Source organism: Carcharodon carcharias, chromosome 19 (assembly GCF_017639515.1).
Source record: "Carcharodon carcharias isolate sCarCar2 chromosome 19, sCarCar2.pri, whole genome shotgun sequence".
Lineage (NCBI taxonomy): Eukaryota > Metazoa > Chordata > Chondrichthyes > Lamniformes > Lamnidae > Carcharodon > Carcharodon carcharias.
The window spans coordinates 39,413,122-39,557,300 of NC_054485.1; the positions used below are offsets into that span (position 1 = coordinate 39,413,122).

Here is a 144,179-nt window from a genome sequence, read left to right on the forward strand (position 1 = left end):
CCCGACTCCAATATCAGTTGGAGGCCTGCACAGGGGAGTAGTGACAGCTTCCCCATCAGATCAGACCTGCCAGGAGGGGAACTTTGAGCCAAAAGAGGCCTGAGTTTCTAATCAGCTCCAGCGTGCTTCACAACCAATCACACCTAAAACCCACACCTTTCATGTACACACACACACCCAATTTCCCAGTCGCTACTAGAGACCCCTTGACCATAAGTAGATCTTCCCTTGCCCAGCCCCCCCAGCCCCCACCATCATGTCCAGAGCCATCCCCCAGCCATTTATTGGACTTCAGGGGACCAAGCCTGATGGCCTCCTGTCATCCAAATTCCTTGCTCACACCCACCAGCCGGGTAGTCAATGTGACTGGTTCAGTTGGGGGATCCAGTGAAGACTTATAGCAAGCAGGTCCACCCATTCAGATTGATCGGGTAAAGCCCCTCCTCAAACTCCTTGGGTTCATTATCCACTTCAGACCTCACCTGCACCCTACCCGCTTCCCATACCCCTTTAAACCTGGCAACTATGAGTCAAAACGATATTAGAATTTCCGGTACTCAAAAGGTAAACACAGATGAGATAAATGAAAGAACTGATCAAGACATACAGCACTGTGACATTAACAATACACCAATGTGGTTTAACAGATACAGGCACAATAATGTGAGCTGAGGTTCTGTGTAACACCTGAATTTTGGTTACAGTTTGTGTTTAATTTTGTTTCACTGTCTTACAATCACAGAATGATACAACACAGAAGCAGACTATTCAGCCCATGGTGCCTGTGCAGTCTCTTTGGTAGAGTTATTCAATAGTCACTCCACTGCACTTTTCCCATAACCCTATAAAATTTTTCCCTATAAGTATTTATTGAAATCCCTTTTGAAAGTTAACAAAGAAGCTGCTTTACCATCCTTTCAAGCAGTGCATTCCAGATCACAACTACTCACTGCGTAAATAAATATTACTTCATGTTTGCCAGTTACTTAAATCTGTATCCTCTGGTCACTGACCTTTTTGTCAATGGAAACATTTTCTCCTTATTTATTCGATCAAAACTTTTCATGACTTTGAACACCTCAATCACATCTCTTTACCTTCTCTGCTCTAAAGGGGATAAACCATAGCTTTTCCAATCTCTTCACATAACTGAAGTCCCTCAACCTCTGGTACCTTCCAAATCCATAACCACTAACATCCAGAAGGACAAGGGCAGTGGGCACATGGGAACACCAACACCTGGAAGTTCCCTCAAACCATTCGCCATCCTGATTTGGAAATATACCACCGTTCCTTCAATGTAGCTGGGTCAAAATGCTGGAACTCTCTCCCTAACAGCACTGTGGGTGTACTTGCACCACATGGACGGCAGCGATGCAAGATGGGAGCTCACCATCACTCTCTCAAGGGCAATTAGGGAGGGGCAATAAATGCTGGCCTCACCAGCAATGCCCACAACCCACGAATGAACTTTTAAAAAGTTGTTTTCTGCACTAAGGCCTTGACATCCTTCCTAAAGTGGGGTAACCAGAATTTTAATTTTTTAAATCTATTTAATCATGCTTAGTGGGCATCGCTGATAAAGCCAGCCTTTATTGCCTATCCCTTTGAGAAGGTGGTGGTGAGTCGCCTTCTTGAAACACAGCAGTCTATGTGGTGTAGGTACATCCACAATGCTGTTAGGGAGCGAGTTTCAAGATTTTAACCCAGTGACACTGAAGGAACGGTGACATATTTCCAAGTCAAGGTGATGAGTGACTCGGAGGGGAACATGAAGCTGTTGGTGCTCCCATGCACCTGCTGCTCTCTAAGTGGCACATTTTTTATTGATCAGCCAATGAAAAGTTAATATCAAAAGATGCAACTCATCAAGCAATGATATTAAAAAGCAAGTCTAGCTATCATTAGTAAACCACTTAGTGCTCAACTTTGCTCCACACCCTTGGGCTGCATTTGAATCTTTTTGGCTCCAGTTGTTTGCAGTTTCCTTTCAGCCAAACCCAGCTGTTGCCCTGCGATGACCTTAGCCATCGAGACAGGTCATTCTCAAGAGACTATGCCTAGCTCCACTGACAGCTGCTGCAACACAGGCTCCACACACACTGTGGCAGGGACCTTCACCACTAGCATGCAGAAGTCATTTTGTATGAGGAAGGAAAGAAACTGGAACAGGTGAAAGTGAAATAAAGTCCATATGATTGATACAATAAAGAAAAGGAAATAAATGAGGACAAATTAATAAAGAAAAGACGAAAATAAAAGCAATTAAAATTATTAAAGATTAGCATCTCACACAAAACAGAAAGACCCCAGATTTTGATGCTTTGGGAAGGTACAAAAATTATTTAAGAGAAAATAAAGATTATTTCTATCTTTCTTTAAATTTTTGCTATTCTTTGCTCTTACACATACTGGGAACAATTATGCTCTTAAAATGACACGGCTTAAGTGTGCTTCCTAAAAAAAATGCTGCATCATTTCTTGCAGTGTTTAGGCATCCCTGGAGGCTGCCTGAAAACAGAGTTGACTTTAAACAACAACAACTTGTATTTATATGGTGCCTTTAACATAGTGAGGCTTCCCAAAGCATGTCACAGAAACATTATAAAGCAAAATTTGACACTGCCAGTTAATAATCATATAAAGGGATATTAAGGCATTTAACTAAAAGCCTGGTCAAAAAGAAGCTTAAAGGAGGAAAGAAAGATAGAGAGGCAGAGATATTTAGGGAAAGAATTCCAAAGCTTATTAACTGAAGGCATGACCATCAATGATGGAACGATGAAAATCAGGAATGCTCATGAGGCCAGAATTAGAGCAGTGCAAATATCTTGGAGAGTTTTAGGGTTTGAGGAAATTACAGGGATAGGGATGGGTGAGACAATGGAGGGATTTGGAAACAAAGATGAGAATTTTAAAATTTAAGCATTGCTTAACTAGAAGCAAATGTTGGTCAGCACACAACAGGGTGCAAGGTAGGACATGGGCAGCAGGAATTTGGATGACCTGTTTATGGTTGAGTTAAGTTTTGTTCACGTCTTTGAAGGTTAGGACGTGAGCTGCTGGCCAGCAGTGCATTGGAACAGTCAAATCTGAAGCTAACAAAGGCATTGGTGAGTATTTCAGCAGGTGATGAGATGAGGCAGGAGCAGTGGGAGGGAAGTTGGGTGATGTTACAGTGATGGAAATAAGTGGACTTATTAATGGCACAGATATATAGTTGGAAGCTCGTCTCAAGGTTAAATAAGACATCAAGGTTGCGAACAGTCTGGTTCAGCCTCAACAGATGGCAGGGAGAGGGATGGAGTCAGTGGCCGGGCACAGAGTTTATAACAGGGACCAAAGACAATGGCTTTGGTCTTCCCAATATTTAATTGGAGAAAATTGTCAAGCAATCTGACAATTTAGAGAGAGTGGAGGTATCAAGGGAGGGGGTTGATGAGATAGGTGTGGTCAGCATTCAAGTGGAACAGACACTCTGTTTTTGGATGGTATCATTGAGGGGCAGCATAGAGATGAGAAATATGAGAAAGCCAAGGACAGATACTAAAGGACACCAGAGGTAAAGGTGCAGAAGCAGGAAGAGAAGCCATTGCAGGTGATTTTCTGACTGCAATTGAATAGATAAGAATGGAACCAGGTGAGATCAGTCCCACCCAGCTGAACAACAGTGGAGAGATGTTGGAGGAGGATCAACCAAGTCAAAGGTTGCAGACAGGTCAAGAAGGATGAAGAAAAATAATTAACATTTTTCACAGTTGCTTAGGCCATCAGTTGTGACTTTGGAGAGAGATCCTTAGTGTTGGATACAGCAGTGGAGGTACTAGTGGTTCAAGTGGGCAGGACAAGAGATGTCATGGGTCCATGGGGAGGCAGTAGAGTCCCAAAGACCAGCCACAATAGGTAGTGGAAGCAGGTGACCAGGAGAGTAATGTCTCTTCAATCAAATCCCCATTGCTAAAAAATGGATAATACATTGTGCGTAAGCTTTTTATAACCAGCACCAAAAATAGACTAGGACATAGTGCTCTAGCCCTTTTGCAAATACTTTTTTGTGACTTTTAAAATATATTTTTTTCTTTTGGAAATACTCAGGACAATGGAAGTGAGCACAGATATAGAGTCTTTCATGACATCAGATGTCCCAAAGCACTTTAGGCAATTAAATATCTCTTTGAAAGTCTAGCCACAGTAGCATCACATAATATGGCTGGTAACAGCTGTTATGACTGGTCCCCAGATGAAGTTCCCACCCAGTTTGTTATGATCCCGAATGAGGTACCTCAAATTGTTATGCTCCCAGGTGAGGGGGGTGAACTGGCTCTCCTTTATTCAACCCCTTCGGTTGCTCGCTACAAGGTTGATTTAAAAAGGATCCCTTCACTCATGGATACCTATTCCCAGCTCAACTGTGTTTATGTTTTAAAAGGAGCCAATTTAACCAGGCTTTCTTGAGTCAAAGAAAGTTTAAAAGTGAGTTTATTAGGTACTAAAACACATGAAAAATAATAAAAACGGACATACACACAGCTTAGAAATGTGAAGTGAATCCAGAAATAAAAGTTTAGAAAAGATATACAAATAAGTCTTTGGCTTGCCCATGAGGAGTAGATGGTGAAATGTTACAGCTGTTAAGGTTGATGATTCTGGTCGAGTGATTTGAGCAGTCAAACAGTTGGTTTTCAGATTCGTGGTTCTGCAACTTAGCTGAAAAGAGTTGTTCTGTTTCCTTTTCAATTGTAGCTGTGTTGACTTGTGACTTGCCTCCAGCAATCAGAGAGAGCTTTTTTCACCTGCAAGCATAGGAATGCCTAGTTAATGTTCTTCAGCTGTGACCTTCACAGCACACCCTTGCACATGAGGCCTGGAATACCAAAACTAGCGCACAGAACTAGGGTTGCAGTTGGCTTTTTGACCCCTTTTCTTGTGTATTCCTGGAAGGGGAAAAACAAACATGTCGTTCAACCAGATCTGCTTTATTTTCAACTCACATCATGTCCACAGTTTAGGATATACCTCACAGGAGATGGTTTCTGCTGAGATGGTAATCGGCCTTCATTATCTCTGCAACAACAGGAGATTACAGTTCAGTTTTTACATTGCATCGTTTCCTTTGAAGTGCCTCTGTCTGAAGTAGGCCTCGACACCTTTTTAGGTGCAGCATTCTGTTCCCTGGACTGGTTTATCAAGTGTAATCCACATAGGAATTTTCCAGCAAGTAGTTACTTTACAGCTTTTGTTCAAAGGTCCTTTTTCACAAAACACATGTGTTACTTAAAAGTTCAATATGTCCATAAATAATTCGGGGATGGGATCCATGGTCATGACACAGCCTTTTCTATTTCTAGTGCAGGCTTTAAATTTCTAAAGAAGAAGAAATGGCCATAACCAGCCTCTATCAGGGCTAGGTAATTTTTCCTGTGTTACCATTGACTTGTTTGACTACCTTGACAGACATAGGAGTCTGAACTGTTGTTCCTGTTTTCATTTAAAAAAACATCTTGAATGTGTATATTTAGGCAAGTCTAATCCTTCCCTGGCTCTAAGAGAGATTTGTGTTCCTGGTAGGCACAGACACACAAAACTGTCCAATATTCACCAATAACTGACAATCTCATGCAGAGATGAGTGACATGTATGGGAAATACAAATGCTGTAACAGAGAATGCTGTTCTGAGGCTGGCGCTGGGACACATTGTTGGAACAGAGCAGAAGAAGATAACTCTGCATTTAGCAATGCTGTACCTGCAGTGCAAAGGGTAAATGTAAATAGACAGTCTACATTATCAGTGATGTACGATCACATGACAACAGAGTACGCTGAGAGATAATTCTATGTGAAGCCTCGTGGTAAGCCTCATGCTATATATAGTCAGTAGAACTTCAATAAGAGTTAAAGATTACCAACATCTTTGCCTCCAGCAGCCTCTATTAATCCTAACAAACGACAACCTCAACTAAGACCCACAATGATGACAACAGATGTTGACAGCACCAAATAAATGGCCCAGCAACTAAAAAACAACAAGCAAAATAACTGCAAGGAAAGGACAGTGCAAGAACAGATGGCAGAATTTGAAGAAGAGCTCTGAAGCTCTGAAGAAGAGTCATCTGGACTCAAAACGTTAATTCTGTTTCTCTTGCCACAATGCTGCCAGAACTGCTCAGTTTTTCCAACATTTTCTATTTCTATTTCAGAACCTGAAGAAAGGCTAGAGTGAAGAAAAGCTATGGAGAAAATTCTACCCTTACCAGAGTACTTTGAACATGTGGAAGCCCCAGATCAAGCCAAGAAATGGCAGAACTGGCGTCATAGATTTACCAAGTACAGAACCATTTCTGGACCGGTAGGGAAACCTAGCAAGGAACAGGTCAGTAACTTTCTCCACACCATAGGTAGTAGTGCAGTCGTGTAATGGTCAGACAGGACATAAATAAAGAACTGGCAACATACAAAGGTGATATAAAAGCTTTTGATACATATTTCAGCCTTAGAGGGAACACAATCATAAGAAGATCGAAGTTCAATTGATGTACCCAAAGATTGGGAGAGGACGTTGATTCCTTCATTAACGGTTTATATTGACTAGCTGAGAATTGAGATTATGGAGCCCTGAAAGATGAATTAATTCAGGAGTGCATTGTCTCAGAGGAAACTTTATCAGGTTTTCTATAGTTGGGGGAAGAATTAACACTATTAAAGGCCGTGGAGTTAACAAGGCAGGGAGAAGTGAGAAAGCAGAATTGCGTATTTATTCGAGGCAATGGGAGATTTCGTGGAGCAAAACAACTGACACAGTACAGTTTGTAAGACACAGAGGTAGGAGTACACCTACTAAAAAACAGGGAAAGGGCGAAGAGGGCACAGTAGCAGCCATTAATCAGTGTTCTCATTGTGGCTGGAAAAGACTGCATCGCTGCAACGAGTGTCCCAGCATAAATGCGGAATGCCATTCCGTAAGAGGAGAGGACATTTATGCCACAGCAAAAAACTCCTAACTCAGTAATTTAAGTGGAAACTAATTAAAACTTGTAGCATTCAAGAAATTGAAGATGCAAAAGACAATGAAGTGCCACTTTTGGGATAAATTACAGGATCAAATGGGAACTATTGGAGCACAGATATTATGGTCAATGGACATAAAACTAACTTCAAATTGGACATTGGAGCAGGAGTTTCAGTTCTTTCAGACACAGAACAGTGGCTAAAGCAAGACTCCCTCCAGTCATCGACCATACGACTCCACAGTCCAGGAAGCATTTAACTGAATGTCAAGGGACAGTTGACTGCTAAACTTCTGTACAAAGGAAGAGCAATCACAGAAACTTTGTAAGTGATCCATAACCAAGAGTGTCTACTGTTAAGCCAAAAGATCTACAACTCATCGATAAAATAGGCGCTCTGGGAAGTCAAGACAAGCCAAAAGAATTCAGGATGGAATTTCCAAATTTATCCAGCGGTCTGAAGAAGACTGAAACAAGTGCCCTGAAGTGGGAGCACCAGAACCTAGCAGAATTCAAGTGAAAACCTTGAGAAAACCGGGCAGAAGATTTCTCATGAACTGTGGGTGAAGGAATCATAAGTTATTTACCAGGAAGGGTAGCTTGCATCAAGCAAGAAGTGGATGCACAAGCTTGAGCACAAGAACAAGAGAGACAAACGTGAACAAGAAGACATAAATTTTGTCAAAGGCTTTTCTGGCCCTATAGTCGTGGGACCCGCTGCAGGAAATTTGGCGGCCCAGCTAAAGGTGCACTGACTTTCGGTGGGTCCGGATGATCCCGACGGTGGCCGGGGCTGGAAAATCTCGCCCGTAGTGTCCTATGCTTCATTGACCACACAATTTCTACCAGCAACAGCACAGAGGCTAAATGAAATTTAAAAAGGCTCAAAAAGCAAGTGAGGAATGTGCTCAAATTCGGGAATACTGCATCAAAGAATGGTCAGAATACGTTCCAAACAATCTCCTCCTGAAGCAATACTTCGAGCAACGAAGACATCTCAGTGTTGTGGATGATCTGCTGGTTTATGATAAAAGACTGGTAAGACCTCAAGTCCTCAGACTCGAGATCCTTCAGAGGACCAATGAGATGCATCTGGGCATTACAAAATGTCATTCTAGTGTGTAAAATTCCATTTAGTGGCCAGGGGCCTCAAAATCATTAGAAGAAATTATTTCAAACCGCATCACCTGTTCAATCCATTGCCAGGAACAAAGAGAACCATTGATGTTATCCTCATTTCTATCCAGGCCATGGAAATGTCACAGAATGGACCTTTTTGAGCTCAAGGGGAAGGCATTCCCCATTGTTGTTGACCATTACTCCAGATGGATTGAGGTTAAGCATCTACATGGTGTCACCTTGGAAGCTATCATCAGAACACTAAAAGACATTTTTACCATGCATTGCATTCCAGACCTAGTCACTTCAGACAATGGCCCACAATTTGCAAACAAATATTTTAAGCAGTTCACAGAATTATATGGATTTACCCACATGACTAGCTCACCCAGATACCCACAAGCCAATGGGTAGGCCGAAAGAGGAGTAAGGACAGTGAAGGCTTTGTTGAAGAAAAGTAACTATATCAACTTGGCTCTGTTGAGATACCATTCCACACTGCTCCAGAATTGTCTGGCTCCATCCAAACTCCTAATGGGAAGACTCAACTTCCTGCTGTTCTGCACACGCTTTGCCATGACTCAAAGCAATAGATACAGAGAGGATAAGGGAGAAGGAAGATGAATATAGTGAAAATCAAACCAGAAACTATAATCAACTTACCAGAACTCGAAGCAATGGAGTCAGTATGGATTCAAGGCCAAAATTACCGAGACCAGGTTTTGGCAAAATCTCTGCATCTGTAATCTTTTCTTGTGGAGACTGAAAATGGAATAGTGAGAAGAAACAGAAGTGCACGCACATCTGCAAAAAGAAGACCATCAATGGATTGGACTGACTGCCCAGTTGACACAATCCTTTTCATTAGCTGTAGGCATAATTCTATGAAGCTCATTTTCTGAACTCAAATATGGTAAATTCTCATTTTGAGTCAATAAGGTCAAAATGGCATCTTTGTACATTAGCAATTCATTTTTCCTCTAATCAAGATCTCTTTCAGCCATTTTTATATCCATAGAAAAGATTTTCATACTCTTGCTTGGTTTGACCTTTGAACATTTAAAATCTTGTAGTTTCTCCTGATCCCAATTCAAACAGTCTTATTTGATTCTCTTCGGACGACATCAACCATTTCCTCCCTCTGGAGTTTTATGGTTTGTTCCAAAACTTCAACTCTTTTACATAATTCATGAACTATATCATTCCACTCCTCTGCAGGTTTTAAATGGTCTTTTGCAAACCGTCCACCTGCATGGATTCCGGCTGCTGTACCCTGTGTGTCAACACTGGCAAGCACTTGTAAATCGGTATCTCTGGTCATTGATCTTTCCAGACCAAACATCTCATCTTACATTTTCTCCAGATTGCATTAAAGTTCAAGAATCTCATTGCTCTTTTCACAACTAAGTCCTAACAGTGTTGTTTTTTTATTCTGCATTCAACTAACTGTTCTGATTCACAGCAATTCCTTTTCCTGTTCAAGGAAATTTTCACAATGCTTCATAGGGACTTCTGTTGCTTCATCAAATTTTAATTGAAGGTTTATCTTTGTTGAATTTGATTCTACAAGTTTATCATTAAGACATGCCTAGTCCTCAATTCAAGTGTTCGACTGCCTGTGACTGATGCTCAATTGTTCTCATCAATTCTCATTTTTCATTAGCAAACTCATTTTTTATGCATGAAAGTTGGTTCTCCACACTGATCAGGTTTTCCTTTAATTGCTCATTATCAGCAATAACTTTCTTGTTTTTGACCACAATCATTTTTTTAGAGTGTGTTAAGATCAACATGATCAAATGCCCGCTGCAATACAGTTATTGCTATGTTCATATCTCCACTAGCTAAATCATTACCCAGAATAAAATCTACCCCTTCATTCGGCGATCTAGAAATAATTCCCACCGTAATAATTTAATTTACTAAGTCACTTCGTAAATTGACTTAACACAAAGGAACAGATTTATAAATTCCATGAACATCCCCCTAATACCATTTCCTTGATCAAATTATTTGGAATACAAATTGCATCTTCAGCCACCAGCAATGACTAATCTTTCCCAATGCCTCTCAGAATTTTAATTTGTTTTATTGGAGGAGTAAGGGAAATCTTCTCATTTCAAGATAAACCACCTGAACCTCCAGGAGCCTGACTCTCTTAAGCAGTATTCAAACAAGAATTCTCTTTACTATCCTGAGCCATATCTCCTTCCTAGTAGGTTCTGAGGGAACACATTTCACCTGTACCACTGCTACCGCTTTAAAACCCACTAACATTTCTGTTACAGCCTTTTCTGAGGATTACTTAAGCATTCCTACTACTGCCACAGTTTCCAACAGTGGGCTTTGAAATGCCCTGTCTTATGGCAATAAAAGCATACCAGTTTATTTTCACCTCTTTAATTCTCTACATTATCATTTTTCTTGATTGGAACATCTTCTGCCTTCTCTATAATGCCAGGCTCTTTCCTGTTCCTCCAATCTCCCTGTTGATACCCTTTTGACCATTTCCCCGCACGAAACTGTCTATATGAGATATCATACTTCTCAGCCAAAACTGCTGCTTCTTGGATCTTTCATACTTTACACTCATCTAAATAAATCTTAATGGTTACTGGAATGCTATTTCGGATTTTTTCCATAATCATAATTTCCCTCACGTTCTAATTTTTTTTCCTAATTTCAGTGATCGAAACCACTGGTCCCACAGCATTTATTTTTCCCTATCAAATTCTACAAGTGTCTGATTAGGCATTTTCCTTATGGTCTAAACTTTAACTGATAAGCTTCAGGGACAAGCTCATAAGCATTGAGTATTGCCCTTTTAACTGTGTCATGGTCTGCATATTGCTCTTCTGACAAACTAGTGTACACATCCATAGCTGTACCTGTCGGGACGCTTTGTAATATTAAGGTCCAGTCATAATTTGGCCAATTCAACTGCACAGTCTTTTCAAATAATGTGAAATTTCATTCAACTCCATCCTCTGTCAACTTAGTCACTTCATGAATGTTTTTAGTTGAATCAAAATCCTCAGTGGAATCAGGATCATCCTCTGAATCACTATGTCTCCATTCTTCCTTCATTCTAAGCTTTTCTCTAACTAGTTCATGCTTATGGATTTCTTTCTCTTTTTGAAACTGAAGCTCAAGCTTTTGCATTTCCATTTCTTTTGTTCTACCTTTTTCTAATTCAAGTTTTTCTCATTTCTCGCTCTCTCTTTCCATCAATTCAAGTTTTCTTTTTTCATTTCTCTTATTCTTCCTTTTTCCTCCAGTTCAAGTTTTATTCATTTCTTTTTCTATCTCAAGCTGCTTCATTTACAACTGAATTTTTGCTCACTCTAGCTATGAGACACTAATTTCAGGTTTCTCCTCTTTTAATTCTAAATGCTGGGTAATTTCTTTAATCATATCATCCTTACAAAATCCTGCTTTTATTTCTACATTGCATTTATCTGCTAACTCTCTCAGTTTAGCTTTAGCCAAGGATTTCAAATGAACGACTGTTACATTTTCTATTCCCAGATAAGTCTTAGCAACAGTCAAAGCCATTTTTGAGTTCTAACCAGTATAATATACTTCACAGCAAATCCTGTTCCAGTGCCTAGCACCTCCATGTACTTGGTTCTTTAAGGATTCACACATCCCACTTAAATTCAAGGATTTTTGATCCTGCTAGAGTCCCCAATTACTATGATCCCAGCTGATGTTACAGGACAAGTCAGATCCCAGAGTGAAAACTGGCTTGATAGATCCTAACTTTTATTTTTCTTAGAAACTGTGGAGGTAAGTTACTGAACAAATTCACAGGAGTCTGCTGTTGGACTGTAAAAATACATTTATTAAACAAGAAAAATGAACTATATTACACCAGACAAAAAGGTTGGAAAGACCTCCATAAAAACACAAGAAAATGATTCAAATATTCACAATTCCTTCATCTCAGCTATATCTTTACAGATACATACAAATTTGGAAAGATAAAATAACTTACCATATCTATCTTATACTCTAATATTCAGGGTAAATATGCAGTACATGTGACCCAACTGGCAAACTGTTGTCAGACACACCACACTCCAAAGTAAATAACAGGTGCGACCAAAGCAGATTCTATGCATTTCTCAATAATCCACTGAGACGCTCCTCATACCGTCAGCCAACCCATCTCACTGATCCTCTGTCTTTCTCACGAGGGTTTCCACTCCCCAGATTTGAAGAACTCACCTTGGAATTTTCTCCAAACGTTGCTCCCACTTAGGTGGCATCAACAAGAATCCACCTCCGCATACACTCATGCTTCATCTTCCAAGCACACTTTCAGATCTTCGGCCATGCCAACCAGAACATCATTGCTCCAAAAGGGTACCTACACCTGCAGCACGGAGTCACCAACCTGGATCGTCAGGCCTTCTCTTAAGCCCACTTTGCTTCAAGTCTGCCCCCTGCAGCTCTTTCTTTAAGTTGGAGCATTTTACTCTGCTCCTGCCATTTATCTTGATTAAATGGGATCTATCTCAAATACCTGTCTTTGAGGCAGTTCCCGAGTTCCAAACTCCTGGGGCAGAATTATGTTGATTCCCAAGGGGGGGCGGGTGCATGCCCGATTGGACATAAAATTGCACGGGATGATGTTGGGTGAGCGTCCCATATTTTGGCTGGCAGACGTACGCAGAAGTCAGAAGTGCACCCGCCGACAATTAAGAGGCCAATTAAGGTCATTAACGGCACAATTGTCTTTAATTTTACATTGCCCATCCAACCTTATGGTTGGCAGACAGGCGAATCGGCCAGGCAGCCTTTACATTTACATTTTTCATGAAACCTCATCCAAGGGCAGGATGAGGTTTCCGTGATGAAATAAAATTAAAATAAAAATCAGTGGACAGCATTTTCATCATGTATCTTTTCAGGTGCCTGATTGAGATGCTTGGACACTTTTCAATGCTTTTCAAAACTTTATTTTTGATTTTTTAGGTCTTTGGCTCCCTCAGGCAGCTCTCTGCCTCCAGGGAGCTTTCTGTCAGCACTAATCCCATGCTGCATTGACATTAGCACCCCCGTCTTCCCTCCCCTATCCCGGCAATTTGATAGAGTCAGAGACTTGGGGGGAGAAGTAGTGTAAAGGATCAATGTAAATAGACAGTCCACATCACCAGTGATTGTAAGGTCACATGTCAACAGAGTATGCTGAGAGATAGTTCTATGTGAAGCCTTGTACTAAGACTGTACATAGTTAGAAGAATGTTCAATAAAAGTTAAAGTTTAAAGCCTTGCCTCCAGCAGTCTCTAACAATCCTAACCAAGGACAACCTCAGCTAAGACCCATAATAATGATAACAGAATTCTGGACCTGGGTGCACTTGTTACAGGCACTGGATGGTTGAAATGGAAATTGTTCCATTCCCAGCACTAACATTCTTTTACATCAATGATTGACAAAGGGCAAATAAATGGGCCAGGGTAGTGGGACTTCTCCTTTATCCTGATTCTATTGGGAGAAAGATTCATTAGCTTTTTAATACAACACGATTCTGTGGCAATCGTGACATGGAAGTGTAATTTCAGCAGTGCCACAAGAGGATAAATATGAGTAATGTATATGAACATAATGATATGATGTTAATGTAATTAATTTAAAATTAATTTAAAATTTAATATTAAATATATGAGCAAATGAAGGAAGTGTGATAACTTCAACATCAATTATCTTTTCTGTGTATTACTAATCCAATTCCTTGTAAAAATTGCAGTATGTTTGTCTGAAAGGCATGTACAGAGTGAAATAAAGATTTGACTGCATAAAACCATAAAACCAGCTGGGGCATTTGGATGACATCATGAACTGTGGGAGCGATGCTTGAGTGGTTTATGAAAGTCATTTGAATTTGTGCCACATGCTCATCATTCTCTAAACTATCTCTGCTGGTATATCACTCAGGTACTTCGCTGGGAATCAACTGCAACTCAAGAGTCAAGAAACTTGCTGTAACATTGCAGTGGTTGTAAATGTTTCAGCACAAGCATTAGCAAGCATCAATGATGCTGACAGCCACTCCTGGCAAAAAAAATCGATTCAGAAATACGTGAAGCAAATCTTTAGTAAGAATTAATAAAGTGCACAATATGTTCCTGTTTATAATGGTCTCCTTATCATGAGGCAGTGTTTGCTCATTCTCCAACTAGTAACACTTAAAACAGGTGGTCAGAAAAATTAAGTGATTATGTACAGGAGCAGAAGTGATGGCAGAGGGATTGTACTTTATATTTGAATTGCAGTGAGCATCCTTCCATGCACTAACCTAACTATGTCTTTGAGTTTCTAGGGTGTCAGCTGTGGTCCAGAGAGTAGTATTTCTACCTTGGCATCAGGAAAGTTGTCGGTTCAAATCATACTCCAGGACTTCAGCACAAAAATCAAAAGGTTGATGCACCAGTACAGGACTGAGGGAGAGCTGCACTATCAGTGGTACTGTCTTTTGGATGAGACATTAAACTGAAAATCTATTTGCCCTCTCCGGTAGATGTAAAAGATCCCATAGGACTACTCCAATGAAGAGCAGTGGCATTAGCCCAGATGTCCTGGCCAGTATTAATCCGTCAATCAACATCACAAAAACTGATTATCTGCTAATTATCATCTTGCTGTCTGTGGGAGCTAGCTGAATGCAAATTGGCTGCTGCATTTCCTATATGACAACAGTGCCCACACTTCAAAAGTGTCTTGTTGGCTGTAAAGCAATTTGGGACACCCTGTGGTTGAGAAAGGTGACCTTTCAGGGTGAGGTGCCGCCATTTTACATGCATATGATTGACAAAATTGAGAAGCAGGACAAGGCCAGTTAGTCATCAAGCCTGATTCATCTTCCTCACGTTGGTCACCTATATTTGAAACAGGCAGTTAATGCTTATGAATCATTGTTTGCTTCTTGTTTGCAGGTGAAAATGAGTAACGCTTCTTGGTGTACTCCTTACTGCTACTCCCATGTCTCATGCCACTGTTAAGCCGGGAATGGAAATCTGTTGAAATTTCCAGGTGGGATTTGTCACAATATTTTTGTGAAGTTGTAAGTTCTGATCCAAGGGATAAAGCTGAGTCTCATTTCCCTAAAGCAATGCCAGTGTCAGGTAGAAACTGGGGCTGGTGGTGAGGGATGAGAGGAGATTTGTGCCAATGTGAACCAGGGTGAGGAATGAGAATACTAGTGATCTGAGCGGAGTGCCAGTTTGAGCTGAGGGGGCAAGGGAGCACGCCACCACCAACTGGGGGCATCGGCAAGAGAGTGGCAAGTAGATTGGTGGGACGGGGAGGGGGAGGGCGATGCCTGCAAAAACCAGAGGAGAAGGGGAGAGTGCCAGACTGAATTGAGGAGACTGAGAGAAAATGCCATGAACTGTAGGAGGGAGAATAGAGAAGAGACTGCCAGTTTGAATTAAAATTTTCAGATTCTGTATCATATTTTAAACATATGAGTATACCTGGCATTAAGAAAAATAATTAAGAAATTGTAAAATTGCCAAGCATCTTTTATCTTGCATTCCTATAGGCATTGTACAACTACATCACAGATGGTGGAGTTAATGAACAAAATATGAAGTGGTGAATAAAATGCTCACCGGCACGACTTTTAGAATCAAATTCAATAGCCAGGAGTTTCCCATCGGCGATTTGGGGGCAGGGCCCGCTCACCAACCGGAAAATGACGCGGGATGACGTTGGGAGGAACCCCCGATGTCATCCCGGTCCCTTTAAATTTTCAGGAAGGCGGGTGGACAGCAAAATCAGCTGTCTGCCCGCCAACCTATCAATGGCCAATTAAGGCCATTGACAGGCTAATTAAGATAGTTAAAGACCTGCCCATCCAACCTTAAGGCTGGCGGGCAGGCCAGGAGCCCCAGCGGCCTTCTGATAATACATGAAACTTCATCCACTGGCGGGATGAGGTTTCATGTCCGTTTTTTAAAAGTTTCATAAAGTTAATGTGTTTCTTATTAACATATCCCATCACGTGTGACATTGTCACTTGAGGGGGACATGTTAATACTTTTAATATTTTTCTGTTTTTTTACATGTCAGTGATCTCCCTGAGATAGCACTTGGTCTCAGGGAGATGTGCGCTCCTTTGTGCGCATGCATGAAAGGGTGCACTTTGACAGATGGGCAATCCCTCCTCCCCCCACCTGCGTCGGGCAGGCCACTGGGCAGGCCCACTTAAAATGGCGGTGGGCTCCATTTCGGTGGCGAGGGTTGACTGTCCACCCGCCGCCAAGCCAGTGGAGACCACCCACCCATCAAGGGCAAAATTCTGCCCAATCTTACGAAGCTGAAAGAGGCAATTCAGCCAATCTTGTCTGTGCCATTCATGCTAATATCTGTTATGAGAATCAAGGTGTTAGTTAAAACATGTGCCTGAGCTTCAGCACACGGTCTGACAAAATGTTTCCAGGTCTTAAAATTAGCGCTGTCACGCTTTGCCAGAAAGAAAGGTAAAATTCAAAAATGAAGCACTGCACTATTAAAACCTTCTGCTGTTTACGACAGCAACGGTGTTCAGAGTTAGTTATCCTAATTCCTAGCAGCTCTCCAGACAGCTTTCCCATAGAAAGTTACAGGGTGTCTTCAATATTTGGTGTCCACCAAGTCCTGCTTCTCCTCATTTCTTCCCCTATGAGCTAAATTGCATGGTGCTGGTTGCTAAGGTTCACTTCACATTATATTAAAAATAGCGAACTAGCAAACAATAATCTTTGCAGGGTAATTCCTTGCAAAAAGCCCTTTTTTATATGTGGTACCACACTGCATTATTCTGTGCCCTCAGTTGGACACAGTAAGACAGCAAAGGTAAAAGTAAAAAGGTTTCTGGTTTCTTTGGTTACCACACTCACAATTTCATTGCTCATGGTATGGGGCATAATTTGTACCAATTGTGCATCAAATTTACCTGGGCCTCTCATACAGTATCATTTAGGTTTGAAATACTTGTCAAAGCAATACTAGCTTCAATATTATTGACACATGTTAGCTAAGTCTCAAACATCCCCTGCTGTGCTACAGTATTGGGACTAATACAGAGTTGACAGCAAGCACGATGAGGAGAGAACAAACAGGAGCCATAGAGTAACAGCTTGAGTGGACAGTGTGAGCTGTGGCCAGGCTCCAATGATTTAAGAGCACAGCTGCCTTTGCACGTGCTGCTCGGCCTGATGTGCGTGTTCCCACAAGAGATCTGCTGGTATTAGCCCCATGGAGCTAGGTATACAACCACAATGGGGGAAACGTTGAAAGACAAAGAAGTGACTGTTGGGAGCAGGTGTTTGTGTCATCTTGCAATCACATTAACTGCATTGAACTGGTGGTGTTAAGCTCCTAAAGACAGGTGGTTTCTTAATTCAGGATTAGTTAGGGATAGATATGAAGGAGACCACATTCAGACAGCAAGAAAGCCTGAACAGCCCACTTACTTGCTTGACATACAAACCCCCAAGGAACTGCAATGACTGGGCACTTTCTACAGAGAAAACAAGTTTATATTTTCTACCACTACACAAACACAGGCAATCCAAGCTTTAAAGAGGCATGGTACATTGATTCCAGAATCAAGCCAGGTCCCAGTGGAACAGCCTGTGCCATGACATAGCATAAATGTTCCAGGAATCCCTTTCAAACTCAACCACTACCAGGACAGCGGATCGGAGGGGGAATTTAGAGGCAGGAGTCAGTGACGGGGGAGGGGTGGGGATGTGGTCCACAGGTGATCGGGGTGGTGGGGGTGGGATTATAGCTGCGATTGGAGATCAGAGGTGAACAAGGGGCCAGGAGCGCTCCTACTCCTCCGGGGGATTTTTACAAAAGGCATTTTACAACATTTATCTTGACATCTTTTGCTCAGCCGGCGCCTCCTGTTGTGGCGCTTCTGTTGGATTCCACATCATATGTGCTAGCCCTGAATTGAAGTCAAGATCATGTTGCACTGCTGATGACATCATCAGCCTGGGTTTTATGGATCTAAAGTAAGCTCTCTGCACCTCTGCACACCCCCCCCCCACCCCCCCCACAATAGGAGCCTCAGGCGACTTGAAAGGCGAAGATGGCGTCCGGTGAGAATGGTGCTTCCTCCAGATGGCAAGTGGACCCAGCCTAACTGTAACCATCACCAAACACCATCATCACTGGGCGAGGGGGATTAAAATCAAAGCAAGAGTCTCATCATGAAGTCTGAAGTATTTGTGCTTTCATCTGTTGTATATCTATTTTATAAAAATTATAAATTACGTTATATTGTTATATTATTCATAAAGTGTTAGGAACTAATTGTTTTGCAAATGTACATCAGGGGTGCTACATTTACTGCTGCACAGCAGTCAGGGGGCCAAGCAACTATGTATCAGTTCACCAGCCACATGGAGAGCTGTAAGAAACACATTTAATGAAACTCTAGCATCTTGATTGTCAAGAACTTCTGAGAACTAGAAAACATAAATTATAAATTGCGACTCATAGAGGAACCATAACACTTTGTGGGTTTGGTGACCAAATTCACGAACCTCCTCCCTTATGCATTCAATCTATTAAAAGGGAATCATATTTATGTAAGGTATAAACTTTCATATATTTTAGAAATAATCTTGAACAGAACTATCAACGGAGTCTCAATTTATGCTGATTTATGGGCAGTTTCATTACTGCAGACATCGGAACAGGACCCGGTTCCAACAAAGTATTTGGAACTTTTATAACTGCCAGAGGGCTTTTGTCCCATCACATGACGATAGCAAGCCTCCCGCTGAGGCGATGGTGGAATACTATTTTCCCGAAAGTGGGGATTGGCATATGTGTCATCAGCAATTGATGTGATGCCCACAGTCGATAAAGAAGAGACTATCGCTGATCAGGTAGAATGAAAGGACTGAAAGAGGAAAAGGAAGCAGTTATCAAGTGTGACCAGACCACCCCCTTATTTCTGTTTTATCAGACAAATGAATCAGCAAAGTCAGATTGAAAAGTGCGAGCAATAGCTCTAGGAAAATAAGATCGAGACAAATGTGCAACCAATTTATTACACATATACAACTTTTCAAGGAAGAGTTAAATTAGGTAAATTGCCTCAAACTTGAAAAGAACAGCTGTGAGTGCAATGCCAACTTGTGTTAGACCTGAAAGCTTTAGGGAGAAGGGGGAAGAAAATATCAAGTTTTGCATTCAACGCTTAGGCAAGTCCCCAGACTTGACTTTGGGTGAGAAATTGCCTTGTGTGTGCCAGCTATTTCTTGTGTAGCCCATGCAGTGATCTGCAAGAATAAGGACATGTGTAGGTGCATTCTCAGCATTTGCCAGAAAGCTTTGATTCGGTGATCTGCTGAAGTCTGATAGCCCAACTGGACTGGTGAGGCGCCAGGATCCCAAATCATCAGGATCATGGAATCAAAGAATGGTTGCAGGACAGAAAGAGGCCATTTGAGCCATCGTGCCTGTGCTGGATCTCTGCAAGGGCAATTCACCTATTCCCACTCTTCTGCATTTTACTCAAAACCCTCCAACTGTGTTCTCTTCAGATAATGATCCAATTACCTTTTGAAAGACATGATTGAACCTGCCTCTACCACACTCCCAGACAATGCATTCCAATGCCTAACACTGGCTGCATAAAAAAGTTTTCCTCATGTCGCTTTTGCTTCTCTTGCCAATCACCTTAAATTGGTGTCCTCTAATTCTCGATACTTCCACCAGTTTGGACTGAAACCACATTCCATTACAGCACTAAAGAGGTTTACAAATGTATTTCTAAAATAAATACACAGAATTTCCGCTTGGCAATTTAAGTAAAGGGATGGCAGTGCATCTGGGAACTAAAACCCAGCAAGGTTCTTTATCAGGAGAGATGGAGGGAGATAAAAGGGATTGGGAGAAAGTTTTGGCTGTGGCTAAATGTAGTAATGTAATTAGGATGGCTTGATCTTTTATCTATTATTTTCACAAACTTTTGCACTGTCGGAGCATTTGATGCATGCAGATTTAGCCCAGATGGTAAAGCTACATCAGTTCCGAACACTTGAAGTTAGTATATTGGCATGGATGGAACTTCATGATCTTCAGCACAGCCCACAGTCTTGAAGCAACAATTAAGAACCAGTAGACTCCTAGAAAACTATAAATGATCTGTTGGCAGTTTTCATTGTTATAAAACCCATGTTTTATAACAAAAATGACTTTATTCATTTAGCTGAAACCACCAGATAAGTACAAAGACTAAGCAGCAGCACTTTGTAAAAAATGACTTAAACAGCAGCTTCTAAGATGGCCAAACATTTGCATTATTATATCCTATAAATTCCAAAGCCATTAAAACAAAGTCAGGCTGTATAGAAGAACTCATCAGAGGCAACCACCTCTGAGGAATGTGAACCCATTTCCTGACCCTTTCACAAAACACCCAGGCAGCACCTCTGCATTCAACCTGGTGTGGAACAAGCCATCATATGCAATCATTTTGGACAATGGACCCTGGCTGAGAGGGAACTCTTCCAGCCATAACCTAATCATTTCTAAACCATGGACCTGGAATTATGCTATGACCATGTTTGGGGAACAGGTCTGTTGGTGAGAGGAGATCATGTGATGAGCCAACTAACAGTCTTTGTGTTTAAGAAATTGTTTATCTCCAGGCCTGTAAGAGAACAATAAAAGCAGAGATGTAGAAGAAGAAGGACCTTGTGTAGGCATTCTCTCTCTCTCTCCATCCATCCTGCAAGTTTGAGCAGCTATGCACCGTGGGCTGTGTTTAAAACTAACCCAGCAGCTGCTGACTATAGGAGACTAAATAGAAATTATCCATCAACATCATTAAATTGACCCATCACAGAATTTGGAAAGACTATTGAGCCAGTGTAAAACCATCTTGGGGATCAATCTACTGAATTTGAATACAACTGACTGCTTTTTGGTCTTTTAAAGAACTGTCAAGAATGTGTAGATGTGATATTATTGGTTTTATAAAAAAGTAATCTTCCTTTTAAATGGACACAAGGAGCCTTTAAGTGGCTGCCAAAAATCACCTGACGTTTTACAACTGCAACGTTTGTTAAGCCTCTAGAAGGCTCCAAGTGGATTGCAGATACACATATCCAGACATGTGAAGACATTTGAAATTTAATGTACGTTTCCCCAAGGGTAAAAAGAAATTAATTGACAATGGCTTCCCTGGAGATGTGAATAGTTATTTTGTACCTCACCAAATCTGGAAGAATGGGAGACTTTCACATTAATGGCTGAGACGTTTAAAAGGTTAAATAGCTTGGCTGAAAGACAATGGATGGAACTATGTCCAGACCTGGGCTAACCCAATACCTAATATGGGAGCATGATTCAACAATTGGGATAGCAGCCATTTTCAGTTTGAAACTGTATAAAGTCTGGCTGAGAACTGCCGTTTTGTGTAGAGAACCAAGGAGACCTCAGGAAGACATCTCAAGCCCTTAGCTCTCAATTGAACTAACTGTGAACAGCATGTGAGAGCTGGATTTCTCACTGCCACTGGGAGTCTCAGAGGAAGTTGTCAATAAATCATCACTGTTCTGCTGAAAAAAGAAATCCAGGCAGTCTTCAAGTGTCATGCCAGCTGAGCCAGTAAAGAAAAGGAACCTTCACTTGCTCCCCAAAGCTGCGCTACCTGCTGAGCCCACCCACAAAGACATCCTCTGACTATTCAACTACAGAAGGCATTGCAACTGCTGAACACAACTCTTCAACTTCACCCATTCACTCCAGACAACCAACTGTTCAACTGCAAACTATGGAGCTACATCGATACCTTAAAGGACTGTAATGAATTTCATCTTTAAAAGTATATTTTATCCTTAACTGTACTGAATTTCATCTTTAAAAGTATATTTTATCCTTAACTGTACTGAATTTCATCTTTAAAAGTATCTTTTATCCTTAACTGCAATTAACCTTTGTATGTATTTAGCTAGCAACTGTATTATTTATAACTAAGTAACTTATGGCAGTGTTATATAATAAACACTTTTTCTGATTTAAGACTAAAGTTTTGCTGCTGTGTTATTTTGTTAATTGAGCCAGTCACAACTAAACGGGGGCTACATACAAACACACACAAATTTTTAGCTCATGGACCACTTTGAGGAAACTCCTTTTATGTGGTGGTGACAGTATTTAACCTATCCTCCCACGTTATAACTTACTTGCGTGTGCGTGTGTGAACTCTTGAATGCGTGTGTGTGTGAGAGTCAGAGCGTTTTTATTATTTTGATTTAGATCAGGTGTTAAGTACAATAAATACTATTCTCTTTTCTTTTAAAAAAAACCTTACAAGAAAACCCACCTGTGTGTGTCTTTTACAGTCACAGCACTTAAACACTCACTGAATTGGTAAGAGTATTCTTTGAAAAAAAAACTACAGTCAAATGAGGGGCGGAAAGAGAGAGAGACCCATTCTATCACTTCTCACCAGATTGCAATGTCAAAAACATAGCAAGAGAGGTGAGCTGTATATTTGGGTCCACTTATCCACATGGGAGTTCTTTCTCTGCAATGAATGTCCTCAGGAACAAACCCTGAAGCTATTTGAATTATCATATCCACAACCAAATTACACACAGCTGACACAGGATTTTAACCCTGGCCAGAGCCAGGAACAGAGGTGGGCATGAGCGAAAAATAGCACCACCACTTGGCATACCACTTCACCAGCTCCATCCCGCCCCAGGCCATTTTTTCAGGAGTTGGATGGGGGTGGGGGGGCTGAAGTTACCCCTATGCGTGCAGCAACTAGCCAACTCAGCTCATTAACAGCCTCAAGGAGGCAATTAAAGAGGCAGACTGGGATATTCCAGTCAGCTTCCAGGCTCCCGCAGGTGGGGTGGGGGAGGGGTGGGGAGCAGTTTAGGGGCCTGGAGGCCACCTCCCAGCAGCAGACTAGGGGACAAACACATCAGGTAGATCTAAAGGCTCTCCCTGCCTGCCTGGGTGCTGTATCAGCCACTGGCCGCTCTGTGGATGGGCTTCCATCACCATCCTGCCTCACAACCCCACTGTCTGGCCTGGCTGCAAAAGCTATTTTTTAAAATTTAAATTTCAAAACGTTGGCAAGAGGGCCTCGATCTTGAAGCACCCTCTCCCTTTCTTACTTTCCATTGCTCCCTGCTGCTCCTTTCAACCTGCAAGGCCTCTGATTGGCCTTCCAGCTTTGAGAGCCTGCTGCCGTCTCTAATTGGACATTGAGCTCACCCTCTGGGATGAGGTTAATTTGCCATCTGGGGAAAATCACAATTGTTGTGTTTTATGCCTTGGAGATATGCAGAGATGCTACATTCCAGGTTTAATATGTGAACATAAGTTTTGTTCAATGGTTTTAAAATGTCTGCTCTCCAATGCTGCCAGCAACTTGCCATGTGGGACTTCCACCCCTCACTGGGGCAGAACCCCGCCCCCTGGAACTGCCAACCAATCTGATTGGCCAGCGGCTTCATCAATCCCAGCAACGCCAGGAGGGTGTGAGTGGCTACTGCTGGGACTGCAGAAGTAGAAGACCAAAGCCCCTGGATCCCCAGAGCAGGTAATTGCAGGAGCTTGGGCCAGGAGGGTTTGGGGAGGTTAATGAGAAAGCCGGGATAAAGAGTGTGAGTTAAAGGGAGGGAGCGAATAGGAAGGAAGAGGAGGTTTGACCACAGTGGGGGGGGGGTCCACCCCACCACCAGCAAGGGGCAGCCCCCGGAAAGTGACACCCCCTTCCTTCCCGCCCTTTAAACAGGTAATCAAAAAAACAGGCTGCCCGCTCCCACCTGGCTCCCACGCCAAATGTTTTATGGCATGGGAAGTGTGTTATCAGGGTCAGTTGGCTCGATAACAAGCCTAATTGACCCTTGATTATTTATTTAAATATGGTGGGTGGGTTGCTGGTTTCAGCGCTCACCCACAACCCCTGTATTATGGGGGTGAGCTTGGGGGTGGGCGGGAAGGCCCCACCCGCAGGAAACACTCCAACTGGGGGCATGTAAAACTCAGCCCAATGGGTGATTGCTTCCACACACACTGAGGGTTCCTGGTCCATATTTCAGCCTAACAGCAGGATTCAGGAGCTCACCAGTAAAGTCCTACCTCTGGTGTTTCAAAGTAAGCTATTACTAACTAATTTGGACAATATACTCAATGAATCATATCTAATTCCAAAATTTAACTTGATTGTATGCATATTTTTATGGCCTTGTATTTCTGCTAGTTCTTTTTTTCACTTGTTACATCTGATTGTGAAAGGGTTTGGGGTGCTTAATGAGTTATTCCGATATTCATCCAAATTGCCGATCCAGAAACCAAAAATCTTTCAGATGCCACACAGAAACTCTGTGTTCCCTAATTCTGGCCTCTTTCACGTCCAACTTCCTTCATCATTGGTGGCCAGACTTTCAACTCCTTAGGCCCTTAGCTCTTGGAATTCCTGCCCTAAATCTCTCAATCTCTTTCTCTTCCATTAAGATATTCATTAAAGCCTATCACTTTGATCAAGCTTTTGGTCACCTGTCCTAAATATCCCTTTAGTGGCTTGGTGTCATTTTTATTGACAGGTTAAGTTCCTGCAAGGAATCTTTGGAAGTAATACTATGTTAAAGGTGCTATATAGATGTAAGTTTTTGTCACTGTTGTTTGTTTAGAACTTCCATAGATCCTAGTCCACCAGTCACTAACATACTTACTTCACTGTTGGTTGCTCTGAAAGCTGGAAATGCCACTGCACTGCACTTGCATTACTTTTAGGTTCCAATTTGCATGACTAAGTGTATTCATGGTAATCTTAACAAATGAATGCATGTGTAGAACAGCACAATTCTACACAAAGAATATTTTCTAACTCACAAATCTTTGATGACTCAGTGTATGTTTTCAGAATAAATGGCAATGCTTTGCACCACACTCACTCCAGCATCAACATCGCAACCACTTCCCACTCACCTTACATATCATGTTCCTTTTTTTTCATTTCTCTGTCTGGTAGGTCAGAACCTGATATTTATATATCTTCTTTCTCTTCAATTTTCCTACAGATCATACTAAATTCAGTATAGACATAAAATTGCTGATTTTTTTCAACAATGGCTGTTCATGTTAATGCAGTGTACCCTTTGGATAAAACATTATGACCTGCTTGATCTGCTAGATTGAAGAATAATAGGACTGGATTTTACCCTCCCAAGAATTGCCCTCCCCCACCCCACCCCACCCCCCCCCCCCCCCCCCCCCCCGCCCCCACCGGCAGGCATGTTTTCAGCAGGGAGGCATGCAAAATATGACAGTGGCTAGCCCACTACCTTCCCGCCCACCCCCACCTCGGTCCCCATAATATGGCAGGCAGGTGGGAGCTGGAGTCGGCAGCCTGTCCACCATTTTGAAAAAACTCATTATTGAGCTTGTTAACAAGGCAATTGACCACAATATTGTGCTCCCCACACCATGATGCAGTTGGCATGGACAGGCGGGCAAGAATACGGATTCTGCTTTTTCAGCATCTGGGGATGGTGGGTGCATCCTATAAGGGGTGCCCTGTGCGCATCAGGGAACCTCCCCCCACCCCCCACTAAGATGAAGCACCACTTTGGGCCTCCCCGCCTAACCTCCAAAACTCACCCCACCCGCCCCCTCTCACCCACCCCTTCCCTGGAGTGCCTGATCCCATCCTGCCCAAAAAGCCCGGGACCTTCCTTAGCCCGGGATCCATTGCTCTTCTTCCTCAGGCCGGCTTGCAGTTCAGCAGCACCCGCTACTGAATTCTGGCACTGCTGGGATTACCAAAGCTGCCGGCTAATCAGCTCTCAGGGACGGGACTTCCTCCCACTAACAGAAAGTCCCACTCTCTGCTCATTAAGGCTGCTGGCAATGTGTTATCACTGCAGGGCAGCATTTTTTAAAGTCAGTCGGTTTGAAACTGTCTTTTGTAATGGGTGGGGTGAGCAATACATTACCCCTTCCCACCCACCACCCCCCCTGACCCCCCCCCCACCCCCACAACCCCCACAACCCCCCACCCCCAGTAAAATTCAGCCCATGAAATAAAGATAAACTGCATAGAACATCATAGACCACAGTTAGAGTACTGTGTGCAGTTTTGGGCACCTGATTATAGAAAGGTCATTAAAACCACAAGAGACCTTATAGTGTAGCTTCACCCGGATGATGGGAAACTATAATTATGGGAAGACATTTGTGATACTGAGATTATTTCCATTGGAACAGTAAAGCTAAAAAGAAAGTTGAACTGAGGGTTTTAAAAATTATGATGGTTTTGATAAAGTGAATAGGGAAAGGTTATTTCCTCTTGTTGGGGAGTCAGTAACATGAAGTTCATCAATTTAAAATTATCACTAGGAGAATGAGAGATGCTGGGGGTAAATTCTTTACACGATGAGTTCACTCTGGAATCCTTTATCACAGGAAATGGTTGAGACAGAGATCATTCTGGGAATGATTTCAGGGAAAATTTGATAAATATTTGAAGTGGAAGGAGATACAGGTTGTGGAGAAGAAGCATGAAGGGCCAAACATCCTTCTATTGTGTGTTGTAAATGATATACCTCAGAAATAACTTCTTAGGTTCCTAATCCCCAATGCCTCAAGTTTAAACTTCTTGCCATAAAGATAAAGGTAAAGGTTCGCATCCTGAGGAATGGGGGCTTGATTATGAAGGAATCCTTCTGCGCTGAGAACAAATAAAATTTAATTGGGAAAATGTTGTAACGCATTTTGAGACCAAGTGCTTTTTACTGTACAATAAACTGTCATCTTCTCATGTGCCAAAAATAAGATTTTGTTTAATATAACATGATGGTATGGCGTTTCTGCTCTTTTACCTCAGTAATATCTAGCAATGTCAATTTGGGGTGTATTATGAGTGCAAATGATCAGGAAATTTTAACCAATAAGCTATCTCTAAAACCACTTACACTTGTGATTTTCTTCGTGCTGGTTTCAAGATTCAGTTCTCCCAGATTGAGTCCCATCCATAACAGTCCACACTCCCAGATCAAAAAATTGTGAGATTATGCCAGTTTGGGGGGTCTTTTCAAATTGAACTCATTTTCTTTGGCACAGGCACTAGTTGGCACATTTCCAAAGTGTTTTCATATCAAAAAATACTTAACTTACTGAGAAACTGACTAGCGTACACCAATGAAACTATAAGTAATTATCAGTAATTTTAAATCAATTTATTCACAGTTGGAGGTCTGTACAGACTTATTAAGATTGTTTTTTTTATTGATATATCCACTTTCAGCTGAATTAATAAAACTGCATCAGGATATCTCTTAGTTACATCAGGGAATACTTTCTAATGGAAAGCAAATGATCATGTTCTATTAGTTGCACAATTCCGTTAGTTCATTGAAGATGTGGGTAGATGCTGTGAGGATGTTTCCTCTTGTGGAGGAATCTGGAACTAGGGGGCACAGTTTAAAAATAGAGGGTCTCCCATTTAAGGTAGAGATGAGGAGGAACTTGTTCTCTAAGAGAGTCATTAGTCTTAGTCTTTGGAATTCACTTCCACATAGAGAAGTGAAGGCTCGGTCATTGAATATATTCAAGGCTGATTTAGATAGATTTTTGATTGACAAGGGAATCAAGGGTTATGGGGGACAGACAGGAGTTAAGGTCACAATTAGATCAGCCATGATCTTATCTAATGGCAGAGTAGGCTGAATGGGCTGAATGGGTTACTCCTGCTCCAATTTCTGATGATCTTATGTAAGGAGGGTGAAGGGGGAATGATAGGGGTGAGGTGGTGAGGGGGAGTGAAGGGGTAAGGGTGGATGAAGAGGGGGTGAGAGGAGTGAAGGGGTGAGGGAGGGTGAAGAGGCGGTGAATGGTGTGAGGATTGAGGGGGTGAAATAATAATCTCTGGATTACTCCCAGAGCCATGCACAAGTGAGTACAGAAATAGGAAGATAAGATAGGCGAAAGATAGTACAGGAGGAAGGGCTTTGGATTCCTGGGACATTGGGACTGGCTCTGGTGGAGATGGGACTGTTCAGGCTGTATGGGTTGCACCTGGACAAAGGCTGGGCAGAGTTTGTTGCTGGGTGATTTGCTAGTGCTGTTTGGGGAGGGTTTAAACTAACTCGGCAGGGGTATGGGAACCAGGAGATAATATTAGAGAGGAATACCAAGGGGCATATAATATTGGGAGAGATGGATAGCACTAGAGTAGGGAACAGTAAGTTAATAGGTGGAGTTATGGTAAAGGAGAAAATAATAGTGTAAATCAGGGTTACTGTGCATGTATGTGAATGTACAGCGTGTAGTAAATAAGATTGGTGAGTTACAGGCACAGATTGCCATGTGGAAATATGATGTTGTGTCAATAACAAAGACCTGGCGCAAAGAAGAGCAGGACTGGGTGTTAAATATCTCTGGACACAAGGTGTTCAGGAAAGATAGGAAAGGAAGTAAAGACGAAAGGATGGCGGTATTGACAAAGGAGAGCACTGCAGTTCTGGAGAGAGAGGATGTCCCAGAGGGGTCAAGGACAGAGTCTATTTGGCTCAAGCTAAGGAACAAAGAAGGTGCAATTAAATTGCTCGGTGTGGTCTGTAGGCCACCAACTGGTGGAAAGGGTGTAAAAGAACAAATTTGCAAAGACATTACAGAGATGCAAAAATTATAGAGTACTTATAATAGAGGACATTAATTATCCAAATATAGACTGGGACCATAGTAATGTAAAGGGCAGAGAGGCGAAAGAGTTCCTAGGATGTGCTCAGGAAATTTTTCTTCAGTAGTTTGTTCCCAGTCCAACAAGGAAGGGGGTACTGCTAGACCTGGTTCCTGGAAATGAGATGGGTCAAGTGGATCAAGTGTCAAGGAGAACATTTAGGAGACAGTGATTACTTTAACATATGTTTTAGGCTGACTATGGAAAAGGGCAAAGAACAGTCCAGAATAAGAAAAATTAACTGGGGGAAAGCTAACTTCAATGGGGTAAGAGCAGATCTGGGCTGAATAAATTGGAGTCAAAGACTGGCAGGAAAAACAGTAGCTGATCAATGGGCTACCTTCAAAGAAGAGATGATTCGGGTGCAATCACGGTATATTCCCTTGAAAGAAAAATGTAGAGCTAACAAAGCCAGAGCTCCCTAGATGACAAAAGGGAAAGAAATTAAGATAAAGAAGAAAAGATGTGCTTAATGTTGTCAGGTAGAAAATACAATTGAAAACCAAGCTGAATTTAGAAGGTTCAGAGAAGAGGTGAAGAAGCAAAAAAAGAGTATGAGAAGAGATTGGCAGCTAACATAAAAGGGAATCCCAAAGTTTTCTATAGGCATATAAATAGTCAAAGGACGGTGAAAGGAGTAGGGCTGATTCAAGACCAAAAACGGGATTTACATATGGAGGCAGAGGGCATGGCTGAGATACTAAATTAATACTATGCATCTGTCTTTACGAAGGGAGAAGATGCTGCCCAGGCCATGGTAAAAGATGAGGTACTTCACACAGTTTAAAATTGAAAAGGAGGAGGCATTGAATAGGTTATCTGTACTAGATGAAATGCCTCCATAGATACTGAGGGAAATGAAAGTGGAAATTGCAGAGGCACCGGCCATAACTTTTCAGTCTTCCTTAGACTCAGGGGTTGTCCCAGACAACTGGAGAATTGCAAATGTTACACCGTTATTCAAAAAAGGGTGTAAAGATGAGACCAGCAACTACAGGCCAGTCAGTTTAACATCGGTGGTGGGGGAAATTCTAGAAACAATAATTCGAGGCAAAATTAATAGTCACATGGACAAACACAAGTTAATTAAGGAAAATCAGCATGGATTTCTTAAGGGAAAATCATGTTTAACAAACTTGCTGGAGTGTTTTGAAGAGGTATCAGAGGAGTTTGATGAGGGCAATGCTGTTGGTGTAGTGTACATGGACTTCCAAAAAGTTCTTCATACAGTGTCGCACAACAGACTTGTAAGAAAAGTTATAGTTCATGGAATAAAAGTGACAGTAGCAACATGATACAGAATTGGTTGAGCAGCAGGAAACAGAGAGTAGTAGTAAATGGATGTTTTTCATACGGGGGGAAAGGCTTGTAGTGGAGTTCCCCAGGGGTCAGTGGTGGGGCCCTTGGTTTTCCTGGTTTATATTAATGACTTAGACATTGGTGTACAAGGGAACAATTTCAAAGTTTGTGGATAATACATAAGTTAGAAGCATTATGAACCATGAAAATGATAATGCAGACCTTCAAAAGGACATAGACAAGTTGGTGGAATGGGTGGACATGTGGGAGATGAATTTCTATGCAGAGAAATGTGAAGTGATTCATTTTGGCAGGAAGAACATGGAGAGACAGTATAAAATAAGCAGTACAACTCTAAGGCCAGGATATTTCCCCCATTGGGGGGAGAAGTTGAAGAGCGGGTGCAAGAGGCGTGCCTCCGATCACCGCCATTTTATGTGGGCAAGCCAATTAAGGCCTGCCCAGTGTGACGTCTGCACGGAAGTGCTATGCGCTCCCTGTGCGGGCGGGGGCATTCCCTAAACCCGAGAGTGTGCTGCCTCAGGGAGATCGGCCCCACGTACAAAATATTAAAAAAAGAAAAAAAAAAATCCCCTGACATGTCTCCTCATGTGACAATGTCACATGATTGGGACATGTCCATAACTTTTAAAAACACTTTAATTAAATTTTTAAAACCTACATGAAACCTCATCCCACCCGTGGATGAGGTTTCATGCTTTTTCTAATGCCCACCAAGGCTGCTTGCCTGCCTTAAGGTTGGACGGGCAGGTCCATTAATTACTTAAATGACTCTGCCAATGGCCTCGATTGCCCATTGACAAGTCGGCGGGTGCACAGCTGATTTTGCTGAGTCCCTGCCTACCTGAAAATTTAAATGGGGCGCAGTGACATCGGGGCACAATTTTCTGCCTACCAGGCAGGCGGGCCCGACTCAATCTCCGGCAGGCGGGGAGCCGATCCCCGCTGGAGAAGTGGGCCCCGCCGTCATTTTAAGTGGGTGGGCCGATTAAGGCTCACCCAGCGTGATGCCCGGCGGGAAGCGCTATGCGCTCCTGTGCAGGCGGTGGTGGGGGAGGATTCCCCAAATGTGAGAGTGCGCTCTTTCGCTCATGCAGACGAAAGAGCGCAAATCTCCCTGAGGCTAATTGCTGCCTCAGGGAAATCACTGAAAGTTGTACAAACATTAAAAATAGAAAAAAAAATGCTTAACATGGCCCCCTCATCTGATATTGTCACACGAGATGGGAATGTTAATAAATTTCACTAAAACTTTATTAAACTTTTTTTAAACACTACATGAAACCTCATCCCGCCGTTTCATGTTTTATCTATTGCCTGCCGGGGCTCCTGGCCTGCCCGCCAACCTTAAGATTGGACGGGCAGGTCCTTTAATTGTTTTAATGATTTTGTCAATGGCCTCAATATGGCCATTGACAGGTCAGCGGGCCCGCAGCTGATTTTGCTGCGGGCCCACTTTCCTGGAGATTTAAATGGGGCGGGATGACATCGGGGATTCCCCCTGACCTCATTCCCGCGTCATTTTGCGCGTCGGCGAGTGGGCCCTGCTCCCCACTCGCCGACGGGAAAATCCTGGCCTAAAGGAAATGCAAGAACAGAGGCACCTGGGTGTATATATGCATAAATCATTGAAGGTGGTGGGCAGAGTGAGAGACCAATTAATCAAGCATACAGTATCCTGGGCTTCATTAATAGGGGCATACAGTACAAGAGCAAGGAGGTTATGTTGAATTTATACAAGTTAATGCTTCAGCCTTGGCTAGAGTATTGCATCCAGTTCTGTGCTCCACAATTTAGGAAGGAAGTGAACACAGTGGAGAAGAGGGTACAGAAAAGATTCATGAGAATGGTTCCAGAGATGAGAAACCTCAGTTATGAAGATGGATTGGAGAAGTTAGGACTGCTTTCCTTAGAGAAGAAAAGAAGGTTGAGAGGAAATTTGATAAAAGTATTCAAAATCATGAAGGGTCTGGACAGATTAGACAGGGAGAAACCGTTCCCACTCGTGGAAGGATCGAGAATAAGAGGACACAGATTAAAAGTAATTCGTAAAAGAAACAAAAGTAATATGAGGGAAAACTTACTTATGCAGAAGATGTTTAGAGTTTGGAATGCAGGTGGAGGCAGGTTCAGTTGAAGCATTCTAAAAGGAATTAGACTTCTATCCGAAAAGGAAGAATGTTCAGGGTTACTGGGAGAAGGCGGGGAATGATACTAAGCGAGTTGCTCATTTGGAGAGCTGGTGTAGATGCTATGGGCCAAATGGCCTCCTGATGCGCTACAAAAGTTCTGTGAAATGAGTTAAGGGGGGGGTGAAAGATTAGGGGATGAGTGTGAGACAGCTTTACAATAATCTGCAGAGCTGACCCTATGTCTCAGCAAACAGTGAATCAGTCTCTTTTTCCACAGATGATGCCTGACCTGCTGAGTATTTCCATAATTTTCTGTTTCAACTTCAAATTTCCTGCATTCGCGGTATTTTGCTTTTGTAGAAGACTTTATGTTTCAGATTATGCAAATACATTATAGTAGGAACATGAACTGCAAAAAAAAAATCATGGGAGGAATCTCTCGATTGCACCCAAAGCAGAAATACTGTCTTTTATTGAGTTGCCATCATTTTAAAAAAAACCTTATTCTGAAATGGTTTTGTTCAACTTTTTCATAGGCACTAGATTAAAATGTTACTACAAGCAAATTCATTTATGTATGCAGTTAGTAAGGAGCTCTGTTAGATTAGTGTTACTTGCCTACTTGTTACAGATTCATTTTACTATGTTATAATAGCACTCATATCTAGTTAGATCTTCATTCTTCCATGTTTAGTTTATCTCCAAAATGATCTCATTTACCCCCAAGGCTCAGCAGTGTTAAGCCTATGTTCTTCAAGGTCAATTGTGACTAGCAAGGAATATAGGTGTGAATTTAGGAGATTTATCCGAGGGTTCTGAAAGGATAAGATTAATGAGTCAAAGCAGACTACCTCATTCAAGTCATTCTCATAACATGATGAATGAAAGATCATTATAGGAGCAGAAGTTGACAATTCAGCCCGTTAAGCCTGCTCCGCTATTCGAAAAGATCATGGCTGATCTGACTGGCATTAACTGCACTTCCTTGTCTGCCCCCATATCTCTTGACTCCCTTGTCAATCAAAAAATTTGTCTAACTCGGTCTTGAATATATTCAATGGTCCAGCCTCCACTGGTCTCTGTGAAAGAGGATTCCAAAGACTAACAATCCTTTCAGAGAAGAAATTCCTCCTCATCTCTGTCTTAAATGAGAGACCCCTTATCTTCAAACTGTGTCCCTAATTCTAGATTCCCTCACAATGTCCTTTTATTACAGGGTTCTGATGAAGGGTCAAAACAGGAATGTTAATCTTTCTTTCTTTTTGATCTGCTGACTGCCCTCCTGCATACTTCCAGAAGTTTCCACTATTTAATGTTTTCTTCATGATTGTCCTAAAATAAACTGCTAATTCCTCAAATACTTCCATCACTGATTGCTGCTGTATGATCCAATCAAGTGACAATACTAATATGCAGCAAGTAAAACAGCATTTGGTGATGAATTACTTTTGCCAACATCTGATCCAAATTTACATTTTGTAGGTCATGAGATATGCTTATGAATGAGTTGAGGAAATCCCCTTTGACATTTACTTCCTGTTCTCTGGGTCTAAGCTAATTATGATGGTAATTTTCCAGTAACAAGATGTCTGAAAGACCCAATCATTGCAACCCAAAGAAGTGAATTCACGTCGAGTGCAGGATGAGCATCGTCAGTACCAGCTAAGGCTACATATTAGGTTAGCTTTCTGCTTTCAGACAGCCAATAGTTTCCGGAAGCATAGAAAAAAACAACTAAGTTGGTGGGGAGGGCGGAAATTCACTATTCTTAAAATTGACATTTGCAGTAAGAAATTTTATGCCTCTGAAGATCACATCACCAGGAAAAAATTTAATCTTAAAAAGTTTACATCCTTTGATTTCAAATTATGGAACTTCATTCGAAATAGTCCTTGGTCCTGAAACACAGCATCTCAAAACTTCTGAAGACTTGTCCCAAAAAACTGTTGAGGCTGGGGCTGGGGGAGGGGGGTGGGGTGTGTGTGTGTGTGTGTGTGTGTGTGTGTGGGTGTGTGTGTAGGGGTGAGGGGTTGGCAGGTGTTTGGGTAAGGTGTTGTTAAATGAAAATTTCAAATACTGATGTTGGTGGTTTTTGTAAGGGAAGAGTATTAACAGTTACGGAACCAAGGCAGGTAAGTGAAAAATTAAGGTACAGATCAGCTATGATCTAACTGAATGGTGGAACATGCTTAAGGGACTGAATGGCCTACCCTAGCTCCTATAAGTCAATGGATGTCATGTTGAAATGACTAAATTCTCTTGTCGGACTACATCTTGACTGCCATGTTCAATGAGTTCCACTCACCCAGGTGGACCATCCTGAACCTGGATGATTACCTGGAGTCAGGGCCATTTAGATAATGTCAGCAAGTTCCTGGTAGGGTTCCTGTTTTTGTCAGAAAGCCCACCTCAGGAAGCCAGGAAAATTTCCATAGCTAGTCACCCACAGTGTATCGTGGCCAGCTGTCACCAATGAGGCCGAGTGTAAATTACTGAGCTTTTAAAACTTGAATGCCACTTTCACACACCGTAGCAACACTGGACACACAGTTGCTTGGGCACAAATTGTTGTATATTTTATATATCTCAGATCTATGCAGAGATGACACTAGTTTCTATGTATGTGACAAATTTTATTCACAGTGTTTTAAAATGTTTACCCTATATTTCAACCCTGGCATGCAGCTCTTTCGACAGCTTCGTTTATTTTTCTCTGAGTCCATATCCAGGCTTAACTTATCAAACACAATGAGCATCAATTGGAAACAGACTCACAGAATCAAATGCAGAACAATTAAACACTACACAAATCACTAGATGAGACATGTATTCCTTTTTCATATATCCATTGTTTTTGGGAAGATGTTTTCTTGTTCCTCATTGTGGCCAGGTAACATTAGAACTTATCCATTCTTGTTCTATTTCATGAAAATGACAAACTGGGTAGAAATTCCATACCCACAATTTTCTGTCCATTCAGTTGAACAGTGAATTGGATAAGTTCTAAGGCTACCTGCCCACAGCACAAGAGAGAGACATCCACTCAATCTTGAGCGTAGGGGCAGGCAGTCAATAGAGCACACCAACGTTACCTGCAGGGGTATTGGTTTCCATTCCAGTACAGGAAACATCTCTGAAACATGGCCATTACTACAATGAAAATTGTTGATAGATTTCACACTAAGACACAAAACCATGCAAAAAATATTTTCAAGAATGAATCCCTCTCTAGAGCATTCTCATCTTGTCAGCCTCCCAAAGTTTATCTTGATTTAAGTAACAGTACTACCCAGAGGTTTTTATAAAATTTTAGTTCACAATTAACATAATCAAATAGAATTGACAGGACAGAAATGGCCATTCAGTTTAACCGATCCATGCCGTGTTTATGTCCAGACTCAACAGACCATCTGGCCTCCTTCTGTGCTGTAACCATTGATTGATTCCATGTCCCCCAAGGGCCTCCTCCCAACCTTCTTTATCTAACCCCCTTCAACATGTCCTTCTATTCCTCTCTCTCCTTCATGTATTTCTCTAGCTTCCCCTTAAATGCATCAATGCTAGTTACCTTAACTACTCCCTATGGTAACAAGTTCTGCATTCTAATCACTCTCTGGGTAAAGTAAATTCTCCTCTTTTCCATATTGGATTTATTTGTGACTATCTTATATTTATCTTAGCTTTGGCAGCCCAACAGCTAAATATAAGAAACAAGGATTCATGAAAGCGAGATATAATTTCATGCCAGATTGGCTTCAACAACTGGGAACAGTCTGCACTTGACCATTTGGCATTTGGCACCCAAGTCTCCACACTGAGCATGAAAATTTGAAAAGCAACATCTTCAGATTTCCACAAAAAAGTGCCATTGTAGGAAGGAGCATGCACAATAGTCTCTGTATTAGTAAATGAAGATCTAGGGTGTCCCTACTGTAGTCTATAATATCTTGCCTGAATTAGACTGTACTCCTACTTGAAAACTCACACAGAGGGAAAGTAGATTTGAATCATCAGAAACGATGCAAAGTCAAAAGGAGAGGAGATCTCATATTTATGGCCTCTAGTTCTGGTCGTTCTGCAAGTAGAAAAATCCCCTCAGTTGAGAGTGGCTAAGATGATCATGTAGAACAGAATCATTTTAAGCTTGTTGGGAATTAATTCCATTCAGAGGTTTATAATACATTACCGTTTTAAAGCAATCTTTTTATTCGATTCTCAAAATGCAAAATAATACAGTAAGCACAGCTTCAGCAGGTAGAGGGTTACGCAGAACTGAAGAACATATCAGAGATACATACTCAGACGATAAGTGATTAAACACTAAAGTGGATCAGTAGAATACACTAAGATAGAAAGGGAGGTGCTATTCCCTTATTGAATATTTCAACTTTAACAACACATTCTATCTCTCAGCGAAAAAAAAAGTGCTAGAAGCATGAATCAAAGTGTCAGGAGCATCAGCAAGGCAATGAAAATTCAAACACAATATAGTCTTGAGTGCTATGGTTTAAACAAATTAACTATCACCATTATTATTATAACTGCATTAGAATTAGCACAGTTTACAATCCCAACACTGCACAAAGTGGGAGGTTTGCAGTGAAGTGCATGTTCAATCCTCCTCCACACCTCCCAAGAATTTTTCATCACAGGTTAACAGAACTATGTTAATACAATGAACTATGGGCAGAATTTAATGTCCCTCCCCAGTGATGGTATCAGAGAGGGGGGGGCATTTAATCAGGCAGGAGAGTGTCGGGGGTGGGGGGGAGAACCTTGGCACCTCCCCATCTCCACTCAATTAAGTCTGGGGCAGGAGGAGTAGCTTTGGTTGTGGGGGCCCTGGGGTGGGGGGCCCTCATTCAAAGGCACTCAGTGGCAGATCAAAGGACGTGGCATCAGGAAGGGAAGGGGGCTTCCTCCTTCCCTCCTACCCACTCTCTACCCCTCCCAAGATCCTGACCACATGACTTCCATTCCACCTTCACTCACCTTTGAACCTGGGGACCCTCATTGATTCTAGTCCTCTGATGGGTGCATTATTGGCAGCTGCCACTGCTCCTGGTGGCACTGATGGCAATGGAGAGCCTCCAGCCACTGATTGGCCAGCAAGCGTCAGGAGGCGGGATTTTCACCTCTGGGGTCTTTAATCCCGACGCTAACCACTGAAGTTCCTGATGAATACTTAATACGACAGGCCTTCCCAACGGATGTAACAATGGACTCCCGCCAGTGGGCTAGACTCCCAACACAAACATTAAATTCCACCCTATATGTTTCCTCTATTAACACTTAAAAATGTGAAATGTTGTACCATTTCCCGACTGTCAGAGTGGTCATATAATTAATTGTTTGACAAATGTAATGGCATTTGAACACAATTAAATCAAGTCAAAAACAGACCATTATTCAAGATTATTGCACCATTTAGAAATACTTTTGATTGCCTCTAGTTTCCAAATTTTTACCATGATCATTCCATATTAGAATATTCCCAGAAAATTATTTTGCAAATATTTCATATAAAGAAAATAAACAAATGAATTTACCAACTGAAATCTGGTAACATAAAGCACAGGCCAGCGATGCCTACATCTAGTATCACCAATCCTGCCAAATGGTAAACTTAGACATTCAGCAGCTGAATGTCCCTTTCTCTTTCAGACCTCAACCCCTCAGCCATACGCATTGCAAGAAAGCTATTTAGCGCTTCATGATTCCATTAAATATTCGATAGACAATATTCCCTGCTTATTCCCAGCTGACCTACTGAATTTTGATCAAAGCACTGTATTAATCCCCTTCAGCCGCCGTGGTGTACAGACTTTCCTTTTGCTTTTAAAATATTCTGATGCTGTGCAAGACCCAAACTGGTCCACAGCACCCGAAACTGAGCAGGATGTTGGTTACTCTTCCTTCTGTTTTTCTTTGTCTCTTCCCCACACAAAGAGAAGGAGCAGCAGTAAGCCAAGACAGACACTAGCTGGTATGCACATGTAAAGGGGTTTCTTCAGCACCAGCTGGGAATAGATGGCACCTGCAGAGTCATAAACAAAGACAGTTAAGTGCTTTAGTATCTGCCTTTTACAAAGTTCACAGCTTTCTCCTGAACAGCAACTCCAGGCTTTAAAGACAGAAACCATTTCAATAGGCTATTTCATGGGGTATTTACTTGCTCAAGGAAAATTCCAACATCTAAAACAATGTGCATTATTTTGCTTTTACGGTTTTCTCACCTTCTCTTTTGAAGATGTCGACTCATGCTGGAATATGGTCTACTTTCTTGTTACCTCTCAGTGATCCTTCATGTCTAAGACCAAACCATAAATCTTGGCAGACTACACAATTGTGAAAGACAACACAACACATATACTTTACAGTGAGATTCACTGGATAACAATTAGGGGTGGGAACCCTGGTTGATAGTTTCCTCTATAGCCCAGAGATACTGAAGTCACATAGCACCCTGGATGAGATAAGCTAACAATAGCAAAACAACTTATACTTAGGTAACACCAATGTAGCTTCACAGTTGGGTAACAGTCCCACTGTGCTGGGGGAGAATTAGGGCAAACAGTCCAAACCACCTCTAAACAGGTTCACCTAAACATGGGGAAGCTTCCTGTTGTATTCTTTAAAATTTTCTTTCATGCAATTAAGATGACCTTGATCTTAAAAAATACATTTTGAAAAATTACATTCCTTGAATTGGATTTTTGGGACTTCATTCTAAGTATTCTTGATCCTAAAACACAATATCCAGGGATTTCCAAATAGAAAACATGAACCATAGAGTATAAATTGGAAGATGTCCTGTTTAAATGATTAAGTGGTCTGGTCAGACTGCACCTTGAGTGCTGTCTTCAGTTTGATCAATGATATATAAGGGGAAGGTTCACCCTGCGGAGGTGGAGCAGAGCTTGACTGGGACTTTCAACTCTGGCTGAATCCTGATGAATGCTAAGATGGGTCAGAGTTCCACTCACCCTAGCAGATCAACCCAGCCCTGACCAATTTACCTGGGGTCAGGGTTATTTCAATAATGTTGGCAGGTTCCTGCTTTGGCCCAGAAGCCCAGCTGAGGGAGAGAGGAAAATCACTGCAGCGGCTCAGCCACAATGTAACAGGGCCAGCTGCCCTCTGAAGATGAAGGTATTTGCTTTTAAATTGTGGGTTGGTGGCTACATTTGATTCAATTCCCTACTAGGCCTTTCAAATTTAAATTCCACTTTCGCAAACCATACCAACACTGAGCACCAAGAATATATTCCAAACACATATGGCTGCTTGGGCACAAATGACAGGCTGCACATCATCTAAAATGATATATTCCCAACTTATATTTCCTTTGATAATGCTCATCATATTTGGATAGATCCATTCTGTCACTTCTAGCCCAAAATGATTGGAAGTGACAAGGAGAATGGGTTGATGGTGAGCCTCCAAAGAATTTTTCACCTCTGTCCCCTGGCGTTACACTGAGAACTGGTAAAAGTTCTGGCCCTAGTATTGGAAAACTGAATTATGAAGAAAGGCTCAAGAAACTTGGGCTATTTAACCTTGAGAGAAAGCAATAGGGTTTAATAGTATTAACTAGTTTAGGAAAAGTCAATCTGGAAGACAACTTTGGTAAACCTTGACAGCAGGACAAGCTCAAAGTGGCAAAAGACTGAGTTCAGGAAGTCTTCATAAAGAGTCACCAAACACATGCAATGAACTTCAGCTAAGACAGTAGAAGCCAAAACAGAAGTAATTTCAGGTAAAGTTGGATGTGTAAAGGTTTAAGATGTGAAGAAGTGCCTTCCTCATATTTCTTGGCATCTATTTTGGGCGAGTCTATTACTTATTTACACCCCTTAAATGCCAGTTGAGAATTTTGCCCCTTACTTCGTCTAAGTTACGAAACACCGATTTTTTTTTTGTGCAATATGCGGTTGAAGACAAATTGTTGCCCTGTTTCTATATCTTTCACAACAGATCAGTATTTTGTGAGTTGGAATATGTAGACAAGTGGTGTAGTTCTCATAAGCAGTGGCCAATGACATCATTTTAAATTGTAAGTTGTTTATACACCTTCCTCATGGAGAAAAAAAGGTAGGCTGGCAGACATGGTTCCCTAATGGTATAGCTGTCCATCCAGTGTGATACTTCAACAGTAAGTGCCCAACTTCCAATCTCTGCTTTGTGATGGGTTGGATTATCTCAGATCAGGTAGAGCCTGACTGGGTTTGCAAGGAGCAGAACTTGGAAACCAGTCAAGGCTCCAGCAACTTAACACTCTCCACCAGCTTCTCCTCGAAGGTTTGCAGGACTTGGCAGAATTCTGGTGGCATTATTTTTAGTCCCTCCATCTTGGCTGTCTGGGGAGGTCTAGTGGTGCAGTGGGTAACTGGCTTCTCTGAGCCAGAAGCTTTTGGGTTTGAGTCCCACCCCAAGACTTGATAGCATGTTGAAAAGATTTGCAGATTGACAATCAACCTGTTTGGCTGGGGAGACTGATAAAAAGGGAAAAGAGAGATGATCAAATTCCAAACAAGGTACAAAAATCCACAAGATAAAACCTGTGCTCTCATCAAAAACTCTGTCTACGATAGAGTTGTGAAATAGGATTGTGCTGATTGTTTATTTGTGCTAACTTTAGCCTTAGGTAAACCATAAAGTATATGTCGCAGTTTATCCTTTCCTGTTAACAAAAAAAGCTTCAAAACCAAACTGAATTGAGGTTCGCTTCTGTCACCATTTTATCTTCTAGAGCTCTCCTGAAATGAAATAAAGATTGTGGATGTCACAGGCTTAAAATGCCTAATAGCATTTTATTCAATTGGTAATTTTTCAGGCCATCATCCATTGCAAAAATTAGCACACCTAACTCCGAGAAGAACATAACAAAGACAGCTGGAACTGCAACCTGAAACAGTGTTTTCTGGACAGAATTCACAATTATCAGAATTAAACAAACCTGAATTCATCCCTCAGTTTCAAAGAAATTAGTATAAATTCTGCTTCAACACTGGTCAGCCCTGCGATATGTAAGTAAAAAGGCAGGAAATTGCTTGCTGGCAAGCACAGGAGATGCAAATTCTATCTCATATGTCCTGAAATGGGATGAGGATAAATGGCTACTTCTCCCATAGTACAATGGGGAAGACACCCAATTCCCATTCACCTGGAGTGTGCAGGTACAGCACTCAGTCACTAGAACACTCCGAATTTACCTTGTCACGACAGTGGATTACAGTCCCAAATTGCTTATGGGTATATTGACCTTTTAAGGAAGAAATGTGCTTTTTTACAAAAGACATACAAGCAAAGACACTAAACAAAAGATGGCCAAGAATGTAAAGTAACCACTTTCTGGAAAATTTCTACGTGGATTATACTTGACCGACCATCCCAGAGAGACCATGTAATATCGCACCTAAAAAGCTGCCAAGGCCTACTTCAGACAGAGATGCTTGAAAGGAAGAGATGAAATGCAAAACACTGAACTTTAATCTCCTGTGTTTGCGGAGACAATGGAGATGATCACCACATCTCAGCAGAAACCATCTCCTGTTGAGTCAAATCTCAGTATGTGGAAATGATCTAAGTTGAAAGACACTCTGGGCAAAAGACATGAATACACTAGGAAATGGGTTAAAAAGCTAGCTGCAGACCTGATCTGTGTGTTCTAGTTCTGGTATGCTAGTGTGTGTTAGTGAGAGTCACAACAGAAGAAGATGGACTAGGCACCCCTTTGCAGCTTATAGGCAAAGCTCTTTCCTCTCTGTTGCTGGGGGCAAGTCAGCAAAGCCACAATCAAGAATAGGACTACTCCTTCAACTAACCTGCAGAACCAATTGTCTCCAAATCAACTGCTAAACTGCCAAAGTCAGCTCTACTGGAATCACCCATCTTAACAGCCACAACATTTCGCCATCTACTCCTCATGGACAAGCCAAAGGCTGATTCGGATATCCTTTAAATTTTTATTTGGACCCAACTTCTCATTTCTTTGCATATGTGTTAAGTTTTTATGATTTTTTTCCTCGGGTTTTAATAACTAATAAACTTACTCTTTCTTTGACTCAAGGAAGCCTGGTTAAATTGGCTCCTTCTGAAACATAAATGCATTTGGGCTGGGTAAAGGATCCCTTTTAAATTAGCCTTGTTGCGACCAACTGAGGGGGTTGAATAAAGAAAGGAAGCCAGCTCGTTCCTCCTCACCCGGGAGCATAACAAAATTGGGGCCATTTGGGAAGTTAACAATTTGGGGTATCTCATCCAGGATCTTAACAAATTGGGGGGCCTTGCCCAAGGACGGGTCATAACAACCTGCATCATCATTAATTTCCCTTCCAATACAGGAACTACTTCTAAAATATGACCATCGTTGCATCACACACTGCTGATTCCTCACGAACACAGAAACCATGTAAAAAGCTTTTCTAGAATGCACCCTGCTCTAGGATACTCCTCTAATGCATGACAGCCAAAAAAATCTTAGTCCATGTAATAGTTTTATGAAATTCAAAGTCATGATTAGCAGTGGTCAAAAGGACCATTTACAACAAATAATTTTCTTGGGAATTAATTCCATTCAGAGGTTTACAATATATTACTTTTTTAATGCAATCTTTTTATTTGGTTTTCAAAACGCAGGATGATACAATAAGCACAGCAAAGCAGCAGGTAGAGACTTTTACAGAATGAAAGAATAAAACAGAGGTGATTCAACTTAAGTCAGTCCACAAATCAGTAAAACACATTATGGTAGAAAGGGAGGTGCTACTTCCTTTTATGAGAGTGTTTGAACTTTATAAGGTATTCCATCTCATAGTGGAAAGAAAACAACTGCTGGAAACATAGCTCAAAGTGTCAGGAAAATCAGTAAAACAATTAAGACTCAATAGTGAACTTTAAACACAAAAAGCAGACTGTGGTTTTAACATATGAACCATCAGCATTATTACAACAACTGTATTGAAATTAACATCATTTACAATCCCACCACTGCACAAAGTGGGATGTTTGCAGGGAAGTACATGTACATTCCTCCTCGACATCTCCCAAGGATTTTTCATCACAGGTTAAAACATTTCAAATAGCACAGTACAGCGAACTGTATGTTTACCTCCATTAACTCTTCAAATGTTATCTATTCCCAGTGTCAGACTAGTCATACAATTTCAACGCACAAAAATACTTGTATTTATATAACCCCTTTCCTGATCTCAGGATATCCCAAAGCGTTTTGCAGCTAATGAGATACTTTTTGAGGGGTAATCACTGTTGAAATGTAGGAAATGCAGCAGCCAATTTATGCACAGAAAGCTCCCACAATCTGCATTATGACAGTGACCGGAAAATTTGTTATAGCGATGCTGGTTGAGTGATTAATATTGAGGAGGACAATAGAGAGAACTCCCCTTTCCTTCTTCAAAACAGTGCCATGGGATCTATTATGTCCACCTTTGAGGACAGACGGAGTCTCAGTTAAGCTTCTTATCTGACAGTGCAGCATGCCCTCGGTACTGCACTGAAATGTCAGCCTTGTGCTCAGGTGTCTGATGTGGGACAATGAACCCATAGCCATCTGACTCAGAAGCACAAGTGCTGCCCACTGAGCCATGGCTGACACCACTCATAGAAAAATGACAAAAAAGCAAAAAATAGATCATACCCAAGAACACTATAACACCTAGAAATGCTTTTGTCTATCCCCAGTTTTCAAATTCTTACCAAGTTCATCCCATATTAAATAATTCGCAGAAAATTATTTGCAAATGTTTCACACAGAAACAATAGTGTACCTACTGAAAGCTGGATATATTGTAGGCCAAAGGTGCCTACATCTGGCCATTTCAATCCTGTCAGCCAAACTTAAGCTATGACATTCAGAATCTGAATGTCCCTGCCTCTTCCAAATCCCCACCCCATCTATTCCTTCATTTCTAGCTGCTTATTCCCAGCTGACCTTCTGAAGTCAATGTATTAATCCCCTTCAATTGGCATGTTGTACATATTCTCCTTTTACTTTTGTCTCTATGATAGCCAGGCTCTATGCATGATCCAAATTGGTCCCTCACATCTGGAACTAGTAGTTTTGGTTACTCTTTCTTCTGTTTCTTTCTGTCTCTTTCCCAGATATATAGAAGGAGCAGCAGTAAGCCAAGGCAGGTGGCAGATGGTACGCACAAATAAAGTTCTTCCTTTAGGATCAGGATGGAATACAGCTCACCTGCAGAGTCATAAACAAAGGCAATTAAATACACTACTGCCTGTCTTTTACAAAGTTCACAGCTTTCCCCTGAACAGTCAACGGATGGCCACTCATTCAAAGAAAACTCCAACGTTTAAAGCAATGCTTAACATTTTGTTTATAGATTTTCTTTCCTTCTCTGGAAGATGCTGACTCACGTTGGGGTCTGACCCACAGGCCTAAGAACTTGTTATCTTACTCATTCTTTATGGCAAGATTAGACCATAAGAGTTGGCAGACTTCAGGAGCTCGAAGGACACAGCAAAGCCCAAATGTATCACCAGATGTTCAACACACATTTTCCGTAACATTCGCTGGATAGCGATCAGGGGTAAGAACCCTGGCTTACGTATACACTCCTGGCTGAGATAAGCTGATAACAGCAAAACAACATAGGCCTATGCAGCGCCTTCAACATAGCTTGACAGTTGTGCATCAAACTCACAGATAGGTAAGAAGTTAGATGGGGCTAACATAAAGCATTATTGAAAAGGTAGCTTTTATAGCACACTGAACATAGGATATTCCTGGTGTACATGGTTCAGTACTAAACCAGATAAATATTAATGTCAAAGTGCAAGGGCTAATTAATTCATCACAATCACTTTAGCAACACAGCAGAAGGTTATTTGATAGGCAATACTTTCTCTGAATTAAGAACAACCATTTTGAAGATTGCGAGCAGCCTTTTCAATTTGTGTTTTTATAAATATTAGTGTTAGGAGAAAAAAAATTCATAAAATATTTTAATAAAAATTTAATCAGAAAAGTCTTCTGTCTCATAATGGCAATCCTGCACCCTACAGGACCCTTGAAAAGAACACAGGCATGGTGTATCTTAAACAGCAGCAAGCAGATTAAATTTACAGCCTGGTGAGAAACAAGGCACCCAGGCTTCTCTCCAGAGTCATCGGTAGCTGAGTCATTCCAACACATGCATTTCCCTTGTAGATGAAATTATAGAGAAATAATGAATCAATTGCTTCGAAGACATTGGACCACTGCTTGATGTACTGAATCAAATCTGCATAGAGTCTGGAGTTCCCCTTCAAGAATCAGGTTACATCCTGCACACAAAATATTTCACAATTCTTGCATTCTTTCACTGTGAATCCATATAAGCAGTTAGATTTATGAGAATGGTGAAAGATGGATTTTTATTGAGCAAACAAGCAAAGAGAAATATGAAGAATATGGAAAGGTGATAATTAGTTAAAATCAGAGGGTGAATCAACAATGAAACAGTAACAAGGAACCTGGTAAACATCTCAACACAGTGGGACACCCTTTTGGATGAAGTGGTATCTATGAATGTTGCGTTAGTGGGACCTCATGAGATTTGATTCTGCAGCTTTAGGATTTGAAGTAAATTTTGAGCTAACGTGGTATTTATTTTGGATTCAGAAATCTTGTCAAAAGCCACTGTTCAAAAGTTTGAAGAGTTAATCCCAACTCCCTAAATTATATCAAGAACATCCCGTCTCTCTTTTGATCTATTCTGCTAGGTGTTAACAGGCAATTTTATGAGTAGGCCATGTTGAGCTGGATCTTCAGCTTTGTTCAATAAAGTAGCAAACAACCTACTTATTAAATATTTATTTATAGCCTGCTAACAAAATAACTGGTGCATGGATTTATAAAAAGAAGCAATTCTGTTGTTCAGAAAGGCAAGAATAAAAAAAAGCCACTCTTGTCATGACTGTAATAACCACCCAGCAAAATTTTACAAGCAGTTAACAAGTTACTCAACCTCAACCAACACCACCAAACAGATTAAATTGCTCCTTCATCTCATTGCTGTTTGCAAGGCATTTCTTGGCTCACATTTGCCTCTGCCCACAAAAATGTGAATACACTTTAAATGCACCTTATAGGTCGTGAAGGACTTAGGTCCTTCCTATGAGTCTAAATGAAAAAAAAATGGTGCAAGAGAAATGCAGGTTCTTGCTTTTTCACTTTCTATAAATGATAAAAATGTTTCTAACTCTAGCTGTGGGGCCCAGGGTATTTAACTGGCCAGGATTTTTCAGGAGAAGTAACATTGAGCACGTCAGCGCTCACCATTATTAAGGAGTAAATTGCTCAGCAACTTCCACCATCTGTACATATGCAGTTGAAGAAGAAAATCAGGAAGTTGCTGTCTGAGTTGAACTGATCCTCCAGACACTTCGCTATACCGGTACTTCACCAAGGGGCTCATCAATCACATAACTGGGAGGGTGAGAATTTGCAGTATTTATGTCATAGATGCCCACAACACACCAGAGAAAATTAGAGCTTGTCCATTCAAGTGCTTTTATCAGCATAGTAATTCAAATAACTTCTCGAGCTGAAAATTAATGTTTAAAAGTGTGAATTCCTTCAAAAGTTTTACTTTTTCTTTCTGCCTCTTTTATCCCTCTCTCTCAATCCCAGCTTGCTTTCTTTCTCTTTATTTTGCATTTTTTCATGATTTGGTATTGAATTAACTATTCTAACTTACACTACTTGGTTTAGGCAATGGGCAGAATCGTCCATGCCCGCTGGCATCGAACGTGCTTGGCGGTGTGAGCGGACAATATGGCAGGAAAGCCAAAAATCGGTTTCACAATGTCGTGAAGCCAGTTTGCAATCGTCTGCTCAGCCCGTCGATGGCGGGCCACGTTTCCCACTATTGGACGCTGGGAACCTCACTGTAATACATCTGCATATCATTATAAGACTCATTCCCCACTGCACACTGGATCGTCCACCCACATCAGTGTGATTCCACACTGACATGCTTCACAACTGTACATAAGCGACATGCACCTGGCGAGCTGCACTTTGCTCAGGGCTTCGAGGTTTGTTTGCCCACCTTACTTGGGGCAACACTCGCAATCATCAGCGCCAGACTTCACAGGCAGCACATCACTTTTAGGGGGATTCATGGGCAGGTCTCTACCTACCAGACCAGCCATAAGGCGGGGGTGGCTTTGTACAGCCGCAGGGCGAGGGCTTGCTTGGGGAAGGAGGAAAAGTGGCCTCAGGCAAGGGAAGACGCTGCAGGGTGAGGGCTGTACTGAATGAGGGGTATCCCAGGGTGTGTGTGAGGGCACAAGTTGATCTGTGCAAGTGGCCTCAAGATGGTGAGGGCTGAGGAGGCAGGCTCCAGATCTGATGAGACCAGATGGAGGGGTGAGGGTGTGTGTGTGAGAGAGTGAGCGGTGATGTCCCTTGAGCGGGCAGTAAGCAAGATGCCAGTGAATGTATGATGGGCTTGAGTGTGTGAGTTTAGAATGATGAGATGGTTGCCTTACCCTGGCTGCACAGAAAAGATCATGCACCCTCTTTCTGCTCTGGATGGTTTCTGTACAGCATTTGCACTGATCACCACTGCCATCACCTACCAAGCCGGAGTGGTAATGTTACTGCCGCTCCTGCAGCCAGAGCGGGGGTGTTAGGGGACATTACAAAAGGCCTCCAGAGCATCCAGAGGGCGCTCAAGGGATGTGTCACTAAACCTGGGGGCTGCAATCTTCTTGCCTTTCAGGGCCATGTCTTATTTGCAGCAGTCCTGGGCTGGAAGCACTGAGAGATGTGCATGCGGCTGTACTTTCAATGTGGTGCCCGGTGTGGCAAAGCAGCGAGTTGATGGTGTGGCAGGAGAAACAGAGCCCACCTGCCATGGAAACAGTGTGTTTTCCGGGAATGCACAATTAATGTAGCAAGTTTGGGGCGATATGGCATGAGAAGTAAGTGGCAGGTAAAACGCTGTTTTACCTGCCCACTAACGCTCTTAGTCCAAACTTGGGACAATTCCATGCACTGTGTCTCACTAAGGATCCTTTAACCTGATTGGTTAAGGAGACACACCATTGCTTCCCCTTTTCAGGCCCCAGATTCCCTGCAGAGGATGCTGTGCTGTTTTACCTAATAACCTCAAGTTCCAGTGCAAAAGCCCACAGTAAGTCTGTGGCAAGTGCAAGTGTAACCAATAGCTCACAGCGGTCATTCATCACAGACTATGAAATTCGAGTTAATATCATTAGTAATGAGAAACTGAGAAATATGTAATTTACTCTCAAGTTCTTGCATGTAGCTGGAATTGTTCAATAAAATGTATCACATTTTAAAGTGTATGGATCTTGTTTTGTGCTTCAATGCAGCTTTTAAAAATGGTCAAAAGTAAAAGGATAATTGTTCCCCATTTGGGAACCAGCTTTGTGGTGACTAAAAGCTTGGTCAACTGGTTTTAAGGAGAGTCAGAAAGAATAAGAGGGTGTTTGAGAGGAGGAGAGTTATAGGTGGAGAATTCCAGAGCTTAAAGCCTAGACATTGAGGACACAGCTGCAAATGGTAGGGTGAAGGGGTATCCAGAGCCCCAAGAGGTAAGAGTTGGAGAAATGAAGTGTCTTCAGAAGGTTGCAGGGCTGGAGAAAATTTTACAGATAGTGAAACGCAAGGCCATGAAGGGATTCGAATGAGAATTTTAAACTTGAGATATTGGAGAACCAGGAATCAAAATAGTCAGGGGCCAGGAAGGAAAGCTGGGTGATCAACAGTTGGGGTCATGAGGTTTCATGGACAGGAGGAGCTCAGTGAGGGCCTGAGGGGAGATGGGAGAGAAATGAGAAAACAATGCAGCTTCAAGGCAGGGCAGCGGGAACCTTGGGAGAGGGTAACTTGGTGGGCTAAAGGGAAGGGAGGATTGCAGCAAAGACAGTTGAATGGATGGTCAGATGAATGTTTGTGGTGAGAAAGTCCATGAGCTTCTTGTGCTTGTTCATGAAAGTAAGGTTGGAAACTGCAGGGCAGTTAAGGAGAGTTAAGGCTGGTACAGAAATGAGGCTGGGCATTACAGTATCTTTGCTTTCCAGAATGATTTTGCAATACTAAGCAGGTTTGGCAGAAAGGTCTAGTAGTGCTTGATGTGTTCCAGTCAGACCTTGCTATGGATGGTTAAACCTGTTATGCACCAGATATTAAGCCTCTTGAATTGAGAGAGTGAAGATAGGGGTCATATCAAGGTAAACAACGAGGCTGAAAGCGAGTAAGGGTTTTACTGGGAAGAAGGTATAGGTGGGGTTTGATTGAGCACATCAACAATTGTGGCACTATAATGGTAAATGGAGAGGCAACAGTTAGAACGTTATGAGCTTGCAAAGGCAGTGGTAATTTGGCGGAGAGTTTATTTCCCAATGCAGACATAGAAGGAAGTGGCATTGGAAGGAGATGGATGATGAGGAATAAAAGGCAGTGTTGCAAGTGGCCTTACTTGAGGGTGGTGTAGATGCGTTTCTCTTTAATTGTCTCAGAATCAAGGCAAGGGGTAAAACAGAGTTGTTCTGAAACTCCTCTGCATCACACCAGCCATTTTCTTCCAGTTTGCAGGGTCATGTGAGAGGGCACCTCGTGTGTATGGGTCAGGCAGGCACAAGTAGCTCTTCAGGCACACCTTCAACATCTGCCTGCTTGAGAATTTGGGGACCGTGAGGGGATGATGACTTTCCGGGTCCTTCACCCACGATCCCATCAAAGCCCCTACTCAATTACTCAATCTGGGGACTTTTGTTTTAATTCTTCAGGGTTCAGACAGTTTGCATGGCCTTGATCTCCCTGGTGGGCCCCTGGATGCCTTGTGAAGGGTGGCATGCTTCAGTTGCTCAAAGTGCCAACTAGAAGTACTATAAGGTTATGGTGAGACAAATGGGGAATTTTAGCCCCAGCGTCTCCACAAAAGAACTTCACATTAAGGTTCTTTATATTAAGGTTAATACATGCTGTTTAAGATGTACAAAATTGAATTACCCAATAGTTGTTTGAGGTCTGCAAGGTTGCTGGTAAGGACACTCTAACTGATAATCAGTATATCTAAACTGGGTAGATGGGGAAACAAATCAGCTATTATTCCCACTCTTGATCGGGAAGTATACAAGTTGTTGCTGGGGAAAACAGGATCTGCAGTACCAAAGCAAAATACTGCAGATGGGAAATAAAACAGAAAATGCTGGAAATGCTCAGTGGATTTGGCAGCATGTGTGGAGAGAGAAACAGACTTAAGGTTTCAGGTCAATGACCTTTCAGCAAAGCTGAAACATTAACTCTGCTTCTCTCTCCACAGATGCTGCATTTTCTGTTTTTATTTCGGATCAGGATTAGGCTCTGTTTAACCAAACATTCACCACACAGGCTCAAGAAACTGGGGCAAGGAACTAAAGGGCAGTCAGTCTTGATGGATCAGCTCCCCATGCCTTTAGGTGCAGATTTCCCAGTGCGTAAATTATGTTCATTTTTCAGTGTGTGCAGACAGGGCTTTTCAAGATTTACCTGATCACCTCTGCGATTTTGGTTAGGTAAATTACTACGTGCTAAAAGTTACATTTGTCATGTACTTTCCGTTTAAGCTGGGTTTTTATTTTAGTGGTGGGAACTGGTTAAAAACTTGCAGATCTTTTCATTAATGAAAACCACATTTAAAAAAGACTTTCATTTACCAAGCCTTGAAGACAATCTGGTTACGAGAATGCTCACAATCAGTGAAGTAAACAGCAATTTCCTATACACAGTAAATAAAACCAGAAGCTTAAATTTAATTTTAAAAAAATCAGTGATAAGCATCATGTTGAAATCATCCAACAGTTCATCAGCTTTCCTGTGAATTTACAAAGGTTAAATCATTTCCCACCTAAAATGTTTGATGGATGAAAGATTGTTCAATTTATGTCATTTGACTGCATATCTAGTCTCATGAATCTCGGCCGGTTTTGTTTACTGGGTTTATCTAATCTATTGAAACTGATATCCTGTAAGAAAATCATACTTGAGGCAACAAGCTTCAATATTGCATTGATAAGCTTTTTAATTTACTGCCTCCAATTCCTCCCACTACCACTCCCAGTAAGGGATCCGTAACAACACAATTCTGTCTTCAGCTACAACATATCTTTAGAAGGACAAGACTTGAAAAGGAAATCATGTTTAACCAACTTATTGAAGCTCTCTGAGGAAGTAACATGCTGTGGATGTCCTGTACTTAGATTTCCAGAAGGCATTTGATAAACTGCCACATCAAAGGTTATTGCAGGAAATAAAAGCTCATGGTATAGGGTAACATACTGACATGGATAGAAGATTGGCTGGCGAACAGGAAGCAAAGAGTAGGTATAAATGGGTCTTTTTCTGGTTGGCAAAATGTAACGAGTAGAGTGCCACAGGGATCAGTGCTGGAACCTCAACTGTTTACAATTTATAGAAATGACTTGGATGAAGGGATGGATGGGATGGTTGCCAAATTTGCTGACGACACAAAGATAGGTAGGAAAGTAAGTTGTGAAGAGGACATATGGAGGCTACAAAAAGGTAATAGATAGGTTAAGTGAGTGGTCAAAAATCTGGCAAATGAGTATAATGTGGGAAAATATAAAATTGTCCATTTTGGCAGGAAAAATAAAAAAGCATATTATCTAAATGGTGAGAGATTGCAGAGCTCTGGGATGCAGAGAGATCTGGGTGTCCTAGTGCATGAATCACAAAAGGCTAGTATACAGGTGCAGCAAGTAATTAGGAAAGCTAATAGAATGTTATTATTTATTGCGAGGGGAATTGAATACAAAAGTAGGGAGGTTATGCTTCAGTTGTACAGGGCACTAGTGAAACCACATTTGGAATATTGTGTACAGTATTGGTCACCTTATTTAAGGAAGGATGTAAATACACTGGAAGCAATTCGGAGAAGGTTTACCAGACTAATACCTGGAATGGGTGGATTGCCTTATGAGGAAAGGTGGACAGGCTAGGTTTGTATCCGCTTGAGTTTAGAGGAATAAGAGGTGACTTGATTGAAACATATAAGATTCTGAGGGGTCTTGACAGGGGTGGCTGTGGAGAAGATGTTTCCTCTTGTGGAAGAATCTAGAACCAAAGGTCATTGTTTAAAAATAAGGGGCTCGCATGTTTAAAATGGAGATGAGGCAAATTTATTTCTCTCAGAGGGTCGTGAATCTTTGTAGCTCCCTTCCTGAAAAGATGGTGGAAGCAGAGTTTTTGAATATTTTTAAGGTAGAGATGGATAGATTCTTGGTGAGCAAGGGGGTGATAGGTTATCTACAGTAGGTGGGATGCAGATTTCAGCTTACTATCAAATAAGCCATGAGCTTATTAATTGGCGGACCAGGCTCGAGGGGCTGAATAACCTACTGCTCCTTGTTCGTATGTTCACCCATTTGCTGTTATTCTGAACTTCCACAGAAAAACCTCTGAATCAGTCAGTTGAGTTTGGTCCATTACAATTCTGTAACATATGAGGCAGTGGGAACGGCTTTGGTCCATTGGATTAATACAAGAGTAGATGGAGCAATGCCAGGGCAGCAGGTTCCATCAGCCACTCAATTTCCCTGCGACAACACAAAATATTGTAAATGCTAGAAACCTGAAATAAAAGCAGGAAATGCTGGAAACACTCAACAGGCCTCGCAGCATCTGTGGAGAGCGAGAGAGGCAGTTAACATTTCAGGTCACGACCTTTCGGTTCTGATGAAATGTCATTAATCTGAAACATTCAGTTTCTCTCTATAGATACTGCTTGATCTATTCAATTTCTCTAGCCTGGTTGGCAGCATTTACCTACCAGACAGAGACAAAGTGCTTCCGCAAACCCACTTGGGAGACACAAGGCTGCTCAATGTGCAATGACCCCAGATGTAAAGAATGTATCATCATTCCTACAATTCCTGTTAGTGAGTATGAACCTTTGCTAGGCCACAACTTGACTGATCCAAACACGCCTCCATACACCTGGTGTGAAGCATGCAGTAGCTCAAGGTAGGCCAGTCTAAATTCTGGGTTCTTTCAGTATCACCTGACATACATTTGGTTGAGGGGTGATTCAAATATCACTTGTGATTAGGATGAATGTAGAGGCGGCTACAGTCATATTGTTCAAGGTTTACTAGGAAACAATCTCAAAGATGAGCACAATATGGCAAATATGGTTGAGAAAGAGGAAACCTAAGCTGCTATGTCAGTTAAAGGCTGTAGAACCAAGCCTGAGGAAGCATTGGAGGCAACAGTGAGATCAGCCCACAAGGCACCATAGGCAGTGGCCAGTTCCCAGGGAGAGAAGGATTTGGGACCCTGTCACTGGGTAGCTGGAGTTGAGCCCTCTCCACATTATATCACACGGTAAGCTGTCAAATAGGGGAACTTAAGTGTTCGAAGTAACATGGGTTGCACGAGAACTCCACACATGAATCCAAAATGATACACCAACAACCAGAGGCCTCCATCATGTCATCATGCGCCACGACCCCCAATAAACACAGCCATGACCCCGCATTAACATGGCCGTGATCCCAGATGAATACACCTGTGGCCCCGGCCATGAACCCCCAATTAGCACGGACTCTGGATAAACATGGTCATCACCCTCAATAAACATGGTCGTGACCCTCAGTAAATCCTTTCATAATAACAAAATAGATCATTTAGGATTGAAATAAAATCACATTGAGGCTTCATCAGTCTTCTACTGAATTTGATCCTCAGCACATCAGAAATGTTTCTGTTTCAAATCGAAAATGTAAGAGGTAACCTGGTGTTTGTTTTTTTTTATTTTACTTTTATTAACACTCAATGAAAATTTACAGATGTTTTGAAAGAAAGAGTTTTTTATTCCGGCAGTTGAAAGTTTAAATAGGTCATCTGCAGCTACAAGGCAGAGATGGAAAATACTGCTATGTAAAAGAGACAGAGGGTGGATTTGACTGTGTCAAATTGGCAGTAACTCCAGAAATGGATTTTTCCGTCATTCAGGAGCCAAAGAAGCTGGTCTGCTAGCTTTTTTTTCCTTTGAGCACCATCTGTTAACATAAAATTAATGCTCTGCTATTAAGCTCCCTTGATGGCTCAGCTGGTTAATGTAATGCCTTAGTAGAAATGTTCCTGGTTTAATTCCTGACTGGGTTTAGTTTTCTGATCTCAGGCAGAGCTCTACAAATGGCCTCATTGTTGCCAGGGTTCCTGTTCCTGATTGATATCCCCCAGCCCTACAAATGAAGAATGTCCCTTGGGAAAAGTCTCAGAGGGCTGCATGGAATTGTACATCAGCGCAAGTCAGCATCCTAATGAGGCTGAGGTTGGGATTAGATTAAATATTTAACACCAAAGAGATCATTATGGTACTGTGACCTGTCACTAAAGTCTTTGCTGATGGTAGAAAGAAGAAAAAAATGTTTTTTTCTTTAAAATGATGTTGGTTGACAGACACATATTGGCAACGACAGTGCAGAGAACTGCCCTTCTCTTCTTCAAAAAGCTGTGGTATCTCTTATGCCCTCTCAAGGGAGCAGCTTGGTTTAACATCTCATCTGGAAGAAAGCGTCTCCAACAGTGCAGCCCTCCCACAGTACTACAGTGAAGTGTCAGCCCAGATTTCAAGCTCAAGCCTCTGGAGCGGGGCGTGAACCAGGGTTCCTGGCTCAGAGGTGAGAGGTGAGAGCACTGAGGCATGACTGACACTGTAGAGACAGAGAAGAGTGTGTGAGGTAGAGATATGGCAACTGTGCAGTACTGATGTCTACCTCCTCTCCAGCAGACAGGCTATTTTCATACCAGACAGCACCCAGCAAGACTGACCAAGTAGGTGGGTTCTCAAACTTTAAGTTATACACAGGATTTTTAAGAACTATTGTCGCTACAGGTCAACTATGGGGCACTGCAGGCTTAATGCAATACATTGAGTCTGGTGGGTGTCTATCTGCACTTTCAGGATTTAAGTGTGTGGTCTACAATTGCAGCGTCAGAAGCTGCTCAGACTATAATTTCTCACAGGAAGCACAGCACAAAGTGAACTGGGCTAACTGCTATCCTGTGGTCCAACCGAAAACTGCCACACACGTTGTCGTCATATATTTGCACGAACAGCCCGTAGTTCCTGCTAGACAGTCAACACTGTTTACTCTGAGTGCCAGGGGATAGTTTTCTGCACTCCCTTACAAGTCCCGGAGAGGGACTCGAATCCAGAGCTGCTGGCTCAGATGCAGGGGCGCTACCCACTGCATCACATGATCTCCTCCACTACAAGGAGGAATCCATTATTGGAAAAGGACCACTCTCCCACTTTTTTCAGGCAATATTCCATTTTTGGAGATCTTTTTGCAGCGACTATTTTGTTTCAATGGACAGAATCGTCCGTGCCCACTGGCGTCGGGAGTGCTCGGCCGCGTGAGTGGACAATATGGCGAGAAGGCCAAAAGTCGGTTTCACAACGTTGCAAAACCAGTTTGTGATTGTCCGCTCAGCCCGTCAATGGCGGGCCGCGTTTGCCACCATCAGACATTGGGAACCTCATTAAATACGTCTGCATATCATTATAATGTCAGTCCGCAGGAATTTTCCCCCCATGCGGGATCATCTGCCCACATCAGCGAGATTGCACACCGATGTGTTTCACAACAGCATACATAAGGCAGGCTGCACTTTGAGGGAAGCTCGGAGGTAAACACACAGTAACGTTGTGCAGCGCTTGCCCGGGTTGCCTGTTGGACTTCAAGGTGGAGGCGCATTGGAGTTTAGGCCACTTGGGGGTGGGGGTAAGGGCTGCCCTGCGCTTGAAAGTAGTGCACAAGCACGTGCAGGGTGGGACTTAAGGGGGGGGGCGGTTGTGGGAGAGAGAAGCGGCCACACAGTAGGCAAACCTTATATAAAGTGACCATTCCTCTGCAGCTTAGACAGTTCAGACACAGCCACATTGACATGCGTGGAATCAGGCCTCTAGCTCATCTGTCCACTCAAGCATCGCAGAGGCATGAAAGTGCCACCAAGTGCTCCAGAGCTTTTCACCCCTCGGGCACAGACTGCAAACTAATGAGCATTTTAGTGGACTGCAGAACAGTGGACAACTGGGCACTTTGTACAAACTCCTTGCTAAAGCAGTCACTGGTGGAGACGCTCACTGCCCCTTGCAACGTCACCATACCGGTTTGGACCAGTCTTCCCCCATGGTTCAAGCTAACAATGCAGCCTTGCAGTGAGGGTTAGGAGAATGCCTGTGCCTGAGCTGACAGCATGGCATGCAGTCCAATGGGCAAAGCTGCTGCCAATCGGTCGGGTGGAGTGGAGTGGAGGTGGATGGGATCTCAGGCAGCCATGCAGCGCACTAAACTCTGGTCATCCAAATGGTGGCCAGCAGACTCCAGGATGCGTTAAGGAACCAAGAGAGGTTCTTAATATACCCAAGCTAACCCACACGTCTCTCTCTTTCATCCTACAGCAGGAGTACAGCAGGAGAATGAAGTCTGGTGAATTAGCTGTATGATTCGTGGCTTACGGGAAGCAGAGAGACTGAGAAGAGAGTGACAGAGCCAATTGGCTGTGCAGAGGGAGGAGCATGATGCTCAGGAAGAAGGGGTGGCTGGGGCTCCCATACATGCCACCGAAGAGCCACAGTGAGCTGTCGTTGGTTGGCGCCTAGATAGACCCAGGGTCTATAGATGCTGCCTTTCATTCCTGCAGATGACCAACAACCAGTGTCGCTGAAGAATCCTATGTCAAGGGAACTGGTCGGTCACATCTGCCAGCTGCTGCAGGATTTGGTGCAAAGGGGACATGGAGGGCATCAACTGCCAGTGGCCATGAAAGTGACCACGGTGCTCAATTTTTAGGTCATTGGCTCCTTTCAGGGCTGCACAGGTGACTTCTGTGGGATATCACAAGCCTCCATCCACAAATGCATCCATGAGGTCACAGATGCCATCTTCACAAGGGCACAGAACCTTGTGCATTTCGCCTAAGGCAGCCAGATGCAAGAGTGATTGGATTTGCCCAATTCTCAGGTTTCCCTCAGGTGCAGGGTGCGATCGACTGCACTCACGTGGCGCTCAGATCTCCATCAGAACAAGGGGTCAATTCTGTCAGCCGCAAGGGCTTCCATTCGCTGCATGTGCAGCTGGTGTGTGACCACCACAAACACATCCTGCAGGTCTATGCATCTTTTCTAGGGAGTGTGAACAACTCCTACATTCTCACTTGGTCACAGATCCCTGATGTCTTCCAGGCTCCACAGAAGCTGCAGGGTTGGCTCCTTGAGGACAAGGGCTACCCGCAGAGGACACCCGTGCAGCAGCCTCAGCCTGAAGCAGAGTGGAGGTATACCGAGGCTCATGCTGCAACTTGTAACTTGGTGGAGAAAACCATCAGGATGCTGAAGATGAGGTTCCGAAACCTGGAGGGGTCTGGTGGAGCTCTGCAATGTAGCCCACAGAGGGTGTCACACATCATCATCGCCTGCTGCGCCCTTTACAACTGGTGCTGGAAAGGCGAGAGGAGCTGGCTGAGGAGGAGATGGAGGAGATGGAGGTCTCCTCTGATGAGGAGGACATTAGCGGTGATGAGGGTGAGGAGGTCCTTGAAGGCGACAATGACAGCAATGAGGCCCTGGTACTAGCCAGACAAGGCAGGCATGCTTGGGAGGCCCTCATAGCTGCTAGATTTGTGGAGGATGATGACAGCATGCAGTGCGGAGACCCCATAGATCCTCACATTGCATTTATGAACTCCAGTCTGGCTTATGGTAGCGCACATACCCTCTGTGAGAATGCTCCTGTCATGGAGACACAGTGAAGGCCCTAATAGTCCCTTGATTGCAGGAAGATGATGATGATATGCAGTGAGGACACTCCATAGATCTTCACCTAGCCTCTGAGAATATCTGACTCCTGTCTGGCTGAGGGCAGCTCACTTGTGTTCTGTGATCAGGTTCATGTCATGAAGATGCAGCCATGAAACTATAAAAGCATCTGATCCTTTGTTCGCCTTCAGCACCTGAGCCCTTCAGGAGCACAGCATCACCGGTCACAGGTACTGAAGAGATGGGGCTAACCCCATCTTAAAGGTGCTGAGAGCACACAGAAAGAAAGACAGAATTCTGTGACTCCTGCCCACAACATTCTGTCAGCAATGACTAGCACCGTCAATGTGTCCAGTGAATGTGAAGCCAGACCATCACATCAGTCTGAAGGCTGCACAGAGCACAGGGAAGAGGCCCTGGACTGAGACACCTGTCCTTATCTTGTGCAGAAAGGTTTCACATCTGAGTGACATGAACACTGCTCATCAGAACAATGAGCCATAGGCAGGGAGACATTCTTGGGAGTTTATTTACAATAGTGAACATTATGTACAAGTGATTAACACCCATGCCCAGGTTGTGCTCCTACATCTTCTTAACCCATTTTGTCTTTTGTTTTTGCAGTTTCCCTTTAGGGGGCTGCTTTTTACTTTGTCCCTTGATTTGTTAATTTAGTTTATTTGTTTGGTAACAAAAGAGTTATATTTTCTTAACCTTCCAAACTTTGCCACTAATATTGGTGTTCCCCAGACATCCACAGTGGAACAGTGGAGGTGCAGCCTGCAACGCCCTGTCTGTGATTACCTTGGCGGGCCTCCTCTGGAGCGCCAAAGTCTGGAGGGACCCTGCCTGCTTTTGGGGTCCTGCTGTGTGGCAGTGGCGCCCTCCTTGACCTGTGGAGCTGGAGCTGCTGAGGTCACAGGAAGAGGGATTCAGCTGGGCCAGACCCTCCCAGAGTCACCTGGATGGATGGCTCCTGGGGTACACCTGCAGATCCTCCTCCTTAAGGGTGCCTGAAGGCCCCTGGCTGACTTCTTGGGAAGGGGTAGCTGGAGTGAGATCGGGCTGATCTGCACTCCTCTCGTATACACACTGTTGGAGGCCAACTATGGCATCAGCAAAGTAGTTCAGCCCGCACAGCAATGATGTCCTGGAGCAAGGTCTCCATGGCGGTCGCCATCTAACCAGTGTTGACCTCGGTGTGTTGGCATGCTGGCGCTATCACCTCAGCCTGAAGGCGGACGGACTCCTCCATCATGCCTTGCAATCTGAGGAGTGCAGTGGACATCCCTTCCTGATGTTCCCAAGATTGTCTCTGAGGCTCCAGCAACTGTGACATGATCAAGCCCAAAGGCTCATCATCTGACTTAGACTCAGCAAATTACTGGCCTCCAGCGGTCCTCCAAGAGCCGTACGTCTGGGAAGTACCTGCTGTGGATCAGAAAGTGTTCACCAGATTGTGATCATGAGGCTACTCTAAAGCTGGGTCCCACCGAGGTGTGGGTGAGCGCTGTGACGGGACTTCAGGGAGGGTTTCAGCGGGTTTCTCTTCTGAGCTTCCCTCAGGGCTTGAATGGAGGCCCTAGGTCATAGACTCTCTTGGTTGTTTCTCAAATGGGCCTGCAGAAGCAAGGGGAGATAATTAGTGCATGGCAGTGGCTTGTGAAACAGGGCACATCACTCATAGCATGGTTATCTGATGGATGTTGCACTGCTAGATCCTCACTTGATGGAGCAGCGCCTCACCATCAGTACAGGAACGGTCCCGGTCATCACCGGCCAGCTGGATGGCTCTGTTTTTAAAGTCCATGAGGACCTTGATTTCAGGCATTCCTCCACCAGTCTGCGACCTCTCCCTCTTGTTGTGTACCAACTTGTCCTGCATAAAGATAGATGGAAAGAGTGTAAGCAGGATGCCTGCCAGGTCAGATGATAAGAATGCCTGGCATGTGTGGGTGGTAAATGGTCCCATGGACAAGATGAAGACAATGAAGATGTACATCAGAGTGTGAATGGTGATATCCCTTGAACTGGCAGTGAGTGAGGGCCCTGTGATCATTCATCCTCTTGCGGCACTGGGTGGCTGTCCCCTTTTGCAGGGCGCTGGCACCGACCACCGCTTCCCAAGCCAGATTGGTGATGTTGCTGCCCATCCTGCGGCCAAAGCGGTGGTAGAGGACATCACTGTATCCAAAAGGCGCTCAAGGGAGGCGTCATTGAACCTGGGGGCTGCAGTCTTCTTGCTTTTCAGGGCCATGTCTTCTTTGCAGCAGTCCTGGTCTGGAAGCACTGAGAGGTGTGTGCGTGGCTGCACCTTAGATATGGTGCCCAGCGTGATGAAGTGGCGAAGTGATGGCATGGAGGGCGAACAACAGCCCGCCCGTCGTGGTAACGGTGTGTTTCCCGGGAATGCATAATTAATGTGGCGGGTTTGGAATGGAACTTCGAGAGAAGCCGCCTTTGCGGCTAGCGGATAAAGCATTGTTTTACCCACTTGCTACCGCGCTTAGTGCAAATCTGGGATGATTGCACCCAACGTTGTGGTGCCCTCATACAGGGCGCCCACCCCCTCCCCCCCATTTTCTATAACCCAAGTTGCACCTTTATTCTGCTGAATATCTAAATAATATGTAGTGTATCTGGAGATCAAACAGAAAATCCTTTACTATATGTCAGCTTCCTAGTTACATCACTTACCCTCACATGATCCCAAGAATACTTGAAAATCAAGAGGTAAAAGTGAAGAAAGAATTTAAAACAATCACACTCACCAGGGAAAAGATACTGGGACAACTATCAGAACTAAAGGCTGACAAGTCCCCTGGACCTGATGGCCTGTATCTTAAGGTCTTAAAGGGAGTGTCTGCAGAGATAGTGGATGCACTGGTTGTGATCTTTCAAAGTTCTCTAGATTCTGGAAAGATCCCATTGGATTGGAAAAGTGCAAATATAACACATCTATTCACAAAAAAAAGGCGACAGAGAACTGGAAACTATAGGCCAGTTAACATCCATCACAGGGAAAATGCTAAAATGCATTATTATGGAGGCAATAGCAGGACATTTAGAAAATCATAATACAATCAGGTAGAGACAACATGACTTTGTGAAAGGGAAATTGTGTTTGACTAATTTATTAGAGTTCTTTGAGGAAGTGACAAGCAAGGTGGGGGCGTCTAGAACTAGGGAACACAGTTTAAAATTAGGGGTCTCTCATTTAAGACTGAGATGAGGAGACATTTTTTTCTTTCAGAGGTTACTTTGTGGAATTCTCTCTCCCCAAAGAGCATTGGAGGCTGGGTCATTGAATATATTCGAGGTTGAGTTAAATTTTTGATCAACAAGGGAGTCAAGGGTTATGGGGGCGTGGGAAGGGGGCAGACAGGAAAGTGAAGTTGAGGTTACAACCAGATCAGTCATGATCTTATCGAGTGATGGAGCAGGGTCAAAGGGCTAAATGGCTTACACTTGCTCCTAATTCCTATGTTTCTATGATTCTGCTCAGCATCAGAAGGCAGCAGAATACGCATTGCACGAGACCATGGATTAGGCTACAAGCTGCCAAATAGATTCATTAAAAAAGTAAACGAATAAGTGAACTGAAGCCACAGCACATTACATTTACAGTATTGCAAATCTGCCTTTTAACATGGATGAATTGTAAAATGCACCAGTTACAACGGTCTTGATTTTAACCCCCTTGCTCAATGGACGAGAGAATGTCATGGGAAGGGAGGTTAAAAAGTCAGGATTGAACACGCGATCCCATTCCTGGATTCAGGCCTACTTCATATGCAAAAGTGGCAGCTCAAAGTGTCCTTGGCGCCATAACCTATTTACAGCCTCAGCACAGAGGGTAGTCGCTGTCTCTGGGCAGCCGCAACATGGTAGGGAAAGCCAACTGGGCCAGAGTGGCCCAGGTAGGTTTTAAAACACTCTCTGTTTTTAAGCTCTTTGTGAGCCAGGAGGAGCAGGAGTGCTCCTGACCCTAAATGGCCCATCCTGTTCCCGACTGTGGTCCCAACCTCTCGTGTCACCGAGTCCCATCCCATTCCTATCATAGCCCCAAGCCCCCCAAAACACTGACTGCGAGGCATGTTTCCAAAGTCGCTGGCTGTGGCCTCACGCCATTAATTTCGGTCCCTGGTCACTGGCCAGGCTCTCAATTTGGCCAGCTGTCAGGCGGGAATCTGCATGCTTCTTTAAATCAGGCTGTACCGATAAGATCAGTTTTGACTACACGTCATCAGCTTTGGTAGTTTCGTTGCCTGTAATAGTTTTTGAGGTCCATGTCAGAACATTTTGCATGCTTCTCCTCGTACTGTCCGTTTCTGGGGTTCTTGTGCCCTCCACCCTGCACACTTCCCCATTAATACTGGAGTCAATGTTCCTGAATATTATCCTTCTGGTGGTTTATTACTGACCCTCCAAAGATTTTCCCTCAGGTCTATCTATTTCGCTGATGGTCTCAGACAAGTTGAGCAAGGCAGGCTAAGAAATACATTTTCAACAAAATGGAACTGGACAAAGGAAATTCAACTTAATACCTCAACCTCAGAGTGCTGTCAAAGATATAGTCAAACAAAAACCACACATTGCTTGTATCTGAATTGAATTACTTGTTCCCTCTCTCTGACATGTCAGCTAATGTGTCAAAACAATCCAGGCCAGCCAGCAAAAGTGACTCCTGTCTGACTCCACAGCAGCCACAGGTTGAAAAGTATTCTTAGATTAAGGAGTACACCACATTTAGAAGCTCACACTATGCAGCTTTATGTACCCTGCACCAAGGGAAAAATAACTCCTTGATAAGCAGTTCATCAAAAACCCAAGTTCTTCTTGAAGAGAAATTTTCCCTGAAATTCAATATCACATGTGCTTCAAATGGAGGGTTAATGATAGTGAATCTGCCTGGTACTCTGAAGCTGAATCAATGCTTTTCATGATTTGTCTGTCGATCCCAAGCACGTATTCCATCTCCTTCCTTAACAGTGGACATATGGATACTGTAATTAGCAGAACCTCCTGAATGCACCCAATCTACTGGGTGGTAACCTGGCAGGGAAGATCATCTGCCAATTATCTCTCGCGCATGTTCAAATAGTAAATGTATAACCGTCAGGAAATTAATTACTATTATTGACCATACCAGGTTAAGTACACATGCACAGAGTGATGGATAGCAGGGCACCAGTTCACACCTATGATTTCTAATATGCCAAGGGCAGCAACAGGAGATTATGTTTATCCTCTGAGTGGAGAAAGATTAAAGAGACAGGAAATTTTTTTGCAAAAGTACAAGCTTTCCTGAACACATCGATGTTATGGCATTACATTGTCTGCACGAGGAAGATCAGAGGTTTGAAATTTGTTCTCAGCTCAGTTAGCTGATCTAAGCACCTTCAAAGGAGGTGGCCTTAAGGAGAGTTATTAATAAGCACTGTTATAACAAAGCAGCCAGATCAGATTTAACAGTGAAATCTAATCCTTTTTTTATAGTTCATTGTCAGGAATGCTGGAAGTGGTGTGCCATTATTCCATGAGCTTTTATGTCATTTAGCCCGTCAACAATTAACTCGCCCAATGAGTAATATTAAAGGAAGAGCTTCATCTTAGCAGAATACTGGGTTCTATGCTATATTATTCCCCTTATAAAACATCAACCAACTTGTACTGCATACAATGTTATAGAAATTCTACTAAAATAGATATCTTTGTAATATATTCACACACTGTGTTGCATCCTGGGCTGGAATTTTACAGCCCTGTGACAGCAAGGCAGGGGGCCGTAAAATGCAACGAGCCATTTAAAACGCCACTGACTTCGGCAGGAGCATAAAATCTCGCTGGCATAAAATTCAGCCTCTGGTACTTGATAGGACTTATTCCTCGCTGTGAACATTCGGGGATGTCTGCTGGCCAGATTACAAGGCCCACAGACTCAGGGAATGGGACCTTGTAAAGTTGGCACTGAGCTCTCAATTCTGTGGAAGCATTTTTCACTTTTGGAGGCAGCACTACTTGCATGCACTGACCTCACTGTAACATTGTGCCAATGTATTTTGATAGGTGGTACAACAAATTTCCCATGCTATGTTGCAGTGCAGCTCGCTATTTGCTGGGCGTGCATTGTCTTCACCAGTGCCCGGTTTTCACCATTGTAAGCAAGCTATTAGTATGTGGCTCAACAGATGCATTCTTGCTATCAGTGGCCACCCTGGGCTGCAGACACATTTCTGCAACCTGCTCATTTTATTGAACATGCCATTGCCTGACGTGGATGTGGAGGCAAAGAGGCACTGTAGAAGAGAGACAAAAGGCAGATGCACCTCAAATGACTGGAGCCCATGTGCAAGCAGCCCAGCACGTGATATGACCCAGACACAATTACCTGGGCAAGTCAAAAGAGCCCTGCCCTCACCATCAATAGGGAGGCAATCGCTGAGCTATGCCATCTGCCAGAGTCTGACTTGCAGATTATGTCCAATAGAAGGACAGTCGTGCCCAATGCGGGCTAACTCAACCACACTTGATGCAACTGGTACAGTTCAACCCATCACTGAGGACTTTGCTCAATCTGGCATCTCTGTAATGCTGCGTTAATCGGTTCACTGAAGCTACATTTGCTAAGGTCAATCCGTGTAGTGCCAAGGGAGTGGAGCAGTGTCGCAGCTGCTGAACGTCAGATGAGACATTAAACAGAGGACCCATCTACCCTCTCAGGTGTGCATAACAGATTCCATGGCATTATTTCAGAAAAGGGCAGGGGAGTTCTTGATAGTGTCCTAGCTGCTATTTATCCCTCACTCAACATCACTGAAACAGGACAGAGCATGGCAGCAAAGTAAGCTATGAGGAGGACACAAAGAGGCTTCAAAGGGATCCGGACCAGTTAGGTACAGTAACTCCTCACTTAACGTTTAGTTGTGTTCCTGAAAAGTGCAAATTTAAATGAAACAACATCAAACAAATCAGATTTTCCAATTACAACCAATGTAAAAGCCTTAAGTAGCTTCCGTAGGATCCTTCCCATCAGAAACAAGGTGAAAACATCATAAAAACAAAAAAACTGCGGATGCTGGAAATCCAAAACAAAAACAGAATTACCTGGAAAAACTCAGGTCTGGCAGCATCAGCGGAGAAGAAAAGAGTTGACGTTTCGAGTCCTCATGACCCTTCGACATTATTTTTAAATATTTTAAAATCTTTTATGCTCTCCCCACCCCCACTAGAGCTATACCTTGAGTGCCCTACCATCCATTCCTAATTAGCACATTCGTTCAGATAATATCACCAACTTTAACACCTATGTGTTCTTTTGTTCTATTGTTGTTGACATCTTTTGATGATCTGCTTCTATCACTGCTTGTTTGTCCCTACAACCACACCCCCCCCCTCCACTTCTCTCTCTCTCTCTCCACCCCCCCACCCCCCCACACACCTTAAACTAGCTTATATTTCAACTCTTTCTTGGACTCGAACTCAAGTTCTGTCGAAGGGTCATGAGGACTCGAAACGTCAACTCTTTTCTTCTCCGCCGATGCTGCCAGACCTGCTGAGTTTTTCCAGGTAATTCTGTTTTTGTTTTGAAAACATCATACCCTGTCAGAATAAATACCATACATTGATCAAATACTATGAGCGTAAACAAAATAACTTTTAAAATAAAATAAATTTTAAAGTACGAAAGAAATACGCTAACTCTTTCTAATTAACTCTGGCTCACTATCTCTTCTGCGTCCCCCTCCCCCACTCCCTGACCTTTGTAGTCACTGCCACTTCTCCTGCTCGCCGACCCTCCCACTGGCTGCTTCCCTCTCCCGAACCCTTGCTGTGAACGAGAACTCAGGAGATGAGTGGCAAGAGGCAGGAAGCAACCCATGCTTTGTGTTGCAGGGTGGCAGAGGTAAGCTACAAGCTGGAGAGGCAGCAAGCAGGAGGGTCAACATCAACCGGCAGGGTTAGAGAGCAGAAGAGGCAACTCCAAAATGGTGCTGATTGGGTCACATGACCCTATGTCACACCCGGCACAAAACAACGTAAATGCAAATCCAAGTGATGCTAAAAGATAATACCAGCCCCATTAAAAACACAACATTAATCAAAACAGCTCAAAAAGGGGAACTTAAAGAGAGGGCTTACTGTAATTAAGCAAGAAACATGACAGATGGAGTGTAATGTGAGGAAGTATGTGCAATGATCCACTCTGGTAGGTCGAATGAAAAAACATAATTTTTTTTAAAACATAATAGGCTGGAAAATGCTGGTGCTCAGAGCAACCTGGATGTCTGTATGCATAAATGATAGAAAGTTAACATGCAGGTATAACAAGCAATTAGGAAGATAAATGACGTTATCTTTCGTTGCAAGGGGGTTGGAATATCAGAGTAAGGACATTTTTCTGTAATCATATAAGGCTTTGGTAAAACCACATCTGGAATACTGTATGCAGTCTTGGTCTCTTCACCTCAGGAAGGATACACTTATCCTAGTGGAGATGCAAACAAGGTTCACTAGACTGATTCCTGGAATGAGATGAATGTCGAGGCGAGATTGAGTAGAATGGACCTGTATTCTCTGAAGTTTAGAAGATTGAGAGGTGACCTCATTTAAAGACATTAAATTCTTAGAGGGCTTGACAGGATAGATACTGAGTGGCTGTTTCCCTTGACTGGAGGTATCTAAAACTAACAGTCATAGTCTCAGGATAAGGAGTCAGCACTTAGGACTGAGATGTGGGGAAAGTTATTCACTCCCAGGAGTGAGAATCTTTGAAGTGCTCTGACCCATGATGCTTACTTGGGTATATTCAAGACTGAGATTGATAGATTGATGGAACTGAGGAAACGAAGGAGTATGGACATAGAGTTAGAGAGTGCCATTGATGGAGAAGCTCAGCGACGATCTTACTGACTGATGGATCAGGCTCAGGGAATTGTATAGCCTACTTCTGTTGCCATTTATTATGTTTTATTAAAAGAGACCAGGTTATCCAGTCATTACCTCATTGTTCTTTGTGGGCCCTTGCTGTGGGTAAATTGGCGGCTGAATTTCCTACATGACAACAGTGACCACCCACGTGCTTCATTGGCTGTAAATCACCTTAGGGACAGTCTGATATGATAAAAGGTGTTGTATAAACCCCAGTCTTTCTTTCTGTAACAGCTCTGTCACTTTCATTATGGGAAGGAGAGGAAAAACCAGAAAGGGTCCAGCGCTTCTACCAGGTGTTTGGGTTCCCCAAAGTGCAGGGTCCCCTGGACAGCATTCACTTAACAATAAGGGCACCAAGCAATAACACATAGGGATTTTACCTCATTGAGTTTCAGTTGGTCTCTGACCATTATAACAGAACCGGTCAGGTGACTTCAATGGACTCATGCAACAGTCACGAAGCTTTGGATATAATGAATGCCCATGGTGCCACAATTGTGTGAGAGGAGGCAGAAGGAAAGATGGCGACTGGGGAATCAGGGCAACACTTTCCTCTTCATCCAAAATCCAAGGCAAAGCAAAAACACAATGAAACTTTTACCGTCACCCAAATTCTGGTGGAGCATAACATTGGGATCTTAAAGCATCACTTCCCGTGTCTGGACATGTAGAAGGAGCCTTACACCACCACCCTAGTGTATTGTCAAAGGTTATCTGCATCTGCTCGGGGGGCTACACTACTTTACCACCTGGACAGCCAGTTGTAGCAGTCAGGACGAGAGACAAGCCTACAGGTTTTGCCAACCGAGAAGGGAGAGGGAAAAGAGATAGAAAAGTAGCTAAAGTTGAGGAGCAGTCAGTGGGGCTTAAATATTGAGGAGCCGCAACTAAGGCTTGCTCTTAAGGGCAGTCGCACAGTCCTGCTTGGACCTGGAACACACAGGTTCTTTCTGTGCATAAAATTATGGTCAGAAATTCCAGTTTGTCCCTGTCCTCCACACATGTGTCTTCGCCTCAAGGATTACTTCGCAATACTTACCCATGGTGACAGGGCAGGGTGTTCATCTCTTGTTTCTTCCAAAGTCAGTTTCAGTGGAAGGAGCAAGTGTGCTGCTCCTAAATAGGATGTCCCACTTCTGCTGGGTCCGGAGATGGCCCTGACCATTGCTGCCAACACCTCAGTGTTTAGCCCTGGTCAGCTGCTGTTCTTCCCCACCAGTCGCCAGTCATACACATTGATAATTTTCTAGGCAGCTGAGAGGCCTTCAGAATCTGCTGTACTGTGCGGCCTCATATATGTCCGCACTTCAAACCTCAAAGATATTTCATAGACTCTAAAGCCATTCAATAACTAAAGAGAAGGAAAGAGCTCTACTTTGTTTTCCCCCTTTGATTAGGATTGATGTATAATTATTTTTTACTCTTCAAGCTGGAATTTCTTTCCAGTGTGGAGTAGCTGATGTGTTTCATTGCAGTCATGATTTTCTTTTGCTTTTGGAGTCATCTAGTGGTCCATCCAGGAATGGCAGCACGTCCCAGCTTGAGGATTGTTTCTCAGTGAAAGCCCATTAATCATGCTGTCATGGGTCTACACAACCCGAGAGGACAAGCCACAGTTAAGAGAGAAGCAGAAACAGAGCTGACATGGATTTACACCCTTTTCCAAATACTTTAAGTCTGTAATCTAACCTTGCGTTTGACAGGATGAAGAAAACTTTAAAATCTTAACCACCACGTTTGTGGTTGTCAACTCCAGCTGGGCTTGGTGGAAATGGCATCACAGGGTCCCGGCTGCGTGGTGCGAACGGGTCAGCCCATCGCGGGGTGGGGGGGGGAAAAGTCCAAATCCACAAAAGCTAGTGGGAGGGGATGGGTTTCTTCGACGCGTAAATGAACAAAGGTACTTTTATCTTGTTTAGAACTGGCTCGTACAGGCACTGCTGCACCTGGGTGCTCACTGGAACCACAATCAGATGCCCTTTAAAGCTGCTGCTGCTGAGCCCTCACCCCCCCCCACTCTGGCTCAGATCCCAATCTTTCCACTTCCCCCCACCACCCCCACACCCGTGAGCCTCTGTAGGGTAATCCCCTCCACCCCCCCGCCCCGAGCACATACACACCGGGCGCTAACAAGCAGCTGCGTCAGACTCTGCTCTCCGGCTAGCAGAGGCCCTGGTCTGCTCCCTCCTGATGGTTACATTAACAGGCTCCCGTGCTCCATCCCCGGGACCATGGCCTCGCACCTGCTTCTTGCAGCAGCGCAGGTTCCTCTGCCGGCTCACACCACACTCACCTCGGTGCAGGCAGGCTGCAAGCAGCAATGGCCATGGGCTCAGTACACGTGCTCGGCCGCGATGTAATGTGCTATGTCATCGTGCTGGCTGCGCCTGCGCGGGAGTTCTGCCAAGCCTGCCTGCGAAATGCTGTTCAGCGAAATGGACTCTGTGGCTGCCGGGACAGGAGTCATTCGACTAATTGGGATCCTATCATTCTGAAATCTCCTGGACTGCATTTTAATAGCCACCAGGGGATTGAGGGCGATTCCAGGAGTCTCCTGGCCATTCCGAGGGGGGGCTGGCAACCCTACCCTGGCAGGAGGTCCTGGTAATAGAGCATTGGCTACACTAGAGCCACTGGGATTGTAGAAGATGCGGGCCGCTGTTTGAGATGGGATCTCCAAAACAACACATGGCGAGCGGGGTTGTCTTCACTGCCTATCTTTCTTTTGCCATACGTTTGGATCTTTGCCAGGTTTTTTACTGCTTCCTACAGGCTCTGTTATTCCACTGCAACCACTTAGACCTCCTCTGGGGCTACGTTTTGTTTCTGTACCTGGGCCATTTTGCAGCTCGTTTTGCTTTCCACCATCACTATTTTTGTCATTTAATCACTCCTGCCCTCCACCCTATCACTGATATGGTCTTAGCCTTATCCAATTGTAGCCAAACTTCCTTATTCTTATATACCAACCTCCTTGCAACAAAGATTACATCATAACATTTACCTTCTTAATTGCATGCTGCACCTACATGTTAACTTTCTATGATTCATGCACAAGGATACCCAGATCCCCAAGTACCAACATTTCCCAGCCAGTGCTTGCTTAAAAGCTGTCCATTTTAACATCTTCCAGTTCTAATGAAACATTTGTTATCTTTCTTTTCACAGATGCTCCCAGTGTTTCCAGCACTTTCTACTTTTTCTGACAGGTTTCCAGTATTTTGCTTTTGAAACCCACCCCCCCGCCCCCCGCCCCCAATTGATAGAATCAATGCCAGCATCAAAGCTCTTGGAGGGCTGTTGTGTGCTGTACCACCCAGGATAGCACTGAGTCAAACAGACCAGAAAGGTCCCAGTTCTGATCTTCAGTCTGTGCTAAGTGAACTGATCTAAACCAGGGTGGCAGTAAGGTCTTTCCAACTGGTCTTAGTGCCCCAGGCTGAGACAGGGTGCTCTAATGCCTTCAATGATACAATGACTACGTGCTCATCTGAATCCCAGTCATATAGCATCTTTAAGGTGCGTCACAGATATACCTAAAGAAAACAGACATTGTGCCAGGTTGAGGGAGGTTCAGAAGGTTGACTGGAAGCTAAAGTTGGAGAGCTAAGTCTTGAGAGGGTCCTTAAAGAATCAAAGTTGGCAGTGGTGGTGGGGGGAGGGGGGTGGTGTCTAGAGACAGAGAATTAAAGGGGGAATTCTAGAGGGCAGGTCCCAGTTAGTTCAGTTACCAATGTGGAAAAAGGATAGGAGGGAGAGAGACAGATATAAGAACAGACTCAGGGTCAGCGTGATCCAGAAGTGTATGGGGTGAAGGCGATTGCAGAGATAGATTGGGGAAAGGCAGTGAAGGGAAATAAAGACAGGGGCTTTCAAATCCAATTCATTGGCAGACTGCAAATCAATGTCGATCAGTGAAGATACATGAAGAATAACAACTAGGATGAAGTTATCACCTCCCACCGCACTGCACTTCAGAACAAGTTGGCACCTTTAGGAAAGATTACAACCTTTAATTCTGAGATATGTGCTTTAGTGCCATGCATCCATTTCAACACAACTGTCCAACACTGTAAATAGAGCATCTCTTAATTACACAGCACGTGAACCAGAATATTTAATACAGCTAACCAACTGGCTGATTAAATGTAAAGATGATGAATAAATAGAATTGTTAGCCCACATTTTTGCAGTGTCCCACACAGACTGTATGCATATCATTCAGGGATGGTTATGTGCTGTCATAGTATGCCATCTTCTGATTTTCATAACCTATCATCACTACTGTGATTTTACCTAGAATCTGTGAGATTTTTAAATACTGATGCACTTGATGCCAAGGGGAGCTAGATAATGACCAAAAGTGACTTACTCCCTCGCCATCCCCATCTCCAGACATTAGTGCAATGTGAGACTGAAATCTGGAGTCAAATGGAAAGAACCCGTGTTGGGGTGGGGCTGGGGCTGGGGGTGGGGGTGGAGAAGGTGTTAGGAGGCAGATGTAGAGCAAGGGTAAGAAGTCTGAGGAAAGCCTGAGGTTGCAACCTCGATGTTTCTTCAGCAATTTGTCCATTTTCAAAATTGCTGCCCATGACATTCAACTTCCAGTCTGTCCAGCTGTGGAATATTCTGAGTTAACATTTCAGGTTGGTTACTTCCAGCATCTTTCTCAGTCCAAGTGCATCGTGCATTTATAAACCAATGAAACGCAAACATTATTCTTCCACCTTCTGACAGTTGTCAATGATGGTCCTACTCTGTGCCCCATCTCACTCACCTCCTCTCCTGTTGAAACCTCATCTATGGCACAAGTACTGATTTCTCTACTCATCAACTGCCCTGGCTCCATTCCTCTCACCCTTCTTTTAATCCATCTGACCTAAAATGTTAACTCTGTTCCTCTCTCCACAGGTGTTGCCGAGCCTGCGGTGTATTTGCAGCATTTTCTGGTTTTATTTCACATTTCCAGCATCTGCAGTATTTTGCTTTGGTTGTAGAGAACATTCTGTCCCGTCTCCAAACTGACCAGTTCGCATTCTGAATTAAAAGGACCCTCCAGTAGGCTGCAATGCTCCTTCTGATTGGGCGGCTGTAACATGAAAGCAGTGTTCAGCTTTTTTTGTTTGTTTATTCTTCCACGGGATATGGGGGGGTCACTGACAACGGCAGCATTTGCTGCCCATCCCTAATTGCCTTTCACTGTGGTTGACTCTTAAATGCCCTCTGAAATGGCCTAGCAAGCCACTCAGCAATATCAAACCGCTACAAATGTACAAAAAAGGAATAAATCCGGACCGAGCACCCAGCATCGACCTAGGCACCGGAAACAGCAACGGAAATCGCAGCCCTGTCAACCCTGCAAAGTCCTTACTAACATCAGGGGGCTAGTGCCAAAATTGGAGAGCTGTCTCACAAACTAGTCAAGCAACAGCCTGACATAGTCATCCTCACGGAATCATACCTTACAGATAATGTCCCAGATTCCACCATCACCATTCCTGGGTATGTCCTGTCCCACTGGCAGGACAGACCCAGCAGAGGTGGCAGCACAGTGGTATACAGTCAAGAGGGAGTTACCCTGGGAGTCCTCAACATCGACTCTGGACCCCATGAAGTCTCATGGCATCAGGTCAAACATGGGGAAGGAAACCTCCTGCTGATTACCATGTACCGCCCTCAGCTGATGAATCAGCGCTCCTCCATGTTGAACATCACTTGGAGAAAGCAGTTAGGGTGGCAAGGGCATGGAATGTTCCCTGTGTGTGGGACTTCAATGTCCATCACCAAGAGTGGTTCAGTAGTACCACTACTGGCCGAGCTGGCTGAGTCCTAAAGGATATAGCTGCTAGACTGGGTCCACGGCAAGTGGTGAGGGAACCATCAAGAGGGAAAAACATACCTGACCTCATCCTCCAACCTGCCTGCCACCGATGCATCTGTCCACGACAGTATCAGTAGGAATGACCGCCACACAGTTATTGTGGAGATGAAGTCCCACTTTCGCATTGAGGATACCTTTCATCGTGTTGTGTGGCACTACCACCGTGCTAATTGGGAAAGATTTCGAACAGGTCTAGTAACTCAAGACTGGGCAGTAACGAGGCACTGTGGACCATCAGCAGCAGTAGAATTGTACTCGAACACAATCTGTAACCTCATGGCCTGGCATATCCCCCACTCTACCATTACCATCAAGCCAGGGGATCAACCCCCGTTCAATGAAGAGTGCAGGAGGGCATGCCAGGAGCAACACCAGGCATACCTAAAAATTAGGTGTCAACCTGCTAAAGCTATAACACAGGACTACTTGCATGCCAAACAGCATAAGCAGCAAGTGATAGACAGAGCTAAGCAATCCCACAACCAACGGATCAGATCTAAGCTCTGCAGTCCTGCCACATCCAGTCGTGAATGGTGGTGGACAATTAAACAGCTCACTGGAGGAGGAGGCTCCACAAATATCCCCAGCCTCAATGATGGAGGAGCCCAGCACATCAGTGCAAAAGATAAGGCTGAAGCATTCGCAACAATCTTCAGTCAGAAGTGTTGAGTGGATGATCCATCTCGGCCTCCTCCAGAGGTCCCCAGCATCACAGATGCCAGTCTTCAGCCAATTCGATTCACTCCATGTGATATCAAGAAACGGCTGAAGGAAATGGCTACTGCAAAGGCTATGGGCCCTGACAATAATAGGGCAATAATACTGAAGACTTGTGCTCCAGAACTTGTGCCCCTAGCCAAGCTGTTCCACTGCAGCTACAACACTGGCATCTACCCAGCTATATGGAAAATTGCCTGGGTATGTCCTGTACACAAAAGGCAGGACAAATCCAACCCGGTCAATTAATGCCCTATCAGTCTACTCTCCATCATCAGTGAAGTAATGGAAGGGGTCATCAACAGTGCTATCAAGCGGCACTTGCTTAGCAAAAACCTGCTCACTGATGCCCAGTTTGGGTTCCGTCAGGGCCACTCAGCTCCTGACCTCATTACAGCCTTGGTTCAAACATGGACAAAAGAGCTGAAATCCCCAGAGTGACTGCCTTTGACATCAAGGCAGCATTTGACCGAGGGTGGCATCAAGGAGCCCTAGCAAAACTTGAGTCAATGGGAATCAGGGACAAAACTCTCCGCTGGTTGGAGTCATACCTAGCACAAAGGAAGATGGTTGTAGTTGTTGGAGGTCAGTCATCTCCGACCCAGGACATCACTGCAGGAATTCCTCAGGGTAGTGTCCTCGGCCCAGCCATCTTCAGCTGCTTCATCAATGACCTTCCTTCCATCATAAGGTCAGAAGTAGGGATGTTCGCTGATGATTACATAATGTTCAGCACCATTCGCGACTCCTCAGATACTGAAGGAGTCCATGTCCAAATGCAGCAAGACCTGGACAATATCCAGGCTTGGGCTGACAAGTGGTAAGTAACATTTGCGCCACACAAGTGTCAGGCAATGACCATCCCCAACAAGAGAGAATCCGACCATCACCCCTTGATGTTCAATAGCATTACCATCGCTGAATCCCCCACTATCAACATCCCAGGGATTACCATTGGCCAGAAACTGAACTGGCCTAGCCATATAAATACTGTAGCTACAAGAGCAGGTCAGAGGCTAGGAATCGTGTGACGAGTAACTCACTTCCTGACTCCCCAAAGCCTTTCCACCATCTACAAGGCACAAGTCAGGAGTGTGATGGAATACTTCCCACTTGCCTGGATGAGGGCAGCTCCCACAACACTGAAGAAGCTGGACACCATCTAGGACAAAGCAGCCCGCTTGATTGGCATCACATCCACAAACATTTGCTCCCTCCACCACCGACGCACAGTGGCAGCAGTGTGTATCATCTGCAGGAATTCACCAAGGCTCCTTAGACAGACAGCACCTTCCAAACCCATGACCACTTCCATCTAGAAGGACAAGGGCAGCAGACACATGGGAATACCACCACCTGGAGGCTCCCCTCCACGTAACTCACCATCCTGACTTGGAAATATCTCACCGTTTCGTCACTGTCGCTGGGTCAAAATCCTGGAACTCCCTCCCTAACAGCACTATGGGTGTACCTACACCACATGGACTGAAGCGGTTCAAGAAGGCAGCTCATCACCTTCGCAAGGGTACTAAATGCTGGCCCAGCCAGCGAAGCCCACATCCTGTGAATGCATTTTAAAAAACTGAGTGGCTTGATCGGCCATTTCAGAGGGCAACTAAGAGTCAACCATATTGCTGTGGATCTAGAGTCACATGAAGGCCAGACCAGGTAAGGATGGCAGATTTCCAAAAAGCACTGTGAACCAGATAGGGTTTTATAACAATCGATGATAATTTCATTGTCATTACTCCTGAGGCTAGTTTTATATTCCAGATTATTAACTGAATTTAAATTCCAGCAGCTGCTGTGGTGGGATTTGAACTTGGGTCTCGGGATTACTAGTTCAGTGACATTACCATTTTGCCACCATCTCCCCATCTGGGCTAGGTAATAAGCTTTTCTTTGATTGGGGGAATAATGACTTGCGCTGTTGTCCTCCAGCTTAAACAGAGGTTGTGAGGAATGTCTTGAGGAAGTCAATGAGTTTTAGAGAAAATCAATCTGCCATGAGTGAGAGTTTCAACAGTAGAGCTGACGATAGGGCACAGCAAATGGCCACCAGTGGCAATTGTCAAAAAGTTAAAGAATAATATGTGGATTTCTTCGGTCTAAAAACGTGCATTGCAAGTGAACAGGATTAGATGCTGGACATCATATACAGCGATTTCAAAAAAGTAATTTACTAGATCAGTTCAATGGAAACTGACTTATAACTGATATACTGCTAACATTAGGGGAGATGGGAAGCATTTAAATTCAAGGTTGCAGGCTGTTAAAACCATCAACAGATAATACGAAGTTTTAAATTTTAAACCAAATTGAACTAATACAGAGATAAAAACAAAAAACTGCGGATGCTGGAAATCCAAAATAAAAACAGAATTACCTGGAAAAACTCAGCAGGTCTGGCAGCATCGGCGGAGAAGAAAAGAGTTGACGTTTCGAGTCCTCATGACCCTTCAACAGAACTGGGTGAATCAAGGAGAGGGGTGAAATATAAGCTGGTTTAATGTGGGGGGGGGGGGGGGGGTGGCGTTGGGTGGGGGGAAAGAAGTGGAGGGGGGTGGTGTGGTTGTAGCAGTGAAGATGTCACTGCTTGCTTGTCCCTACAACCACACCACCCCCCTCCACTTCTCTCCCCCCACCCAACTCCCCCCACCCCCCACCCCCAACCACCCCCCCAACCTTAAACCAGCTTATATTTCACCCCTCTCCTTGGATTCACCCAGTTCTGTTGAAGGGTCATGAGGACTGGAAACGTCAACTCTTTTCTTCTCTGCCGATGCTGCCAGACCTGCTGAGTTTTTCCAGGTAATTCTGTTTTTGTTTTGAACTAATACAATATGGGTGGCACAGGAGGCTAGCTCACTAATATACTGTTCTCCCACGTCTGGAATCGAAGTTTAATTCCATTTTAGACTGCTGGAATGAAAGATTCCTCCCTTTGCTAGTTGTGACTATCTTACAGGAATGAGATTCACCTGAGCTCCATTTGCCCAGTGCACAAACTGTTCACTGTGCCGCATCTACAGATGGCAATGATGAGGAAATAAATCATACTGATACAATCTGTGGCTTTGCACCCTTGCAAGTGGGTAGTCTTAGGTTTTTTTTTTGCTAAATATGAGCAGCCAAAGTGGCCTTCAGAAGATGAATACAGATGAGGAAGGACGATCGGCCCATCTTAACTCATCCATCCAAAATGAAAAACCTACAGTTCCAATTTTGAGGTTTTCTCCATCGCTGCTCTTTGTGGATCTAATTCAATTGTCATATGCACATTGTGAAGAAATTCTTCCTGACATCAGTCCTAAATTTGCTAATTGTCAATTAGAACTTTGCCCTCCTCCCAGTTTTACCTTGAAGTAATGTTCCTGGTTTATCTTTTTTGTTCCAGGTTTACCTTTTCTATACCATTTAATATCTATCTACAAGGTCCCCCTCATTCACCTTTGCTTGAGGATAAAGAGCCTCATTTCTCCATTCTACCCTCATAGTTCACTCCTTTAGATTCTGTGAGCATTGTGCCGAAATCTAACCTGCCTCCAGGACTTGAGAGTTTCTCTTTGTCAGGAAAATGGGGGAAATCAGAGAGCTATTAATTGATCGGTGTGCTCACATCACACTCCATTGCAATCACAGTTGGGTCTGCCTGAAGTGTATTTTACAGGAATTTTATCATTTCTTACCCATCATAATGATTGAAAGGATAATATTACTGATTTCCTGCAGGATCTTAGTCCCAAACGCCAGCAGCAAACCTCCAATCAATTCGATCCAGCCCACCATAAGTAGATATTGCATGGGGTCTAACTTGATACCCATGTCGTTTAATGGGAACACATCAGCAAACTTCTCAAACTCATCTACCTGTTGGAGAAACACAGAAAGGGAAAGGCAATCAAAAACATTTTACAGCAAAAAACAAAGAACCTTCGGAGGAGGCTAAATAAGTAAATAAGCTTGCCTGTTTCCTTCGATCATCTGGCGCACCTCCTGAAATTACCCCTCAATCCCATCTGTCTAGAAACGCATACAATTGTCCTTTTAACCCATTTATACTGTTTTTTTAATTGGCCTCAACGAGTATTTTTTTTCTGTAATTACTATATTACGTTTTAGATAAAATATAAGCTGATACTGCAGTGCAGCAATGAGGGGGTGCTGCCCTGTCAGAGACGCAATCTTTTGGATAAGATGTCAAACAGAGGCCCAATCATCCCTCTCACGTGGATGTAAAAGATCACATGACATTATTTCGAAGAGCAGGGGAGCTTTGCTCAGTGTCCTGACCACAATTTATCCCTCATTCAACATCTGAAAAACAGATGATCTGGTCATTTTCACATTGCTGTTTGCAGGAGTTTGCTGTGCACAAATTGGCTGCAACATTTCCTACATTACAACACTTGAAAAGTACTTAATTGTCTGTAAAGCACTTTGAGACGACCCAAGGTCATGAAAGGCATCGGATTAATACAAGTCCTTCTTTCTTTCTACAAGTAAGTTTTATAAGACAAGGCACCACCTCATTCTCTCAATTTCAATTGTGCCCCCTGGAAACTTGGATATAGTGGTCAATTTGCCTGGATCAACTTTTCCTAATCCTCCAAATGAGGCGTGACTAATTTTATTTACTCTTTGCTTTAAACGCATTCTTGTGAATTATCAACGTAAACATGAAGGAGATTAAAAGAAAGAGTTATTACTTGACCATTGGTGCCCACCTCCTTATAGCCAGCTGAAGAGCACCATGCTCGTTGCTGGTAGCTGCCTCCCCACCCTCTCTCTCACTTACAGCATGTGGTCCTATAAGATGGGGGAGAACTAGATGCCCATCAAGGCGAAGGCTCTTAGTGCTGGGGAATGGACTTCTTTCCCATTTTATGTAAGCTGTGACATCTGGACCAGATATAATGCAGCCAGCAGTAGGCACTCTTCCTCAACCTAAGAGCACTCCCACTACACAAATGTGGTATTACCACTTTGCACAACAGCCATCCATTCGAATCTTTCAAGTAAATTTCCAAAGTGGTGTTAGCTGGTGCTAGTTTGGTGCAGGTTTGTACAATGTGTCCACTCCCATTTAGAACTGCGCTGCTAATGACCAGGCTTTGTTCATCCAGAGTCATTACAGCCAGTTTCCCCTCAGGTTGGACTAGATCCAGGCAGACTGCAGAGATCAAAGTGCAATACGCAAATACTCTGCACCATCCAGACACTGGTGACTGAGGCAGGCAACAAAGCTAAACGTCACAATCTTTCATTTGTTAGTTTTCCAAGAATTTCAGCCATATTTTTAAACACTGAGAAACTTGCACTGAAGAGAGACAGAACAGGGACTGATGTCCTATTACTAAAAAGGTTTCTTTTTTTTTCCCTGCCTATAGAATATTAAGGGAAGGATTTCCTCTGTTCGCTATTTTTAGTCAAATCTTAAAAGCACACGTAAAGGTTTGGTTCATAGTAGCTAACAGAGAAGATCTTACCCCCTCCTACACACCCACCCACTCCATTCCTGACAAAGAGTTTCTTCTGGCAGTAAGGAATCTCAGCTTTAGCTCGCTGCTCAAGGTTACGCTCTCCAGCTCCAGGCTATCTGCCAGTGTCACTAGGCCTTAAGTCACTCCAGTAATGCTGCTGATCGCCTTCTGAATTCCTCCTTTCTTATTGCCTGGCAGAACTCCCACGTTAGCCGTCAAGCTAATGAGGGGAACCACTGGCGTTAATTCATGTACCATTATATCATACATCATATTAGCCAGCTGACACTATTTACTACAAAGATTTCAATTTTTAAAAAAATCTCCTTTTATTCTCTGTCCTTAACCTCTCCTCTCCCGGCACTGGCTTAGAATTCCACAACTTGCAGCTAGCCCATCAGCACCTTATCCAGGTGGCCATTTTCCATGCAAAGACCTGGTTTATTACGGGCCATAAGTTGTATTTGTTATTTCTAGTGCCCCAGTTAACACAGAGTCCAAATTCCTGCGTCTTGCTGTATCTGAAATGGTTACCCACTGGTGCACACAAGCATATGACATAAATACGTCAATCAGTGTGCGAAAAGTAGCACACAGAGGAACGTCAACTCAAAGTACCTATTAAATTGACAATAGTGAGGGTGAACACAGCTACATGTGTCCAGCATAGGTTGCCAAAGAGAAACTAAGGGCCAATATTGCAATCCACGTTGCAAGGAATTGAGAAGCCTCCATGTTGAGTGCAGGTCACATCCTGCGGGATAAACTGTTCTATAACATGAAGAGAGCATATTGAAATAAATGCAATCTGCTCCCAGTACCTGACCTCATTATGGAAGGGGACAGATTAAAGGATGTAACCTAGCAGCCCACTGGGAAATGTTGGAGCATTTAAAGATGCAGTGGCCACATGAGAAGACGTTTTGAAATAGTGTTTCTCCTCTTCAATTTTCTAATATATTTTAATAGTTATCAGCCTTTTCAAAATATATAATGTCAAGGCATGAGAAGGAGACTGTAGGTGAGTGATGGCGCAATGCTGACTCCAACTCTAGGTGGAGATGTAGCAGACATGGTTCTAAAGACAGGACTGCAGAGGGCATCTCATACAAGGTGGCAGTTCACCATGTCCAACAGAAGGTGGCAGGCTAGCTGGATGCTAGATGGGGGATGGAAGAGGAAGGGGGTGATAGATAAGGACCTGACAAACTGAGATTACCCAACAATACCATGTAGTAAATTGATGATGCAAGGTTCCATGCTGCAAAATGTTGTCTTCCAACACATCCCACATGTACTACTTGCCCATATCCAACTCCTGCATAACCTTTCACTGCATCTTATGCATACTGAAGGGCCTCAACATTAAATTCCTCTAAACAGATGGAAGGAGGGAGGGTTTAAACCCTAGAAAATGGTAAATACATCCTCAACTTGCCATGTATGTGCCCATTGCTATTTTTACAGGTAGATGAAAGGGGAGTGGGTCCTCCAAGTCCAGTAGGCTTTAAAGCACTTTTATAAGCCAGGACAAGGAGTGTTCCCTCCCATCCCCCAAGAAAAGCTTTGACACTGCCCGGCAATCCTAGGCACTTTCTAGCCCCTACCGCGATCATAGTAATCACCTCTACTCTGATCTGCAGCCTGTTCCACAATCACATCAGACCCCCCAATTCACCACCCCTCCCCATTCTGCAGCCTGCCCTATGGTCCCCAGTTGCGAATTTCTGCTGCTGATACTCCTCCACAGCAGCCAGACTGCCTATCGATTTGGCCGGCAGCCGACCAGGAAACAGAGGCAACATAATAATAACGAGGTCCTGTTACTACATTTAGCGGGAACTTCGCATCCCCAGCCTTGCCAAGACTCCACCCTCCCCCCCACCACCGCCCACCCCCCACCCCCCACCCTTGCTGCTTTCACACTCCCCGCACCTTCCCCACGAATATTGGGGCCCATATTTCAGCAGGGCACACATTCAAGCTGAATCTTATAATGGAAAGCTTTGCCATGCTCATGTCTTCCAAGAACTTTACGCATCAAACCGTTGTGCACAAACATGGTCAACTACTAGGCTGAGCACTGGGCAGCCATCAACAACCTCACATTTTGTGAAATGCAGTGCAGTTGTGTCATGTTGTTCAGTGTGAAGACAGACCGATGTGAGCAGCACACTGACAGATAATTGCAGAGTTTGCTGTAATAAGGCACAGCTAAGAGCAGGGCCACCCCTATGTTGCAATTTGCCTGCAGGCAAGCTTGCTCCAAGTGACAACAGCCTCTTGCAACTGGCATCCTGCTGAGCTACACGAGGTGGAGTCAGTACTCTCAGTCATTAACTAGCAGATGAGCCAAGGCCTGCATGCATGTTTGGGGCCTGCTGATACTTCCACAATCCTTTTAAATCTTGTACCATAAAAAAAACACTTAAAGTAAGCAAATTTAGCACAAGGAGTAAAACCTGCCTAAAATCAGCCGCCTAAAATCTGTTTCGAAAGGTTTAAGAATTTAACGTCAAAAATCTGAATTAAACCTACAACAGCAGCAACGATCCACTAAAAAAACTTTTGGAAAAAATAAAAAGCACAAAGCTTTTGCCACTTTAAAAAGAGTTCCTGTGTGCATAAAGCTTCTGTTGATCCCAGTCCAAACAAAGGGGAAAAAAGCAAAGCTGGCACCTACATTGTGTTATAATGTTATGTGCTCTTCTAAATAAGTCTGAAAGCTGAGGCCTTAACGAGACTTATTCATGACTTGTGCCAAATTCTCAGTGCCACAGGCCACTCTGACACATGATGAATTAACACCTGCACTGTTGCACTACTGAGGGCACAGGGGCCACAGGTTTCGATTCCCCCCTCACTAACTGTAGCGCTTCAACAGTTGCTCTGACTGAATTTGGGTAATCTCACCACAGATTAAATCTGGCCAGAATGCCTTAGCAAGCAGGGCACCTCAATGAAGCCATTTTGTGGTGAAAAATCATCACAGACATTTTAACAAACAATATACTGAGTGCAGTAATTAATTCACGGGAATCATTTGCATCAAAGAAGTTCCTTCTCCCACTCCAACTAAGCTATAAGTAATGCCCTCAGGTCTCCTTGGTGCAGGGCCAACCAACTCTGTCAACCTGTCTGCAATGAAGTTCAAATAGCAAAGTGCTAATCAATAGTTATATCTCAGTTAAATGAATGGCTGCCAAAAGCTCTATCAGCAATCTTAGCCTTAGAACTGCTGACAAACAAATCTATGAACAAATTCTGAACCCTCCAATGTACGATTTACACTTTCACTAGTCATTAACCGAGATTCAAGCCCTAAATTATGCATAAGAATATTAGTGGATCAACGCTTAGCACATCCATATGAAACATTTGCCTTCCTTTGAATGAAATTTCTTCCTTTATTAAATCAAGGTAAATATTTGGACACTAATAATGGTCAATATAATTTCAAGGCCTTTTAATAAACAACTGTCAGCACAGAGGCCTCTTTCATCATTCTTGGAATCATCCACATTTACTCCCACATATGCAGGGACCATAGCTCATGAATAATTAGTTTGTTCGATCATAATCTCACAACTCCTTTAATAGCACAACCAGGGTTTATTTCAAAATTAGCTGCCCGAGTTTGGATTAAGACTTGGTGAGGTAAACCAAATTTTTAATTAAAAGGGAGGCTTCACGCTACAAGTAGCTTTAATAGATGAAACATTCACCCAATATCTCGCTTTTTTTCTCTCTCTTTAAATTTCATTTGAACAAAAGCTTTAGCAGCAATTAACGCAATGAAGAAAGCATCACATTGCAACCTTATGTCACCAGGCAATACCACTTAATGCTGTTGAAACAACATTTGTTCACTTTCAGCAGAGTGTGAGATATAATCATTAACATGCACAAAAACATGAACTCTCCTTCTGTTTAATCATTTGTCAAATTCACTTTTCTAGAGGTCTCCAAATTAAAAGGCTTCCCTGCTCACTCAAGCTTATTCTCTTCCTCTTTCCAGCAATAGAAAAACACACAACTGAAGATGTAAAGACAATACAATGCACACCACATACAGCTCATGGAAAATATAAGAATTAGTGCAATTAACTTGTTCAGTTACAGCACTGACAACAGATACAAATCTCTGCCAGTAAACCAATGTAGATTGCAACCATTCACTATGTTCTAGCAAACCTGGTTGTATGCCTAATGGACTCCCTGCTCAAGAGGTAGATGGTGAGCCCAGGGAAGGATTGAGGACAAAGAGCAAATAGACAGCACAAGATAAGAAGACACTGCCGACCGTATGGAAAGCAGCAAACAGCAGCCACTTAGTACTGGAAAACAAAGGTGGACAAGTGAAGGAACTGAAAACAAACTGCACCAGATGGACTAAAATTTATTTCTGGAGGTACACCGCAGTGAACATCTATTGAACATTAGGAAACCTATAAGGAATCAATATATCGCACAAGTTTTACTTATTTTCTTTCTTGCTGAATTCAGAAACACTAATCCGGTTTTAGGTTTACATTAAGGGAAATTAATAAAACCAAGTATTACAAGTGCACAATGAAGGCCAGATCAGAGGTTATTTTGATCAAGCACATTTTAGATTATTAATGTTTGCAGGAAACGTGTTAGCAGGTCTCAGCAGAAATGGAGACGGCGACACACACGTATTTTATAAATGAAAGGCTAATAGTAAAATCTTTCGAGCCAGATGTCGGTAAACATGGTGAGGATCAAACAGCCTGAATCTAAATCCCGTGGTTTAGTGTCACGTTGAGGGTACACACAGAAATCTTGAACATGTGAAATTGAGTTACACTAACTTTGATAGTTAAACCTGCTGGCAAATATCTCAATTTAACTGCCAGGATACATCTCAGCTGAAGTGCATAGGAAGCATGAGAAGGAGTATAAGTGGCCCAGGGCTGCTCACCAGCTGAGCAGAGTCTGCTGAGAGCAAGTGCCTGAAAGTGAAATTGCAATTTGTATGAGCCCGCATTTCAGAAAAAAAACTTGAAAATCCATGGCAGATGAGAGAGTTGCTACAAAAGCTTATGAATAAAAGCAGATAAGGCATAATGATCCTTAAAAATATATTTAAAAAAAAACAGTGTGGCTTTTACTTTAAGGAATGTGGAATTTATTGAATAGGAATCAACTCGTTGGCGCTGTACATCAAATAGAAAATGTATCTGAATGTACTGACTGTGATGTTAATTCTATAAAATGTGTCATCCAATGAGAAATTCTCCATTAGACATTTCTAATGTCGAAGTTTGGAGGTAAAGACACCTTAAAGGGAGCAGTGATACAAGATAAGGAAACTTAAGAACAGAAAGTACAAGAATTGATCCATTCGACGGCGCAAAGTCCATAAGCATCGAAAACTCAAAATTATTAAGTATTTCAAATTCAAAATAAGTGCCAACTTCCCTGTCAGCCTCTGGGAATAGACATTCATCAACCCAAAGCACCAAATAATGATGCAGTGTGTTCACAAAGGCCATTATGTCAGACAATAGCTCAAGTCAAGCAGTTCTCACATAGCCAGTTATAAAACCCTAATTTAGATTGTAGCGTGGTGCAGTTCAGATTCCCAGGTGGTATGTTACGAACCTGACCTGCCCTAGTTGCACCTCCAGTTTAAGATTTCACGTTACCACTAGTCTTCCCTTTGGAGACTGATGGGCCACATGCAGATTCACTTTTCAGCAGATATCTGGAATGTCCAGAAATCTGGTAAGGTAAAAAGATAACCATCCTTTTTGCTGTTACAGATCAATGGCACTGCTACAATCATATTGCATGTCATGCACCAGCAATATGAAAAAGAACTGCTTTAAATATTCAGATTGCCCAAAAATAGAGAGCCGTGTCCATGACTCCTTCCTCAACAGATGCCCAAACCCTCCTGACCGATGGGGCAGAAATTGGCCAGGTTGGATTTGTCCTGCTTTTTGTAAACAGGACACATCTGGGCAATTTGCCACATTGCCACCTAAGTGCCAGTGTTGTGATTGTACTGAAACAGCTTGACTGGGGTGCAGCAAGCTCTAGAGCACAAGTCTTCAGCATTATTGCCTAGATGTTGTCAGGGCCCATGGCCTTTGCAGTATCCAGTGCCTTCAGCTGTTTCTTGACATCACATGGAATGAATTGAATTGCCTGAAGACTGGCATCTATGATGCTGGGGACCTCTGGAGGAGGCCAAGATAGATCATCCACTCAGCACTTCTGGCTAAAGATTGATGCAAATACTTCAGCCTCATCTTTTACACTGATGTGCTGGGCTCCCCCATCATTGAGGATGGGGGTATTTGTGAAGCCTCCTCTTCCAGTCAGTTGTTTAATTGTCCATCACCATTCACAACTGGATGTGGCAGGACTGCAGAGCTTATATCTGATCCACTGGTTGTGGAGTTGCTTAGCTCTGTTTATCACTTGCTGCTTATGCTGTTTGACACACAAGTAGTCCTGTGTTGTAGCTTCAGCAGGTCGACACCTTATTTTTAGGTATGCCTGGTGTTGCTCCTGGCATGCCCTCCTGCACTCTTCATTGAATCAGGGTTGATCACCTGGCTTGGTGGGAATGGTAGTGTGGGGATTGTGTCCGAGTACAATTCTGCTCCTGCTGATTGCTCACAGTGCCTCACGGTTTCCCAGTCTTGAGTTGCTAAATCTCTTTGAAATCTATCCCATTTAGAACGGTGGTAGTGCCACACAACATGATGCAGGGTATCCTCAACCTGAAGACGGGACTTCGTCTCCACAAGGACTGAGTTGTGGTCACTCCTACCAATACTATCATGGACAGATGCATCAGGTTGGTGAGGATGAGGTCAAGTATGTTTTTACCTCTTGGTTCCCTCACCAGCTGCCAGACTGGGTCTGCGGCAGGTATGGTCCTTTAGGACTTAGCCAGCTCAATCAGTAGTGATGCTACCGAGCTTCTCATGGTGATAGGCACCTAGAGTACATTCTGCGCCCTTGCCACCTTCAGTGCTTCTTCCAATTGGTATTCAACTTGGAGGATCACTGATTCATCAGCTGAGGGGCCACGGTAGGTGGTAATCAGTTGGAGGTTTCCTTGCCCATGTTTGACCTGATGCCATGATACTTCATGGGGTCCAGGGTCAAAGTTGAAAACTCCCAGGGCAACTCCCTCCCGACTATATACCACTGTGCCGCCACCTCTGGTAGGTCTGTCCTTCCGGTGGGGCAGGACATATGCAGGATAGTGATGCTACTGTCTGGGACATTGATATACATATTTGCCCTTTCAATGAAAAAATATCAAAAACAGATGGAGCCACTTCTTTAACACAGCAAGGCATTACATATCTGTTCAGCCCACAACTGGGAGCAAGGGATTAGTGCCCAGATTTCTGCTTTTAGCTCTGCCCTTGGCAAAAGCTCGAATTTTGTAGGTAGATAGCCCAACTTTCAGTACTGGAGGATTTAATCACATCAGTTAATGGGAAAGATCCTGACACAGACCCAAGTGTATTTCTCCACTTGGTTTTCTCAGCCACAAATAAACCCCATTTTGCTCAAGGTCCACTTTTATTTCCCATATAAAAATCACAGGTATAATTTAAGCAGCAGCTCCATACTGAATTTATCAAATTGCCTTCCATTGGGGAAGAACATACTATTTTTATGGAAAGCAGTGAACAGAACAAAGTGAGTCAGGAATTTACACATACTCTTAAAACACAAACGTGGGTGACACAGTGACAAAGGATTTTGCAGGATAATGAATCCACCCAACTTTTCCTTTTCTGATTTTATTGCAGCTTTGTTGCAAACTGGAAAATCTTAAATTCCATTCTATTTTTGACTGAAGCCATCTTGGTTGCCAAATTCATAACAATAACAGGAACGCAGCTGTAGGAGGGAAGTGTGTCTTTTAAAAGAAATTATATCGGTGTTTGCAAGAGGAGAAATGCTTACATGCAGGCTCAGTTCCTGACGTTTCACTGCCCCTGTCAGCATTGTTTCAGTGACAGTTTTACAGCAGAACAAATGTTGTCTTGTTTCTGCGACAGAAGTGCAGGAAGGGCTGATGTGTTGTTCTCTCCAATTTTTCACATTTTCTTGTGAAAGAGTTTTGCACATCATCTGCCCTAGGATCTCTGTCAGAATGTCAGGTGGGATGTTATCGTTGACAGTAGTGCCTTTGCCCTATGTAGGGGCTCATATCTGTCCAAGTTTCCTATTTCTGATCAGTGTCCAATGGCTCTTGCTGAGTTTGTGGATGTCCAGTGAAAACAAGACTGAGATTGGGTGTGGTCTGCTCCACAACCAAGTGGCCACTGGCATTCATTTTAGTGCCACACATGATAAACAGGCACAGAGGTACAAAAGGATTACTCTCATAATGGAGCCAACATATTCAGGTACAAAGGATAAATCTTAAATCTGCTTTGTGCCAGCTCTCTGACAAGGACTCACTGTTCCAAGCGTGCACATTATCATACTGAGGGCATGGTAAACTGCCCTTCCAATAAGTTAAGTTGCAAGTTCAGATCTGGACATCCAATGTAGCATGGATTGTTCTCCAATGCATCTGACAACTTCGATCTTATGAACACCACAAAGAAAGCCCTATCTCAAGCCCAAGGTTTTAGTCCATGACCAGAACATGCCAGCAGTGGATAAGTTCATTTATCTCAGCAACAGACTCTTGACTTGTCTATATTGACGATGAAACACACCCAAGAATCACCAGAGCAAGTGTATCCTTCAGCAGACATTGAACAATGTCTAGGGATGAAGAGGAGTAATTCTGCCTACCAAACTGAAAGTCTGTAGAGCAATAATCCTGCCCACTCTGCTCTATGCATGCAAGACTTTGACAGTGTGACAACATCATGCTAAGAAGCTCAACTACTTTCACTTGAGAGCTGCCTTTGGAAGCTCCTGAAGATCAGAAGACAGGACAAAATACCTGACACTGAGGTGCTCACCCAAGCTGGCATACCAAGCATCCACACCATATTGAGACAGTCACAACTGAGTAGGGCTGGTCATGTAGCCAGAATATCTGATACTCACTTACCAAAACAAATCTTATATGGAGAGCTTGAGTCTGAGGTGTGCTCTCATGACAGCCAGAGGAAGCACTACGAGGACACACTGAAGACTGATATGGACTACAAATCTTGGAAGAAACTTGTCCAGGCGCAACCAAATAAAAACAATGCAGCCTCATTCGAAAGCATATCAGAGGCAGAGAGAAAATGCAAGGAGAGGAAATACTGAGCCAGCAACTTATCCAAAACTCCATTGTTTGCAGCATCCAGTCCATTTTGCAGCCGAACCTACTGGGCATACTTGACAATCACTACATGCTCACCAGAACCCTACCAAACATCCCAGATGATGAACATGGTCATCTCCACCTTGAAGGATGAACAAGGATAATGGGTCACTGTGCTTGCACTGCACAATGGAAATCCAGATATTAAAGATAGTTACCAAAGGCCTCAGCTATCCTAATTAACCTCTTGTAGCAAGTTTTCAGCTATCTTCATTCTACATTCTGGACCTTTCTTCTGTGGCTTCCTTTAGTTTCCCTATCTCAGGTCATGCCTTCTCTATCCTCATTCGTCCATGAGATTCACCCCTTGTTCTTTGACTGCATTCACACTAAGTCGCTGATCACCCAACATCTTTTCATGTCACCCACAGCACTGCCCCCTCATGCCCCGTGCTAGCTGATGTGATAAACCCTTCCCTTTTCTCATCTGTCCTTTCAAAACGGCCATCATCATCCCACCCCAACATAAAAACCATTCTTAAACCCTGTCCTTGCAAACTACCAACCTACCTCCAACATCCGAGATTATTTCAAGAGGACTAGAATATAAAAGCAGAATGTACTGCTGAGGCTTTATAAGGCTCTGGTCAGACCACATTTAGAATATTGTGAGCAATTTTGGGCCCCGTATCTCAGGAAGGATGTGCTGGCCCTGGAGAGGGTCCAGAGGAGGTTCACAAGAACGATCCCAGGAATGAAAGGCTTAACAAATGAGGAACGTTTGAGGACTCTGGGTCTATACTCAATGGAGTTTAGAAGGATGAGGGGGGATCTGATTGAAACTTACAGAATACTGAAAGGCCTGGATAGAGTGGACGTGGGGAAGATGTTTCCATTAGTAGGAGAGACTAGGACCCGAGGGCACAGCCTCAGATTAAAGGGAAGACCTTTTAGAACAGAGATGAGGAGAAACCTCTTTAGCCAGAGAATGGTGAATCTATGGAATTCATTGCCACAGAAGGCTGTGGAGGCCAGATCATTGGTATTTAAGACCGAGATAGATAGGTTCTTGATTGGTAAGGGGATCAAAGATTACTGGGAGAAGGCGGGAGAATGGGGTTGAGAAACTTATCAGCCATGATTGAATAGCGGAGCAGACTCGATGGGCCAAATGGCCTAAGTTCTGCTCCTATATCTTATGGTCTTACGTTTATCCCTTTCCTCGGAAGTTCTTGAATGGGATGTTGCCACCCAACTGGATCTCTCGGGTGAGGATTGTGTCCCTGCCACAGCACTGAAATGGCCCTAATGAAAGTCATAAGCGACATCCTCTGCAACTGTGATCCATTATTCTTCATTACCTTCTCCACATAACCCAGATGAGTGCATTGTCCCCCTTTGCTTCCACTCTGACCTATGTTATTGTAGCAACAGCTGCTCCAGCATTGCCTTTTATTCCCACTTCCACACTGTTACTTTCAGTATTTTTCATATATCTGCTCTTGGACACCTCTTAACATCCAGAGACAGGTGGTCAGCTTCCACATGCACACTAACTACACCCAGTCTTACAATTGTACTCTCTCTCTCTCAATCTTGCCACTATTCCTGTGCTGCCAGACATCGAATCTTGGATAAACTCCAATTCCCTCCAGTTGAACATTGGGAGGAGCAAAAACTCCACGCTAGCAGCCATGATCCCATCAGCCTCCAGCCAGACGTTTGCAATCTTGGCATCCTAGCTGACCCCAAGCTGAGTTTCCAATTCCATATCTTCTCCGTTACAAAGACTCCCTACTTCCATCTCCCTAATATTGCCCACTTTCACCCTCTGCCTCAGCCACTGAACTCTCAACCCTATAACTTCCATATTCAACTGTTCCAATGATCTCCGGGTCGGCCTCCCATTCTTCACCCTCCATAAACTTCAGCTCATCTAAAACACTGCTGCCTGTGATAGAACCCACACCAAGTCCTGATCAGCCATCACACCTCCACCCTGCAGCATTTTGAGCAGCTCCCATCCCTTCACCACCACCTCCACCCCGCCCACCCCACCCAACTGATGTCCATGTCTTTAATCATCTTGGCGCACACTCTGGAATTCCCTCCCTTTTCCCTCACCGCCTCCCTCTTCTCTTTCAACTTAGACATAGTAGCTTCCCTGTCTAGAGGCACGAGGCAAATCACTCCATTCTCTCCTGTCCACAGCCAATATCCCCGCATCATTCCAGCGTCTATTGACCAGCTGAAGATCTTGAGTGACAGTCTGACGCCAGTTCATCCTGGGCCACCCTCTTCTTCTACATCCATGACCTGATGGGCAGGTCACAATGACAGAATTTGGCCAGCTGAACTGTCATTTGCTGATGACGGATGAAACTGGAGGCTGTTCTGAGCGTTTTCTTACTTCAGTGTTGAGTCTAAAGTCCCATGAGTGTATACCTAGAATCCTTCTGAGACATCTGGTATCAAATCAGCCAGTTTCTTTTCTTGGGCAGTTTTGCAGATTCCTTGTTTCACAAAGTGTATGGAGAGTGAAGAGCACATTTACACTATAGAAACCAAGCTTTGTTTTCATGGAAAGCTTTTTACTGTTCCAAATCTTTTTTAGTTGGTTGAAAGTAGATTATGCTTTAACTATTCTCGCACTGAGCTATTTGCTTATGGCTTCCTCTCTTTTAAGGCCTTCCTTAAAACTCATTTGGTCGCCCCTCCTAATCTCACCATTTTTGCCTTGCTATTGCTTTATGTCAGATTGCTCCTCTGTTTATCTCCCTTGAAGAGGAGAGACACAAGTGTAAGTTGTTGTTGGAAATGCTCTCCACTCCTCAGTGATCACTTTGTTCACTTCCCCTTAACCACAAATGCATTTCCTTTTATTTTAATATAACCTTTCCCTTGCGAGGTTCACTATTTTAAAAAAAACTTTAAAAATGTGAATGCAACTTCTCAGTGATGCTGGTTAGAGGTTCGTTCACATTTACCCACGTCTTCCAGTGCTTTTTAATTGCTTTTCAGTTCTTTAATATAAAAAGTTTTTTTTTCAAAAAAAGCCTTGTTTTATCCAGGTTAAATTGAATCTATTTGCGTTCAGAATGAGCTCACTTCCCAAGTTTGAGTCAGTTTGTAAACAAAATGTGAAACTCGGTGCAAACTGTGAACTGAAATAAACAGCAAACTCTGTTTAACCGGAGATAGCAAACTGCAACACATCTGAAAACATGAGTTACAGCGAAAGCAAAATCCACCTCGTTTACACAACAGGAATGTTGCACATTCAGAATGATCGGGACATTTATTTTGAAGTGTGGCACAAGACTGCACCTCCAGTCCTTTTTATTCCTCGATCCTGCTTTGCAGCAGCTCCTGATTTACATATATATATATATTAACATTACACCTCGACCTCCCAAAAACCAGCAGCTCTTCACCCACATCCACCCACCCGCCCTATTTAGCGCCAAAACATGCGTGTAAAGCAGCAACAAGGAGCTCTGCAGCCTCCGGGACGCCTCCTCTCCTCCAGCGCTGCTCCTGCTCATACCCACCGCCTCTGCATACAGCTTGGGGGAGATCCGATCCGTCAACTTCATGCCTCCCATCAGCATAAAGAATAGCCCCAGAAGACCTCGCACAGCCACAACCACAAGCGCCATGATCGCCGGTTCACCCGTTGAAACTAGCAACAGGACGCAAGAGTTCTTAAAGGGACACACACACACACACACACACACACACACTCTCTCTCTCTCTCTCTCTCTACCAAACATTAGCTCAGCCCAGTCCATGGCATCTGCTCGGTCCTTTGTCAACATACCTCATTGCCAGTCCACTTTGAAGTTTATTATATTCGTTTCCTTTTGTTGTTTAAAATGTGACTTACTTTTGAATGCCATATTTTTTTTAAACTAAGCATTGCTCCCTGTTCAAATGTGATTTTAACGTGTTATACTTTTCCAATAAGCTTGCTCCTCTGTTATCATCGTTGTGGTTCTTAGCTTAGATTGTCCATGGTCAGGATTTACAGATATTGCTGGAGACAAGGCTGTTAATAGAATGTTTAATAAACAGCAAAGTTTACCAGATAGATACAGTGCAGGCTTGGGACAAGGCTCTACTTGATATCTCTTGCAGCATGCACTTGTCACATGATCTTACACCACTGATGATGTAGATTATTTATTTACATATTCAACATTGACCCTTTATACTACATCTCCCCCAAGCCTCTGACTATTAAATACATTATTTACATTATCCTATATCTCCTCCAAAGGCTCTGCCTTCATCCCTGGTTCACAGGGATAAGATTTGTGGTGGTTTCACCAATCTCCCCGACCTTGTTCTCAGCTCCCCAGGAGGTTACATAGGGTTCAAGTTCTCCATGTTCTGTCTTGAACTCTGTAGAGTAAATGTAAATCATCAGAGACTATTGGCTCTCTAATCAGGGTGTCTTCTTGATCAGATTGGGTAGTCAGCCTATTCCATTGATGGTCTTCTTATAGATACAAGTGCACTCCTGTTTCTCCTTATTATTCCATTTTCAATCTCTACAAGATAAGATTGCAAATTTTGATTTTTCCAAAATTTATTGAAAAGCTTGAAAAGGAACACATTTGTGATTCTGGTCACGAGTCCAAGCTGATTTTCCTGGCTGGAGTCCTGGTAAATCATGCTTTCTATGGCATTGATTATAATTTCTGGTTTGATGTGCATGATACCCATCCTCCTTCTCCCTTACTCTTTCTGTATCTGCTACCTTGAGGCATGGCATTAGCATGTGGGGAAGAAGAGGAAGCTGATTCCTTACTCGTCTTCCCATCAGAAGTTCTGACAGAGCCAAACCATTCTGAAGTGGTGTGGAATGGTAGTTGAACAATGCCAAATTGATTTTGTCTTTTATCAATAAAGCTTCTACCGTTCTTACTCTTCTTTCAGACCCTCCATTAGCTTGTGGGTATTTGGGTGAACTAGTCATGTGGACAAGGCTGTGAACTGCTTAAACCAATTGTTTTCAAACTGAGCTATTGACTGAAATGACTAAGTCTGGAATGCTATGTGTGGCAAAAATTTCTTTTAGTATTTTAATGACTGCTTCTAAGGTTGGACCATGAAGACGTTTAACCTCAACCCATCTGGAATAATAGTTAACAACTATGAGGACTCTTGGTATGACCAACCTCATCATAAACCAGTAGGTCATCCACTTCACTGAGATGTCTTTGTTGCTCCAAGCATTGTTTCAGGATGAGATTATTTGGAACAAATTCTGGTCATCTAATTTTGGCACATTCTTCATCTGCTTTTTGCCTTTCAAATTTTATTTAGCCTCTATGTTGTTGCTGACAGAAATTTTGTAATTAATGAAGCATACGACTCTACATCTCTAACAAAATTTATGTCCTCCTGTTCAAGCTTTTCAACAGCAATGCGTAATAACGCTCTGCTGTTATTTGTTGTTTTTCTTGAACATATTTGCTTGTGAATCTCATGAGTCTTAGTTGAAACCTCTGGACTTGGTGGCATCTTTGCATTTACTAAGGTAACCAGTGGCTTGTGATCTGTCTCAATGGTAAAGTTGAGGCCTAAGAAGTAGTCAGCAAACTTTTCATTGGCCCATTTTTTGCGATTACACTGTATCTTTACCCCATTTCAGTCAATGATCGAGATGCATAATACACTGATCTATCTGTTCCATCTTTCTGAATTTGAAAGAGTACTGGTCCTAGTCCAGTCACCAATGCATCCGCAGCAACTATTGTGGGCGGTTCCGGGTAATAGCATGCCAGTTTGGTGAAATAAGCATCGTTTTGTCTTTTGGAACAGATTTGTTGATGTTCTGCCCTACATCATCCTTGGTCTAGCCTAAACAACTGTCATAGTGGTTCATTTACATGTGCCAGATTAGGTAGGAACTTCCCCTAATTCATTGACCATCCCCATAAATCACTGAAGCTCCGTTAAATTGTAAGATGGTGGAAAATCTTTGATTGCCTTGGTCTTTTCGGGATCAGCCCTGATGCCTGATGTGTGAACCATGTGTCTCAGAAATTTGATGGTGGGCTGTGAGAAATCACATTTATTATTGAGAGTTAGTCCTGTTTTTCCAAGCATTGTAACACTGCCCTTACTCATGCCTCATGCTTCATTGTGGCGGACCTGTGGATCAGGATGTCATCCATGTGGCATCTCTTCTTTCAAAAATGCCTGCCATAATTCTTTAAAAAATCTCTGGTGCCAGTGTAATTCCAAAGGGTAACCAATTGAAGCAATATCTCCAAAACGTTGTGATGAATGTAGTCGGTTGTTTGGATTCTTGTCCAAAGGTAGTTACTAAAAACCACTGTTTGCATCCAATTTTGCAAAAATTGTGCTTTTTCACTAGCTTTGCCAGACTCTCATCCATTGGTTGGATCTCCCTTTCCACTGTCTTGTTTAACTGCATAAGGTCAACACAGATTCAAATTGAGTCATTTGGTTTCAGTGCTGGAACCATACCTGAACACCAACTTGCAGGTTTGGTTACGAGTGAGATGCAGCATTCACTCAATTTTTTGTTTCACCTTCTGTAAAAGTGTGTGCGGAACCTTTCTTTGGAATCGGGTCAGAGGTGGGGGGAAGGCAGTGGGCTACACACCCATCATATTTTATGTGCCCCCCTCTCGCCCCGCTGAAAGCACACCCAGCAGGTGACCCTAAAATCCAGTCCAAGATAACTATGGACAGAATTTTAATCCCCTATGTCTGAGGAAGGGAATACAATCAGTGACAAGGATATGGAGTTTTTGAGAGTGTTGAAGTTGATGGATTGCATCTTCCAAACCTTTAAATGGAGAGAATTAAGCTCATCCAAGACCGATGTTAGACAAGCAGTCTAACAACATGGGACAGTGGAGGAGTTGAGAAAGGTATGGAGAGGTAGAGCTGAGTGTCTCAGCTGACATGTCTTCTGAGAATGTAGTCAAAGGACACTAGTGTATGATAAAGAGAAGGCTTTAAAGGATAGATCCTCAGAGATGCAGGGAAGGGAAGAGAATTCATAGCTTGAGATGTTCAGCCACCACTGGAACTGAGCAAGGGCAGTCCGCTCAGCTGGAAAATGGAGGAAAGGCATTAGAGAAGGATGCTATGGTCAAGACCTGCAGAGAGGACAAAGTGAGTGAAGAGGGAAAATGCACCAGGGTCACAGAGGGTGGCATTTGTGACTTTGATTTGGGCTGTTTCATTGCCGAAGCAGTGGCATAACCTGATAACCAATCTTGGAGTTACAGGAAAGGAACAGACATGGATTCAAGGACTTAGGAGAGGTTAGGGAGGTTAGAGATGGGATAGTAGTTTGCAAGGAAAGAGATCTAGAGTGGCGATGACTGTGGTTTTGAAATGTGGCAGAACCTACCTATGAAGGAGGCATCATTTACAATATTAGCTTATATGTGAACCAGGAAAGAAAGTTGGGTGGTCGGCAGTTTAGTGTAGATAAGGTTCAAAGAGGCAGAAGTGGGTCGCATTGACAAGGTGGGCTCAGAGATGGCATGAAGGAAGATAGGAGCGAAACCAGATAAAGGTGTAACATCAGAGCTAGAGCAGGAGGAAGTTCAGGGGATTTTGGCTCATTGGGTGATGGGACTAAGGGAAATGACGGACACAATTGAACAAATGGTCTCAATTTTTGTGACAAAGATGCCTATGGGCTTCGTGCACTTGTTATTGAAGGAGAGGATGCAGGAAGCTGGGGAAAAGGGGATACCAACCTGAGATACCAACTTGACCTACCTGACCTACCTATTTTAATATTTCAAGTTGTCGTCAATCTTTGGTCTTATGGACAAGTGAGATCAAAAGGGGACTGAGATTAGAGAGAAACTGAAAAGAGATGCAGGATCAGGATTAGAGCTAGCATTTGAGAGTGATTTTATTTAAATTGTGGTTTATTAAACAGTTTTGTTACTGTCTTTCACACACCTGAATACTGGTAGAGAAGATACAGTAATTCATCATTTTATCATGTTCACATCATATACAATTATATGATGATGCTAAAATTATAATATATAATATTAAAAGTGCAAACACTTAAATATGTTCATCTAAAATTCCCCTGTGCTACTCCAGCAATCATTAAACGTTTATTGCAAATGATATTAAAAAAGATTGATTTAATCTTAAAATAGCAGAGAGGGGTTTCATTTTGAACAAATGAAATAATCGCATGAAGTATTTCCTGCCGTAATGTCAGAGCCAACATTTTTTGTGACAACGTGTTATGATTTCAAATGAAATGCATCATCATTTGACAGAAATTGCGTATTGCTCACCGACCACACCCCCATTAAATTTAAAAAAGGCTGCCCCATAACACGGCCTTAACAAGCTCAGTGTGGGACTTGTGCCCTTGAGAGTCCTGCCCTTGAGAGCTACTAGCCAATCTGATTGGCTAGCAGCTCTCGCAGCAGCAGCAGTGTCAGAAATCAGTGGTGGGCACTGCCAGGACTGCAAGCAGGCCCACAAAGAAAACAACATGGACACTGGACTAAGGAGGAGGGTGGGAGTTAGGGTTTTGGAGGCCCTTGTGGAGAGGGGTACAATCTCAAGGTGGGTGGGTGTCCCTGATGTGCACAGGTCACCTCCCTCAAAGGAGATACCCCCTCCTTCCTTCCTGCTTTTTCTCCAGAGTTGGTGATAAAGCAGCCTGCCCATTCTTGTCCACCTTCCACTGTCAACCGCATTATGGCGCCAGAGGTGGAATTAGGCCCTTAATTGCCATTTAATTGGGCAGATAAAGGCCTCAATAAGCATAAGGGTGGGCGGTCACCTTACCCACCCACTGTAGAATGTGGTATGGGTCGGGGATGGGTGGGAAGGCGGTGAGCTAGCCACACGTTATATTTAATGTGCCCCTGCCACACCCTTCAACACCAAAAACATTTTTAACGGTGGGGTAGGGTGTGGTGGGTGGGTTGTAAAATTCAACCCAATATTTTCAGAACGTCTCCAGAACGTTGTGGCAAAAAAGGGACGAGAGAGATGACAAAGTTACACAGTGTTACATGAACATTCAAGGCAGAGATAATTTTGGTACAAACTAAACATACTCCTATAAAGGAGGAAAGATGGATCTTTCAAGCTAGAGCTCCCTTGATTGCCAAGGAAATAATGGTTAAAAGAAAACTGATAATGGAGGTTTATGGCAAATTCCCAATACAAAATATAGTCAAAAACCAGTACAGAAAATGTAGGAGGAAGCTGAAAAAGGATAAGAAGGGCAAAGGGGGAAAATGAGAAGAGATTAGCAGATAGCATAAAAGGAAACCTCAAAAGCTTTTTATTGGGACAACTGTTTTTCTTGTTATATATAAATGACCTGAGCTTCGGTATAGAGACTATAATTTCAAAGTTTGTGGATGATAAAACTTAGCAATGTGGTAAATAGTGAGCAGGATAGTGACAGTCTTCAGCAGGCCACAGACTGGTCAAATGGACACATGGCAGATGTAATTTAATGCAAAAATATGTGGAGTGATGTACTTAGGGAGAAACAACATGGAGAGTGTTGGGTTTTGAAATGCAACAGCACTACATGTCCTATCTGGATTTCTGTAATCAAGAGGCCTCTGCCATGAGGGAGCTCACTGGAGGTTGTCATTTTAACATCATTTCAATAAAGACTTTCACTGAGATGCCACTGATGTCTTTGAACTTGAAACATGATATCAGGAGTGGATTTAAAATAGAGTTTTTGGACCCTGGAAATTCTACAGAGAAACCACAGCTCAGAAAAGCAAACAAAAATGTTCAAATATGCTAAAAAGCTGCTGAAAAAGGACATGGAAAAGTGAACACAAACCAAAGACAGCAAGTAAGATATTGGGGAGTGAACATGGCTGTAAACTTCCCCTCCCCAGCTCCTGTCAAAATGAAAGGCAACATGTGGTAGAGCTGGATGTTTTTTCACTTGCAATGGCAAAACTATGAGCTGGAAACAGATTTACTTAACAAGCCAGAGCTGATAAGAATAGCCACACATCTAAAACTGCTGGAGGGGGACTGCTACAAATTTTATTCCACCCAGAATCTATCCAACGGCCAAAGATTTTGAATACCTTGAACACACATTTTGAATCCTATGTGAACATTACTTATGAACGCTATGTATTCAACACTAGAGCACAGGATGAAAAAGAAACCAAAGATTAGTACGTGACTGCAGTAACACAGTTTGCAGAATTTGGATTGTGAATTTGGACAACTAAAAGATTATCAGATTAAAGATCTTCGGCCTACAAGACCCTTCCATGAGAGCAAGCCTGCTGAAAGAGGAGCAACTTACACTCAGGAAAGCGGTAGACATGTGTAGAAATGCAGAAGTTGTAAAACGTCAGCAAGACCACATGTATGGCAGAGCAGACCAAAGCAGGCATTATGCTGAGAGACATTCCAGGCCAAAAGAGCGGAACAATCATGGACAAAAGGCAGGATGCAAATACTCTAGCAGAAATCATACAAAGGAAAAAGAGGATTGCTTAGTGTGGGGGTAACATTATTTTAACTGCAAGGAGTCGAATTATTTCGCATACAAGTGTTTGGTTAGAAAGAAGCACAACAAGCCTATACAGATGGCCCCTGGAGAGATATCTGCAGAAAAGTCCGAAGAAGCACTATACATGCTACAACAGGCTGGTTCTGCTAAGTACTGTGTACAGTTTTGGTCCCCATAATTAAGAAAGGATATACTGGCATTGGAGACAGTTCAAAAGAGATTCAATAGGATGATTCCTGGGATGAAAGGGTTGATTTATCGAGAATGGCTAAATAGATTAGGCCTTTATTCATTAGAGTTTAGAAGAATGAGGGGTGATTTTATTGAAACATATGAGATTCTGATGGGGCTTGACAGGGTAGATGTTGAGAAGATGTTTCCACTAATGGTGGAATCTCGAACTAGGGGACATGGTTACAGAATAAGGGGACACATTTAAAACTGAGATGCGAAGGAATTTCTTCTCTCAGCAGATAGTGAATGTCTGGAATTCTCTACCCCAGAGAGTTGTAGAGGCTAGATCACTGAAAGTATTTAAAGAGGAGGCAGATAGATTTTTGAAATATCAGGGAGTTGAGGGCTATGAGGAGCTGGCACAAAAAGAGGAGTTGAGGCCTGGGGCAGATCAGCCATGATCTTATTGAATGGCAGGGCAGGCTTGAGGGGCCAAATGGCCTACTCCTGCTCCTATTTCTTATTTTCTTATGTCAAGTCTATAGATGATAAATGGTTTGTGACTGTTACACTGATGACCGCAGAAGGAAAATATCACGCCAACAAGAAGTGCAATTGAAGATACCTGACATCAAGAGGTGTAAGAACTGGTATGTCATGCAACATCATGACCTTCACAGACCTGGGTGAAGTGGCTCAATATGACAATCCAAAAATGAAGCCCTCAAAAGTAAGCTTGAGGCTATATGATGGCACACTACATATACCGAGAGGACAAATTAATCTGAGAGGCCAATGGAATGGCAAGAATGAAAACCTAGAGTTCCAGATCATAAATGGGATGAAACAGCCACTCTTCTCAGCTGAAGCAAGTCTTAAGCTTGGACTGGTAACCCTGAATGTGCCAGAGATTTACAACATGTCATAGCACACAAAACCATTGACTGCTGAACAGGGATCTAACTAGGAATCGTGCGACGAATACCTCACCTCCTGACTCCCCAAAGCCTGTCCACCATCTACAAGGTACAAGTCAGGGATGTGATGGAATACTCCCCACTTGCCTGGATGAGTGCAGCTCCTACAACACTGAAGAAGCTGGACACTGTTCAGGACAAAGCAGTCCGCTTGATTGGTACCACATCCACAAACATTCAAACCCTCCAGTAGCAGCAGTGTGTACCATCTACAAGATGCACTTCAGGATTCACCAAGGCTCCTTAGACAGCACCTTCCAAACCCACAACCACTACCAGCTGGAAGGACAAGGGCAGCAGATAGCTGGGAATACCACAACCCGGAAGCTCCCCTCCAAGTCACTCATCATCCTGACATGGAGATATGTCGCCGTTCCTTCACTGTCACTGGGTCAAAATCCTGGAACTCCCTTCCTAACAGCACTCTGGGTGTACCTACACCACATAGACTACAGCAGTTCAAGGAGGCAGCTCACCACAACCTTCTCAAGGGCAACTAGGGATGGGTAATAAATGCTGGCCCAGCCAACGAAGCCCACATCCCATGAATGAATAAATAAATAAATAAAGATCCTTGAGAAGCACAAAGATCTGTTTACATTGTTGGGATATCCACCAGGAGAATATTATCTAGAAGTAAATGAAAGTGCAAAACCAAGTCAGCATCTGCTGAGAAGAGTTCCAGCTGCCCTCAAATCCAGCCTAAAAGACAAGATAGAAGAGCTGGAGAAGAAAGGAGCAATCAAGAAAGTGACTGGATTAGCAGCATGGCAGCAATGAAATAACCTGGAAAGCTGCGAGTATGCTTAGACCCAAAGGATCCAGATAAAGTACTGAAAAGATCTCACTACCCCATGCCAACTATTGAAGGAATTTTGCTGCAATGTGCCAAGGCAAAGAACTTTACTACCCTAGATGCCAAGGATGGTTACTGGCAAATGAAGTTAGATGAATGTAGCAGCTTTCTAATGACATTCTGGGCACCATTTGGGAGATATAGATAGTTGCACTTGCCATTTGGCATTTTTAAAGCTCCAGAAGAATATCAATGCAGACAGTTTGAGATAGTCAGTGACCTTCCTGGACTGGAAGTCATAGTGGATGATCTACTAGTCTATGGATGTGGAGACACAGTTGAAGAAGCCATAACTGACCATGATCAGAATTTAAAATGACTGCTAAAGACAGCTCACTAGATGAACCTGAACAAGAAGAATTTACAATTGAAGATACCTGTCTTCAAGTACATAATCATGTACCGTCAGCAAATGGTCTTCGCCCAGATCCTGACAAGGTGAGAGCTGTAGCAGTGATGCAGCAACCAACAGATGTGAAAGCAGTGCAATGATTTGTTGGATTCGTGAACTATTTAGCAAAATTTTTGCCCAATTTGTCATTGGTATGTGAACCATTACACAAGCTCAAGGAGTTGCAGTGGTATTGCTAAACAGAACATGAAGCAGCATTCATTAAAATCAAACAACCAGTGACAACAGTACCAGTGCTGAAGTACTATGACATCAATGATGAAGTGACCTTGCAGTGTGACACCAGCAAGACAGGTCTTGGGGCAACCCGGATACAGCAAGGACAACCTGTCACATTTGCATCCAGGGCAATAACACAAACTGAAAGATGTTACGCTCAGATTGAGAAAGAGTGCCTAGCTATTGTTTTTGCTTGTGAGCATTTTCATCAATACCTGCTTGGGAGAGACAAAGTAACAGTAGCGTCCGGCCACAAGCCACTTCAAAGCATTTTTCTCAAATCACTATCATCTGCTCCAAAGTGTCTGCAAAGAATGTTAGTTCATTCACAGAGATATCATCTGGGCATGACACACAAGCAAAGGAAACAGATGTTGCAGACATGCTGTTGAGAGCAGCGCCCCCCATGGAGAAAGTTGAGGATGCTACAATAGAATGTGAAATCTTCCAGATTCAAGATGCAGCAGCAGTTTGACATGATTTGGAAGTCCTCAAACCAGCAAAGGCATTGAATCTGACAGACAAGAACTTTACTCAAATCAAGTGAACTACCCTACATGATGCAACTCTCAGAGTGTTACAAGAAGGGGTGATGAAAGGGTAGCCTGTGATCATCAAAGATTCACCTGTGGTCATGAGGCTATTGGGCATATCAAGATGAATTGATAGCCCAAAATGGCATCTTGTACAAAGGAAATAGTCACATCCCTAAGGAGCTGAGAGGAGAGATGCATCCATGCAAGCCATCAAGGAATTGAATCGACTCTGAGAAAGGCAAGAGATGTGCTCCATTAGCCAAACATGATCAATGAAAATAAAGACCACATCGGCCAGTGTGGTGCTTGTAACAATTACCAAGCTAAACCAGCTAGAGAGTTGATGATGACGCATGACATCCCAGACAGACCGTGGATGCAGCTGGGAGTAGACCTCTTCACTACAGCAGGAACTGATTATCTTGTCACTGCAGACTACCCTTTCAGTCATTACAACATTCCAGACATTATGATGAGTGACACTGGCCCTCATTTCATGAGTGAAGAATTCAGCCGCTTCACCAAGGAATGGGAAATTCAACACGATACATCATCCCTGCATTATCCCCTGTCAAAAGGAAAGGCTGAGGTGGCAGTGAAAATCGGCAAAGGGATCATCAAGAAATCTAGCACAGATATATACAAGGCGATCCTCAAATGGAGAAACACATCGGCTGAAGGCATGGAAAGGAGTTTAGTCCAAAGACTAATGTCACACCGCACATAAATTACTCTTCCAATAACAAAAAAGCTACTGGAACCAGAAGTCGTAACAGGCTTGAATGAAAAAATCAAGGTGAAACAACAGAAAGCCAAATTTCATTTTGACAAGACTGCCAAACCATTGCCAGGGCTGAACATTGGAGGCCCAGTCAGTGTGCAAACTTTCAACACTCTCAACAAGAATCAGCTGAAGTGGAAAGTTGGGACATATGTAGAGAAATTGTCACCTCAATCATACACGGTGGAAGTGAATGACCAAATATACTGGCGCAAGTACAGACATTTACAAACAACTAGCGAAGCTGTTCCTTCACCGCAGTTGGTTGGTCAGGAAGAAGGGATCTTTCCAACTGCACTGTACTGAGTACAGAACTACCATCAATCCCAGAAATCCACAGGGTCCCCAACAACAGCAGCAGAACAACAACAGTGCAACAAGTGCCACAGGAACAACACTCTCCGGACAAGGAATCCCACCCAGACGAACCACCAATTGCAACGCGCTAGCATGCTGTTAAGAGAACTGTATGATTTAAAGACTATGTATGCAATGCAGGGACAGAGACTAACTAGTAGAACAGATAGTTGTTAATGCATGTGAACAGTGGGTAACTTGGGTAATTCACAGTTACACATGACCGTGCACGCAAATTTGTCTTTTGTTCGTTAGGAAAAGGGGGATGTTTGGGATTTGAAATGCAACAATACTACATATCCTATCTGGCTTACTGTGGTCATGAGGGAGCTCTCTGTCAGCTGCCATGTTACATCGGTTCAATAAAGACTCTCACTGAGAAAGCATTGCTGTCTTTGAACTCGAAACAGAGAGGAAGTGTAATCAAAATATACTGTTTTAAGGGAAGTGCAAGGAGACATGCTCACATTCACAAATCATTAAAGATGGCAATTAAGGCAGGTTGATAAGGCCCTTAAGAAACCGTATGAGACACATGGCTTTGTAAACAGGGGCATTGAATATAAAAAAAGAAAGCCCTTCTAAATCTTTAATTCATCCATTAGGCCTCAGCTTAAGTATTGTTGACAATTCTGAGCACCACACTTTAGAAAGGATGTCAAGGCCTTAGGGACAATACAGAGGAAGTTTATTAGGATGATACCAGGGATGAGGGACTTCAGTTATGTGAAAAGACTGAAGAAGCTGGGATTGTTCTCCTTAGAGCAGAGAGTAAGGGAGACCTAAGTGAGATATTAAAATATAAGGGATTTGATAGAGCAAACAAGGAGGAACTGTTTCCTCTGGCAAGTGAGTTGGGAACCAAAGGTCATAGATTTAAAATAATTGGCAAAAGAACCAGAGAGAAAATGAAGAGGAATGATTCCAAGCAAACCAGTGTTATGATCTAGAACACACTACTTGAAGGGTGGTGGAATCAGATTCCATGGCAACTTTCAAAAGGCAATTGGACATATATTTGAAGAGAACTTGCAAGTTTATGGGAGAAAAAACTGAGGAGTAGGACTACATTTGACAGTTCTTTCCAAGAGTCGGCACAGGCACAATAAGCCAAATGGTATTGTACTGTAAGATACAATGTTTTAGTTTCCCAGCAGCCTCTATACGACATCCTCCAAGTTGATCATGAATTGGCTATTACAAAGGGTAGTGACATAACTTTCCATGCACCGCTGTCCAATCCTGATTATTTCAGTTCATTTGCTTTCAACTTGCATGTTTCCATGGGAACCAAACCATGTCACTAAGATGTTCTCTGATACAAAGAACTAGCCCCGGATCTCTCACCATCTGCTGTGGAATATAATAGGGCTCGACTCATGCACATGAGTGCAGCCTGCAGCAATTCAAAATCCATTACAAATAGATGGTCACTGCCTTCACTTGCTGCTGAAGAAACACACGGGTCAATTCAAAATAATGGACCTTTATGTTAAAGTGCAGCATCATGTCAGTGCATAAAAAATATCTTATTTCTAATCCTATAGCCTTAAAAATGCATACTATTAATACAGCCACAGAGCCACATGCAACCATTTACTCAACCATCCTTTTATTTTTTTTCAAAGCATAGTATTGCTAAAGGGAAATGTTTCATGATTTTATAAAAAAAATGAGAAGGAAAGGAACTAAGGAAGGTATTTTGTAGCTGACCATATTTGCCAATTGAAGTTTTTACTCTTATCTTCAGTTTCACTTCTGGAAGTTTAAGGATGTTCACTCTGGAGCTTCCTGTGTGGTTTATGCAGCATGTGGGGTAGTACTGAGGCAAGCAGACCAGGAAAGTTTCAATGTAATCAATCCTTAATGCATGCTGAGTTAGATTGTAAACAGGCCCAGCATGTTGGGGCTAGGGTGGAGACTAAGATTCTCCTCCATCACTAGGTCAGCAGAAAATAAAACATTAGCCAGTTTCCTCCTCCTGGATGCCTTCCACTCACTCCTTCTACCGGAGATGAAGGCAGGATTGTCCTTAACTGTGATAATTCCCATGGCCAACGATGCTACTAATGCCCATTACGTCGAGGATTTGGCATTTAGATGACAGACCAAAGGGCAGCTGTGGAACTATGCTCCAGTCAAACCATTGGTTTCAAGAATGTTGGTGAGAGTGGTAAAGGAGTTCTCCAGGAACACAGCAAAATACTGTCGATACTGGAAATATGAAACAAAAACTGGAAAACCCTACAATCATTCCAAAGGTGAGGTAATACTGATGGAGGAAATGCAAGTCAATGTTTCAAACATGGAGCTCTAGCTCAGTTCCAGTTCTAAGGAAGGATTCTACAATTTGAAATCCAGCTTATGTTCTTTTGACAGACAGCTCGACATGCTGGGTGTTCCCAGTGCTTTCTGTTCTTGCTTCAGCCCTGTTCATGTCCTCAAGTGCCTTTTGCAGGACAGTTGGACTTTGTCAGAGATATAGAGAAACATTTGTGTTCAATTTTGCACACTGCCCATTTTTGGATGCTTCGGAGAGGTTATCTTTGACTCCTTCAGTGAAGATCAGTGTGGGAATGCAGCTGTGAAGATTTCAGCGTGGCTAGTCCCTGGAAGAAAGCTTGTATTGCTCTTTCAGTAAGACGATAACATCTTGTGGATACAGGGTTATGAGGTATACCGTTCATATCAAACCAAAAATGGATAGAAATGGACCTTTAAGGCCTTGGAAATAATGCATATGCTACACAAGGCCATGAGTGACTGCTAAGGCCATTACAGAACGATGAAAACATGCAGTAATTTTATATTAGTTAAAATTTAATCAAAGAGTTTTCACTCCTTCAGTGGTTCAGTAGGGACAAAATGCCAGAATTAACTCATCATGGCTATCATGGCAGTGGAAAAGCTATAACTGACCTCAAAAAAAAAAGGAGCTGTGGTGGTTGTGCAGGGAAGCAGAGGTCCTATTGCATAATGTCAGTAAGTGAGCATTTGACAACATCATAAGGAGAAGGTCAGCTTGATTGTTGAGCTCCACTGTCAAATTATTTCCTAATAATGTGTTCCTTGTACCACGTTTTCCTCCCCTCCATCCGAAGTGCCTTAGGATATTTTATACATTTAAGGACACTTCTTAAATGCAAGTTGCTCATGAAATATTGGCTCGACAAAGAATGAACTCTTGGCCAAAACACTGGAGAGCTGCAGGGTCATATCTCAGTATGAGTCAGTGATTGCTGGAGCAAAGAGGGAAAACAGGATAAAAACAAAATTTCGCTCACATATTTACTTAGTGACCACGAAAATGGGAGAATTCCAATGTGTATACTGTTCTAGAGGTAAGTTGGGTTATTTGCTCCATTGATCTGTCCCAACACAGTAACCACAGCACTGTTATCAGTAGTCTCTGCTTAAACACAAACACTGGAAGAAAAATAGAAAAATCAACCATGAGATAGGAGAAAAAATGTTCCAGTTAATCATACTTTTGGTTAATTATTGATTCTAAAAGAATCATTGAAACACCAGAATTTTCCTCAGAGCTTCTCCTGTACTGTTGCTGTAACCTAGCCACTATGTCCATCCCTCTCCCAAGCCACACTCTTGGCTCAACCAGATTGTTCACAACTTTGGAATCCTGTTTGTCCCTCAGCTGAGCTTCCGATGTCATATCCCATCATAAAGATTATCTACTTCCATCTCTCTAACATTGCCTGAGTCTGCACTCTGCTGCTGAGACACTCATCCATCTTGTTGTAATCTCTATACTCGACTATTCCAATCTCATTTACCACCCTGAATAAACTTAAGTTCATCCAAAATTTTGCTGCCCATATGTTAACTTGCAGCAAGTCCCATCCACCTCTCGCCCCTATGCTTGCTGACCCAAATTGCCTCCTAGTCCGACAGCGCCTCGGTTTTAATGTTCTCACCTTGTTTTAAAATCCCTCCATGGTCTCAACCCTCCCTAACCTCTTCCAGCTGTACAATGCTTGGAGATCTCTGCTCCTCTTATCCTGGCTTCTTGTGCTTCTCTGATTTTCTTCATTCCACCATTGGTATATATGCCTTTAGCTTCCTTGGCCCTAAGCTCTGTAATTCCCTCCCTAAACCACTTTGCCACTATATTCTCCCTCCTCCTTTAAGATGCTCCTTAAACCCAGCCTCTCCAACCCAGCTTTTGGTCATCTGCCCTAATATCTCGATGTGGCTGTGTGCCAAATTTTGTTTGATAGTGCTCCGGTGAAGCACCTTGAGACATTTTCCTAAAGATGCAATGAAATGCAAGTTGTTGTTGCTTTAACCTCAGCAGAAATCACATTTACACATGGGGGACTGAACTTTACAGGATGTGGTGGCCTTGCCTCCCCGGCTGAAAAGTTGTGGGATGGGAGGGAAGCCTGTCAACAATCCCAATGGCTGCCCTGCAGCAATTTAATGTTGGAGCAGCATTAATTGCTTTAAGGTGAGACTTCTGCGTCTTTCTCAGGAGAAAGTCCCACCTTAGAGCGCTACTGGCCAATCCGATTGGATGGCATCTCCGCTATCCCAGCAGAGCCACTGGGAGCCATTGCAGTAACTACAAGCAGCACCCCATGCTGAGGAGCCTGGACTGACAGGTAAGTCCAGGGTTGGCAGTCTTGGTGAGGGGGTGTGTGGGGGGGGGGGGGGGGGGTGCGTGGTGCTGCGTTCAAGAGGCCAGGGGGAAGTTTGGGGTGGGGGGAGGATGACTTTGGGGAAGGGTGCCGCTAATGGGCTCACAGGACCCCGAAAGGAGACTTCCAACTCCCTCCTTGTCCAACACCAGCTTAAGCTGCTGGGTTATCTGCATGGCATAGGTCTCCTTAACCTCCAGCTCCCCCTGCCCTTGGTGAAATGCTATCGATGGCTGGATGAGGCCTTTACCTAGCCATTAATTAGTGACTTAAGGACCATAATAGGCCCAAGGATGGACCTATCATTATGGGATACACCCCATAAAATTTCAGGCAGGCTAGGGGTAAGTAAGCAGCAGGCAGGCTGCCCACCGGATTGTGTGTGTGCTGACCCCAGACCACCCACCCCTTCAAACCCGCCAACAGAGCAACATTAAAAGGGCAGGAAGTGATGATCAGGAATGATCCCTCATGTTGCTCTTCAAACTCTTTTAATTCCCTTTTTAGCTATTACAATCTATGGAGAAGCTGGCTTTGGCCTACTTCAAGCAGAGATGGTGAAAGAGAGATTTAATAGCAATGTGAAAAATCATGAAGGGTTTTGATGGACTAAATAAGGAATAACTGTTTCCAGTGGCATAAAGAAGATTTAAGGTAATTGGCAAAAAAAAAGAGGCAAGAAGTGGCTTAGTTGATAAATATGCTGCTTGGACTGAAATTAAACCATTTAGGCAACAGCAAGAACTTAAACTGATATGGTGCCTTTAACATAATGAAACATCCCATAAGAAATAGAAGGAGTAGGCCATTCAGCCCATCAAGCCTGTTCCACCATTCAATAAGATTATGGTTGATCTGATTGTGGCCTCAACTCCACTTTGCTGTCTGCCCCCATAACCCTCAATTCCCTTGTAAATCAAAAATCTGTCTAATTCAGCCTTGAAGATATCCAATGACCCAGTCTTCACTGCTTTCTGTGGAAGAAAATTCCAAAGACTAATGATCCTCTGAGAGAAGAAATTCCTCCTCATCCCTGTCTTAAACGGGACCCCTTATTTTTAAACTGTGACCCTCGCTCAAGGTATATTCCCACGAAGGTGAAAGGTAGGAGAAACAAATCCAGAGCTCCCAGGATGATGAAAGAGACAGAGATTAAGATGAAGAAAAAGGGTCCTTATGCCAGATATCAGGTGAATAATACACTGGATAACCAAGTTGAATTTAGAAGGTTCAGGACGGTAGTGAAAAACCAAAAAGAGAAGCAAAGAGGGAGTATAAAAAGAAACTGGCAGCTAACATAAAAGGGAATCCCAAAGTCTTCTTTACTTATATAAATAGTAAAAGGGTGGTAAAAACAGGATTGGGGCCAAAATTAGGGACAAGAAAGGGGATTTATGCATAAAGACAAGGATCATAGCTGAGGTATTAAGTTAATATTTTGCATCTGTTTTCGCCAAGACAGGTGATGCTACACAAGTCATGGTGAAAAAGGAGGTAATTAATACATGAGAAGGATTTAAAATTGAGAAGGAGGAGGTATTAGATAGACCGTCTGTATTTAAAGTTGATAAGGCACCAGGACCGAATGAGGTGTATTCAAAGATAATGAGGGAAGTGAGAATGGAAATTACAGAGCCATGGCCATAATTCTCCAGTCTTCCTTAGACTCAGGGGTGGTGTCGGAGGATTGGAGATAAATCCAGCATCTAAAGGCCAGTCAGTTTAAGGAGAAGTTTTGGAGAAGCTTCTAGAAACAATAATTTGGGGCAAAAGTAATAGACATTTGAGCAAATATGGGTTAATTAAGGATGGGGAAAATCATGTATAATTAACTTCCTGGAGTTTTTGGAAGAGGGGAGATGAAGGTAATTGCTGTTGATGCAGTATATATTCCAAAAGGCATTTGATACAGTGCCACACAACAGACTTGTGAACAAAGTTAAAGCTCTTGGAATTAAAGGGACAGTAGCAACATGGATATGAATTTGGATGAGGGATAGGAAATTGGATTGGATGAGGGGGCAGAACTGTCACAGAATTTCACAAAGTACGGTAGCGGGCAGGAAAAAGGACGTTTTACCTCCCAGCTGCAATGGCTGGTTTTCACACCATATTGTCCCACTCCTGGCGCATCCTACCTCATTCATAATGCATTCCATGGAAACGCGCCAGATCATTGGTGGGGCAGCCTCTGATTCAGCCACCCCACCATAACATCAGGCCTTCAGTAATCCAGGCGCCATATTTAAAGGGTGCCCCTTCAAGGAGCTAGCACCCTCTAGGGGACCGGAAGTTGCTGCAAAGTCATGGCTGCCAAAGGGAGGAAACATGCTGCCCCAAAATTTAACGACACGTCCCTTGGGCACCTACTGGATGCAGTGGAGGCCCGCTGTGAAGTCCTCTACCCCACTCTGGGCAAAAACCACCAATCCAGCATGGGAGACGGTGGCAGTGGTGGTAAATACCATGCAAAAGAGGACAGTAACCCAGTGCTAAAAGAGGATGAATTATCTCCTCCGTTCCACCAGGTTAAGTCATTCTGCTCATCACTCTCAATTCCTACATTCACCAATCCATCACACATCCACAGAGATCTCACTCACTGTCAGTTCAAGGGACATCACCATTCCCTCTCTCACACATACCATCATCTGCCCTGCAGATCATGTCCTCATCCCATCCATGGCACCACTCACCACCCACACATGCCAGGCATCCTTCTCATCTGGCCTGGCAGGTGTGCTGCTTACACTCTCTCCATCTGTCTTCATGCAGGGCAGGCTAGCATGCAACAAAAGGGAGAGGTCACCGACTGGTGGGGGAATGCCTGACATCAATTCCTCACAGATTTTAAAAATATAGTTATATAGCTGGCTGGCCATGATCTGAACGGTTCATGCGCTGACAATAAGGTTGGCAGTGCTCAACCAAGTGAGGATCCTGTAATGCAACATCCACCAGACAACCATGCTGTTTCCCTTATGCCACAGTCCCCTGCCATGCACTAATTATCCCTCCCTGTTTTCACAGGCACATCTGGGAAGCAGCCGAGGGGGTTCACGAGCCAGGTTCTCGACTCAAGTCCTGAAGACACCTCGGAAGAAGAATCTAATGACACCCTAATTGAAAACCCATCACAGTGCACACCACACCCTCCACCAATGCAGAGGCACACATCTCAATGGGACCTAGTTCTAGAGTAGCCTCAAGATCACAATCCGGTGAGCACATCGCACTGTCTGAATACACAGCAGGCAGTGTCAGGGACTTCCAAGGTTTCCAGCACTCAGAGGACTGCTGGAGGCCAAACATCTGCTGAGCCTGAGTCAGTTGAGGAGCCTCTATTTTTAATTTCATTTATAGGCCAGCATTTATTGCCCATCCCTAATTGGCCTTGAGAAGGTGGTGGTGAGCTGCCTTCTTAAACCGCTTCAGTCCCTGTGGTGTAGGTACACCTACAGTGCTGTTAGGGAGGGGGTTCCAGGATTCTGACCCAGTGACAATGAAGGAATGATGATATGTTTCCAAGTCAGGATGGTAAGGGGCTTGGAGGGGAACTTCCAAGTGGTGGTGTTCCCATGTGTCTGCTGGCTTTGTCCTTCTAGATGGTAGCAGTCATGGGTTTGGAAGGTGCTGCCTAAGGAGCCTTGGTAAATTCCTGCAGTGCATCTTGTAGATGGTACATACTGCTGCTACTGTTCGTCAGTGGTGAAGGGAGCAAATGTTGGTGGAAGGGGTGCCAATCAAGCGGACTGCTTTGTCCTGGATGGTGTCCAGCTTCTTGAGTGTTGTTGATGTTGCACTCATTCAGACAAATCGAAAGTATTCCATCACATGCCTGACTTGTACCTTTTAGATGGTGGGTAGGCTTTTGGGAATCAGGAGGTGAGTTACTCGCCACAGAATTCCTAGCCTCTGACCTGCTCTTCTGACCACAGTATTTATATGGGTAGTCCAGTTCAGTTTCTGGTCAATGGTTATCCCCAGGATGTTGATAGTGGGGGATTCAGCAGTGGTAATACCATTGAATGTCAAGGGATGATGGTTAGATTCTCTCTTGTTGGAGATGGTCATTGCCTGGTACTTGTGTGGTTCGAATGTTACTTGCCACTTGTCAGCCCAAGACTGGTTATTGTCCAGGTCTTACTGAAGAGTTGTGAATGGTGCTGAACATTGTGCAATCATCAACCAACATCCCCACTTCTGACCTTATGATGGAAGGAAGGCCATTGATGAAGCAGCTGAAGATGGTTGGGCCAAGGACCCTACCCTGAGGAACTCCTGCAGTGATGTCCTGGAGCTGAGATGATTGACTTCCAACCGCCACAACCATCTTCATTTGTGCTAGGTATGACACCAACCAATGGAGAGTTTTCCACCTGATTCCCATTGAGTCCAGTTTTTCTAGGGATCCTTGGTGACACACTCGGTCAAATGCTGCCTTGATTGTCAAGGGCAGTTACACTCACCTCTGGGATTCAGCTCTTTTGTCCAAATTTGGACCAGGACTGTAATAAGGTCAGGAGCTGAGTGACCCCAGCGGAACCCAAACTGAGCATCAGTAAGCAGATTATTGCTAAGTAAGTGCCACTTGATAGTACTGTTGATGACCTCTTCCATCATTTTACTGATAACCTAGAGTAGACTGATGGGGCGATAATTGATCGGGTTTGATTTGTCCTGCTTTTCGTGTACAGGACATACCTGGGCAATTTTCCACATTACTCGGTAGATGCCAGTGTTGTAGCTGTACTGGAATAGCTTGGCTAGGGGCATGGCAAGTTCTCGCACACAAGTCTTCAGTACATTTGCCGGAATTTGTCAGGGCCCATAGCCTTTGCAGTGTCCAGTGCCTTCAGCTGTTCCTTGATTCCAAGTGGAGTGAATTGAATTACTGAAGACTGGCATTTGAGATGCTGAGGCCTCCAGAGGAGGCCGAGATGGATCATCCATTCGGCACTTCTGGTTGAAGATTGTTGCTGGACTTGGTCATACCTCAGTTGCTGGCGCTGCAAAGGCAAGCTTGGGATCATCAAGAAGGGATGTCTGCTGCACTCCTCAGATTGCAAGGCATGATGGAGGAGTCTGTCTGCCTTCAGCCTAAGGTGATAGCACCGGCATGCCAACCCATCGAGGTCAACACTGGTAGGATGGCAGCTGCCATGGAGACCTTAGTCCAGGACATCAGTCCTGCACTGCTGCATGGGCTGAACTCCAGTGCTAATGCCATAATTGGCCTCCAATAGTGCCAACGCAAGAGGGGTGTGGGGCAGCTCAATCTCACCCCAGCTTCCCCTTTTCCTCAAGGAGTCTGCCACAGGCCCTCAGGCACCTATAGGGATGAGAATCAGCAGGTGCACACCACGGGGCCATCCACCCAGGTGACTCCGGGAGTCTCCGGCCCATCCAAATCCCCTCTTCCTGCGACCTCAGCAGCTCCAGCTCCACAGGCTGAGGTGAGTGCCACTACCACACAGCAAGACCGCAAATGCAGGCCTGGGCCCTTGCCAAGGTCATCACAGGGCATAGCGGTCAACAGGCTGCCTCCACCTCCGCTCAGATGTCGGAGGAGCACAAGACATAACGCCAGGGTTAAGAAGATATAGCTGCACAGCCTGGGCGTGGGCATTAATCACTTGTACTTATTGTTCACTATTGTAAAAAAAACTCCCAAGAATATCTCCTTGCCTAAGGCTCCTTGTTATGATGAGCAGTGTTCATGTCACCCACATGTGAAACCTTGGTTCCTGCACAAGTTAAAAGCAGGTGTCTCAGTCCAGGGCCTCTTCCATGTGCAGTGTGTAACCTTCAGAGCAAGGCAATGATCCGGCTCCACACTCAATGGACACATTACTCTTGCCTGCACCTTGATGATGCTTGTCATTGCTGCCAGAATGTCTTGGGCAAGTGTCACATAGTCCTGTCATTCTCTCCGTGTGCTCTCAGCACCTTTAAGTTGGGGCTGGCTCCCATCTCTTAAGCATCTGTGACCAGTGATGCTGTGCCTTTGAAGGGCTCAGGTGCTGAAGACTGACAAAGGATCAGGTGCATTTAACATTTCACGGCTGCATCTCTATGATATGGCCCTGATCACAGAGCAAGCGAGCTGCCCTCGGCCAGACAGGGGTCAGACATTCACAGAGGCTAAGTGAAGATCTATAGCGTGTCCTCACTGCATGTTGTCATCCTCCTAGAATCAAGCAACTATTAGGGCCTGTACTGTGTCTTCATGACATGAGCCTGAGCACCGAGGGTGTGTGCGCTGCCATCAGCCACACAGGAGTCAAACATTCACAGATGCAAGGTGAGAATGTCAGGACTGTCCTCACTGCATCGTCATCATCCTCCACGAATCTTGCGGCTATGAGGGCCTCCTAAGTGCGCCTGCCTCTTCTGGCCAGTGCGATGGCCTCATCACCAGCATCCTCACCTTCAAGGACCTCATCATCATCATTCCCTTCGATGTCCTCCTCATCGGAGGAGACGTGCAGCTCCTCCATCTCCTCCCCCCGTTGTAGCACCAGGTTGTGAAGCACGGAGTTAACCACAATGTTGTGCAACACCCTCTGGGGACTGTATTGCAGTTCTCCACCAGGCCTGTTGAGGCAGCAGAGCCTCATTTTCAAGATGCCAATCGTTTGCTCCACCAAAGTCCAGTTGCGGCATGAGCCTTATTAAACCGTCACTCTGCTGAAGTCTGAGGCCGCCGTGTGGGCGTCATCAGCCACGTCCTCTGTGGGTAGCCCTTGTCCTCGAGGAGCCAACCCTGCAGCCTCTCTGGATCCTGGAAGCTGTCATGGATCTGAGACCTGCTAAGGATGTAGGAGTCATGGACACTCCCTGGGAATCACGCGCATATTTGTAGGATGTTAGTGGTGGTGGCACACCAGCTGAACATTCAGTGAGTGGAAGCCGTTGTTGTTGATGTAGTTGATTTTGTTGGATCTAAGTGCCATGTGAGTGCAGTCGATGGCACCCTGCACCTGTGGAAAACCAGAGATCTGTGTAAATCCCAGTGCTCCTGGCTTTCCTGATCCCGGGCGAAATGCACAGAGTTCAGTTGCTTCACGAAGATGGCATCTGTGACCTCTTTTATACACTTGTGCCTGGAGGCTTGCAAGATCCCGCACAGATCACCTGTGGAGCCCTGGAAGGAGCCACTGGCATAAAAATTGAGCGCTGCGGTCACTTTCACAGCCAGTAGCAGTGGATGCCCTCCATTTACCCGTGGCACCAAATACTGCAGCAGATGGCATGTGACCAACCAGTTCCCTAGACATGCGCAGACTTCAGCGACACTGGCTCTTGGTCATCTGCAGGAATGACAAGCGCCATCTAATAGACACTGGTTCTAGAGAGGCACCTACGATTGAAGACTCGATGTGGATCTTCAGCTGCACGTGCAGCAGGCTCTGACTGCCCCGTCATCTTGAGGGAGGTGCTACTGCCTTTGCTGAGCCAGGTGCCTCTGCTGCTTACTTCTTCTTCTCTGGTTTCTGTAAGCCATAAGGCACACCAATAAATCACCAGGCTCCATGATCCTGATGTTCTCCTCACATAGGATCAAAGAGAGAGACGTGTAGGTTAGCATGGGTGTACTAAGAACCTCTCTTGGTTAGGTCTGAAGGCCCCTTCATGCATGCAGGAGAGTGCAGACCTCCATTTGGATGGCTAGTGTGTAGTGCACTTATTGGCTGTCCAAAACCCACCCACCTCCACCCCACTCCACTTGACTGATTGGTGGCAGCTTCGGCTATTGGACTGCATGTTGTGCTATCAGCCCGGGGCAGGTATTCTCCAAACCTGCACTGCAAGGCTACACTGTTAGCTTGAACCATGATGGATACTGCTCCAAACCTTAATAAAGACATTGCAAGGGGTTGTGAGCACCTCCACCAGTGACTGCATCATGGCCATCTTTCACAAGGGAATTGTTACAATTTGCCAAGTCAGCCAATTGCTCTGCTGCCCCCTAGAACGCACATTAATTTGAAGTCTGTGCCTGAGGGGTGAAAAGTTCTGGAGCATTTGGTGGCACTTACATGTTTTTGTGTTGCTTGAGTGGGCAGAAAAGCTTCAGAGGCCCAACTCCAAGCGTGTCAATGGAGCTGCTGCTGAACGATCTCAGCTGCAGATGAATGCTCACTTTTGACAAGTTTTCTAAGTGTGTGGCCGCATCTCTCGCAACCCCCCCCCCCACCCGCCCCCCCCACCCCGGCACGTGCTTGAGTATTTCCTGCAGTCTGTGCTGCCTTGCCCCGCAACCCCACCCTGACCCGCGCTGGCAGCCCTTGCCCTGGCATTGCACTGAAAACCAGCCAGGAAAAAGCAACTTGCTTGGGCAACACGATTGCACAGCACCTCTTCCTTGATGTCCTATCAGTGACGCTCGCGAGCGCTGCGCAAGGTTGTGTGCACTCACCTCAGAGTTCTCCTCAAAGTTCAGATCGCTAGGTGCATGTCGCTTATGTACAGCTGTGGAACACATCGGCATGTAATCACACCAACGTGCCCGGATGTTCCAGCATGGGGGGCTGGGGGGATGATTCCAGTGATCAGGGCTTATAATTAGATACAAATGTATTCAAATGACGTTCCCAACGTGCAGTGGCAGGAAATGTGGCCTACCATTGACGGGTGGAGCAGATGATCACAAACTGGTATCACAATGGCATAAAGCCAACTTTGGGCCTTCTCACCACATAGCATATTATCCAACCCCATCACCATGACGCCCGACCCCAACCGGGCTGGAAAATTCCGGCTAGAGAATAATGAGGCTAATGGATGTTTTTCAGTTGGATGAAAGTTTGAAGTGGCGTTCCCCAAGGATGAGTGTTGGGACCCTTATTCTTCCACATATATTTTAATGACCTAGAGTTTGTGTACAGGGCACAATTTTAAAATTGGTAGATTATGTAAAACTTGGAAGCATTGTGAATTGTGAGGAGGAAGTGTGTAGAACTTAACATGGACATAGTCAAGTTGGTGGAATGGGCGGACAAGTGGCAGAAAAGGAAGATTATATAGGATAATGGGGAAAAGGCGAAAAAATGTGCGAGGTGAATTACTCATTCGGAGACCTGGTATAGACACAATGGGCAGAATAGCCCTCTTCTGTGCTATAACAATTCTGTGATCATTCTTGGTTCCCCCGTAAGGGGAAACACCCTCTCAACATCTACCCTATCAAGACCCCTCAGGACCTTATTTAAGATTTCAATAAGATCACCTCTCATTCTTCTAAGCTCCAACAACTATAGGCCCTACCAGTCTTTCCTCATAAATCAACCCCTTCATCCCAGGAATCAGCCTAGTGAACCTTCTCTGAACCACGCTTCACAGGAGCATTATAAATCAAAGTATGACACTGAGCCACAGAGGAGATATTAGGCCAGATGGCCAAAAGCTTGGTCAAAGAGGTTTTTAAAATATCTTAAAGGAGAAAGATAAAGTGGAGAAATGTAGAGAGAGAATTCCAGAGCTTAGACCTAGGCAACTGAAGGCACTGCCACCAATGGTGGGGCAATTAGAACAGGAAATTCTCCATCCAATCAATCATGCAGGATATACGATCAACTCACAAAGATCACTTTAATAGCACCTCTCTCCCCTGTTAACTCTACCATCAAGATGGACAAATGCAGCATTTTTGTAGGAACATTGTCATCTCAAAGTTTTCTCCAAGCCACTAACCAACTTGACAGACATGCGTCACCACTCCTCTAACATTACAGAGTCAATATCCACGTTCACCTAATACTATTGTGGGAAGTCCATCAGCATGAGGGCCTGCTGCAGGTCAAGAGGGCAGCCCACCACCCCATTAGGCCAACTAAGAACGGGTGATAAGTGCAACTCTGCTAAAATTACCTGTGTCGCAAGAATAAGTAGAAAAGGTTAAATCGCTCATCCTTGTGATTCACATCTAGGTAGTATTAAGAAGACTATAATTGGCCTCAATACCCCTAGATTAACAAGGGGAAAAAAGCAATTAGATTGTTGCACCGGAATGCTATTCAGCGATTCCTATGGGAGAGCACACCTGGATATCAGGTGAGGCAGGATTGGCTTCAACTGAGCTCCCTCCTATTTAAATAAACCAACTGCCCAGGCTAACATATAAAAAATGACCACTTAGGCAAGCCCAGAGCAACAAGAGTCAGCAGCTTCCGTGGAGGAAAGGGAGAGTAAAAAAAGGTCTTTCTCTTTGATCCTTAATGCATGCTGAACATTGTCACCTGACAATGATTCCATAGTTGTCCTTCCATACATCTATGTATTCTTCTGAAGCTCTACTTTGCAGGCTGAAACAGCAGAGACAAGGCTTTTGACTAACCTTAACTGCTTTTACCAGGAGCAGTCTTCTGCATGATACCAGATCTGAAGTGTGAATAGACCTTTTATTCCATTCTTCAGCAAATTCTGATAGTTGCGAAACAAACAAGTGTTTTTCTTTGGCCTTCACTTACATCTTGATCCCACTTCTTCAATTCTATAAAATGCAGAACAATGTGAGATGCTTACAACAACTACCTCAGTGTGATGAGGCATTATGCCATTGGTATGAGTACACATATATAAATTGTTTTTTCAATATTTAACAAAACTCATTACATAAATAATGAATTGACGTTCAACAATGTGGAAGTTAATCTTTGTGTAAAGATCTTTTGAATTACACATGAGCCAGTATATTAAATACTCCCAGTGGAACAGATATCAATTTTCCCCATAAGAAATAGAATTTTAAGGTTATTTCATTATAAGGGTGGATGTGGTGTTCTTAAAAAAAATGGTTTATGGTTTCGGGACAATTGCAGAAACTGGAAGCTTGTAAGTATAAAGAAAATACCTGAAAATTTTAAATAAAAGCATAAAATGCCACACAGAAAGCCAGTCAGTACCTAAAAACGTGTACACGTGAAACAGTAACCATTTTTCTTTTCAGATACTGCTCAATTTGTTGCTTGTTTCCAGTCTCATCTAATTCCATTTCATTTAAAATTGTCTCAAAATTCAATCACACAACACCTGCTTTTCAGGTGCCAAAAGGCTTCCGAAGCCTCCAATCTGTCAGGCAGGAATTGCATCATTCACTATTTTGCATAGGCATAAAAGAAAGATGTCTGGCGCCCAAGCCTGTAACTGGCACTAGGTTTGTTACTTGCATGTGCAAAGGTCCTAGTGCCCTGGCTGTTGAAGGAACTGCATTCAAGAAAACATCGAAGCACAGAGGAAGTAACGATAACCCGATACGAAACACTGGTTTCAGCCGATCTTGAGTACTGTGTCCAATGCTGGACACCACACTTCAGGAAGGATGTGAGCGAGGACAGAAATTATATTCTGGAGTAGTACTAGGGATGAAGGATTGCAGTGTTGTGTAGAGTCTGGAGAAGCTGGGCTTGCTGTCATTGGACCACGGAAGGCTAACAGAACGTTTGATAAAGATGTTTAAAATCTTGAAGGGTTTACATAAACAGGAGAAACTGTTTCCAATGGCTGAAGGGTGGATAACACAGATCGATTTAAGGTAATTGGCAAATGGAACATAAAGAAAAAGGCAACAAGTAGTTAGGATTTGGAATGAACCTGTTAGAGTGGTAGAAGCAGATTCAGTAGCCTTTAAAAGGGAATTGGATAAATGCCTGAAGAAGAAAAAATGTGGAGGCAAGAGTGGGGAATGGACTCACTGGATTACTCTTCAAAAGAACTGGTAGATATAGTAGGCACAATGATGAGCTTCTGTGCTGTACTATTTTATGTTCTACATGGTATAACAGAAAAATCTTAAAGGGAATGCAAGCCACCACCAAAAAGGATAAGATTTTGTAATATATTTACCTGAAAGTGGCATCCACATTAAAATCGCACCAGCCATCACTCTTCTCAATCCTTTCTGCACCCCAGTAATCACAAATCCTTTTCCCTCCCCCAACCCCTTCATACTCCCAGCCATCAAAGCTCTCTCCTGATCCCCTTTAATGACTTGCTTAATGCCACTATTGGCATTGCAACAACTCGCAGTGAATTTCCAGGAGATGGCCATTACGCGTCCTCAGTCCGCTGGTTTGATGACAACAAGGCATTATGTTACCTCAGGCCTATCCATTTAGGCATGGGGAGTAATTCCTATGCCCAGTTTATGGGCACACTTACTTTTCTACACCTGGTACTCTGGTAGGTACTGCATTGTGGGAAATGACATGATATAGCTACAGTGTAAAATTTTGCACGGTCTATGCTTGAATTTCTGATATATGCTTACGGTAAGCCAGGCTCAATGCTGAAAGCATGAAGTTGCAAAATTACTCAAGACATGCAACTAAAAGTAAAAACAGGTTAATTTTCTTTCACCATACTCCCAAAGTACAGGTGCAATACAAAAGTAAAATGCGTACTATATCTTTACCACTTGCTGAACCTGAACAGCACTGCCCCAAAACTTCTTGCTGGTTTTTCCGTTTCAATGTTTGGAGAGCATAACAATTTAAATGACATGCAAATTGACATCACTTGTACTTGCTTCGCCTGGGCACAGGCTATTGCCTCGGAGACAAATTTGTAAATCACTAGAAAGAACTGCTCAGGAGCTAATCTATTATTGGAGACAAGTCTTACTGATAATCTTTCCCCAGGTGAAAAAAGATACCAGAGGGTACATATAAACATACATCTGGTAACTAAAGCATTATTTTCCACACTTGCAATCCTCTGTCTGAACACAGAAACAAGAACAAAAATATGATAATATGGCAGTTTAATGTACGGCTAGAGACATGGTCCAAGAGGAAAGACTTTGGAGTCCTGGAATATTGGGGCCAGTTTTGTGGTAGGAGGCAACTGTTCAAGATGAACAGGTTACATCTGAACAGAGCCAGGCCCAATAGCCTTGTGAGCAAGTTAACTAGTTCTGTGTGGTTTACCACCACTTTCTCAAGGGCAATTAAGGATGGGGAATAAATGCTAGCCTAGCCAGTTACATCCACATCCTATAAAAGAATAAAATTCTGTGAAGGAAAATTGAAATTTATTCTGAGGCGGGAGAGGGAAAGTGATTGGACACCAAGGTGCATTATCAAAAAGTAGAAAAAAAAGTGCCTAGAGGACTGGGAGACACAGAATATGATATAATACAGAATTAGACTGCAGGTGTGAGAATATGGCGTAATGGTAATCACTGAGATCTGCCTCAAAAAAAGTTGGGGTGGGAAGGGGGTGAAGGATTGGATGCATAATATTCCAGGTATAATGTACTCATGAAGGAAAAAAGAAGGAAGGGTTTTGACCAAGGAAATATTAGTGCCAGGGAGAGAACAGAATGCCCTTGATGAGTCAAAGACAGAACTTATTTGGTGGGAATTCAGAGATAATGGAGTTAATACTTTATGTAACACCAAACTGTAAGAAGACAGAGGAACAGGTTTGTAAGGAAATGACTGAGCTGTATGAAGAGTTGTGATTATGGGAGACTTTAACTACTCCAATATTAAATGGGGCAGTGTCTGTGTTGAGGGCAGAGGGGAAAGGAATTTCTAAAGTATTCAGCAGAACTTATTGCCCAACAAGGAGGCATTGCTAGATTGAGTACTGGGGAATTAAATGGATTAGATGGAGAATGTCACAGTAGCGGGGCGGGGGGGTATCTCAGGAGTGGTGATTAGTTTCATAACCTTTAAATTAATTATGGAGAAGAACAAGAAGCAATCAAGAGTAAAATCACTCAACTGGAGGATGACTAATTTCAGTAAACTGACAAGGATCTGGCTTGGTTAAATTGGTATCCAAGACAGGCAGGTTAAAAAAGTAATGGAGCAATGGGCAGCCTTTAAAGAGGACATGGTCTGCATACAGCCTGGATACATTGCCACAAGGGGGAAATGAGGAGCAAGAAAAACAATAGCAGCCTGGATGAAGTAAAACAGGGGTGTATGACATATCAGCTTGAAAGTACAAGCAATTTTTTTTATTCGTTCATGGGATGTGGGCATCTCTGGCTGGGCCAGCATTTATTGCCCTTCCCTAATTGCCCTTGAGAAGGTGGCAGTGAGGTCTTCTTGAAATGGTTCAGTCCATGTGGTGTAGGTACACACACACTGCTGTTCAGGAGGGAGTTCCAAGATTTTGACCCAGTGACAGTGAAGGAACAGCGATATATTTCCAAGTCAGGATAGTGAGTGACTTGGAGAGGAATTTCCAGGTGATGGTGTTCTCATGTGTCTGCTGCGCTTGTCCTTCTAGATGGTAGTGGTCATGGGTTTAGAGGATGCTGTCTAAGGTGACTTGGTGAGTTCCAGCAGTGCATCTTGTAGATGGTACACGCTGCTCCCACTGTGCATCAGTGTTGAAGGGAGTGAATGTTTGTGGATGGGTTGCCAATCAAGCTGCTTTGTCCTGGATGGTGTCAACATTTTCAAGTGTTGTTGGACCTGCACTCATCCAGGTAAATCAAGAGTATTCCCTCACACTTCTGACGTGTGCCTCGTACGTGGCGGATAGGCTTTAGGGAGTCAGGAGATGAGTTATTCATCACAGGATTCATAACCTCTGACCTGCTCTTGTAGCCACAGTATTTGTATGGCTAGTCCAGTTCAGTTTCTGGTCAACAGTAACCCCCCCAGGATGTTGATAGTGGGGGATTCAGCGATGGTAATGTCATTGAATGTCAAGGGGCGATAGATTCTCTCTTGTTGGAGATAATCATTGCCTGGCACTTGTGTGGTGCCTATATTACTTGCCACTTTTCAGCCCAAGCTTGGATATTGTCCAGATCTTGCTGCATTTGGACATGGACTGCTTCAGTATCTGAGGAGTCAGAAATGGTGCTGAACTTTGTGCAATCATCAGCAAACATCCTCACTTCTGATTTTATGATGGAAGGAAGGTCATCGATGAAGTAGCTGAAGATGGTTGGGCCTGAGGAACTCCTGCAGTGATGTCCTGGAACTGACATGATTGACCTCCAATATTCACAGCCATCTTCTTTTGAGCGAGGTATGACTCCAACCAACGGAGAGTTCCCCACCCCCACCCCCACCCCCCACCCCCCGATTCCCATCGAGTCCAGTTTTACTAGGGTGCCTTGGCACCATACTTGGTCAAATGATGCCTAGATGTCAAGGGCAGTCACTCTCACCTCACCTCTGGGATTCAGCTCTGTTGTCCATGTTTGGACTGTAATGAGGTCAGGAGCTGAGCAGCCCTGGCGAAACCCAAACTGAGCATCAGTAAGCAGGTTATTGCTAAACACGTGCTGCTTGATGGGCAGTAATTGACCAGATTAGATTTGTCCTACTTTTTATGTACAGGATATACCTGGGCAATTTTCCACATTGCTGGGTGCATGCTAGTGTTGTAGCTGTAGTGGAACAGTTTGACTAGGGGCATGGCGAATTCTGGAGAATAAGTCTTCAGTACATTTGGCGGAATGTTATCAGGGCTCATAGCTTTTGCACTATCTAGTCCCTTCATCCATTTCTTGATGTCACGTTGCGTGAATCGAATTGGCTAAAGATTGTCATCTGTAATGCTTGGGCCTCCGGAGGAGGCCGAGATGGATCATCCACTTGGCCCCTCTGGCTGAAGATTGTTGTAAATGCTTCTGCCTTATCTTTTGTACTGATGTGCAGGACTCCTCCATCGTTGAGGATGAGGATATTTGTGGAGCCTCCACCTCCAGGGAGTTGTTTAACTGCCCACCATTCACAACTGGCTGTAGCAGAACTATAGAGCTTCAATCTGACCCGTTATTTGTGGAATTGCTTAGCTCTATCACTTGCTGCTTATGCTTGGCACATTAGTCCTATTTCACCAGGTTGACACCTCATTTTTAGGTACTCCTAATGCTGTCCTAATACTCCGGTATGCCCTCCTGCACCACTCATTGAACTAGGGCTGATCCTCTGGCTTGGTGGTAATGATAGAATGGGGATCTGCTGGGCCATGAGATTACATGTTGTGGTCGAGTACAATTCTGCTGCCGCTGATGACCCATAGCACCTCATGGTTGCCAAATCTTGAGCTGCTAGATTTGTTCGAAATCTATTCCATTTAGCACAGTGATAGTGCCACACATGATGGAGGGTATCCTCAATGTGCAGATGGGACTTTGTCACAAGAACTGAGGTTTCACACCTACCGAAATAGTCATGGACAGACGCACCTGTGGTAGTCAGGTTGGTGAGGATTAGGTCAGGTATGTTTTGCATTGGTGCTTACTAAGGAAGGGACTTTGCCAAAACTATGGTAAACAAGCAAGTTGCCAGGCCACTGGATGAGATCAAGTGGTACTAGAAAAACTACCAGATAAGTCACTTAGTTTGGATGGATTGCATCCCTGGTTACCAAGGAAAATAATAGTAGAAATTGCAGAGATACTTGCCACACTATTCTATTCCTCTTCAGTAGGGGTGATGCCAAAGAACTGGAGGGTCACAAAAGTCAGCTTCTCCCATTTCACTTAATCACAATTAACCTTTTTCAGTCACCCACTCTTCTTCTAATCCTGCTGCATTTATGTCTCATCTTTCCATCTGGTCTTGGGCCTTCCTCTTCTTCCTGCCAGTTCCATCTCCAAGTCATCTTATCACACTTCCAGCCCCACCTCTTTCTGGGACAGATGATCAGTTTAGTTGAATGCTCCCTCATTCTTCACTGATCCCCTGATATACTGGTTTCTCATAATGCCCTTGTCACTCCACACATTCATCTCAGCATCTATGCATTAGAAATGATCATAAACATTTTATTCTTATTCACCTGGAAACTACAGGCCATGTCAGTTTAATGTTAGTGGCAGAGCATTTTAAGAAAGTCTAGAAGAAAATTCAGCCAGTTCAACAAGCAACAGCAGCCTGCACAGCAAGTTTGCAAACATCTGATTTAAGTTTGCCGATGAGGTATTTGAGTGAATGAGCGCAGTGCAGTGAAGGTTATATCCATGGGCATTCACGTTTAACATACCACCATATTAAACATGTTAACAAAACTGAAGCCCATAGGATTAAAAGGGACATGAGAATGATGTCAGGAAGGTGTAATTCTCATGTTATTAGAATTTATTGTAAAATAGCGGTGCCTGAGACTTAATTGGATTAAAGGTAACTGGTCTTAAGGCTTTGTTGTAAACATGCATGGGGGAAGTTTAGAGTGTAAGGTGTAAAAGGACATTTTTATTTTTAAAGGCTGTGTAAGAATGGACATAAGATCTAACAAGCGTGGACAGCCTTCAGCATCTATGATTCAAGCTGTTTTCAAAGGGCTGAAGTTAAGAAAACTCACTGACTTCTGAGTTATACGGACTTGAAGTTAACTGTTTCTCTCTACACAGATGCTGCTAGGCCTGCTGAGTTTTTCCCAGCATTTTCAATTTGTTTGATTTCCAGCATCCACAGTATTTTACTTTTACCCTGGTTCAGGGTATTGTGTGTCACCTTGTCTGGGTTTCTTAAAATCTACGTCTTACTGTTGCCTTAACGAAAGTGCAACTGGGAGCCAGATTAAGTATAGGGAATTTAAGATATCATAGCAGTAATTTTAGATTATACATTTAAAATCATTAATATTTAATCTATTTTGGAAAAACCTAGAAGACTTGGTGGTCTTATTACTACTGAATTCAAAGCACTCATCTTGAAATTTATACAAATCAAAAACAAGCTGTGGCAGTTGTTTTAAGTTTCCTTTTGGGATTTTAACAACTCGGTGCTTACCAGCAGCTGTGCCATAACAAGACGACAATACATACCAAATGGTATAATTTGGAAGGGGAAGGCACAGGAACAGATAGCTGGGGTGTACATGCACATGCCTTTAAAAGGCAGAATAAATTGAGAAAACTTTATAAAAAAGGCTTAAAAGAGGCGGAGAGAACAAAAAGATAGTTATGCCAAATTTTTAACATAATGGTTAGATCCCAGTTGAATTAGTGTCCAATTCTGGCCATCATACTTTAGGGAAGCTGTTTAGGCCTTTACTAAAATGATACCAGTTATGAAAATTCAATTAATCTGGACACCAGTGAAATTGGTGTTACTCTTCAGAAAGATCATGGGGAGATTGGATGGCAGTTCAAAACTTTTGAGTTTATAGTGGCAGAAGTTCATTGTTTAAGGAGAAAAGGATTTAAAAGGTAACAGACAAGGGACAATGAGGGAAAAATATACATCCACTCATGATCTGGAATGCCTGACTGAAAGGGTAGTGGAAGCAGATTCAATACTTTTAAAGGATACATTTGTAAGACAATGGGGAACAGAGAAGGGTGAGATGAATTAGATATCACTCGCAGAAGAGCCAACAATGCCAACAAAGTATTGCTATGCTCTAACTGGTTTCAGCACCCTCAACTAGGGGGTGAGGCAGCTAGGGGGAAAAAGTCAACCACTACATCATTACTACAAAGTGTAAGGACAAATGAGCTATAATCCTTTGTTTTTCGTCTCATTAAACAATTTACTTGCTAAGTGCTAGAAAAGCTCAGGTCTGGCAGCATTTGTGGAGGATAACATGACTCTTCAGAAGAGTCAGTCTGTACATGAAACATTAACTGTCTACTCTCAAACATGAAAAAGACATCGTCAGGCAAGGTACCAGAGAAAATAAACAGCCATTAGTTGAACTATTCATAGCTCAATAATTTCCAAGAGACAGCAAAAAATTGTCTAATTTTATGTATTATGAATTTTATATACCCTTGCAATTGTGCAGCTGTCACAACTTAGGCATCAAAAATCATTACCCATAGGCTCAGGAAAGTATACAGTCCTAGATCCAATCCTTTGATAATCTCATCTAGATACAGCACCATCAACTCCAGATTCATTAAAAGTTGACAATTCCCAATAGATAAGAGCTATAGGACTTCCAAGCAGCTGCTAGAGGAATTTTTAACCCTTTTCCTTTAGATGTTTGTTTTCCATTTTGATTAGATTTTTGTATTAAAGCTTCGTTAGACCATTAACATCTAGAACAAATGGCCCTTTTAGCCTCAGCACCATATGACTAGGAAAGCTAATCCAGCAAGCATGGATTATTGAATCAGCAATGATCTACCACTAGGTCCCCACAAGAATTGCTGTCCTTTATTTTAGCAATTGTTGAAGTCAACAGCAGTGCTCTAGTATTACCTTTTTAAAAAATTAAACCTAAAAATCATACTGGACATTTAGTGCACATCATACCCACTGGATAACCAAGAATCAGAATAGGTTTCTTCATCAAGCAGTAATTTTGCCTGAAGGAGGAACATGTAATTCAACCATGTATTTATAATGATGATTTATTAGACCGACCCTACAGAAGAAATTATAGTCCAATTTGAACAGCCCCCCGTCCCCATAGTGGGACACTTGCTCTAGGTTTAGAACTAAACACCTATTCGTTCATGAGAACCTTGATCAGTAGACCAAGGTATTAGGAGGCTTCTCAGCTTGATCTATCCAAGGTAACTAGCATATAGGTGTTTAGGCCCCAATATCCTTAGTAGATCAGTAGTTTTAAGGCCAGAGAGCAGTTATTTTTTGATCTTCACAGGTGCTAGCAACATATTCTGCTTTATATCAAAATTTCAACGTGTAGCTTCAGGCCTTGCTCCGTTTTTATAACTGGTATGAGATGGAACATTGGCCCTTAGAAGGCAAGGCGACCTGAAAAGCAATGAGGACATTTCTTGATTAATTTAAATGTAAAAAAAACAGCAAGTTGAGTCAAAATCAATTTTATTCAGTACAGAACAGTGAATTTGTATCAGTTCTCCAGGCATTGAACGTCCCAGGTTCTCCATCCATGACCCTAAGAAAAAAAAAAATCAAAAATCAAGTCTGCTATCAGGATTTGTTCATCTGTCCACCACCTTCATGCAGACATGATTTGCCTGCTATAGGTGAATCACCTAATATGTCTACATTGTAGGGTTATGGTATTTTTATTATACCTCTTGCTATAAAAGGTGAGTGGCCTGGCTATGTGTTCATTAATAAATCCACTTCAGCCAACTGCCTTGGTGTTTCTGACAGAGCAAATGAGCACTATATACATTTATTCTCAACTGGATGCTGTCAGTTTTCTACTTTGACCTGATATTTGCTAAGATTAACTAACATTAAAGCTAGTATCGCCAGGCTGTTTTAGAAACTCAATTATTGCTACAACAGAGATGGTAGCTAATATTCAGGGTACCTTAAAACGAGCAAGCATAACTCAAAAATAAAGACTTATAGTTTAAAATACTTACATTCATAATTTGTCAGATCAGCAGTTTACACAACTTTAGTGCCACATGATTCCACTCAAGATAACCCAATTTAAAATCCACCCAGCTACTCTAAATGTTGGTACTTTCAAATCTGCAATTTGGTAGTATGAATTGTGAATGCAAAGATGAGAGTAAAACTCAAGATTAAACTGTATAACACAGAACTAGAAGACCTACATGTTCAGAAATATCCTTGAAGACATCCATTCATGTCCTTCAACCTTGGCACAATTCTTTATGTGCACCCATCATCCCATTTTGAGACTTCTGGTGACTGACCAGATGTGAAACATTCTGGTTGTCACATTTCACAGGAGCTGCAAATGAAACCAAAAATCAATTTAGGAAACATTACCCTTAGTTGAACCACCTAACTCATGTTTCCCAGCTGAATAGTCAACTTAGCTGAAAATATTTCAGGCATATTCAGATGGTAAATTTGTGTATTGTTTATTTGTACATCTGAGAAAGCAGTTACAGTTCAACGTAGAGGTCGACTATCTATTCAATGGCTTCAGCCAACATTCTGAATGGTTGTACCACCACCAGGAACAGGGCAGTTCAGTATATGGGCAATGATCTGACTTGGATGGCTAGAGTCCCAATTTGAGGATGGGCCAGGGTTGCTCCAGTGGGACATGAACAGCTCAAATTGTTCTGATCTAAACTAAATCACACCAAGTAAATCTTGCTTTGAAATGGAAGACTAATGTCTGTCTGGAGATCTAACTAGATACCACTTTTTGGGGTGGGGTGGAGGGTCACTTGATTAAGGACCATGAAAAATTTGTAGCTCAAATATTATCTTAATGAGGTCAAGTGGGTAACAGCAAGTAACATGGAAACGGCATGATAAAATGTTAATTACTCAAAAGCCAATTTTTACTTTATCTTCCAGGAAAATGATTCATTCTAAATGCTTCAGGTGTACACTGTGTAAAACTGGTAATAAATAGCCACTTACTTGTATCTTTAATGCATCGACAGTTTTTCAACATGCATCAAGCTCTTTCCATGCCTAAAGAAAATACATCAAGTTAGTAAGTACTCATAGCTTCTATATACAGCAATTATGAACTGCTTTACAACATCCCAATCAGGTTACATCACAAAATCTTGCCATGCAAATCTATCCCAGATGTAGATCTGGAATAGAAAGGCTGACTGAACCCCCAACAGCCTCAGTGTGCTCTAACTTTTAACATTTTAATGGGGACAGAATGGAGAAGTTGAAGGCAAGAGCTAAGGGCATGTAAGATCCATCCAAACTGAAATGTTTGTGGTTAAGCCAGAAAAATACAGTATACTTTTACTGACTAGTCTGGCAGTCCTACAGAAAAAAAAATGCAAAACAAGCATTTGTGCTTTAAGCCAAGCTTTGCCTAGGCTAGTACAGCATTCTGCAAAATAGTCTTAGCATAGAGAAGGTTAAACAAATTTACGATTAATAATTCTAAAGCTTTGGACAGGCCAATTAAAGTTGACCAAGCTGGCACAAAAATGCCTAATCAGGCATGTGTGCACATAAGGGAATTTATGCCCACATCTTAGAACACATGATTCTAACCTGTTTTGCAAAACTGAAAGAACATACACCACATATCCCTATTATGTTCTGGCATCACTCTTCTGAACAGGGACTTCCTAGTCAAAAATTGGAGCCAAATTGCACTGGAAAAGCAGTCATGTAAAAGAGAATTTAGATGGAATACAGTGCAGACACTTTGCTACCAAGTTCAGATCCCACTTGCAAGTTCAGTGTAACAAGATGAAATAGATCACCATTTCAGCTCCAGGGACAAGCCACTGATGGCATTTACACAAGAAAAAGCATTTAATTGCTCACTCTATAGATTACTAAAACTTGACATAATAGGCTGGTATACTCCCCAGAAATGGAATATGAAAGTAAGCATTACAGGTTCAAGACCTGCAGCAAGAGCTCATCTTGCAGTCAGACCTGTGGAACAAGCTGCAGTTTACACAGATTTAAAAAGGAATTGTCAAAATCCCAGCATTGCAGCAGGGCAAAGAACCTTAAAATGGTTGAGGACCTGAACAAAGTCAGGTCCTGCACCATGATTTTCACATCTCTTCCACCCCAGGTCTAAACAAAATTTACAGCTTATTTCATCCAAAGCAGTCAAACAACTAAGCACTCGCCAGCAAGACCAATGTTCTCCTCCCTAGGCAATTTTGAGTGTATGGAGATTTCACCACTGTCATATCCAATACTGATGGCGAATCATTTGTCTTGATAAGAAAACACGTCATCTTATTTTTCTCAACTGATTACCAAGTTTCATTTGCTGATGAATTAATAAAGATCAATTTAGCTGAAGGAAGCCCAAAGCAACATGATTCTGCTATGGCCCATTTCTATGATATTTATGCAAAGCGAACTTTTACTGCTGCCAGTCAGAAGCCTGACTAGGCAAACAAATGGGCATCAAGACAAAGCCTGGTGTAAGGATTTAGTTTCTATCAAAATACCGAAGGATTTCATTGCACTTCATTTTTCATCCGATTGCCAGATACACTTGAAATAGGTATCCAGTTGGAAGTGTATCACATTTGCACTATTAATCTTCACATGTAAAAGTCAGATTCTTACGTCTGCTGTATCGATCTCCGATAATTATATCTTCCTACACTTAAGCAGGTGCACAAAGTCTGGTCTTAGGGATATCAGGTCAAGTAACTCAATGGCCAAGGTTAAATGGTAGTTACAGTCATTACAAAGCTGGTTTAGTAAAAGTAAAATCTAAGTAATTCCTCTATACTCCAGACAGTACCAAAATTACAATAGACAAACCAAATTACAATAAATCGCCGTGCAACAGTTATATGCATTCGAGGGGGTAGGGAGTCTGATAAAGGTCCATCAAGAGCAAGCAGGATTAAGTGAAAGCATTTCTAATCCCCACCACAATCCCCAAAATCCAAGTAGGCATACCAAGTTACCGTTTCATTTTATACAATGCAGACAATTGTCCCAACATTGAATGCCACTTAGTTTGGCAAATATAACCTATGGTGCTAAATGGCCTATAGTACATTTATTCTCTATATATAGATATATAGATAGATTGTGCTGCTTTATAGGTGTTCTTGGCAAAGCTTGAAAATGCAGTGTATATAAAGACAAGTTAAAAAAACTAAACTACAACCTTCCTATTCACAGTCTAAGTCGCATAACAGCTTTTTTTGAACAAAAAAGGTACAAGACAGAAGGCGCATCTACCCATTGTTGACAATTCACAGGTGCCACAGAAGTCTTAATGTTGTGATGCAGCAGTATTCAAAAACTGCACATACTAGCTGTACATTATTTGGGCCATTATACACCACTGATACCAACATCCACCAGTAACAGCCCAACCATATAAAGTGCTGCACTGTAATTCCACTGTCAGAAAGGTGATGCCTGAACCATTTTACTCATCTTTAAGAAATTCTGAAAGACATTTTTGTTAACAAGTTATTGTACATACCTGTATGCAGTCTTTATTGCGTACCGCAGAACAAGCAGGAATACTATTCTCCAGGTCTTACTGCCCAATCCCATTTGCAGTACTACAGATCCTCAATGCAATGTATTGCAGACAAGCTGACTGTATTTATTCACTGTAGAGCGGCATTACTTGCAAGGGTGCAGCACAATTGGCTGCCAGCCGCCGCTTGCTGGCTTGTAACTCAGATGCGTTGCCATGTAACCTGAGAATCTGAAACTGTTATAACTGCCACTGAAGAATACTGGGGAAGACAAGTTATTTCAATTTGTGCCCAGGTTTAGTGGGCATTGCAAAATCAGCACCTACATGCTTAAACGGCAACATCTAAACCTTTTATATGCGTTCAGATTAGCCAATACCATAAACCAAATTCATAGTTATGTAAAAAATGTTTAAATAAAGGAGCCTTTCACTTAAGTCAAGAGATGGTGGGCTGACTAATTAGCTTCAAAACGGAAGTATTTTAAAAAATGTAAGGATTCTGTGAAGTAATAATACTGTGGGCAGCTCACAGTATTTTAATGATATTTAAAAAGATCTATAATGGGCATTTCAAAAATAGTTCAAGCACTGCTTGCGCAGCCTAAAGTACTGTAAGATCCCCAAACTGGTGCACCAATTTAAAAAAGTTCACAAAAGCCTCTAGCTACAAATACCACCACAAAACTGAAGTCTACCAAGCTCGCTTTCAGATTTTGAAAAGGTGAAACCTTGGTTATCACCTCCAGCTGAATATGCCAAAGCTACTTGAATTATTATGGAACCCATGTTCAAATGCAGCAATTCTGCCAAGGGAATGGCAATAAAATTATTGCAAGCTTGCAAAGAATACCAAACAGCAAACCAGAGCAGTTGCTTATTCAAACCCCCACAAGCTCACCTCAAATAATTTAAGTTGCACACTTATTTTGCCAGAAAGCAAATTTTTCTACATTTGCAAATTCAATGGACAAATACTAGATTCCATATAGCAAAGTAGTGTTTGAACAAAAATTATATTGAATGTCAGGTGAAAATTAAGCCTAGCTCAAATCATTAAGGCAATCAGCACTTAACCAGGTTTTAAAACCCACCATCCCAGAATTTAGAACATCTGATCTTGGATTGCAATACTTACTCTGATTTTAAACTTTAATTTAAGAATGATTGTGAATTGCCCTCATTGGAAAACAGCATCTATGGGCACACAGACCATGTAAAAAAAAAAAAGGGGGATTTGCTACCTTCAAACACCCAACCCTCCCCGTAGCCCCCACACAAATAAGTTATAACACTTACCATTATCACAATGCTAATTCAGCAATTAATTGTTGGCACTGCATGCTACTGCTTGGTTTCCAGTTACCCATTGAAGCTGTTCAGCTTCTCTAGGCAGAAGATACAGAAGTCATGTTCTGGTAGTCCAGGTATGCTGATGCAAATTCATTCCTACTGGGCACATCTGCATCTCCCATATCTTGCTACTGGTTTCCAATTAGATTTTCCAATCAGCCAGTCCCATTCAGGAATGCAAATTAGGACCAAAACTCAATTCAAAAACTCTAGGTGAAACCATCACAAGTTATTGGTTGGGGCCCCAAGCTGGATCAGGTTTAGAGAGCTTTGTGGATCATTAACTGTAGATCTTTCAAGGATTATCTTTCAAATATGAAGTTCATTTAGAACTTTAAAAAACAGGCAACTGTTCTGGAGTTGTGTCACCTTTTACAGTCCCAGTTTTACATCAAACCAGCCTGGTAAAACTTGAAAGACCCTATACAGAGAAGTTACTTAAAAAGAATTTCTGATTCCCAAGTCCAGATAAGACTCCGTGAATATTGCTTTAGTGTTGACGTCGATGCAATAAACCAAGCACTAAATACTGTGATTCTACACAAGTAGATAGTACTCCTTGGTATGTTAACTACATGCTGGGTACAATTTTTTTGCATGCTTTGTTGCATTGACTACGCCCCTTCAAAACACCATTTCCATTACCATTGCTCAATTTGCAGAATATTGCAATTTAGAACTGGGATACTGCCACCCCAGGTTTTTTGCTGTGAATCTGACAAGACTCAATGCGTTGGTTTACAGGCCTACCACTTGAAAGTTCATATATCTGGGATGAGGAGGAATCTGTTTTTACTACAGCTAACGGTTGCCACACAACATCAGTGGTACTTCAAGGCAGACGACTAATGCCATTTTGTAGCAAGCAACATAGGAACTTCAATCGTCACTGAACAGTGTTGCGTAGATTTGTTGTATTGCAAAACAAAGTTTTAATAGACTTGAACTTACAGCAACAGGTGGAATAGTTTTACACTGCCACTTTGCCCACCAAGACTGAAATTCAGTAGTTTGAAAATAGATCACTTAAATCAAGTGGGACATATTTTGGTATTGCATGCATTCTGGAAAAATACTGCAATTTGAATTGAAGGTGAACATTTTAAATATATAGAAGTCTCTAAATTGATGTTCAGAAGTGCATACATCACCAGTGAGGCCCAACAGTTCAGCTCTAACCAGATGTGGCACTCTAGTACCGATACACAAATCAAAGAGATAAAGCACAGAATATAGCTGTTAAACTGACTACATTCACAAAGCTTTAGTCTCCTTCCAAATCCAAGGGAAGTGGTAACAAAAATATTGTCCATTGCAAATCTAAAGGCAAAAAAATGCAGTACATCCCTGCACTATGGACCAAGTCCAGCAGCAAATGGCTCAATGTTTAAATGCACCAAGTACTGAGCCAGGGATCATGAATCTCAAATCCAATGCCTAGGCTGTGCCAACCGTCAACAACAGGGCATTGTAAAGGGGTTCAGCATCCATGGGCTGGCAAAGGAAAGTTGTCAGCCAGGGCTCCTGACTATCTAATAACTCTTAATTGTGCAGATGAAACCAGGCTTGACTCCAAGATTAAACAACTTCACCACAATCTAGGTTCACATGCAAGTCACTTGGAATGATGCACAGGGCACTGCTGGTAACCATAGATCCTCAGCACGAGTCATCTTCAGACGAGAAAGTTGCAATAAGTTGAGAAGAGAGCAAGGAGAAGGAAGAAACAAATTTGAAATAAAAGTGCGCTTTGCATTAATCAGTCAAAACACATTTAACATCTTTTGAAGTACTAGCTAAATAACCTTCCCTCTCTTCCCAATACCTATTTTGGAACGTGCTCCAAGTTAATTGGAATCTCCGAAAGTCAGTAACATTGTCAGTGAACTTCATTCCCACCCCAGCATAGACTGGATTTGTCTGCAGACTCAGACTGCCACAAAGACTTCTGGGAAGAAAAGAAAACTTACAAAATACAATGTTAAAACAGTCCAGCCTGTATCCAAAACTCAACCCACAAAAACGAGAATCATTTTGAAAGCAAAATAAAGCTTCCATTTAACAAAATCCAATTAGGTGGCAATTCAGATATAAATGAGACCAGACTTTTCAAAGTTTTAAAGAAAAAAAAGCAGGAAGTCTTTTTACAAGACCTAGTTTCCCATTGTGTACAGAATTGAGACACTAGTTGTGTATTTTGGCCAACTTCAATTTAAATCAGAATAAGTGCCAAATCTCAGGCCAAAAAATTGATACAACTTGATATACACAAGCATGACGACTGCCAGTTTTGTGTTCAGTGCACTCCATTTCCATTGAATTCTTACCTTATTGCAATCAACAACTCTGATAAGTGATACACAAGAGTTTGCAGAAGTTAGTAAATGCAACACTTGGTCTCACTTAAGGAAGCAGACAAGTTGCCACAACTATGCTGCGACTTTGCTTGTGGTTAAAAACAAATCATTTCAAATCATGAACACTATGAATGGGTTTTAATTTAAAAAGACGCACCAAAATACAGAATGCCACCATTTCAAAACAGGCATTTAGCCTACACAATTTAACATGCTTCTAGAACAATTCAGAACAAAAAATACATGGAGCATACTTTCTAAAGATTTAATGGCACTTCAGCGTACAGTCGAAGTACTGGGAAAAGATGCCTATTTGCACTATCACTGTTGTTTGACATAATTCAACATTCACAATGTGCCAGCGTGACTTGTTACAGTTTACAAAGTTTTGTCAATACACAAATCTAAATAGGCATAAAATGCAACTTTGCCACCAACTAAAAACGCAAGAATGAAGAGTTCGTGTCTAAATGAAAGACTATATCTGGAATGCACTAAAGGACTATGAATTCTAAAATCTAGGCTTCTTGCCGCCTGCTTCATATTCTTCTCTCCCTCTACTAAAACTAGGCCCAGTAGGCCCCATAGGACGGGGGGGTTGAGCATTCATTGGACCTGGGGCTCCCTGTCCAAAGCGGTCATTACGCTATTGGAAGAGATTTTAAAGTTCATCATACATGGTAGCATTCAATGTCCATATAAGTTGCACGTGACAAATTGAGTAAAATGTGTAACATTTAGGTCAGGGAAGACATCCGCAGTCAATGTTCGTCGATTACAACCAGGAATGGGGCGATCCACAGGTACCAGGCACATAAAAAGAAAAAAAGAGGGCAAGTTGTTCATTAGTTTACTGACCGGTACATGGAGGAATCCAAGGTGGGTATAATCCTCCCATGACTTGTGATAACTTAAGAACAGTGGCTATTCTGCTTGTAGTGCAAGCAAACCACCATTACCAACACAGGAATGCATTCAAATGTCTGATATGGATCTATAGATACCTTTATGTTACAATTACCATCTCCACATCATGTAGTTTGTCAGAGATGCAGAGCTTTAACACTTCAAGTTAAATAGCCTCTGCCCTTAATGGAAGTCACAAGTAACTGACTTATTCCCACCCACCATTTCCCCATTTAATGCAATCTGACTAATGAGCCAGTATTGTAGTACATGTTCTGTGGAGTTCAAAGAAATAATCATCAGCCACTGGATACAATAGTTTTGTCAGAACAAAACTTTAAGCAACTTCCACCACTAAAGCATGGTGGCCTAAGTTTTCCACCTCTTATTGGAAAGTCAATCTTTGAAAGTGGTTTACTTTTAGAGTATGTTAGTTTAAAATAATTAGTAGAAACTTGACTACACTGAAATATCCTATTCTAGTAGGCAAACTAAAATTTACAATTACAGTACAGCACAAGTACTACAACACTGGATCAGCATTACCATTCAAGTTTAACTGGGTAAAATGTATACTTCTGCAAAACATTACACCCATTAAGTGCATGAAAATTAACAGGACATTTTCCTCAATTTTCAGTTTAAAATGCCTAACTCATTACCACTTGCGCAATACACCTCAAAGTTGAGGGTGGGCAAGTGGGTTTGCCATGACCAATGGCACACTGCTGTGCTAAGGGAGGGCACTCAATCCCTCCCTCACTTCACTCCAAGGAGCAACTTTCATTGTGGCTCATTTGTCAGCCCAAATAAGGCTCACAAATACTGTCACAAGAGGATTTTAAAGCAAGTCTCAAAAGTATTAACATGGTAGCACTGGTTAGCTAGTCAAATTCTGATTATCCCATTCAGAATCTCAAGAACACTTCAGGATCTGCGTTTTTTTTTTAAATAAAACTTTAATCTAGCAATTGTTAAGGATAACAAAGCAACTTGTTTTCACCTCCCTCCCCTTTTGCCACCTAATAGGTTTTCCAAACAGTAAACAGAATTTCAAATTAACCACATCTTTGCACTGTACTGGACCCAACAGAAGGTTGTAGAGAAAGATTAGATAGCTAGTTGAACAGCTCGACTAGCACAGGTGCAATGGGACAACCAGCTCTCGTGCTGTAATATGCAAGACTATGCAGCTGCCCATCTCAATTGGAAGGATATCTGCAATTTAGAATAGAGTTACTGTAATTACAATACTACCTCACTTATTTTGATGAAAACACTGCTTATTGTAAATATATGAACACTGTTCCAGGTTTAGTTTATACTAGCAGCTACAAATACCAGCCTTGGGTAAGGAAACTGGAATTTTACTTCAATTTCCTGTAGAACAGAAACCTAACTTGTGAATGGGTTTGACTAGCATCAAACAATCAAACCTATCTGTATCATTGCAAACATTTTTAGTACTTTCAATCTCTGAAGTACCTATTGACTATGATCAGAAGTGATTCTAGAGTTTCAATCTTGATATAGATGCAAGTAGTTCAGTTGTTGCCAACCCCATTGTTTGGGGAAGTTAAGATTAACCCATCAATTTTTTCCTATAAATCCAACCTGCCTCTCAGCATGCCTGTCCAAGCACAAACTGTCACCTGCACTGAGATGGCAAATAAAACATGTCATTTTGGCTGGCAAACCAGGTTAGATAAGCAAGTAGTTATTACAACAGTTTGACAACATGCAATTTTGCAAATTGTTGCAGTATATGCACGTTCTTTATCATTTCACTGGAGCACTTATAAACTTGTGATGACTACATTGTAACAAGTGTTGACACAACTAGACTTCAGGAGTGATATGACAGACCGACCACAAGTGATCAGATGGAAAGACGTAAAACGTCTGATTAGTCTCAGTATCTGCAATGACTATCAGATTGACATGTCACAACGAACTGCTTAAACTGAATCCTGCTATACAGTCCAGACTGAAATGCTTTTGCTTCCTATGGCAGCCTTTATCAAGCTGCCTCTGCAGTTTGCCATTTTGTACTTGTTCCAATAACGACAATTCTGCTGAAAATTTCCCCACCCAATGGTCCTTTAGCTCAAGCTTTTACAAATTACTGTACACTATTGTTACAGTTCTCGCCTCCAGCCCCCCTCCTTCATACCAGTCAACCACATTCATTTCACTTTACAACCAAACCACACATCCAAGCATTCACTCCTAACCACAGTACACTTTACCCCTGCTATGTCGGTGGTGTTTCCACTGCTGCCCATCATCTGTCCAGTCATTGCACTTGGTCCTCCAGGGCTGTTCATTGCACTGTGACCTTCATAACCCATCGCTGCCATTGGTGGGAAGCTTTGGTTTGTAGCAGCATACTGTTCTGAAATTTAAAAGCATGTATTAAAGCTTGTAAGGCAGTGAAGGCAATGATGGAACAGGCATGTGATTTGCTTGAACTTCCTGGTCTGCATCAAAACAAGCACTGGAATAGATAACCATGTCTGCAATAAGAAAGCTGCTCAGCAATAGATATGCCCTTGTGTTTATATACATTTAGCTAATCAAAGCATTTTACACACATCACCTCACTTAGCTGGAAAATCTGCTGAATGGCAGACATCAGGTTAACAGGCCCTCGTGATCATCAAGTCAATCAAAATTATGTAACAAGTTGCAGTGTGAAGAAATGCATGACGTAACCTCATATCGGACAGATATGGAAGTTACCAACAAACTCCAAATGCTTCCCCTATAAACCTCTAAAGCAGTATTTAAGAGACAGGTGCATTGAAGCTTTTAATGTATATAACATTTTGGAAAATATTTTTCTTTCAAAATAGAGGCTTAGTCTGTGGGTGTGTCTTAATTGGATTAAAGTCAACTAGTCTGGGTGCTTTGATATGTACTAGTTTTGAGATGTAAACAGGAGGTAGAGTGCATTTGCATTTTTTGAAGAGTATTCAAGGAGTGGGCTGAAAACTGACACCTCTCTAGCAGCTACATTTATACTGCTAATAAAATTACTACGAAAAGGGTTTTATTGTTAGAGAGGTCTAATTCAGAGGTTGTTGATACAATGAGAATTAACATTCAAATCAGTGGTGGTAAGTACAACTTCAGCAGTTTTCAGGTGTGCAGAGCAGAGGCAATGTAAGATCGTGATGAAAAGAACCTCATTTTGAAATCATACAGTGAAAATGCTTTGCCTGGTGTCTGGTTAGGTCTATGGGTTGCTGTTGCCTTAATGGAGATTAATTTGGGAAAAGTTATGATAGTAATTTGTAGCCATGTGTATATGCATGTTTCATTTAGTTTAATGTAAAACCTTGAGAATTAGTGGCCTGATTCCTGAATTTAGAGTCGCATCTCAAACATAACACAAAAATTATAGGTTGTGATAGTTATTTTAAGTTTCCCTCTGGGATTTTTAAATAACTCTGCTTTACCAACTGTATCAGTCATAACCACAGGTCAAACCAGTGAACGTATCTGCTTAGAGTAAAAATGTCCAATCATTTAAATTACAGCTACTAGGTGCTCAGTCTGGCTATTTAAGTGTAAAATTAATTATATTTACATTGCTACAAGTTCAAATTAAGAATTCATGGTTTAAGATATTAATAAACCCAAGAGCAAAATTATTTGCCTCTTACCTGCCATTCCTCCAGCCATGCGCATTTCACGCTCTCTCTGAAGAGAAATAAAATTCAACAATGAATAGCAGTGCAAACATTCAACATGTCAGTTTGAATTAATAGTTCAACATGAGCAGCTGACAAAATCAAGTTCAATCCTTAACATCAGGACTTTTGAGGGCTGTCCCAAGAGTTGATGCCAACTACTGCAGAAAAGAGAATTAAAAAAACAATGGTTAGGTAATATAAGCAACTGTAAATCTTTCTCCGAACACCATGAAACTAGTTTCAGATGACTATTCATAATAAACACCCATAAAATTGTACCGAATTAAAAAAATGAAAGCCATCCAGAACATCTGTCCAAAACTATCAATTGAGAGATATGTCTCATTTTAGCTATTTTGTGAATGGACACACATTAGGCATGGAAACAGTTCTTGAAAATTGAGTGGACTGCAAAAGGGCTCACCTTGTGAAATTAGGCACTGTCAACAGTATGCAGTGACCAATTAAGCTAACCAATAGATTATCAAAAAATGCAGCATGCAATTGAGTGGAGGATAATTAAATATTTAATATAAAAATATATAAATATCAGATGGTACTAGAGGAAGGGGAAAATGGATTAATGCATTCCTTAGTAGCAGCCCACAGGATATTAAACAGCAAAATCTGCAAAGTTAGCACCCGCATGAAAACTCACCATCACTTTGGTGTTCAGACATGACCAGTTACTGAATCACTAAACACCTGAAAACTAATTTCTTCTTCTAATCAGCTCCCATAATGAAAAACCCCCTCCACCCCCATCAATTTAAGATCAACAATAAGATCCTGGAAAACATTAACCATTTTTCATATCTTCGGAGCCTCCTCACAAAGGCAGATAAATGACAAATATCAGCATCACTTCTAATGAGCCAGCTCAGTCTTTGGTTGACCTAAGTGTACTTGGGGACCACGATCTCAAACCAGAAACCAAGATCACAGTTTACTGTACAGTAGTGTCTCCCCCCCCCCACTTCATTTCCCTTTGCTCCAGAAGTTTGGACGACCTGCAGCAGGCTACTGACTTACTGGAAAAGTACACCTACTGCGCCTTCACAATATCCTCCAGATCCAGTGGCAGAAAAAGCAGTTCCACAGCAGCATTCTCTCCCAAGTCAACTTGCCCAGCTAATCACTCAAAATCAGCTTTGCCAAATAGGACATGTCGTTCCAGATTCTACAAGTGGAAATTGCAGAACTCAAATACCAAACACTAAATAACTACTGTTGGGTTCTACCAGAACTTGGGAACGGTAGTGGACTCCCAGGAGGACAGCAACAACACTGGGGATCTCCCCAAAGCATCAAAGAAGTCATACATACCCAAGTCCCTGGCTTATAAATGACCAAAATGGAGAAGCTTCAGTTGGGAAGGAATTGAACCCAGAGGCACTTCACTGGGAATGTGCAGAGGTGTCAAAGGGAGTGCACAAACCTCCAAGCAACCCATCTATCCAATGCCTCAAGTATCACCTGCCATGAATATGGCAGAGTCTGTACATTAGACTACCAGACATTTCAGGACCCATCGAACTGGAGTGGAAGCAAGTCATCCTCAATTCCAGGGACTGCCAAAGAGGATTCTACAAGTGGAGATTGCAGAACTCTACTGCCCATCACTTCAAGGGCCTGAGCACACAGACTGGATAAGCACAAATAACTGTATTGTGTCATTTAATAAAAACTCACTGGATCCATGTATCCCATTCGGAAGTTCTCCTCCCTCTGGCGCCTCATCATTTCCTCCTTTTCCCGCTGCCGCATCAGCATTTCCTCCTCCCTTCTACGGCGCTCTTCTTCTTGCCTAGTATATTTAGTTGAAGCGAGTTAATTTGACAGTTATAAACTTGGAAAATTTCAATGACAGGACAGTAATCCAAGCTAAACAGCAGCTGGCAGCAAGATATCAATGACTTCAGAAGTAGATCTTTCAAATTTCAAAATTAACTAAGCAGTATCACAATTCCACATGAAACCACAGGCATTCAAATAGAACTCTTACCTTAACTCTAATTGCTTACGCTTCTGAACCTCTTGGCTGTGAAGCTCCTCCATGCGACGAAGCTCTTCTTGGCGTCGCATAAGATCTGCATAAAAGTTTACAAGTTTCTTGAAACCTTAAACTAAAAATCCATTAACCTGTATTGATGAAGCCCTGAGCAGCAAATTATATTGTACATGCACATCACAATACAATGCGTTCAGCACACTTGTGCTGCTCACCAACTGTTTTCCCCGCCACACCAGATTTCCCCACCCTTGGCCAACAGTGGGAAATGTAGGATCAGCAAGTCAAGAACTCAGGATCGCTTCCTAACAGTAAGATAGGACTTCTAACAGGAAATTCTTATAAAGTCTGTCTAATTGCAAGCTAATAACCTGCTATATTTCCAACAGGGTGTCAATCTGCTCAATTAATATGAATCAATGTTTAATTTACCTCACTTATGCATGGTTAGCTTGTGGTATCAGAAATATCAGGTTTCATTTTAATACCATGATTAAACTCAGGTTGTAGCATTATTCAATGATTTCCTCCTACCAACTTACCCTGCCTCAGCAGCATTGCTTGGTGCTCATGATATGCATCTTCCATTTCATTTTCCAGCTTATCTCTGGCCTCTCTCATGTTCTTTTCCACTTGATCCCTTTGTTGTTTTTCCATTTCATCAAGAGACTTCCATCGTTGGGAATACTCAAACTCAAATGTTCCATGCTGGGCAAAACGAGGAGGATGTTCCCTTTCCCTACAGAATAAATACATGGTTCATTAACATACAATTATCAATATTCAATTGAATCATAATTCATTCTATTTGCCATAGATTCTGAAGTCTCAATTCACAGTAAATTATTCATGCATATCTGCAAACTGGGGAATTATGATCAATTTCCAATACAAATCAGCTTTACACTTGAATACCAGTTCTAAGCCAATTACAAAGATCAATCGCTTATAAATTGCCCCACACTGAAAAGCAAAATAATAATAAAACTCACTTTTGATACATTGGATTCCTCTGAGCAAGCTTCTCTGGAAGGCCGTCCTCATCATCATATTGTTCCATTGGCTCCACAATTACAGGCCGTGGAGACCTACAAGACAAATCAGCTTTTAATGAGAAAAATGAACAACCCAACTTGCCACCTCTTGCAGTATGTTCCTACAGGAGACTCAGCTACCAACTAATACAAAACACAGTCAAACCATTCCTGTGTAATAAAATCCAAAGCTTTCCAACAAAAATAAAAATATTTAAATACAACTACAATGCATATTAAATATCACAAATTAATATTTGTTGCACATGTTTCCATACTACATGTATTTTTCTTTAAAAAGTTGTGGCTGTCAATGGTACAACAATTCTACCTAATTTGGGGAAGAATTCGATACGATCACACTTAATTTGAGACAAGACAACGAATTTTACTTTAGGCTGAGTTACATTTTAGCTGCATAACAAATCACTGAGATAAGACAATAAAAAAGAGACTATTGCTTACGCAGTTAAAAGGAATACTCCGTCGTTGCATCGCTCAAGAGCCTTTCTTGCAGCTGGCTTTGTTGCAAATTCAACTATGCCTTTGCCTGTTGATCTGCCACGATCATCTACTATCACAATGGCCCTCTCCACCTGACCAAACTGAGAAAAGGCTTCCTCAAGCAGTTCATTTGAGACATAGGGAGAGAGATTGCGGACAGTCAGAGCTGCGGAGTGTGTGGCAAAACGGATGCGAAGAGGCCGACCCCTCATGGGTGTATCGTCAAGTTCAGCTTTGGCTATTTCAGCCAAAGTTCTGCTTTCCTTTGAGAGAAAAGAAAAAGCATATGAAAACAGCTCATTCCACCCACTTGTTTTTGACAAGCAAATCTGTTTTTGTTCAACCAAAGGAAAGCCAATTCAACCTATCATCCAGCATTAAATTTAAACAGGAAAGTAGCTTTGGTAGACTTAACAGGTTTATTTTAAATTAAAACGTTCTATTCTCTGAATAGAGAATTACTGAAAAGCATACAGAACCATAGGGTAACAGTAGGAAATCAATTAAGCTTAAAATAAAGGCAACTCACAGCCTGAATGGAGTGTAGCGACAGAAACCCTCAACTTATTTTAAAGGTGTCTAGATATGCAGCTGATGTCAGACCAAGTGCTGGAAAATGGAGTGGCCTGCTTTTCAGCCAGCGC

The 144,179-nt window shown here is 42.9% G+C and overlaps 2 protein-coding genes across 3 annotated transcripts in view; both read right to left on the minus strand.

Annotated features, from left to right (window-relative positions):
* Positions 1–36,478: 36,478 nt before the first annotated feature.
* Positions 36,479–92,105, minus strand: LOC121291992 (transmembrane protein 35B-like). The gene is made up of 3 exons (XM_041213708.1): positions 91,963–92,105; positions 77,344–77,524; positions 36,479–38,333 (listed from the first exon to the last, which is right to left on the minus strand). The coding sequence occupies exons 1-3, from the start codon at positions 92,068–92,070 to the stop codon at positions 38,203–38,205; spliced, it is 420 nt and encodes a 139-aa protein (XP_041069642.1). The 5' UTR covers positions 92,071–92,105; the 3' UTR covers positions 36,479–38,202.
* Positions 92,106–127,625: 35,520 nt separating this feature from the next.
* LOC121291047 (splicing factor, proline- and glutamine-rich-like) overlaps positions 127,626–144,179 on the minus strand; it is an 18,138-nt gene continuing 1,584 nt past the window's right edge. Inside the window, exons 2-11 of one of the 2 annotated variants that reach the window (XR_005945949.1) lie at positions 143,497–143,798; positions 142,990–143,085; positions 142,540–142,736; positions 141,992–142,076; positions 141,679–141,793; positions 139,957–139,993; positions 138,538–138,683; positions 129,143–129,196; positions 128,356–128,495; positions 127,626–127,715 (exon numbers count right to left, since the gene is read on the minus strand). Coding sequence is in view for 1 of the 2 variants with exons in the window: in XM_041212062.1 (XP_041067996.1) it covers positions 135,894–136,028; positions 138,538–138,683; positions 139,957–139,993; positions 141,679–141,793; positions 141,992–142,076; positions 142,540–142,736; positions 142,990–143,085; positions 143,497–143,798 (1,113 nt within the window). In the remaining variant the exon portion in view is untranslated. Of the gene's footprint in view, positions 127,716–128,355; positions 128,496–129,142; positions 129,197–135,503; positions 136,029–138,537; positions 138,684–139,956; positions 139,994–141,678; positions 141,794–141,991; positions 142,077–142,539; positions 142,737–142,989; positions 143,086–143,496; positions 143,799–144,179 lie in introns of those variants that run through there. The other variant, XM_041212062.1, reaches the window with a different exon arrangement.

What these genes read in the sequence shown, in the direction of transcription:
- LOC121291992 (XM_041213708.1), bottom strand. Translation starts at nt 92,070, where the DNA reads ATGGCGCTTGTGGTTGTGGCTGTGCGAGGTCTTCTGGGGCTATTCTTT. An exon ending in CCAAGCTGTATGCAGAGGCG is followed by an intron (nt 77,525 to 91,962) that starts GTGGGTATGAGC and finishes TTTCTCCAACAG; the next exon opens with GTAGATGAGTTTGAGAAGTT. An exon ending in CCTTTCAATCATTATGATGG is followed by an intron (nt 38,334 to 77,343) that starts GTAAGAAATGAT and finishes ATGACTCTGCAG; the next exon opens with GTGCCATCTATTCCCAGCTG.